We start from the raw sequence: 112119 nt of genomic DNA, 5'->3' as shown, positions 1-112119 counted from the left end.
ATCTTTTATCAGTTGTTCTTTTTTAATTGCAGGAGCTTATTTAAATAAAATTCATTAAACAATCATTTATTATAGATTATCCAATTTGGGGTCAAATAATTTTTCATTAAAAATTATTTATTTTAATTTCCAGAATAGCATGCCAGATACTTACTTTGGCTGTTCATCCAGGGCAGAGTTACCCACACATTTTTATAATCCTGCCACACTAGAGCTAATATTTATTTAAGTGTTTGTATGTAATTAATCTATCTGGCATACAAAATAATGAGTTTAATTTTGACCCTTTCTGTGCATGTATCAGTACACTTTTTTTCATATTCTCTACTACCCTAACTCTCCCCTCACCTCCTCCTGCTTCCCACTGGTCCCTTCACTGCAAATTGTCACCCTCCAGCGTTCATGTTGTACACACATATATAATATTTAATATATATCTATATTTATAAAGTATCTGACTCAGATACATAAGCATATAAATTTAAATCCTCAAAACACACATAAAGCCAAACACTCATCTGTAATCCCTAGAGACAAGATAATTCTCAAAATCTCACTGGTAGCTGGCCTGGCAAATGCAGCTTGAAAGGCAAAGAGATGCAACTTCAAATAAAATGGAAGGCAAAACTGATGTCTGAGGATGTTCTGTGATAGCTAATCATGCACCGCTGCATGTGTATACCCACACGCATTCACAAACACACACGCATACATGCAGACATACATGTATCATACTTACATACTGTCCTATTTTCATTTCTGTTACTATGATAAAAAAATACTCTCACAAGGAGCATTCATTTTATGGGAGAAAATGCTTATTTTAGCTCACAAAACCCAGCTTACATTCTATCATTGTATTGCAGTCAAGACAGGAACCTGGATCAAGTTCACAGTCAAAAGCAGAAAAAGAGATAGAAACATCATGCTTAAAATTCAGCTATCGTTCTCTACTCATAGATCATCCAGAATCCAAAGGCCAGGTGACAATTAACGTAATCTATATAATTCTTCACAGATATGGCCACAGACCAATCTTATCTAGACAATATCTCATTAAGAGACTCACTTTCCAGGTGACTGTGCATTGTGTCAAGTTGATAGTTAAAACTAACCATCACTCATAGAGAGGACGAAAGAAAGAGAGGTGTGAATAAAATAAATCTAGATTAAGTACAAGACAGGAAACATGGCCTTCATGGCTCTGCATCCCACTTGTCAACTAAGCAGCATGATCTACAATTCAAACCATTCTACTGCAAAGATTATGACGTCATTTGTTCTCACAGAATTTTTAAGACCAAGTTTTCAGCAACATCATTAAGATATAATACCAGAAACTCTACTTCTGCCAGGCATGGTAATGGATGTGTTTAATCTCAGCACTTGAAGAGATAAGCAGACCTCTGAGTTCAAAGCCTGTCTAGTCTGCATAGCAAGTTCCAGGGCAGAGAGGACTACATAGAACCTATCTCAAAGAAAGGGAAGAAGGAATAAAGAAAGGTAGAACGGGGTCCATCTTCCTTCATGTTTATTTGATTTGTTGTTTTCTAGCATATAGTTGTTCATAGTAGATGTGGTGTGCAGTTGTCATTAAATGGAATTCATGTATGTTTAAGTCAAATTCATATATTTTTCATTCTCTAGGTTCCTCTGCTAAAGCTTCCTCATAATGAAGGAAAGAATCACCTGTGTTCCACTGGACTCCTTCATGGCACAGATGAGAAGGTCCATATGCCACATGCTTACTGAGGATCCAAGAAAGACAAGAAGAAAAGCTGGAGCCCAGGTCTCCCAGAGGAAGTGAAGCAGCTCAAGCACCCACTTGTTATAACCTAGGAACGGTGTCATTCCTCTAACACTGTTGTGTTGTTTTGTCCTGATTTGTTTTAAGTCCCATTCCTACTGGAAAGGGCATACAGGATTGTGTAGAGACCATGAGATCAAGAAAGTACAGGCACAAGGCATACAAGAAAGGGTAGTTATCGCATGAATGCAAGGAACATAACTAGGCTAGCTAACTGCTCTACAACAACTTAAAATGTACTGACTGGTTAACACTTACCAACAGGAAGAATGAACAGCCATGGTCAGAAGTATGTAAAGAACAGGAAGATATGTAAATCCTACCACAGTGATTAAAAGGAGGGATGGTCAGATTGATATGGTCCTACAGAAAGAGACTATTAACTGGGAGTGTAAAATTAACCCATAAATGGCTGTCTACTAGAGAGAGTTCCTATAATAAGTCCTGTAATAAAGTTGGAGAAGCTGGAAAAATGACTCAGTGGTTTATAGTGTTTGCTGCTCATATAAAGGGCTAGAGTTCAGTTCCCAGCATACATGTCAGCCAAGTCGTAACTGCCTGTAATTCCAGCTGTGGGGGTTTCGCACTCCTCCCTCTGATCCTCTTTGCATTTGTACACAGTGCATATACAACATATGCAAAGAAACACATTACACATAAATAAGATACAAATAAACAAACTTTAAAATTAAAATTGGAGAGCCAGAGAGCTGGTTCGGTATTCTGAGCTCATACACAGAGGAGTTGACTGTGGTTCCTAGCATCCACATGAGGTAGCACACAGCCTCCTGTAACTCCAGCTCCAAGATGATCCACTGCTTCTCACCTCTTCATGCCCTGATCTCATATGTATGTATGAACCCACACACATACATATAATTTAAAACGTTTAAAAATGAATATTTTTTTAAAAAGTTCAAGCTTGATTTCCAGCTGTAGAAATGGTTCCGTTTTTCAAAAGCACTGGTTGTCCTTCTAAGGGACCTGAATACCAATATGGAGACTTAAACCTGTAGGTTGATGTCTATATACAGGTGAGGGCTGGCACAAGTTAGGTCAAAGCCATGATTGGACAGATTAAAAAAAAAAAAAAAAAAGGCAGACAAAGCTTTTGTAAGGCAGGAGAAAAGGGAAAGAGAAAGGAAAATCAAGATGGAGACCAGAAGGACAACCCAGATCTGGGTGCTTGTAGGGAGCCGTATTGGATTTGGGCCTGGCCGCTTTGTGACTGTACGGCCACAGTTAAGATTACTGCCATAGAGTCTTGAGATTGTTGGACAAAAGCCTCTCCCATGAATTTACCGCACAGGAAGAAAATACCAAGTATCTCCTGAGTAAACACCCTGTGTCTCCACTGCATGACACCTGCTGAGCCCTGCTGATGCATGTGGAACAGAAACACCTAGGCCACACCTGGGCCACATCTGAGCGGTGGTCAATTTACTCCTGCCTTTTGCTTTCTCAGCCTTTATCCTTGAGATTTAGGCTGGTCTTCTCATATTTCTCCCTAATTAATTCAGGTCTCGTAGTCGGTCTTTTGTTACCGAAGTCAGGAGCCAGGTAGTCACAAGCCAGGGTTGCCCACTGTGCTTCCCAGATATTTTCTACCTGGAGAACTTGGGTATATAAGTGGTGAATAAAGCTACAGGAGACTCTCTGACTCTCTCTCTCTCTCTCTCTCTCTCTCTCTCTCTCTCTCTCCCCCGCCCCTCTCTCTCTCTCCTGGCTTGACACGAATAACCTGTGTGTGTGTGTTTCTTTAATCCCACAGGCTTTCGCCCGATTCTTGGTACCGTGTCGGTGCAGGCGCCGACAGGTGCTCTTGAATGGACTTAGGTAGTTATGTATATTTTTAAGGGATGGATTTCTATAGGTAAATTTATCTTATCTATGTGGGTGGTTTATATTCTTATCAATTGTTTGTGAGTTTATTGTGTTGGACATATTGTGAATTGAGAATTTAATATATAAATCTGATTGTTGGGTTGCAGTTTGTTGAGTCTTGATTTTACTGGGTGGCTGGAACCAGAGAGTTCGAAGCTAGTAGAGAGCCGCTGGGAGAGATACTAGCCAGAGATAAATTGTGGTTAGTTCCATATGTCCTCATGAATGACGGAACTAACTCTAGGGAGTGGCCAGGTGTGGTGCCGTCAGATCGCCTGGGTCTGAGAGTACTTGGGGGCATCGTGAAGCCGCAGTGCCATGCTGTCACACGGGCGCCGGCACTACTGGGGGATAATAGATTACCCATTTTTAATACCTACCACAACAAAAACCACCTATAGTTTCAATTCTAGAATATCTTAATATCCTCTTCTGATTTTCTTCACCACCAGACACACTCTTGCTATAGACACATACATGTAGGCAAAATACTCATAACCATAAAATAAATAAATCTTAAGGAAAAAGAATTTAAAGGTAGACACACACAATCACATATTTAAATGATTATGTGGAATGTTTTCTAAGAACAATTATTTCAATTTAATAAAGCATTAATTATCCAATTATCTTCTTTTCCTTTTATAGTACTATTGGAATTCAGAGCTAAATTTGTGTGTTCCTCTACGTTCTTGGTAGAATATCTCACATGAGTTAGAGTGTGAGTAAATGCTTAGATAATAATTGTTTATGAGACTATCAAAGCCAGAGCTAATTCAAAGAAAACCATTAGGTGCCTCATTATAGGAACAGGAAAGAAATGGTACAATCAGAAATTACTAATTCCTACCATACAATCCATAATATTTTAAAACAAAAATGTTTATATCTCTGAAAAATATTCTATATAATCAAGAAAAGTATTTCAACAATCCCTAAACTTAATAAACTACCACTAAAGTTGTATTATTTCCACCTCCAAATATTTCATTCTTAAATAAGCAAATGTAATCATGTTTATTTTTATTTCAAGAAAAGAGAAAAAGAAATATTCTACAATTTTCTGTAAAATAAATATCCATTTTAAACAGTTAAGTTGTTTTTCTCATATCCTGGGCACAGCACTAATTTACAGACCTGTTTTGTAGCCTTAAGGTTTTTATGAAATCCTAAACTTAACTTCTCCAGAGAAGGAAAACTCAACTCTAAGTAATGTCACGCAAAACAAAAATTAAAGTATTTGTTATTTGGAAATGACAGAACAACATTAAATATTATGTCATATGAAAGGCAAAGAGGGACAGAAAATCATTTTGTTGAGAATATATACTAAGTTGAGAATAGATACTAAGTCCTAAAAGGTTAGTTCAATTCATGTAAGTTCATAAAAGATGAGATAGTTGCCAATTCTCAAAAAATATAGATTAATTCTCAGAAAAAAATCCTTGCTGTTTCAGAAAGGAAATTTCATTGTGTGAAGCTCTGCTAAAAAACAAGAGTTTTATGCCAGCATAAATAATACAGTAGCCTAACAATAAGAAGAAGTGCCGTGAGGGAGACAGAAGCAAAATCGTGTGAACGATGCTGATGGGTAAACCTGGGATATCTGTGTTCTCATGTTCCTGAGTTTTAAAAAGTATGAAATACAAGCCTAGCTCTACCTAGTAAGATTCATCTTTAGTCCCGGCACTTGGAAGGCAGAGGTAGGCAGATCTCTGTGAGTTCCAGGCCAGCTAGGCCTAATGTCAAGAGACCCTATTTCAAAGAAGAAGAAAAGAAAAAGGAACGCTAAACCTGAACATGCTTCTTGGAAACAAAGACAAATCAACTTCACAAGATGAAAACAAACGCTTGTTCCTGACAGTGCTCTCTGGATGAGGGAAAGTCAACAGGCAACTTACAGGGCTCCATCAGCCTTGACCTAGAGAAAAAAATTAATGAAGAGAAATGGAAACGAAGTATGATATACTTTGAAACATAAAGCATAAGACAGAAGTTTATTCTCATTTTTCCTTATCTTGTACACACACACACACACACACACACACACACACACACACACACATTAGGTTTATAATATGAGGAAGAAAAGAAGGGACGCTGAATAGAACTTGCTGTGCCTTCTGACAGAAATCAGAACAGTCTTTGTTTCAATTAAATAGATCGTGTTTGGAGTTTCATTCTGGCCTTCTTTTGTTATTTAGATTTCGAACCAGAAGCTTATGACATGTCATCAAATGTACTTCCATGCTGTTGTTTCTTTCTAACCCTCAGATTTGGCCAGATTTTGACAATAAATCTGCTGAAAATTGAATAGAAATCTCCCACAAGATGGCCCCTCTGAGCACATTTCGCAATTTTGATTATGGGCAACAAGCGACTCTGGCTGAAATGAACAACGTTCGCAGCTGCCGCTCTTTTTCTGGCTCCAAAAGGCTCACGTGATCTTTGAGAATAGAAGAAACAGCTTCTATGTGGATGGAAGAGGCATTCGTAATTAATAATCTCCCCATCCTGCAGAAATCCCCAGCTAAAGAATAGTGACAAACGTGTGTCCTTGTTTCTTGTATAACTACACTCCTTCACCGTGGTCACCAGGCTCTTCGGGACGCACAATGAAAGGTGGGTGGCACAGCATCCAAGTACGACCACAGACAATAGATGAGCCTGACCAAGCTTAAAGGGCTAGGCGGGCGTGGGAATCAGCCCCACTTGGCCTAGGCTAAGCATACGGATGTTGAAAGGAATGGTTAATTCGGTAGACGAATATCTAAAGCTTTCAAAGAAAAACTGGCCTATAAATCCATGTTTACCCGTCTTTAGAAAATTCCAGTGTCTGGAATGTGTGCAAGAACATAATGAACCCTCAAAAAATGTTACAGGTTGATATAACAGGTAGTAGATTTCTATGCATGCGTGCGTGCGTGCGTGCGTGCGTGCGTGCGTGCGTGCGTGCGTGCGTGCGTGCGTGCGTTTCCTGAAAGAGGCTAAAAGTAAGGAGATGGTGTTCAGGCTCTTCGTTCCTGTTTCACTCGTGTCACCTCTGTGAATGTGTTTCAGTAAAATTCTCTTATTACACATAATGAAATGGGAAGGAAACTTGACAACTGAACAATCCTTTCTAATATATAGTTCACAACCTTTCCCAGGTGTTCTGGTAATGACCTTTAGAGTTTTCACTTAATAAACAACTTTAAGAAGAAAAATAAAATAATGTAGACTTGCTAACATCTTAATCCTGACTGTCCCGGGACTCCCTAACCACATAGATCAAGATGGCCTGGAACTCACATAGATCCACTGCCTTTGATCCCTGGGTGCTGAAGTTAAAGGCGTGCCCCACTGGCTTGCCTGTCCTCTAGTATCACCTTGTTGTCACTGAGTTCATAAATTCTCTAATCCACCGTTTTCTTATGCGTAAAATAAGGACAGTTTTTCAAAAAAAAAGTTATAAACTCTCAAAGTGAGAATGCCTGTTGTGTATCTCTAGTGATGGTGTATGGGCTATAATGTAAAAGAACTTAATAAACTTCAACTGCTATGACACTCAGTGAAAGCTACTTTGTTTTTTTAAACAATCTTCTAAGAAAAAAAAAGAGTTTATGCTCCAAAGTTTGATCTCTAGGTTTGCCATAGCTTGTAGCACGCTGATTTCCAACTAAAAGCTCTCATCCCAGTGCCATCGAGGGCATGTCACAGCTAATTATCTGTCATCACGCCCTGTTGCAAAGGCGGTACCTTGCCTGCTGCTGCTGGGACCTCACGCTGTCTGTTGATTCATTTGCATTACCTTCTGAGAGTCTCTGCTGTGTGTGGAGCACACAAAGAGGAGCCCAGGGGCTAACTGGCAGGCCCTGCAGAACCGCGGATCGCTTCTCAGTCCCCTCCTCATTACTTAGTGAGTAATGTGGGGATGTTCTCTGCTTCACGCGCTCTGGCAACGTAAATGGTCATCTGCTGCTTCAGCTGCTTCCCAGCGTCTGGGGTGCAGAACCACATCGCAGGAGGAACTGAGCCTGCACTTATGCAAATCGTGATGGGAGCGCCTGGGTTTTGCAGCCTTCCTTCCAGAAGCCTCCTTTGTGAATGCACCGTCTGCCTGTTTGGGGCTTCCAGGGTTTTCAGAGGCAACCTCAAAATAGATCTTGCTCGGCTCAAGTTATTTGCATGTCCCTGTACTAAAGAAAATATCCAGCACTTCCCAACGTCCTTAGTGCTCCCTGTTCGGAATCTCTGACAACCAGAATATTTCAATTTCATCTCTAAAATATCCATTTGAGACAGAACCGGCTTATGCATATCTATCCTTTCAAATTAAGGAGATGTAGCTCCTTAACTTATTCTCCAGGTTAGATTTAAAGTACATAAAAACATTCTTACAGAGCATCTACATATAGGACAAGGACCAAATTGTTGGAGTATGTGTATACACATATGTGTATGTGCATATGTATATGATATGTATGTGTATATATGTGTGTATGTATGTGTATATTTTCATAATTTTTCCTAATAATTTTATTATCGTGATGCATAGTTTTAAAGCAATAAAATGAATTTTATTCAGGTGTTTCTTCAGCACCTTTCAGCTACCTTACTCTCAGCAAAGACGAGAGGGCAGGGCAGAGCAGAAAGTGACAGATTCTCTTCATCTTTGCATAAAATCTTAGTTCACTCACGGGTGGGAATTTCTGCTTTTCTTTCTGATTTCTCTACAGTATTCTATGCTTTTTAGGACAGGGTATTTCTGTGAAAATAAATAAATTCATAGTCATCTTAGAGAATAAGAGAAGAAGCAATGCATGGTAAAAATTAATAATAATAAACTAAAATTGAAAAATGCCCCCAGGAAACTGTTGTAAAGCCATTGGAAAGCCTCGGTGCTTAGGGCCGGTTTCCTCTAGGTGTCAGTGTAGTCCTAGGATTTACAAGCCCTAGCTGTGATGTGAAAATAAGAACTCAGTGAACTGTTTATTGCCGGTCCATGCTGTGTATGCATTTGAATGTTTTTTCTTTTGAAAACTGAACCAGATTTACAGCTATGAATGTTCACATGGAGATGACATAATAGACAGTGTTCTAGGGGAAGAAAATATGACTGACACATTTTACAAACACACCCTATTCCCTGTACCTTTGTAGGGGTTTGCAACCCTGACATTCATTGCAGGATGTCCTGTGCTGAGATGTTAGTTAACAGTTCAATAAGCTTTATTATCTCAGGTGGTTACTGAGGTAATTGAAGATGATGGAACTCAATTTAAACTGCCCGATATCAAGGCATCTTACATTGCACCTGTATCACCTAGAGACTCCAACACCAGATATGGGAAGAAAAGAAACTTAGGAATCTGTAGAATATGGGGTTGCAATTTATCACAACATGTCCTGTTAAACACTGGGATTCACTCTTCCCCAGCCATAGAGACACCATTACCATCTTCTCTAGAGATGAAACTTGATCACAGGGCTACTGAGTGTATTCTCAAAATTCGTTACTCTTCTCTTAATTTTCCTCTAAACTTTATTTTGAAAGTTGTCAATGCCCCAGGAAATTAGAAAAGGGGGAAAATGACTGCCTACACATATCTCATCCGGTTCACCGGTTAAATTTTTGTGATGCTTTTACTCTCTAAATAAATACTTCAACATTTTAACAGAGTGAGCAGCAAGTTCTCATGAGACAAGACCAGGCCCTTTGAAATCCCTGTGGCTACTCACCATGGACCCAGCTCAGTCTCTATCTTCTGAACACAGGATGGTCTTAGCTTTGTATCCATAGCTATTCCTTTCAGGGGGCCACAAACTCCAAAAAAGTTTGAATGGATAGTCTGGCGTTGACAGTCTCAAATACTCTTGAAGAAATAATTGGAAAATTCAAATAAAACAAGAAATGTTCTAAAGTCGACATAGACAACTCCCTATACTGATGGCAAAAATACAAAGTAGCTTCTTATTGACCCCAAAAAGAGCTAAGTCAGAGAGTGGTAAGGGTAAATAAATGTATATTTGTTCATTCCTCTGCTCAAATAAGTGACAAATTCTTATCCAGTCCTGGGCCTCTGGTCATCTCAACGTGTGTCATGGCCCCATCAACAAACATTCAACTGGTCATGTTACTCACAAGATCAAAGTTATCCCAAAGACAGATAACAGCCATGTCACAAATGAGGGCTTATTTCCCAGTTTAAAACAAAGAACAAATGAAGTATGTAGTAAGCCTAAGCCTCAGCAGACAGCCAGGCAGATGTCTGGGGTTAAGGTCATCTGAGTGTACAAGGCAACTTCCAGGCCATCCAGAGCTACACAGTGAGACTCCATCTAAAAAGTATAACCAAAACATTTATCTAAGTAAAGATTTTAAAAATCACATTTTAATAGTTCTCTGTAGTGATGATTCTCTATGTTGAAAATATTGTAAGAGCTATTCTGCCTTGTTAGCTTTACTACATCTGGAATTAACCTAAAACTCAAAAGGCTGGATCCACCAGGGAATTTTTCTTAGTAACTCATCTGAACTGAGAAGACCCATTCTTAGTCTTAATTTTTTTGACGTGAAAAGACACACTTTTATTCTGGCCCACACCTTCTGGTGTCAGCCTATATAAAGGACATGAAAAAAGGCTGCATTCTCTCTTTACTTGCTTGCCCTCACTTTCAATGGCAAATCCATTCCTCTACCAGCAATAGAGGCTGATCCTTCAGGATTCCGGCATATACTGAAGACCAGCTGAGACAGCCAGTCTCGTGGTCTGAACCAGATTCTTGGACTTTCTCTTAATAGACAGCCATCATTGGCCTAGCTGGACCACAGCCTGTAAACCACTCTAATAAATCCTGTATATAAATATAAATCTCTAAATTTCCAAGTCAGTTTTACTGAGCAGAGCCCAGCATTTGCTTAGGACTTCCCTTCCTCTCAAGGCTAGGGAAAGATCCTCTTTGCCCTTCCTGGCTTCTAAATATCATTACCTTCCATCCTTGGCTCATGTGCCTTCTTCCACCTCTAAAGCCCGAGGTCTGCATCTCTTGCCTCTAACTGTACACATTTGCTTCTGTCCCCAGGTTTTCCTTGCTTCTGTGCATTGACTATCTGCTCCCCTCCACCGTGTCAGGAAATGTGTGACTGCATTTCAGACCCAGCAAGGTAATCCAGGATAATCTCCCCATCTTGAGATCTCAATCATACCTGTGAAGTCTACTTTATCCCTCAAGGCAACATGCCGAGTGCATGGATTAGGGCGTAGGCATCTTCCCAGCCATTCCTCAGCCCTTCACAAACGTTCCCTTTGTGAAAAACTGGCTCAGCGCTACCAGCAGAGAAAAACGAAGCCACTTCCAGATTCTTCATCTTCCCTTAGCAAATTCCCATGAAAAGTTTATCCTTAGCTCTCTTCTGGCAATGACCAAGGGCAATAAATCAAGACTATAAAGCTGACTGAAGGATTCTAAGTCACTCTCATAAATCCTGAGGGAAATTTCCTGTTCTTCAGTTATTCCCCCCTGCCCACATGAGTCCACTGAAGGCTGTTTCTACTGAAGTTACTTGTACTCTAAATACTTCGGTCTCACGTCTAACACAGCTTGAAATTTTTCCTCATAAATCCAGTTTGTTTGTTTTTTTCCTTGTCTTCAATATTCACATAATTAAAATATTTATATTACCCAAATCAAACATTCAATAGAATTCCATATATTTTTGTAAACAATGGGCCAGGTGTGATAATACAGGCCTTCAGTCCCAGCCCTTAGGAGTCAGAGGCAAGAGGATGTCTCTGAATTTAAGGCGAGCATGGGCTAAACAGGCCTGATCTACATGGTGAATTCTAGATGGTCAGGACTACACTGTGAAACCTTTACTGGAAGGGGAGGAATATTTTCACAGTTAGAGAAAAACTACTCTAAATTCACATGGAAGCATGAGAAGTTCCAATTAGTCAAGGATATCTTGAACAAAGCAAGCAAAACTGGAATTGTCATAGCACCTGATCTCGACATACTCCCAAAAACTCAAAATTTGAAAACCTTAGAGAGAAAGACAGAGTATAAGCCACAAGATTCAAGGTAATGTTGCAGAAAAAAAATACAGGCCTGGATTGTTACAGAGATCCCAGAAACATACCTACATGTCCACGGACAACATATTCCCCAGCAAGGCAGCAAATACACGTGCTGTAGTAACACAGCCTTATCAACAAACAGTGCTGGGCTGGAAAAACTGGATATCCACGGAGAAAACATTATTTCTATCACTCACGGTCTAGTTAAGGTTTCTATTGCTGTGAAGAAAGACCATGACCAAAAAACAACTAGGAGCAGAAATGGTTTATTAGGCTTATATTTCCACAGAGCTGCTCATCATCTGTCTTTGTTAGGGTCTTGTTGCTATGAACAGACACCATGACGAATGTAAGTTTTATAAAGGACAACATTTAATTACAGTCTTACAGGTTCAGAGGTTCAGTCCATTATCATCAAGGCGGGTTTATGGCAGCATCACAGCATCCAGGCGGACATGGTGCAGGAGGAGCTGAGTTCTACATCTTCACCCTAAGGAAGCCAGGAACAGACTGAGCATCCTCAGGCGGCTAGGAGGAGGGTCTCCAAGCCCACCCCCACAGTGACACACTTCCTCCAACAAGGCTACACCTTCTAATCGTGCCACTCCCTGGGCCAAGCATATGCAAACCATCGGATCATCCAATGAAGTCAGTAGAGGAACTCAAATGAGGCAGGACCCTGGAGGAAGGAGTTGATGCAGAGGCCATGGGGGGGCCACTTACTAGTTTGCTCCCCATTGCTTGCTCAACCTGCTTTCTTATAGAACTCGGGAGCACCAGCCTAGGAAATGATGCCACTCACAGTGGGTTAGGCCCTTCCTGATCAAGCACTAACTTACAAAACAAAACAAAACAAAACAAAACAAAACAAAACACCTACAGGCTTGCTTGCAGTCCCATCTTATGAAGGCATTTTCCCAACAGGAGTTCCCTCCTCTCAGATGACTCTAGTCTGTGTCAAGTTGACATAAAAGCCAGCACACTCTCCATCCATAAGATCCACTCAAAATAGATGGAGGAGCTTTATATAGAACTGAAACTATGAAAATCACTAGAAGAAAATAGATCAAATACAGTACAGAAGATGAACAGATGAGATGACAACCAAAACAGAGGTGTCTGTGTGATGAAGCAAACAGCTAACAAAGTAGAGTGACAACCGCAAACGGAAGAAAATACAAGTCCTCTATTTATCTAACAAAGAATTAAACAAACAAACAAAAAAAAATCCTGAACATATAAAAAAACTTAAAAACCTTAAATGCAAAGAAAGAATCAAGTAATTGTATTACAGATAGGCGAATGATTGCCATAGACAAAAAAATAAGAAGGAAGAGAAGGGGAATTCTTCCACACTGTTGGTGGGATGTAAAATATTGCAGCCATGTAGAGAGCCTCTATGGAGTATCCTCAAAAACTACTAACTGCCCCACCATTCTGATCCAGCTGGGTGTTTTGCCTGCATATATGAATGTGCACAATGGAAGCCAGATGACAGTGTCCCAGAGATGGCTGAAAGTCACCATGCGGGTGCTGAGAATCATTCCCAAGTGCTTTGCAAGACCAGCAAGTGCTCATAACCACTGAGCAATCTCTTCGCCTCTACCACACCCTTTTAACTCTTATGTATATGAGTGGTTTGTGCTCATGTATGTAGGTGCCTGATGTTCACAAAAGCCAGAAGGTGACATCAGGTCCCCTAATGTAGGAGTTATACATAGTTGTGAGCTGCCATGTGGGTCCTGGGAAATTAAACTGATGACCTGTAGAAGAGCAGCCACTCTCTTAACCACTCAGTCATCTCTAGGATATATATATAATCTCAGTATATATATTATATATTCTCACATGTATTCTCCTTATATAATACATATATGCATTATACATACATTTTTCCCAAAGGAAATTAAGCCAGTATAGCAAACACCATTTCTACTACAGCTTTGGTGTCCAATAGCTAAGATATATAAACAACCTAAGTACCTGTCAATAGATCGATGAAGAAAACTTGATGAATAAATGTCAGCTCATCAGCCCTTGTGAAAATATCTTTTAGACTCAAGAAGCCAACCTCAAATTCTCCTCCAGAACTTGCAATCTTCCTCACAGTTTTAATCACCTTTCCAAAAACAATAATTCTCATCCTTTTATTCTGTGGCCTCTTGTGGTCCACAAGTGATATATCATAAACCCCCAGTGAGGCGTAAAATCAGGGGCAGTGCTGACTCAACATATGGTGTTATTTCATATATATATATATATATTATATATATATATTATATATATATATTATATATATATATGTACCTGTGTTACATTGTAAGGTACCAACCCAGCAAAATAATAATGTCGTGGAGCCACGTATTGTCACAGTTACCAGCAGGTTGGCTTTTGTGTTATGAGCAGCTAAGGAAACTAAGGGTGACTTGAGCATAAGGCCTGCCACGTTGCCGCAGTCACCCAGTGCTAAGACAACTCTAATAGCTTTAATGTCCAGGTTCTGCAAACAGTGTGAACACTATAGACAGAAAGACGATCTGTGTCCTGAATGGCAGGGGTGGGATGGGGGCAAGATTTCATCACAATATTCAGAACTGAACACAGCCTGAAACTTCCCCATTTCCAAGTCTTCCCTTACATATTTTCACATACAAGTTGACAGTGACAGGGAAGAGAGCACACAGCCACCCTTATAAGCCGCAGTTTTACATATTAAAGTGCAAGGCAGACCAGTCCACTTGAAGAGTCATCCAGAACTTCAGGTCTGTATAGTAGACCCACAGGCTGCCTCCTGTTGCCTTTCCTAGAGCCGCAGTGCACCATGGTTCCACCCATGAATCACTGCCTCAAACAGGAACTAATCTGGATGCTTCCTTCTCTTCCTTCACCTGCTAGTTGGGTATCCCATCTTTTAATCAAGATACACAGTGTCTGTTCATTTATCCTCCAATATACGGCCTGCCTCTCATCTTGTTCTCAAATCCTTTACTAGACGATTGCAGCAGTCACTTCTTTTCAGATTTTGTTGTTTTGCTCTGTTGGTTGTGGGGTTTGACTAGGGGGCTTTGTTTGTTTGTTTGTTTGGTTGGTTGTTTGGTTGGTTGGGTTGAGTTGTTTTGGTTTTTGCTTTTTTGGTGATGCAGCGGCAGGAGCGGGAGGGGAGTTGTTGTTGTTGTTATTGTTGTGAGTTTGTATGACAGAATCTCAGGTAGCCCAGGTTTGCCCCAGTACAACATTTATAAAAGGTTTACAACGTGTCTTTTGTGGAGCTTTAAGAATATTAACTCATGGGCAGGGTGCCAGAGCAGTTGTACAAAATGTGTATTAAATGCTTAAATGGAACAATTCTTCAATACAAGTAGAATTCTGCTATTTTCTTCGTTAGTAATGATTTGCTTTTTTTTTTCTCTTTAGTGCTTCCATTCCTGCTTATTAGGATTCCACCAGCAGGAATTCCACTGCAGACAGTGTTCCCAGCAACTTCCCAGCAAGGTGTGGTCCTCCTACAGGACCCTGCCCTAGCCATGTGTCTTCTCTACACTCCAATTTGTCCAAGGCATATCCTTGGCTGGATCCACTCACCTATCAGCAGTACTGAAATTTTAGGTGAAAACCATGTCTTATTTTAGTGGTAATAACTTGCAGATTACCCAGCACAGAGTAATGTCTTCTGCACGTAGAAATGTATCAGAACGAATAAATCTAGAGCGAATTTTCAGAGCTGTTACTTCTGTAACATCTTCCATGTTCCACCAGGGGGCAGTGTGTCATTCTTCAAAGGGATCCTATGGGGAAAAAATGGGAACCCACGCGAGCAGGATCAGGGCACTGTCTAAAAGCCCTGGAAGTTAAACAGATCTCTGATAGGCTGGCAGAAAGAGGGGCCTCAAATAGAAAATAAAGACGGCAAACATGGGGCTTTTTCCTCATACTCCTAAACAAAGACCTTAAAAGGCTTAGCAGGTTGTTTCTCCTGCCAGTAGTCCCCGCCCACCACCACGCCCTACCCAAGCAGAGCTGGGTGAGTTCTAGGCCTGATCCAGACATCTTAACTGCAAAGTTGTGAGCCTATCTGTCTCCGTCTTTGTCAAACTGACCATCCAAAATAGAGGAGGAAAACCATTCCAAAGACCCTGAAAACCCTTAGCTCACAAAGAGAAACCAGATTTTGGGTTTCCCCTGGTACTTTGTGGAAGAATTTTCTCTGTGTGCCTTGCTATGCATGTGCACAGTTGAGTTTCCTCACCCCTAATAAAAGCCTTCCTTTGCTGGCTGATGATGGTTCCTGGGTTTGAGATTTTTTTTCCTGCACCCATCCCTTGTGCTTTCTTTTCATTCTTTGACTACAAAGAAGAAGAATCCGATCCAGACCCCTAAAGGTTAACGTGTGCTTATGCGGACTAGGCCTTTCTCACGGTGACCTATTTTTGAGTGCAAAATGCAAATGTTGGTATTTCATTTATGCTTTTTACAAAAACAAAAAGAAAGGTTAAACTAGTGAATAACTATGACAGCCAATGTTCCGACCTAGTGTTTTTGTCTGGTCACACTGCTATCACCCATGCACCCAAAGTGAAAATATGCCTCTCACCACAGACACCGCACCTTTACTTACGCCGCGCCTTGCATACTCCACGCCGCGCACTCACGCTCACGACTGCGCACTCACGCACTCACCGCCACTTGCGCATGCTTGCGCACTCACGCACTCACATTTTCAAATTTCGATTCTGGACAGAATAGGGAGATGTGGAGTCTGATTACCAAAGCTCCTGCCCTGTACATTTCTACCCTCTGACACTGGAGGTCTCGGTCACCTCCCATTTGCAGCTGAACTGCCAAGTAAATAAAGGATCAGATACCATAGTATCTACTATGTGTGTGAAAGACCCAGTAAGGAGAGAAAGGAGGGGAGCTTTGGAGAAAGGGAAAGGAAGTAGGGGGGAAGCAAGAGGTGTTGAAGAAAGCGTGCTATAAAAGGAGAAAAAGAAGAAACGGAAAATACAGTAATCCATTAAAGAATAAATGATTCTTCCTATCTCTTTAGCATGGCTTGAGATGACCCCGCCTTCCTGGGACAGTGGGAGAGTGAGAATGGCGTTTGTTCTAGGCCAAAGAGGTGGAACCATCGGGAACCTCAGGTCTCCACCCATGGCCTGAGAGTCCACCCTCTAATCCAGAACCTTTTTTAAAAAAAACTGTAGCAAAAACGTGGTGGTGGGGTTTTTCTTTTTCATCAATTTCTTATTTTGTTTGTTAAGATGAGTTGTGTAACCCAGGCTGCCTTAGAACTCTCTGTGAAACCTACACAGGCTTCAAGCCCACAGCGGTCCTTCTGTCTCAGCTTCTCAACTGCTGGGATTACAGGCATGATCCAACACTTTTCGACGTGAAACAAGCCACTAAACTTCCTTTTCCAAGCTACAGAACTGGTTTTGCCTGGCTCACCTGTTGCTAAAGGAGTCATCTATAGGGTGTTAAGCAAAGTGGTGACAGCCAGACAAACCTAGAAGTTGAAACACGGATAGAGATCATCTTGGGACACTTCATAGGGTTGGGGGGGAAAGCCTCCTTTAAAATGTCCCTTAGCCTCGGTGTTTGATAGACTAACCAGAAAGCTGCACACTACTCTGAGACACTAAAGCCCAGGGAATTAAGCAAGGTGTGTCTACTTCAAGAAGTAGCTAATTCCTAAAATACCACAGCTACAGATTCACTCTCCTGCCTTAAAGACTTTGACCTCTGGTAAACACATACTGGGGGCAGATGACTCTTGAAGTCTTATCAGATATTTGCATCTAAATAATACTGACGTTATCAGGTTCCACCCCTTTAAGCAGATTTCAGAAAGGGAATCAAGGGGAAAGTTTCCTAAAGCCTGGAAGGGAAGAGTGTTTGGAATGTGGAGTAGCTCTGTAGCTTGATATACAGCCTCTGTCAGCCATGCTGAAGCTCGTATTTTAATGTATTAGTTTCCATTTGTGAAACAGAAAGAAAAAAAAAAAAAAACCATCAAGTAGCAGAGCTTTTATTCAAATAAAATTCCGTCCCTGCAAATTTTTCAGACAATGAGGGTAAAGATTGACTGGCTCTCCTTCCTTCCGACAGCCTCTCACTACAGAGCATCCAGGAGAAGAACCTTTGAGTTTGAAACCCTTGTGAAAGAAGCGACCTCAAGTTCACGGCTCTTATCTATACGTCTAGATCCTTCTCTCCTGTCATTGCAGACATATTAATATCCTTAATATATGTAGAAACATCTGCAGACTGTGTCACTGACTCATCTGCCAGCAGCTCCAATCTCACTGACAACGTCTTGAACAGGAGTTATAACTTGTCTTTACAACCCAAAATTCTCTCCCTTGTTGTCCCTGCCACTTTCTGACCTCACCTAAAGAAACTCAAATGTTGAAATGCTATACAGAAACCTCAAAGCAATATTAAACATTTTAAACCACCTTCTTTTGATTTATATTTAGTTTCCAGATAAACAAATTAATTTATTATATGAATAAAATAGATCAATCAAAACTAAATTATATTTATTTTTCAGAATTAAATATAGAAGCTGACACTGACCCAATTGCTATTTCTAAATTTTACCACCACAGCCTGATGTAACTACTGGCATTTTAAAGAAAGCATAGAACTTCAGAATCTTCCTGAGGTCATGGATACTATGGTCCTGGTCTTGTTGGACAGGCCCTAAAACACATTTCTACCCATAAATGGAGAAAAACAAATGCATGAAGAGTCTTTGTAAACAAATAGTGTTTGGCAATGCAGTAACAGGCACCATCCCCAGCTTCTGATATTTCTTTCAGTGTCCTTCAGCTTAAAACATTCAAATGCCAAGAGGACAGACATTATTTGGGGTTAACATAGCCACCTAAAGTCTCTCACTTGGAAGTACAGTTTTGTCAGATTTTATTGGGGTTTTGTATTATTATTATTTCTAAAACTTCAATTTTATGTGGAAATCTTCCAATTTTTGCTTCTTCTGACTTACAGATATTTTAAAATTTTTAAGTGCTATGCAAGTTTAAGTATACGTGCCCAATAAATAAAATTGCTTGCAAGTTGAATAGCTTTTACAAGAGAAAGAATCCATATACTATGAGTAGAAATGAGAAATGTTGGATGCGAAAAGCAATATATTGATTGAACCTTAATAGACAATTTTTTTCAGATGATATTAGGAAAAATTAGAAGTGCAGATAGAAACAAAGCTTCAAAGAAAGGAGAAACCTGGAAATGTGTTTATTGTGAAACACAATGTAACACTCTTATAATCTTTAATTCCTGTTATTCTGTTTTGATTGTTATTGTTTATTTAGCTCAACCTCTATTGGCAGATACTTGAACAGTTTCAGTTTTTCTATTGGGAATCAGGGAGAAAGAAAAAACTCTCTAAACAACATAAAGTGATTCAACACAGACAGATCTGATAAAAGTGTGAAGGAAAGGTATCAATTCACTGTGGTTCATGGCTCCCTTGCTTTGAGAGTCTCTCTCTCTCTCTCTCTCTCTCTCTCTCTCTCTCTCTCTCTCTCTCTCTCTCTCTTTCTCAAGATTTATTTATTTTAGTTATATAAGTACACTGTTGCTCTCTTCAGACACACCAGAAGAAGGCATCAAATCCAATTACAGATGGTTGTGAGCCACCATGTGGTTGCTGGGAATTGAACTCAGGACCTCCGGAAGAACAAACAGTACTCTTAGCCACAGAGCCATCTCTCTAGCCCCACTTTGGGAGTCTCTTAATCATCTTTTCTGGAAGGAGCTACTTAGTCCTTTAGTTGATGCAAAATGTATAAGGAGACCATCTGAGCCGCATATCCATGTAGAAACATTAAGAAAAAGAAATAGCCTGTAGTGTGATGCACAGTACTGTCTTGAAAACTCACCTAGTCATGATCTTGTAAAACAGATGCTGGGCTACCCTTGCAGCTCACCCTAGCTTACCCCTGAGAATGAATGAAGCTATGTTCATCTTTCTAGAACCCTAGAATCATTTGTATAGTTCACACTCAAGTGTTAAGCCTGAGAACCGTGGTGTGGCTTTACCTAACCATTTTCAGCCTGGGAAGCATCCTCATCCATGCTTCTGCAACCCAGATTAAAAGTTAAGGCAGTTTTTCTTGAGAAGGACTGAGTCCCAACTCTTAGGTGAGTGACCTTACCCACCTTTCAGAAACCCAGAAAGAGGTCAGCAGCCACATCTATTCATTCATCATCAGAGAAGGTAGTGGACCAGTCTTCCCTGAATGATTCAGCCTGTTGAAAGCCTTCTAAAATAAATGGACTATGCTATGTACCCACTTTTAATTCCAACAAAACTTAGGGGAAATCATCTGTAAGCTGGTTGCTCCTGAAATCCATGCAAAGGCACATAAACAGCCTTCCAGAGTAGATGGATATGCTATTTGATAGCTCACCCTCTGTAAGCACCCGGAATCTTTAGAGATTATTAGCAACAATTTGGAAGAGGTTGAATAAATGGGTACATTTCTGAACATATATAATCTATCAAAACTCAGCCATATATCTATGGAAAATGTAAACCAATAAAAAATAGTAAGTTAAGTCAGCAATCATGAGATCTCTATAAAGGAAATATAGAACCAATGGGTACCATGCCTGACTTCTACCAAGTTGTCAAAAATTGTCACAAAATTAACACAAATTATCCTCAAACTATTATAAAAAGTTGAAACTTGTTTAACTTTATTCCACGACACCAGCCTTACCTGCCACCAATCAAAAAAGAATGCCACAAAACAGACCACCCCCACAGCTTCTCAACAAAACACTAGTTAAAACAAAAATTATATATTAGAACTTAGTGGAATTCATCTAAAACCACAAGGATGATTCAAGATGCTTCCAAAGACAGACTATTTCACATTAACAGAGTAAAGACAAGTGTCTATGCTCATCATAGTGATCAGACAAAAGCATTCATTAGAAGTCAATGCTCTGAGGGTTGAAAGCTGTCAAGAAATTAGACACAGAATTATCATATCTCAAATAACAAGAACCACATATGACAAACTCAGAGCTGACCTTACATAGAATGATCAAGGATGAAATTGTTTTCCCTGAGACATGGAACAAACAGAACTCTATTTACACTACCACCAACATTTTTTTAAATATTAAGAATATTGGAAAGATTGAGAAAGAACCCCAGAGAAACAAACCAAGGCTTTCTAAATAGGAGTGGATTGGTGAACTGACCTTTGTTTACTGATGCCACACAATATCTGACCTTAGAATGTACCACAAATCATAGTTATCAAAACAACACTGTGCTGGCCTAAGCCAGCATGGAGGTTACTTACTGCAACTCAAGAGAAAACCTGGAAATAAATCCACACACTTACTCACAGCTGCTCTTTGTGTCAAAACCTAAATATAAGACATTGGGGCCATGAAATCACTAGAAAAAAACCGAGAGAATTTTAGGGCACAAGCACAGGAAATAGCACAGGAAGTGAAATAAACAGTAAGCAGGTTATATTATCAAAACTAAGAAGTTTCAACAAAGGAAATGCTCAAGAAAGTGGAGATATCAAGCAACTCATGGTATTGTATTTTTTGGCATTGTGTATCTTCAATCATTTATTTAACTTCATTTTGGGATAGATTATACTTAGTTATGACATACAAAATTTTAACATGCTGTTGAATTTGTTTTGCTGCTCCACTGAGGAGTTTTATAACACAGCACACTTGGGCAAATTACCAGATAGAAATTTTGCAAAAGAAGATAAGTGACTTACTATGTAGGCAAGTGTGGTGGCACATGTCCTTAATTCCAGCATTCTGGAAGAAGATGCAGAGACTGCTATATCTGTGAGTTTGAGATCAGCCTGGTCTACGTTTCAAGTTCCAAGCCAGTCCCACCAAAAAAAAAAAAAAATCTAGTCACATAGTGTATAAAAAACATTTAGTTTCACTAAATGTCAGACAGTGTAGATCAAAACCATAATTAAATTTAGACATTATCAGGCTCCCAATTAACATGGCTACCTTCAAAAACAAAATCAAATGCTGAACACCCTGGTTTGATTATCCCACATTGTATATATGCATTAATTTATCATACCATGTCCAGAATATGAACAATTATCATACATTTGTTTAAAAAAAATCATCAAAACCTTCCTCTTATGAAAAGACTAGATTAAGTTTTTCTCACAAAAAAAAAATAATAATCGGTAAATAAAAAGGTATTTCCTTAAGGTGTTAACCTACTTGCATATAAATTAAGCCCCAAACAAGACAGAAGAGTACAAAGGTGAGGTTTAAATAGAAATGAGAAAGGTGCTCCCCCAGGTTTCTTCAGTGCTCTCTGCTGCTTACTCCTCAAAGACCTGAACCCCTTCACCTTACCACATCTAAGCTGCAGAGTTTCCCACACTCTCTCCTTGTGCACCTCATCGCCAGAGTCAGACTGCACCGTGTGTACCTGTGTCTGGGTCTATCTTTTTTTCCCATCACCTTGCAAGCTGCTTGAAAGGAAGAGACTTAGTTTTCCTAGTCCATCACCCATGCTGCTTGCATGGAACTTGGAAAGTCACACATATAAATGAATGTTTATTGAACCAATGCTATGTGTATTCATCATTATTAGCTAACAGCCTTGTTTTAATTCAGTAGTGGAGAATATATTTTACTAGCTAGGGCTATGTTCTGAACTGTCTTAATTCCCTTGTCAAGAGACATGGCTTCTCCCAATTCCTACCATACTATCCACTCCCGATGTGACCCTGACTCTCAAAGACAAGATTGGAAAGGAGTACAGCTGCAAGATGGCATCTCCTGCGTTCCCACTTTTTATCTACTTTTCTTTCAGAAGTAACCTCCCAGCAGAGTTAAGCCTTTTATGGAAAATAGGCTTTATTTCAGAGTTACACAGAGGGAGAAAGTGGTAGGTGAATAAATTATCCAAAACCATATTCTCAAAAAAAAAAAAAAAAAAAAATTCTAAACTAATGCTACCCTATTTGGTAAAAAAAAAAAAAATTGTTTTCTCATAATTTAGATTAGGCCAGACATGCTGTGCCAAGGATGTTCTGTTTTGTTTTATTTGCAATGCTAGGGACTGAGCCCGGGGGCTAACGCTCAGCCTCTGAGCCACAGCCCTAGTCCGTTTTAAATTTTTATTTTGAGACAAACTTTCACGATGTAACTTAGGTTGGCTTTAAAGACTCAGCTCACCCATTTCTGCCCAGCCTGCCAAGTTCTTCAGTCTATAGGAGTGTGGATTGACAGTTACTTACTTTCTTTTCTTTTTTCTTTTTTCTTTTTTATTATGTCAATGGTTTTTATTGTCAGTTACATGCTTTGTAGAAAAAGGTGTAAAAAAATAGGTCAGGTTGTACAAAAACGGCTAGATTCCTACATAATCTGTTTACACGGTTGTGGGGACGCCCCACTTGAAGCCAGCAGCTGAACTTGTCTGAAGCCTCTGTGCAGATGCAGCCCTGGGACCACTTTGCATAGCCCACCTGGCAACAGAAGCAGCAACTTTTCTTGCAGAAGGTGCATCTGCATTCTTTGCAATTTCCGGAGCCAGCTCAGGAACAGGATCCATCTGAGGCACAGGAGCAGTTGGGGTCCATGGCGAGTAGAGGAAGAGGTTGAAGATCTATGAAAGATGGGTGTTACAGCTCTGGGAGCATGATGGTTACTTTATTTCTTATTTTATTGGCATAGGTTTACTGTACAAACAATAGGCTTCATTGTGGCGTCTCCATACATCTACATAGTGTCATTACCTCTCATTATACTCTCTAGACCCTGCTTTCCCTTCCTCACCTCCTCCTCTCCTCCTTCCCCCACCATGTTTCTTTAAGTAATCTGCTTGAAGGGTGCTCTGCTCGTTGTTTGTTGCTTTCTGAGATAAGGCCTCACTCTGCAACTTGGGGTGATCCTTTGGCTTCTGTTTTCTAGCTATTGAGATTACACCATGCCTGCATTTTGACAAGTGATTTTAATCACAGAGAACTAGAGAAGAATTAGACATGTCTATAGAGAAGAAGGCCAAGTGAAGATAGAGGCGGAGAATGGATGAGGCCAGGGAATATCTGCAGCTGGGAGAAGTCAAAGATGGCAGGGCCTGCAAAAGGAGCATAGTCCCATGCACATCTGGAGTGTTTACTCTTGTCCTGCTCCCTCCTGAATTTTGTCCCTTTTTAAGCCATAATATTTTGGGGGATTTGCTACTGTGTCTTCAGGCAGCAAAGCCACGTAGGAATGGAGCAGAGGCAAGCAAGCCATCAATGATTATTACATCTACTGAATTTGCTGGCATCCCTGTATTTTTTTGCATTAAACACCCTACATTTTTCTGTCTATCTCTCTCTCTCTCTCTCTCTCTCTCTCTCTGCTCTGTGTGTGTGTGTGTGTGTGTGTGTGTGTGTGTGTGTGTGTGTGTGTGTGTGTTTCTCTGTCTCTCTCTGAGTCTCTGTCTGTTGTGGTTTTGCCTGGGTTATCAGTATTTTTGATGCTAATTCTGCTGCCCCAAGGACAGCTGACTAGTCCTTACTCAGGACTCAGGTGACTTCCTCAGAACCTTCTCCCCATTTAATTTGTAAAATACAGGTGAGGGCCAGTACAGGATAGAAGGAAGCCTATCACAGGATGAGAAGGAAGGATGGACAGGAGAAAAGTTTAAGGGAAGAGGAGGAGAGAGGAGGAGAGGGCAGAGTATTCACAGGACAACATGGAAGCTGGCGTTAAGATTCCACTCTGCACATTTACAGGTTGTTATGAATGTTCTTAAGGGATGGATGGTACAGGGCTTTGTATGCTTAGGTGGGCAATTATATCTTATCAATTGGATCAAAGGTTATTGTATTGTGTGTTCTTTTATGTAGCAATTTAAGTGTAAGAAAGTGTGCAGTGGCTAGAGACACTGGGCCACCTCAGAATGGTATGTGTTCTTCTGGCAAGATATCACAGATATCTTGAGGCACTACTGTGCGGACCCTAGAGCAAAAAAGACCATTTTATTTTTTTATATTTTACAACAATCTCTCTCTCTCTCTCTCTCTCTCTCTCTCTCTCTCTCTCTCTCTCTCTCTCTCTCCTCTCTCTCTCTCTCTCTCTCTCTCTCCCTCTCTCTCTCTCTTCAAGTTCACTGAAATTGGTCTGGTTGGCTCTCTCTTCCTGCATGTGCTCAGCCATGGCTTCACATGCGTATGCTTTCTTGAGGTGATTTTATTAGAGTGACCAAGTCATGAACTTATCTGGGCCAGAACAGGATAAAGGGAATGAAAGGTGTGTGTGTGTTTTTGTTTTTTTTTTTTTCCCTTCCCTAACATTTCCCTGGTAAGCTTGTATTCAGGATACAGGAAGTTACAAAAAATACTTTTAGGGGATTTCCTGGAGGTGATTTTTAAAACACAGCTTTAATTCAAAAGGCAGCAGCATTCCGCATAGCAGGGCTGGAGCCACAGGATATCATGCCATTCACAAAAGATGAAGCCAATATGGGTAAGGGACAATGGCTATTGTTCTACTTCTCAATTCTATCTGCTCCTACCTAAAAGGTGATTGAAAATGAATTATGCATGACACCTGTAAGCCATGAAACAAAGACATTGGAAGAGAAGGGAAAACAAGAGTATTTAAAATTCAACTGGCCTGATGTGTTGGCCACATTGCCATCCCTGTGTATAATCAAGCCCTACATTTCTTTAATGACACTGCCTTGTGCTGTTTCATTTATTGCTGTTTAACTTCAATAAATAAGTGGTGTTTTGAAAATTCATAACCTGTATGGTAAATTCTATCAATATAAGAATGCACAGTGAGGGGCTGGAGAGATGGCTCAAGAGAGATGGCTGGAGAGTGGTTAAGAGCACTGACTGCTCTTCCAGAGCTCCTGAGTTCAATTCCCAGCAACCACGTGGTGGCTCACAACCATCTGTAATGGGGTCTGATGCTCTCTTCTGGTGTGACTGAAGACAGCAACAGTGTACTCATATAAATAAATAAATCTTAAAAAAAAAAAGAATGCACAGTGAGAAAATATGTCTAAACAATCAGAATACTGTGGAAAAAAATACATTTAGATTGCTTTCCAAAGAAAGATTTATCGTTCCCTTTTAGATGTATCCTGATCATTAAACTGCTTTTCTTTCATTCCTAAAATACAATCTATGCTAACCATTTCTTTCATTTAAATTTCAGTTATTGGTGTATCAGGAGGGGTGTGCATGCGAGTGCACTGCCCTCCAAGGCCAGAACAGTCTTTGGATCCCCTGAAGCCACCTGATGTGGCTGCTGGGAATTGTATATCTATTTTTCCAAAGCTCTGTCAGGCACCATGTTTGTCTCGAAGTATAAACTGAAAATGGGAGGTTCCTTCTAGAACTTTCCACATCTACCTCACTCCCATTTCTCCTTTTTACTTTCCTTTTTTTTTAAGCTAAATTACTTGTATATCAATGTGTTGTTTGTATGTTCGTCTGTGTTCCACATGCGGGTCTGGTGCCAACGAAAACCAGAAGAGGACATCTGATCCCCCAGAACTGGAGTTACAGGTGACTGTGAGTCACCATGTGAGTGCTAGGAAGTGAACCTGGGTACTTAGAAGAATAGCTGGTGCTCTTAACTGCACTCAACTCTTCAGCTCAAACACATTTATTTTTCTCTGTGTGTGGTACACTCCTAAGTGCCTGTCCTTAGGAAACCAACTACCCCTGAACATCAATTAAAATGAAAAGAATTTTAGATATTTTATCTGCTGATTTAGAAAGCCATTTTTTATGGAACTAGATGTAGGTCTAGTAGACTGAGTACAGGTTCATTTGGACTTTAAGATTCTTACCTTCCAGAAGAAAATTGACTTTAGTTAGACGTTATAACATAAATCTATAAAATCATTAAAGGTCCACTCTTTATATGTGTTGATAAATGTATTATGTTCCGTAATGTCCAATAGGAACACCAACTTTAATACAAGTCAAGTCTTCAGTTGGTTGCCACTGGCCCCAGGGCTTCATTCCTGTTGCCTCGGGAATGTCCTAGAGTACTGTGAGAAAAGGGCTTGGTGGCAGTGTGCGATTCCGCGCAGGTTTTATAGCTCTAGGCACAACTTCCTGATTACTTATCTGGAGTTATACTACCTCTGCTTAAAAACGGTCTCCATTATAGCCATTTTCATGCTACTATGTAGCTTGTTTTGTATTTCTTTAACTACAAATACAGAATAAATATTTGATGCAACGGTTTATAGACTGAAGGAGGGCAAGTGTGAGTTAGACAGAGCATGAGTGTACTAACTGCTCCTTGGTCAGCCATTGGGAAGCTGGATCTTAGTCATCCAAGAGAAATATCTAACTCCATTTTGAAATGGTGGTGTCGTCTACGGCCATACCACCCTGAACGTGCCCGATCTCGTCTGAAATGGTGGTGTCAAGGAGAAGCAGGAAGCTGGAAGACATGCTGGTGCTCAGAACAGGACAACGCTACTCGCCTGGTGTCTGTATGACTCACGAAGATTCTAAAGTTCTAACTCCCTACTCCCCTCCCAGGAAATAAAACTATGAAGCCAAGCCATTTTAAAAAATCTTTTAATTATTAATTTACAAAGTATTTTACTTCTCGAGTGTTTTGCCTGTATATTTGTAAATGCATCACACATGTGACTGGTGCCAGATGGAGGCCTTGGATCCCTTGTATTGAATTATTGGCAGTTGTGAGTCTCTATGTGGTTGTAGGAGGCCGTGTACTTAAACAAAGAACAATTCTCCTCCTGCAGGAGCTATCAGCTGCAGATAGCTTCTCAGTAGGGTGTGGTGCCCCGGGAGCTCATCCTCCATATTTGCTGGAGTTGTGTCAGGGTGGATCTCCTTTCAGAGATTCTTTTCATTTCTAACACTCTCATTTTAAATATAAATAACAAAACAAAAGTGAACACAAACCTATTGAATTTAGGCCAAAAGTGAAATATATTATGAGTCGATTCATTTATTTTTCACGTATCTGTCATGAGCATGGATCAGTGCTTTGCATTTTTTTATGGATATGAGGTTTCTTTTTTCTTTTTTTTAAGATTCAGTTTTGTGTGTGTGTGTATGAGTACACTGTAGCTGTCTACAGGCACACCAGAAGTGGGCATTGGATGCCATTGCAGATGGTTGTCATCCACCACGTGGTTGCTGGGAATTGAACTCGGGACCTCTGTAAGAGCAAGCAGTGCTCTTAATCTCTGAGCCATCTCACCACCTGGATATAAGGTTTCTTGTTAAAGAAAACATTAAAAATGTCACACAAAAGTATTTTCTTCTTATAATCCCCAATAAAATTTTCGACAAAAAAAGGAATATAAAAATCTAGCAGAAATTTAGAAATTACATTAAATGTTTTAAATCATAGTAGCAACCACATACTCTTTAAAGAGAGGCTGCATGGAAATGAAATTGTATCAGTTCCCTACGAAAGTAAGTTTCAGTTTATACAAAACATCCTTTTATTTTCTTTCCCCCCCTCCATTAATGTCCTTATCTATCATTTTTATATCCTGATAGCTGCCCCCACTCCTGTTCTCTCACTCACAGAGTTGCTTCCCATGCCCCCTTCTCCTCTGAGCGGGTGGGGCCCCCGTGGGATGGGTGTCACCCCACCCTGAAGCATCAAGTCTCTGCAGGGTCAAGCTTATCCTCTCCCGCTGAGGCCTGACAAGGCAGCCCGGTTAGGGAATGGATTCTACAGATAGGCAACTGCTCTAGGGACAGGCCCCGCTCCCCAGGTGTTGGGGGGATCTACATGGAGACCGAGCTGCACATCTGCTACATATGTGTGTGGAAGGGGGTAATCTAGCGCATGTATGTTCCTGGGTTGGTGGCTCAATCTCTGAGAGCCCCCAGCGGTCCAGGATAGTTTGCCTCTGTTGGTCTTCCTGAAGAGTTCCTATCCCCTTCAGGGCCTTCAACCTTTCCCCAACTCTTCCTAAGAGTCCACAGCTCTGCTGGCTGTTGTTGGTCTCTGCATTTCCTTCAGTTAGCTGCTGGGTATAGCCTCTCAGAGGACAATTATATGTATACAAAAGATTATTGATTAATACATCCTGAAGAAATAAACTGGAGGATCCAACAAGGAAAACCCGCCTGTTCATTCAGGGAAGATATAAAAACACAGAGAGCAAGTTTTAAAAAGTTTTCTGGACACCTGATAAGTTATATTGAAACAACCAGAAAGAATTAGTTAGACCATCTACAGGAAGAACATTAGAGAGGATGGGGTGTGTAAAACTCGACAGGTATGTACTCTTTGCAGAGATGCAGTGGTGGGATAGAAAATCTACATAGATAAACTAGTACTGCTGGACTGTCTTTGATTTACACTGAGGAGATTATTACAAAGACAAGGAGAAAACAATGAATGATTTAAAGCAAACTACAAAATACAGATACATTTTGGGAAAAATAATCTTACTTTTATACAAGGAACAGGCAGGAATGAGGAAAGAGAATATACTAAAGACCAGCAAAGAGACTTGGGCTATAATCTGAGGTAAAGATGATGACTGTAGGCACAGAGGACAATGTTAGAAAGAAAAGAGGATTGTGTGAGAGAATATCCAGAATTAATAAGCCTTAATGATAGGCGAATGCTTCAGGAAACTGAGCAATTAGAAATTACCCTTAGTTTTCAGAATTCTCTAACTCAGTGGCTGATAATATCCCTGAGATACACGAAATCATGTATGAGGAAATAAGAGGAACAGGGAAATACGGTAATTATACTTCTTAGTTTCCTAAGTAGTCATCTGTACAAATATAACTGGGGACATACGCAGACCAATGCACAAATAGCAGTAGGAGCTAAGGGAGAACTTAGATGACTGCGATGTTGTTCTAAAGTACCTGGAAGGTTTCTATTAGTTTCATAGAGGCTTGTTCCCACAGCTAGAACCTTCAACGTTAACCATCTGTCCATAATGAACTCTCCTCCCCAGTAGGGACTTGTGCTGTGGTTACTTATCATCAGACCTAAGCCCTGAGGCAGTGTGTTAGAATAGGGAGTGTCAGGAGACCCCTTATTAACTAGTTATGACTGCATCGACCCACCCTGTGACTTTATTTGGCTCTAATGGGAGGGAGGGGAAGTGGGTGGTTGTCACTCCAGGGCTGTCTGCCTAAGCAATGTTAGACTAAACAATTATTTTACACTTAAAGGGTGTGCTGGGAAAATATCAGAAATAAAATTTTCCCCATTTTGATTATGTAAAATTTCAATGTAGAGAAAAATTGAAAAAAAAAAAAACCTAGATATTTTCTATGTCTCCCACCTAAGTTGACCAACATTATAGCAAAAGTAGTTTGTGCTAATTAATTTAGCCCCTCCATCCATCCATCCATCCATCCATGAATTTAGCTCACTGTTGATGTGTTTAAAAGTAATTACAAGTTGCCTATGAGATACTTCGGCATGTGTAATATTAAGCAGAACTAATATTTTTCTGATTTCTGGCAAAATTATACACACAAAATGTGAAATTCTTCAGAGTACATTTACTGCATTTTTAAAAAATGTGTGTCCCTGGGTAGGCCAAACCCCTGTCAAAGATAAATCATTACCACCATCCAAGAAATACTCCTCACAGTTTGCAGCTCACTTTCTACCTTCCCACAGGAAACCACTCTTCTACTGCTATAAACTCTAGAGTTTCATCCAAATGAATTCAAGTATTAAGCACTCTCTCCTGTGTTTTGCTTAACTTTTAAAAGGTTATAGCTTTCTGTGTTTGTTTACCAATCAGCATGAGTCCTCTGTTTCCCTCTAAAATCTACAAGCACTTTTAGCTGTCGAATTATACATGCATGCACATTTCCTGTTTGGAATAAGGCAACAGTCAAGGTTCTTTTTTCTTTTTCAATATTAATGTCCAGTATGTCAGCACCATTTGTGAAATGTGAAAAACTTCCCTTTCCCAGAAAACAACCTCTTTCCCAGTATCTGTTATGTACCTGGAGTTGTACAACTTAAAAGTGCTCTTGGTTTTGCCTAACTACCTGTTTGTTTTAAAGATCTTTCTTTCTTTCTTTCTTTCTTTCTTTCTTTCTTTCTTTCTTTCTTTCTTTCTTTCTTTCTTTCCTTTCCTTTCCTTTCCTTCCTGCCTTGCTTGCCTGCCTGCCTTTCTTTCTTTCTTCCTTCCTTTCTTTCTTTCTTTCTTTCTTTCTTTCTTTCTTTCTTTCTTTCTTTCTTTCCTTCTTTCTTTCTTTCCTTCTTTCTTTCTTCCTTCCTTCCTTTCTTTCTTTCTTTCTTTCTTTCTTTCTTTCTTTCTTTCTTTCTTTCTTTCTTTCCTTCTTTCTTTTTAACTGAGGTAACACCAGCCTCATCTTCAGGCAATGCAAGTCACAGCAGAGCAGTTGAGACTGGCCCAGGCTGTCTTTTCCTTCACACAGACAAAGGCTGTTTATGTACTGGGGACTGGAGCTCCTCTACCCACTCTGATGATTCAGAGATGTGGGAAATGATTGGGCTTGGTTCTCACAGCATTATCTCCTCAGTGTTGCTTCAGTGTTTCAATTCCCTGGCAGGCAAACTGTCTCACCAACTCTGAGAAAGCATTTCCAGAGAATTCCATGTTTCATCCATGTTTCCCACTTGGACACACAATCATGTTTTCCCACGAAACTTATATCTTGAAGCCTGAGAGGTTCTACTGTTATCAAAGAAAGCTTTCTTCCACCCCCACGTGACCAGTGGTAAGTGCCCCCTTTGGGCACTTCTCGGGCATTTTACTCTTTGCTTTTTGTTATTGTCATCCTTATGTATCTTCTCAGTCATGCTATGTTCCTCCTTTCTCCTTTACTTGAGTCTCTGGTAAGATCAGTCTAAAAAGTGATCAGTCAATCACTTTTATAATTGCTTTGCGGTATGAGGAAGTTTTTACATTTTTATTATATTTCCATTTTCATGCATTAGTTGGGGGAGGAGTAGATGCATGCCACCATGTACATGTGGCTGTGAGAAGACAATTTTGTGGTGTTGTTTCTCTCCACTTTTACGTAGGTTCTGGGGACCAAACCAAGACTGCTACATTCGTAGCGTGGTGAACACTTTTACCCATTGGGCAATCTAGCTTGCTGGATCATGAGATAGTTTAAATTCCATGTCTGTTGCATCATATTTATACCTATATTTATACTAAGAATTCATAGGTTGGTGACTTGGCTTGGGAAGCTTATCACCTTTCAAATATTGTAGAATAGAGAAAACAATTCTCTTGAAGGAATAATAAACACTGACAATTTCAACTTGTGTTTATTCTAGAATGTCTTTACATATGGAAATCAGGTAACAGCTATAATACAGCATTTAAAAAACAAACTTTCAAGAAGCACAATGATTGAGTATAGCCAACTACTTTCCAAGAAGACTATTTGTCATTCTAGGAGAGCATCTATTGAGTAGACAGGCTCCTAATTCTGTTATTTCCTGGTTGTTTCGTGGCATCACTAAGGACGTGCTGGGTTATTTTGCAGTAATAGCTACTGAAAATCACAATGATAGCAATCAGATCAGGGAACTAATCATGTGTTTGCTAACAAACTGCTTTATACCCCCAACACTGTCAAGCAGGCTTGTACAGCCTAGGAGTATGCCCAGTCTGGAAGGAAAACAGAAAAGAGGCAAAATAAGCCATACTCTGACTTCCTGGAAATGTCACATAGTACCTCCACCTGTATTTATTTTATGTTTTTAATAACTTTTAACTATTCTTTTATATACATATACATATATGTATTACATTCTCTCTCTCTCTCTCTCTCTCTCTCTCTCTCTCTCTCTCTCTCTCTCTCTCTCATACACATACACACATACACCCAGCATCCCTCTCTGATGTCCCCTCCTTCTGGAGTTCTTTTCAACAAGTCTGACTCTTAGTTTCATGAATTTATTTTAAATAGCAAACTGAGTTTCATTAAAGTTGTTTGCCTGTATATGTGTCTGCTCTTGTTTACTCAAACTATTGGACAACTCACCAGTGGCTATACCCTTGACGTCTTTCTACATACCCCTGGCTGTCCTGGAGCTTGCTCTGTAGACCAGGCAGTCCTCAAACTCCCAGAGAACCTCAGGTTTCTGCTTCCAGAGTGCCGGGATTAAAGGTGTGTACCATCAACCTGCCCCTTTCTGTGTCTTCCGTCTCCATCAATCACTAAGAAGCACATAATGAAGACTTTGCAGCTGCAGTTATAGATTTGCCTTTTTCGTTGTTGTTGCTGTCTAGTTCTGTCAGTTTCTTTTCATGTATTTTGAGCTTTTGCTGTTAAAATTATATACATTTAGAGCTTCCAGGTCCTCTCGGCGAACTTATCTGTTCTTTATTATTCGAGTCTCCTCTTGTATTACCCACCCCACCTCCATCTCTGGATGATATTTCTTGATCTGAGTCCTGCTGGGATGAGAATGATTCTCTTCCAGTTTCCTTTGATTGCCATTTGAATTGTACAAATTCCTTTGTCCTTTTAACTTGTGTAATCTTAATTCTGATGAAAGTTGATTTGCTCTTTTATGAACCTGGTTAGGTTCTCTGCTCATCTTCTACCCATGGTTCTGATATCTAATGTCTTCTATTACTCAGTGTCACTGGGATGCTAACACTGACTCCAAATTATGATTCTGTTGTCAAAAGGCTCTGCTCAGTGGTCTTGATCATCAGATCTAATCCTGACTGAGACTGAGCCAAGGGTTTATGCACATTTTATAGAATCATGTTCCCATGCTGATCCTATTAGTTTCTTCCAGCACTTCCTGGCTTCTGGGGTCCTTCTTCTGGTCCTAGACTCAAAAAGACATGACATTGGCTTGTACTGAACATTTCTTATCACCCAGTTAACCATTAAGGTTAGAAGAGAAAAACGGAGTGATGGGGTATCCGCCTATTTTCTCTCCTTCACTGGTCAGGAAATGCACAATGTTTATTGAGCCCCAACAAAACAGGCAACAAAATAGATTTGGTTGAATTGTGTTTCCCTGTTCTCGTGAAGACCTGGTCAGAGGAGTACCCGTCCACAGAGCAGTGTGTCAGTTTGGAGCTTACACCATCTTCCTCTTGCTGGGATCAAAGGCTTCAAGACAGCAGAATATGGATGGGCTCGCAAAAAAAAAAAAAAAAAAAAAAAAAAAAAAAAAGGAAAGGGAAAGAATAGATGGAAACTACAAATGCAAGCAGAAAAATACAAGGGTTTACTCCAGTCTTCTTATCCCAGGGGTTCATTCTGTCAAATTTATACAATTATTTTTAAATTGCATGTATTTATGTAATTTGTATATGTGTGTACACCTCCATGTCTACTTCTGTGTATGTGTGTGCAAGTACAGACACGCCTGCCTATATTATAGGTCTGGTGAGGTCAGAGAACAACTTACAGGTTCTCTCCTTTTACCATGTAGGGCTGCAGAATCACACTCAGGACTTCCTTCCGGCTTGGCAGCAAGCTCCTTTACCACCAAGTCATCTTAACCATCTTTGGTTTCTCACTGTTTTCATCTGGTTACAGGTTTATACTTAGTCGTCATTTTAGTCTGTCTCAGTATGGGGTCATCTGTGTTTTTGTTTACTCTTTTAAAATTTTTGCTACTGTTACTTTTGTTTGTTTCTTTTTGAGAGAAGATGTCATTGTGTAGTCATGGTTGCCCTGGAATTTGTTGCATAGATCAGGCTGGCCTTGAACTCAACAGAGATTCTCCAGATACTGCCTCCCAAGTGCTGGAAATAAAATCTGCCTGGCCTCCCAACCCCCTACCCCACCCTCGCCTTTCTTAATGCAACTACTATGGTCTTTAAGTCCTCAGACAGGGGCTATATGAGTTCATGTGGGTTTGGGTTCTATTCAGATGGACACATGGGATGCATGCTTACCCCATGTTGCACCTTGATACTAAGGTTGTAGTCTATCATGTCTCAACAGTTTTCCTGTGTTCCCGTACAAAATGGAGGACTCCATTTTCTTAGCAGGGCTTCTTCTTTGCCTGATTTGGGGAGCCCAACCCACACTATACTAGAGGAATGTCTGGTAATCCCTGGGGAAATTACAAGTTCAACTTCCTAGAATGGCTCTCCATGCAAATGAGGTGTCCTTTGGACCCTAAGCCTCAGTCAATGAAACATCACCCAAAGAACCCCTTCCCACTCTCCAAAGTTCATATATATAGCTTTTGCTCACCCTAATAAAACCTGAGTACAAGCCCACACTGAATAAAGGCATGTGAATGAGCTACGATCATCTCAAAGATAGCGCTGTACTGATAACATCCTCGGAGAAGGCCTTCCCCCATCTCCCCACTCACTCTCAGTCAGAAATGCATCCTGCAGACCCCACCCATTCCAGATTCTGTTTCCTCCTTTCTCTCCCAGTGTGCAAAGGAAGTCACTGACCTTGGAACTAGACTCTGCTCCATTCTTCCCCTTAACCACAACTCCACATTTATCATGATACACAAAATATAATTTCCAAAGTAGTTTACAAGTATAAAGTTGTGTTATAAATTATGTCTTCTTCTTTACATGGTATTAACCTTAAGTACGAAGCTATTCAGGTTGTGTGCTTCCAACATAACACTTTCTATTATTTTCATAAAATGACTCTTAAATTTTCCTTAAGGAATACCACTCCTGCTCAGCCTGCTTCATTATTGGCATTTACATACGCATACATACACATACATACATGCACATATACATACATACACATACACACATACTGCACACACTGACATCACATATATATGTGTCTGTAGGGAGATGAGAAAGCTAAGTTCATACCAAGATTCTATTACTTTGTAAACTTTAAAGACTGTATTTATAGGTCTAGAATGGCATGTATCTAAATTTTAATGGCAGTTAGTAAACACATGTTCCCAACACAGCTGAGGATGATCAGATTTACTTAGCTGTGCCTTTGTAGGGTCTCAGAGAGCAGGGCACCATTAGTCTATATACACAGCACCAGATGGATGTGTGGAAACAGCACCCTCTTCATCAGAGACAGAACATGGTTCCTAAGTGTAAATGGGTCATCAAAACCCAACTCATTACATCTAGAGTGTTGACGTATTCAATGAGTATAAACACATTTAAATTGACTCAAAACGCTGAGGAAACTACTCCATAAAGCCCATAGCTTTTCGGGAGAAGGGTTAAATGCCCTCTTTTACAGGCTGAACTTCAAATGATTTTTTAAATATATAGGAGCATTTTATTTCTTTTCTTTCAAGACAAATTCCCATGTATCCCAGTGGACTTCAAACACACTGTGTAGCCAAGGGTCACCTGCTTCTGATGAGATTACGGGTGTTACACTGTGCCTGCTTTTTGCAGTGCGGTCTTTTCTTCTGTGTTTAGAAGACTACCTAAGCATTTGACATTCACAGATGAGATGGCTAAGCTAAACTTGGCTTTCTTTAGTGCTGAACCTGTTTGTAAAAAGTGTTCCTAGAAGAACTAGAAGGATCCTGATAAGCTTCCAAGGTGATCCCTTGATGTTTTAGGTGACCTTTTCTCCCTACTTACCCGCCCACATTTCTAATTCTGTAATTCTGGAACTTGACCAGTTTTGGGTGTTTTGTTTCCTTTGTGGAAGCTGCAGCCATGTCTTTCAACTTCAAGCTGGTCCATACCCTCAGCTTCCTTCCTTATTCTTTTCCCCTTTAATCCTATCAAATTAGCCGAAGATCAAAGGAAAGAGCCTGGCACTTTGCCTGCGCTTCAGCTCTGTGGGGGCTTTTGGAAAATGTAGCTCAACTGTTTATGCTCTTAGGAGAGCATTTGCATTTTTAAATGAGCTTGCCAAGACAGGTTAGTTCTTTATCTTAAAAAACAAGCCTAACTTTTGTTTGTTCCGGTATGGTCACACAAGAGCCAAGGGGCCAGTATGAGGCAGAGGTCCCTGAAAACTTCAAGTTACCCTCCTGTTAAAGATCAAAAGTATTTTGACTTCAATGCTGTGTTCTGACTCAGGTGGAGACCCCTGGCAAGTGTGGCGGGCACTGTGTATAATGCTGTAAGGTAAATACTTAGAAAATCAGAGAAATGGGTAACAGAAAGTTATCATGTTTCCTTAAAATGCATCTTCAGTTTGCCCAGTGAATCTGAGCACATTAAAACTGTCACCACCTTACCTCCAGCACAGCAGTAATCACCTCGCTGACGTACCAAGGGTTTGGAAAGAGTTTGTGTTCCTGAGCTCCAGGGTCACACCAAGTCCCACACCAGCTATTATGGCTGATTATGAATGTTTATTACATGATTTTACTTAAAAACTGTAGAAAGGTATTTCACAAAAGGTAGTTTACACACAACAAAAACATTAGAGATGCTTTTATGAAAAAAAAAGGATTCCATGGCTAAGTAAATCTGGGGAATGTGTAAACTTTCTTCTCTGAGATTTAGGATGTCCTTCACTTAACCAAAGGCACTGGTTTTCTCTTTTGCTCTATAGTTAAAAAGCAAAACAACAACAAAAATGTTGATACTCTTTAGTCAAAAATTTCCAAATTTTTTTACACATGCTTTTTAACACGCAAGCCACTCTATTCTTTAGAGTAGCTGAAAAACATTCTGGTCACTACTACCTATGAATTGGCAGAGACACGTTCATGAACACTTTATACCAAAGAAATTCTTGCATAAAATACACAGGTTTTGATTGAGCCCCATCCAAACAAGTGCTGAAATAAATCTGGTTGAATTGTTTTACCTCTCCTTGCGACGATCTAGGAGACACAGCTATCTCCCATGCCTTCGCCAAACGAAACGCTAAACTCTTTCCTTTTTTTCAATCTCTTTGGTTACAAACATTATCTTGTTGCTTTAATTTACTAGCTGAGAGCAGTTCCCAGATCAGCTGAGAGCAGCACTTGTGTTTGCCCCTTTGTTTCTTCTCACTCTGTAACATTGTCTCTGTCTCCCTCCATCCCACCCTCAACCCTTCCAGGGGTCTTTTTTCATCTTTCTACCACAGGAACTTGGATTGCAACTGGAGCTTTCCGGGTCCTACATGTACCAGTGAGGGGAAATACATAAGCAAACATATGCGTTTGTCTTGTTATTTAACCCATAATAACTGTCAGGAATCTAGGGCTCAAGGGACTGTGGATGGCACATGAGAAATGGTTGTGAAGTCAGTTACAAGTGGCCTGCTTCTGTGTGACCTTGTACAAGCTGTCTTACATCTCTATGACAGAAGTCCTCCTCCTTACAGTTGAAGCCACTGAAATGTGCGTAAAGTGACTGTAACTTAGCAAGCCGAAGCAGTTATAACCACAGCGAGCATAGCTTCATGGTTGAAATGACCTTACAATCTGTTATTGTAAATTTCTCACGTGCTCACTCATACAGAGAGCAAGGCTACGGCATGATTTATTTTACGAGCATCTGTAAACGAATTCCAATGATGCTGGATAAATTATTCAGTAAACACCTATGGGGCATTCTTTTCCAGCACTGACCAAATTCTGGAATCGAGGGGACAATGTGCTTCTCTGCCTTCGCTTTTCAGTGGAAGAAAGAGGACATCCTTTTCGCCATTGCTGCACTTACACCTTCTCATAGTGACAAGCATTTCTTCCAAAAGTTTATGTGAATGTCAACTTTCCTTCCCCGTTTGGTCTGCCCTCTAAGGCATTTTTCCTTTCGCCTTGTGTGTTAGTAAAGAAATGGATTTTCTATAAAATAGCTGGTAGTTTGTAGAGCAGTTTATAACAAGTGACTGACAGAAGCATGGGGGAATCACACACCCATTTTCTTAAATTTGAGGTAGTCTCCATCTCTAGTATCCTCTGAGTGACCTCTCAGGCTCACTGGCCCAAAACAACATAAGCTATAAATAAAGCCCAATAGTAGATATCTTCATGTTAACCCGCTCAGGTTCAACTTTCCTGTTCTCTGGCAGGGAGATGGGACATAATCTCTACAACAAAATGTGTCCCAAGTGGCAGAAACACAATACTTAGTACACTTTCTGAGAGAGAGAAAGAGAGAGAGAGAGAGAGAGAGAGGGGAGAGAGGAGAGAGAGGTGGGGAGGGGAGGAGGGGAGGAAAAAAGGGGAGGGAGGAGGGTCTGATTTTGTAAAATAGATGGTGCCTTGTGTGACTGAAATCAAACAAAGCACAAACAATGGTTGGGTCACTATGACAACAGAGTTCATGCCTTGGTTTCAGGGAAGCTTTGGCAGCAGACTAATCTAACGTGTTTGCTTTGCTACCTTATATCACATGAGTGGCACTAAGGGCCTCAAAATGTGTGCCTTGGCTATTTAAGAGTTCACTATCTAGTGAATCAACAATCGGGGAGCTTGCATCGGTCTGACCTAAGCAATCTGCCTGTATGCTACAGTTGTGTCGCTTGGTCTTCTTGTGGACGCCTAACGGTGTGAGCAGAGGCTGTCTTTGACTCTTCTGCCTGCTTCTGAGGCCCTTTACTTCCTACTGGGTTGCCTCATCCAGCCTCGATGAGGGTTTGTGCCTAGTCGAATTGCAACTTGATATGCGGTGTTTGGTTGGTATCTGTGGGAGTCCTGCACTTTTCTGAAGGAAAACTAAGGAGTGGGTGGGGTGGGGTTGGGGAGACGGGAGAAGAGGGAGGAGAAACTGTGGTCAGGATATGATATATGGGAGAATAAATTAAAAACAAAAGATGTTCATTTATCCCATGTGCCTCACACACGTCAACACCAGGGCACAGAGCATGCACAGTGCTCAGAGCTGAGCCTCTCACAAAAGTCAGAAGGAATCCTGAGGCTCCTCTCTTCCAGCCATGGAAGGCTTGTGTGGTCATCCTGTGTCCCTTTCTTCCTTCTTTTCTTCTTCCTACCTTCCTTCCCTCTCTCCTCTTTCTCCCTCCTTAATTTCCTTTATTCCATTCTTTTCTAGAGAGAAGATCTCTCCGGATAGCCCACTCTCAAACTCTCAGCCTTCTGAACAGTGTAATTGCAGGCACTGACCAGCCCTTACCCTGCTCTTGAGATGCCAAGTTTTTAAAGCAAGGCACTAGGCAGAGTTAACTTAAGCATCCACTTAGTCCTATGATATATATGTAACTGGTTTCATATTAGCGATGACAAATCTTGTATTCAGAGAGGTTAAGCAACTTCCATTAAAGTCATAAGAGAGCTTGACCCATGGATACTCTGAAACCCAATTACATTCTTTCCAGTTTAGCCCTTTCTATGACTTTCATTTTTGTATTCAGGAGTATAGTTTAGAAAAGAAATGATATTTAGGAAACACCAATGTCTCAGAAATATTTTATGAGGGCAAATAATACCATTAAGAATAGAGCTATTGTTGGTAGCCTCCACCTGTATGTACATAATTTAAACATAAATAGAATCTCTGAATGTTTCTGAAAGCTCATAGTCGTGTTTGAAAAGCAAATAATGTCTCGCATAGGTAGCTGCAAGGAATTTTAATAGAAAGTGGAAGGCAGAATGCTGTGCTACCAGGTCACATTGAAGAAGTTCCTAACACTAATCAAAAAATAAATAAATAAAACTTCAGGGATTACTTAATCTATATGTGTGCTTTCCCTACAGTAAAATTTAAAACTGGAAACCTTAAAGATCATTTGTAGAAAGGATGGGTGACTCATTAGTACTCAAATTTACAACATGGGTATCAGCGATAAGCTTAGTGTGGATATAGAAACAAGGAAGCGGTCCTCTATTGCTTAAATAAGTTCTTATGGATGGAGATAAGAACAGATGAATGACATATGTATCTTAATGGACAAGATTGGTGGGAACTTGGTCAGACAAAATATAGAGACAGAATGAAATTGCACTAAAACATAGAATTGGATTCTGTGGAACACTGTTCCCCTACTTATCCACTAGTGTGAGTCATATCCCCCCAAGATCCCTGGTTATCCTGTGAGATCTCTATACTTTGGAATACATACCTTTCTCCTTTGACCGCTTTCTGAGCTACATCTTTCTGAATTAGCATAGGTGTCAGAATTTTAAAATCTACTTTCTCAACTACATTATACGCCTTTTGACAAGGATCCATACATTATTTCTTTGTACGTTTTGTTGGTTTGTCTGCCTGCCTGCCTGCCTGTCTGTCTGTCTGTCTGTCACAGTTTCTCTGTATAGCCCTGGCTGGCCTCCAACTTAGAGATCTGCATGCCTCTGCCTCCAGGGGGTGGGGTTAAAGTTGTTAGCATTGGGGTTGGGGATTTAGCTCAGTGGTAGAGCACTTGCCTAGCAAGCGCAAGGCCCTGGGTTCGGTCCCCAGCTCCGGGAAAAAAAAAAAAGACAATATTTCAAAGTTGTTAGCATCACCACCTGGCCAAATCCTTTTTCCATTTTCCATTTTCAAGACCAAATGCTTTTTCGGTCCTACTCATCCCTCCATCTCCGTTATATGTGAATGCTGATAACTGAGCAGCGTGGGGACTCACAGGGAAGTAGAATCTCTTCAGTGAGAAGTGAGTTCCTGGAAGCACAGGAATCAGGTTTTCTGTTTGTTTATGTTTTTTGTTTTTAAGGTTTTCTTTCCTTTACTGTTCTTTTTCACGCATAGCTCACGACACATGCAAGGCACAAGGAGGGAAGAAAAGGAAAGAAGAAAGTACAAAGAAAGGAGAAAATAGCGATGAGAAAGAGAGACTAGAAAGGAAGAAGAATGGGCCTAGGTCATTGAGGAGTGGACTGGATATGAAGTGAGAGTTATGAGCAAGAGGACATTATCAACAAGGCCCTAAGCCATTCTACTGGAACAAGACACTAGCTTAGGATGCCTTTGGTCATTAAGTTGAATAAGTAAAATAGGTTTCATGCTTTGGAAGCCAAGCTGAAACCATCATGGTAATGGGGGTGGGGGTAATTTTGGAGTAAGGTTAGAGGCAGTGGGGTCATGTAAGTCCTAAAAATAACTTTAAAAAATGTACTTAGAGACAATATCTTGTGGGTTTGAGAATATATCTCAAAGAAAAAGCAGTTAGAATCTAGATGGAATAGCAGGCTGGTGAGCAGAAGCTACATTAGAGTCTTCCGAATAGGAAATGTCAGTGCACCCAAGTAAGTTCTCCACGTGGTAGTAAACGGTGGGAGACGGAGTGAGTGAAGTGAGATTCTGGGCTCAGAAATGTAAGGGTCAGCAGGCAAAACAAGCAAGCATGCAATACAGTGTGAGGGTAGGACACTTAGTTTTGCACAAAATGATTTAATAAAGTGACAAATAATGAAGATGCTATGGATTACTGAGACAAAGAGAAGAACCAAAGCCAGGTTTCTGGGATCAGCAGGAAGACAAGCTCTTACTCAGGACAAAGGCATGAGCACAGCTGGCCCAGGACAGAAAGGAAGGTAAGGATGCTGACTGATCACTTTCATTAAGTCGCTTATGTCTTTGGGTGGTTTGATTTGCTTAAAATATTAATGAGATACATTAATTTCTGCTATAATTATTGTGATTGAAGGATAAAACAAAATGAATGTTAGAATTAGGGGACATTGTGAAATTTTATGCAAGTTGAATTCAGAAAGAGCTATACCCACTTGCCTAACCCAAGTAGAGATGGCATATATCTTTTAGCAGAGCTTACAGGGGAATATTACTCATTCATATCTGCTTTCCAAGAAGGCTAGAGGTGCAGCTTGATGCCAGTGTGGACGCTGAATTGGACTCCTAATATGACCTAACAATGTTGGAAAAGGAGAAGAACAAAAGAGGCACAATGTACTGGACATAGTCTCTGAAAACAGACAAACAGCAGAAGCAAAACAAATTCTGGGATTGGCTGAGGCTGTTTACTTGTCTGTTAACTAAGTACTTCTACTCTCTCTTTTCAAATGCTATTTGGTCTATGTGTATCTCACATATGTGCAGGCACCTACCAAGGCCAGAGGAGGGTATGGGAAGCTCTAGGGTTGCAGTGACAGGCAGTTATAAGCTACCTGACATGGATGCTAGAATCAAACTCGGGGGCCTCTTCGAAGGCAGCGAGCGCTCTCAATCACTGAGGCATCTAGGTCTCTAGCCCAAAGTTCAATGATTCTTTTCATTTAGATTGTTTCATTTGAGGTGCGGCATGGGAGTAGAGGAGCAGGCCCAAGGTGTGTCCCACCATGCAACTCTAGATGTCCTGGAACTCAGTATGTAGACCACGTTGGCTCAGAACTCACCGAGCTCTGCCTGCCTCTGTCTCCTAGCCGTCATATTCACTACTATGAAATAAGATAGTCTCTTTTCTAATTGAGCACATATGTTCTACAAGGTTTAGTAGACATGAGAACAGAGGCTCTAAGTTGATGACTAAGGAAGGAGAGGTTCTGGGGGACAGAATGTGTGCTATTCTCAGTCACTGCACCACCTGGAAAGAGTTGCAGTCAGGTTGAGGAAGGGAGCGGATTCCTGGAGGTTTTGACCAACAGAGAGAAAAAGCATTTACTATTGATTAAGCACGCAATCTCTGGATTCAGAGAAGGGTGTTTACTTTTATATAAAATGTCTCCTAACTGCGTGACTGTGTGAACTTTGCTGAAGTTAACCGAGCACTGACTATGTTGTGTGCAACATGGTAAGAGAACCAACTTTCTTCTTAAATTTTATTTATGATTTATGTCACGTGTACACTTGTTGCTTTTGTTTTTGTTCTAATTTTATCTGCATATATGTCTGTGTGCCACGTGCATTTCTGATGCCTATAGATGCCAGAAAAGGACACCGAGTTCCCCTGGGACTGGAGTTATAGATGGTTATAAGTCTCTGAGTAGGAGCTGGGAAGTGAACTCAGTTCCTCTGGAAGGGCAGAAAGCGCTTTCAAATGCTGGGCCATGTATTCAGCCCCTACTTAATTTATAATTTTATTTTAGAGGATGTGCTCTATGGTGGTTGTGATGGCATGGCAAGATGCAGAATAATAAACACCAGTGAACAGTATTAAAGGGAAACTGTTAAATCCACTTCAACCAGTAAGAGAACACATCATTCTTATAGTCAAAAACTTGATATATATGAATAGACAGAGAGACAGAGAAAGGGGGAGATAGAACAAAGAAAGCAAGGACGGGTAAAATTAAGAAAAAGGAAGAAAGAAAGAAAGAAAGAAAGAAAGAAAGAAAGAAAGAAAGAAAGAAAGAAAGGAAGGAAGGAAGGAAGGAAGGAAGGAAGGAAGAAAGAAAGAAAGAAAGAAAGAAAGAGAAAGAAAGAGAAAGAAAGCAAGGAAAGAAAAATGAAAGAAAAGAAAGAAGGAAGGAAGGAAAGAATAAACTGAAGGGAGAGGGATTAGCAGGAAGTTCAGTTGTAGGGAATAGCACACTCAAGATTCAGGACTCAATTCACATCACTGGAGAGAGGAGACTGCTGTGAAGGGAAATAGCAAGAGAAACAGGCAGAGTTGTGGTAAGGGAGAGCAGTGCATTGCTTAAGCTTGCAAGGTCTTCACAGTTGCGCATTCCTCCTCAAAACAGCTGAGGAGCACAGTGAGGCATTACCGTGATGGAAGCAGAAAAGAATGTTTAAGGGAACACCCACTGAGAGCAAAAGGAAATGGGAAAAGGGCCTTGGTATTGAACATAGACAAATGATTGACAGTGGGACGCATGACTTAAAATTTTCCTTTCTCTATTGGTTGTTTCTTCTTTTTGCTGTTTGTTTAATTTTGGGTTTTTTTGTTTGTTGTTTTATTTTGTGTTTTTTCTTTGTTTCTGTTTGCTTGTTTCTTTCTTTTTTTAAACAGAGGGTTGCAAACAGAACTATTGAGCCCCGTACATGCTTGCTTGCCTCAGGTTGAATGAGGGCATATCTTTTTATTAGTTTGCTCGTTTCTTGAAACAGGTTTTTATTCTGTAATTTATGCCGGCCTCAAACTCTGCTATGCTCCTGCTTCAACCTCTAGATGCTAACATCTATTTCTTTTTGTCTTTTTGCCTTTTCCTTATATGTCTGACAGTTGATTAAAATGCTTGTTTAAACACTGTGAAATGCCCCGACCAAATCAGAACAGTAAATACCAACCCAGCTCCAAACCCTTCGATCTATAATAGTGTCCTGCCTGCAAATTATGCTAGTGCAATGGTAATGGGAGTAGCCAAGACCTCATTTGACTTAAGGCCCCCTCCACCAGGAGGAACCCATACCTGATACTGCTTGAATGACCAAGAACCTCAGACTACATAGTCCAGGGACCTAGGGGAAAACCAAAGACAACTCTTCTATTAAAGGCACATAGCAATAAAATGACTCTTAATAACATTCTGCTATACGTAGAGATCAATGTATTGCAAATGTAAGTTTATCTTTCCCCCAAGGGAGTCTCACTGAGAAAACAAACTACTCTTAAGAGTAGGTTGCTTGTCCACCAGAACATGGCTAACAGAAAAGATACCCAATGGCATTGAAGTTTCTTGCCATATTGGGGCTTTTTCTTCTTTTAGTTCTACCTTTTTTATTGTTTTATTATTTTTATTTTTACCCCACAGGTCCTTTGAATATATAATATGGCTTTCCAGTTTTACGGAATTCCTGAGTGTGAAAATAAATGGACCTTTTCTTGGGCTGTTTTCTTCTTCTTCTTCTTCTTCTTCTTCTTCTTCTTCTTCTTCTTCTTCTTCTTCTTCTTCTTCTTCTTCTTCTTCTTCTTCTTCTTCTTCTTCTTCTTCTTCTTCTTTTCTTCTTCTTCTTCTTCTTCTTCTTCTTCTTCTTCTTCTTCTTCTTCTTCTTCTTCTGTTTGTTTGTCCTATTTCAATGTGCTAATTTTTTTTTTACATTTTTATCCTTTACATGAGGAGAGACAGAAAAGGGATTGATCTAATTGGGATAGGAGGTGGGAGAAACGAGGAGGAGTAGAATGTATTGTATGAAAAGAATGTATTGTATGAAAAAAAAACAACCCTATTTTCAAAAAGAGAAAAAAGATATGTAAAATATGTGCCTTCTCAGACAGATATGGCTTGGCCTTTATGTACTCTTTTAACCAATGTGAACTTACATAAGCAGGAAAGGTGCTAAAACACAAAGTAAAGTTTCTGATTACACCCAGAAACCCAAGTTCTGTAAAACAGAGCCTAGATTCTAGTAAACTAGAAAAAAAAATTCCCTAATTCCTATTCACAGTCAATTCTGAGTGATGTAATGTCAGGTTATATATCAACTAAATCATCCGGGACCCAAATACTTAATGGAATGTGTCTGGAGTTGATAGCAGGCAAAAGCAGTGCATGATTCTATCCTCTATCTGCTTTGGTTATCCTCTGGTTAGAGGTCTCACAATAGAACGCAGTCATCCCATTTAAGATGCTCATACACATCCCTGACCCCTATCCGGTTTCGAGATCATACCTAGGTTGTGACTCTGCAGATTACTTCTGATCGTATCTTCTCCCTTGGCCTCCATACCAGGCAACAGTTAGTCACAACTTTAAACCAAAGATGAAATGCTTTCTGGTCCTGCATGACGTAATTTAAACAGAACTTAGCATGTTTTAACAGTAAACTTTGAAGTGTTTGAACTACCACAGACAAAGGTTATTATGGAATTAAGGGTCAACCACCACAAAGTCAGCTGCCATAGATGGCCTGGGAATAATATCACAGGAACGAAGTGGGGTGGGGCTGAGCCCATGAAGGGGGCGGGGCCGAGTCAACGAAGAGGGCGGGACTGAGCCCTGGCCTTGTAGTTGCCTTTCATCTTCTGGAATGTCAGGGTGCCTTGACATTTTCTCCTTGACAAATTGCCCACACTCCTAGCATTTGCTTCTTCAGATAGGTGCGGTCTCCCTGGCTGTAAGGTCACAATCCCATGACCCAGGACGGACTAGGTGCACATGTTTTCACTGGGACACTCTTTCACAAACACTTTGTTTCACACCTCCATAATTCCCTTGGGACCATCACTTGTGAGCCAAATCACTACCTGTCATGTCTACCCAGACCTACGTTCTCCAAATGAGGATCTGGCATCAGGTGTTGTCGGCCTTGTCCTTCCAAGAGTGTGAGAGTTCATAGGAATTGGGATCTGCCTTCCCACGTCCCGTTCCTTTCACTGAACAGGATTCTTATGCAAGAGCCCCGGTTAGTTTCCCATTTTTATTTCTTCTGTCTCTTACATTTTTGAGCTCTGTTTCAGCAAGTGTATGAACTCTCCTGATTCATCAGAAAAAAAATAATTTATATTTTTATATTTTGATTTCTTAAAAGTGTATGTTCATCTGGGCATGATGCCACATACCTTTAATCCCAGCACTTTGGAGGAAGAGGCAGGTGGATCTCTTCTGAGTTTAAGGCTAGCCTGGTATACATAGAAAGATCCAAGCCAGCCAAGACTATATAGTGAGATAGTCTTGGGGAGAGGGGGGAGGAAGGAAAGAAGAAAGGAAGAGAAGAAAAATAAAGAAAAAGACATGAAAAAATTTAAAAATATATGTTCCGTGGTAAAAGTACTTACCTTAATTTTATGAGGCCCCTAGTTAAAGCTTTACTGTAATATATTCCCCCAAGGGGCTCGAGAGATGGCTCAGTGGTTAAGAGCACCAGCCCAGCAACCACATGGTGGCTCACAACCATCTGTAATGAGATCTGATGCCCTCTTCTGGTGTGTTTGAAGACAACTACAGCTTACTTATATATAACAAATAAATACATTTTTTAAAAAAAATTACACTCCCCCTAATATGTAGAGCAGAAGTGGAATCACTTAGTAATTCTGCCTTGTTATTATTGTTTGTTTGTAATTTTGTTTTCGTTGCTTAGAGACAGGCTCTCTCTATGTATCCCTGGCTGGCCTGAAACTCCCCAAGTAAAGCATACTGATCTCATACTCACAGAAATATGCCTGCTTCTGCCTGCCACGTGCTGCGATTAAAGGTGCGCTCCATCTTGTCCAACCTGCTTTACATGTTCTATATTAGGACTAAAGATCATCTAAAGGTGAAGAAAACTGTCTATGGGCTGCCGAGACGTCTCAGTTGCTCTTCCAGAGGACCTGGGTTCAATTCCCAGCACGCACAGGGTGGGAATTGAACCATTTGTAACTCCAGTTCCAGGGGACCCAATATTCCTTCTTGACCTCTGAAGGCAACAGGCATACAAGTGGTATCCAGATGTATATATTTCAGGAAAAATACTTTTACATATTAAAAACAAACAAACAAACAAACAAAATATCCAAACCACAGAAAGTAACATGAAGTTGGTAATAGAATACAATTTAGGGGCAGTTCTGGCCTCCTTCCTTGCCACAAGTCAAACACTGAGGTTTTCATCCTTTGTAGTTTAAAATGTTTCTTTACATAGGAGGGCCAATGGCATTTGTTTTCTAGATTGCTTGGAGCATTAAACAGTAAAACCCTGTAGGGGTTGAGCGTAACTCCTATGCTCAGGATGTAACTGCTTCTGTCTAGTACTTTTCTACGTTCTCCCAATTTATCACAATTTTTGCTTTTCTGAGTTAAAATATTTTCCTGGTACAAAAAAAGAAAAGGTGTCGCTGATTCATATAGGTAAAAGCCTCACTACAATACATGTCCCCAAATGGGATATGACATAATGATAAATTTTTAAAAAAATGACAAATTTAATAGACATAATGACCAGTAGCCATTGCTTTATTATTCCGAGAACATAATTATAGTACTTATATTTTAACATAAGATACAAAAACTCTGCATGCCTCCTATGATCATGAAAATATTCTCACTGAATCACAAACGCTTTAAAAATCACACACGCCAATGAAGGCTAATTTTCAGCTGTAGTGGTCAGAGTGAGAGATTAGGGAGGATTGGGATGGTTTCAGTTACAATTCACTAATGTAAGATACATTGGGATATGGTGAATGGGGCTGTGATCCAATATGGTGTCCTTAGAAGAAGAAACGATTTGAAATATGTACACAGAAGAAAGGAGGAACAAATATGAAGGCAGTGGCCATAGCTGTGCTGACACAACCCAGGGGACATGCTGGACACTCGACCATTGCTTGAGACCTTTAGCTTATACAACTGTGAAATTATAAATTGTTATTGTTTTCAGCTAGCCACTCTGTGTGATTTTATGGCAGTCCAAGGAAACCAACACAAGCGATTGATTTCCTGAGCTTTCTCAAGTGTCACAGGTTTCTCCAGTCACAGTATTGCTGACACCTGGACTTCACATCACTTCAGTGATTTCCCTTCAGCAATTATAAAAACAGAAGTGTCCAGGAGTCAGCCCAAACCAGTTTGCAAGAGGTTACTGTTAAATTTCCAGGAATTTTTGCAAATACTCTGCTGAACATTCCTACTATTTAAAACTTACGTTGTGTAAAATTTTGGTTAGGTAAATGAAAACAAATACAATAAATCCTCAAATGTCATTATCATTTCCTAATTTTTGACATTTGGCTGTTCTATGTTCTGGGATATATTTATTTACATGAGTAATTTGCTATTATTATTTACATAAATAGCACAGTCATTTACAGTGGTCTGACCTGTGCAGTGGCAATACTATATTGACCTCATTTGTGAATATCCTTCCCCAACTCAGGTTGGCTATTCAGAATCAGACTGATACACTGCTATAACGGAAGTATTTATTCCACTGTAGAACGTTACAAATCAGTTGCTTGCATATTTGCACGGAGCTTGTTGTAAACATTTACCAAAACAGAGTCAAAATTGTCGTCCTCTAAATCGCACTGGGATGGCTACCGAGGAAAGTACCAAGATTTCTCTGAGTCCAGTTTGAAAACAAAAAGCTGAGCAAAGCACGAGAGAGAAAATCAGGCACTGGTCCAAGCGATGAAGGCAGAGAGGGATTTGACAGGGATTGCAGAGTGGGGATAAGGGAGACTTAGATGCTAGTGACCTACTTTTAGCATTATATGCTAAATCTCTGCAGGAAGTGGCTAGCTCTGATTATAAATATTAATTAGATTTCCAAGAGCACTCTTTAAAGGCACTGTACTCTTTAGAGAGAAACATTTCAGATGTACAGAAGGTAAAACATAAATAGGAAAGTAAGGAGCTAGGTGATAAATGACAATAGTTATACAGCCATCACACGCACAACTTGCTCACGTTGGTAGTAAACTAAATGATGTTGCTAGATAAACAGATCTAAACCAGCAACAAAATCATTAGGCCATTTAATGGTGTTTAAATGGGCCAGATAAAACTTTAGTGGCTTTCCTAGGTATATAATTCTCCTATATATGGGTAAGGTCAACATTCTTTAGCTTTGCTATGATGCCTTCCTTGTTCCGCCTATAAGCTGAACACAAATATTTACACCCACAGCAGCTCTACGCTTTTAAATAAAAGATGCAAAGAACACACCTATTAAATGGTCACTTCCTAAAACGCTTAAGGTAGTTTGACCCTGCTGGCAGCCTGATTTTCTTTTGCACTGTAGAGTGGAGTTTCAGGTAGAGACTGCCTGAGTCATTGAACTCAGTGCCAGTAGGAGCTGGGAATTGGGCAGACTTTCAGGCAGTGCCAGACCAAAGGTTGTAGGGCGTTCTTGTTTAATCGAAATGCTAGCAGCAGATTAAGTGAGGAGTGCTGCTACGGACCCGGTCAAGTCCTGCCTGAGTTTGTTGCTCTGAGGTTCTCTCCTCACCAAGCCCCTCATCACCCATTCTGACCAGGAAGTAGTATTCTTATCGAGGAATGGGGAGAGGTATGTCTCACCTCAGTTTGCTGTGACCAGTGCATTCTTTGAGCTTGTGTCATCGGAGTCCCAAAATGCTCCTATTTAATCAACCAACAGGGATTTCTCTATAATAAATAAGAGGCCTCTATTCTTCTCTGTGAACACAATCCAATGGTGGAGGAAGTTTCTGTTCTCCACACTTTAACATCCATTCTTATTTGCATATGCATTTTAATAAATTAGAAAGACTAATGTAAGGCAGAACTAATGCAGCGCCCAGACCCATCACCTACTAAAGCATAAAACCGGCCACACACAAACCTCGTGCTTTTACAGTTCTGTGTTTCAGCACATTAGGCCTGAGTAAACACCCCATGCACCAGCAAGCACTGAGCTGGATGAGTAGGAACGGGCAAGGAGCTGTTAAAAGAGTTCAGCCAGGGTGTGTCTATCTTTGTTTTCTTCTCCCTGGTTTCCTTCTTGCACTGCTGAGAACACTATTCCCTGACCACTGCCCATCCAGAGCTCACAGTGGCAGCTTATGTCTAGTTTCCCACATTAAGGCATGAGCTACTGGCCAACCCTCTCACACTTTCCTCATAGGTACATCTTTAACAGACACTGTGCTCAAGATGAAAACTGTTACAAAAAAAATCCAATTTTCAGAAATTTGGAATGAGAAATATCATCATAGTAGAGCACAGAGAAGAAAAGTCTGTCATACTCTATTATAGGCCTAGAAGAATTGAAATTCTAAGTTGTTCCCGAAACCGGGTGCTCAAAACATTTCTTTTTTTTGGGTTTTTTTTGTTTTTGTTTTTTGTTTTTTTGTTTTTTTTGTTGTTGTTGTTGTTTTTGGAGCTGAGGACCAAACCCAAGGCCTTGCGCTTGCTAGGCAAGCGCTCTACTGCTGAGCTAAATCCCCAACCCCAAAACATTTCTATTTTAAACAAATATATCATAAGGCATCATAAAGAACACTTTTAAAACTTAGCATAACTAACCTTTTCTTTAAATGTTTAAATGTGTTTTACATTTCACCAGAACAAAACGCTAACTATATACCATACACTTGTTTGATTATTTGTTTCCAAACAGGATTTCTCAGTGTAGCCCTGGCTCTCCTGGAACTTGCTCTGGAGACCAGGTTGGTCTCCAACTCAGAGATCTGCCTGCCTCTGTGTCCAGATTGCTGGGATTTAAGGCACGCACCACCACCGCCCGCCTATAATACACTTTTTATTATAAGGTCAACTACTGTCTTAGTTATAGATAGGCACTCTGGTGAGGATAACTCAACAACGACTTGTTGAACAAAGATCAAACTAGAGATCGAACACATGAGGTTTGCTTTGCATTCAGCTCTGAGTTGGACTTTGTACAGTTTATAATAAAAAGCTGCTCGTGACTCAAATGAGAAGCGTCCATAATTACATGCCACAGTGCAATCCTCATGCAAGGAGCTTGTGGCGGGCCAGCTTTAAAACCATACATGCCGTTTTATGGCAGAGCTGAGATTTAATTTGGTTCTCCTTAGATTATTCCATAAATGGTAGTTTTGACTGTGAAATGAGCCACCTAACTTACAACATTTCTTTTCTTTCTTTCTTTCTTTTTTTTTTTTTCATTTAAAAACAGTTAACACATGCAAAGGTCTGGCTTGTTGACAAGACAATTTCAGCAATGTTTTCTCTGACAGGAGATATTTCACTCAGAAGGTCTATGCTTTTTCTCCTTTTAAGGTTTCTTAGATGAGAAAATGACATAAACAAACTCCAAACTCCAGTTATCTGTTGTTTGGAATGGAAAAGCTGAATGGGAAGAGAGGCCAGAAGAACAAGGACACAACCTCTACCGGTTCCAGAAAAAAAAAGGATCAACTTGGAAATACTTCAATGGAAGCCAAAAATTATAGTTTAGTGTGTTGAAAAATACTACTCTCAACTCTCACTGACACAAATATAATGTTAAAACAATCTTATAATCTATGTACTTTATGCTAATTTACTTGGTAGAAGTAGTCCAGATTATTAGTTTACAAAGTTGTGGTTCTTCCTGAATAGTGACAAATTATAGGTAAATTATCAAAGAAAACAAGGATGGTTTCACTAGTTATTCTCAGAGTTTTCTTCTATAATTAAAAGAAAGGATTCAGCAATTTTCTCAATTTAAAATTCCCCGGTCCCCTCAGTATTCACATATATATGTATATATACATATATATGCATATATATGTATATATATATGAATATGCATATGTACTCTGGCTATTCTATTCTTCATTTCTGATTAGGGTAATATACTGGAATATTGGTAAAGCAATTATATCTCATTGTACATTTTCACTTAACTATTTATTGATTGAATTTCTCCGTTCTTTGGGGAGTTATTGGGTAAGATTTCTAATGCTATGTTTACTGGCTTTATTAAGTTGGGGGATAGAAAACGACATCAAATTTAGCCATTCTTCTGCCTCTAAGGTTAAAAATGTGTTCTACAGGTTGTAGTTGTCAGGGTACTTTAGCAGGGAAAACATTTAACTTAGTAACCTAATATAGATATGCTCAGCTGAGGCAGAACTTGTGTGTCAGTTTCTTAGCTTTAGGATTGGAAATCTTGCTGCTCTTCTTGTCTGTGACATACGGTACAAGGGTTGGCTCTGCTTTGGTCCACCTGCCAGCCGAGTTTAAAGTTTCCGAGGCTCGGAGGAACACAATGACTTGGATGAGACAGCCTAAAAGGAAAGGACACTGCTGCAGCAACCAGGAAGCCCCTGAACCCCAGCTAAGCTAAGCGTGTCTTTTATTTTTTTTCTTTATTTTTTTTAAATTCGTCTACACCGCATACCCACCCGAAGAACCCACTTCTTTCATTGATCAGAGATTTTTATTTTCTGACCGTTCAAGATAGTCTGATCTTTGGCGACATATGGCTGGAAAATGAAACGACCCGGGAGTGTGGCCACATCGTTATTCTGTGTGGTGTAATACCAGATGGGCACCGTGAACGGCGCAGGGACCTGAATGGACAGTTTGAAATGGGAATTTTCCCCCATCGAGCAGGTTCCATTTCCCTCTCCGGTCTCTCGGTATAACGTACTAGCTTTTGCCCTTCTCTGCAGTATCAATTAACTCAACTTGGCGGTGGAGTGGCCAGAAAGGAAGGAATGAAGCGATCTGGCTAATCTTGCTAGCTGCGGAGCAGCAGAGCCTGAAACTGCGGCCGGGTGCAGATCTGCCGACTGCGCCCGGGGCATGGAGCGCACGGGCGCCTACGGGGACCCAGGCCGGGCCCGGGGAGCCCAGTGCTGAGCTCCAGAGCCCGCCAGGCCGCCGCCTCCTCGCGCCCTCTGCCTTTACTGTCAGTGTCGCCCCTCGCAAAGAGTCATGGAAGACGGTCCGCTGCCAGACCTCAGAGACATCGAGCTGAAGCTGGGGCGCAAAGTGCCCGAGAGCCTAGCGCGCTCGCTGCGCGGGGAGGAGCCGGCGCCCCGGGAAGGGGCTGCGGACCCCAGCGGGGTTGGTGGGAGCTGCAGCAGCAGCAGTAGCTGCAGCAGCTTCGCGCCCTCCGTGTCCTCCTCGTCTTCATCCTCCCCTGCCTCCGGCTCCCCACGACGTAGCCACCCCAGCGCCCTGGAGAGGCTAGAGACCAAACTGCACATCCTCAGGCAGGAGATGGTGAGTGTGATGCGTCAGAGGCGACCTGGGGACCCGGGGCCTGGGACCCGAGAGGCCGGCCAGGAGCGGGGGAGAAGCCAGGAGGAGGTGAGCGGGAGCGCGCCTCTAGACTCGGCTACAGCTAGGCTTGAACCCTGAGGACTTTGCTCGGTCACGGGGTGCCCTGGCAGCTCAGTCGGCTCCGCTCTACTTTCTGATAGTGCTACTCACTGCGCACCACTCTGCAGCTGCCAGCCGCAGATTCTCCCGCTCTAGCCAGCCGAAGGCCCGCAGTTAACTGCGCGGGTCTGGGCCTGCTGTGAGCCGTTTATGTTTTGCCTTGGTTCAAAGGGTGGTTTAGTCCAATGCACTTAGCGCTGAAATGCCTCCCAGCTGGCCGAGAGGTGGCGCGGCGGGGTCCTTGCAGCCTGCCTGGGTAGTTTGCTCTCCTCCACCCTCCCCTTTTTGCAGCAGCTGCAGCTGTCCCAAGGCCACTGTTGAGTAGATTCGCCACAGCTGGTTCAGAAAACAATGGCTCCTCGCCCTTGATGTGCTACTGAATGGCTTGTTTCACTGTTTTGATCCCGGAGAGCAGGTGACCCTGAGCCCAGGGATTCGCTAATGACTGCCTCCTACCCTTTCCTCTAGTCTTCAGTCAGCACTTGTTTTCTCTACCATTTCTGTTAACCTCGGATTAGGACAATGGGTCAAGTAGGTCTAAGACTCGTTCTTCCGGATGTCCTTAGACTAAGGCATTTATTCATTTGCCTTGAGCTCTTGGGCGAGTCTTGGCCTCTACAGATCTCAGTCTGTGATCTTTACAATGATGAGCTTATTGGAGGAAATTATCTTTCTAAGCCTTTTGAAGCCAATGGCCACAAACCAATAGCATTTTCTAATAACTTGGAGAGGAGGAAAATTTCAACAGAGGCTCTCAGTCTCCCAGGGTGGGATGAGAAGGGCTTTCTACAAAAGTAGTCTGTGGGGGTTCCCATCTAAGTTTCCTTCCGTTCTTATTTTCTGTGATAGGGAGACCCCCCCCCGTGATAAATTCGAAGAAAAAAGACAGCCTTCAGAGATCATGACCTACTAAAACACTATCGAATATCACTCTAAAGACCCTCACTAGATCTCCAAACATGGTCTACTTGAAGACTGCCTGTCTTCAGTACTTGCTTACCATTCGAAAAGGTTCCAGATATTGAAATATATGTATATTTCTACGTGCAACTGAATATGTATATGTGGATATATACTATGTGCATTGCAAATTATTTTTATTACTATTCATATTTCACTGCCTAAATACACATATACATGTTATACATATTAATCACTACAAATATTACATAGTTGCCATATCTTAGTAAGCAATGAGTTCTGAAATATGCAATTAAAAAAAAAAATAAGGAGGTGACGTTGCTTAGACTCCAAGCGTCTAAAACATCTCCCAAGTTCAGAGTCACTGCTGGTCTAGGTTGCGGTTCTCAACCTGTGGGTCTAGACCCCATCTGAGGTCACATATCAGATATCTTGCATATTAGCTTTTTATGCTAAAACTAATAAAGTCACAAAGTTACAGTTATGAAGTAGCAATGAAATAATTTTATGGTTCAGGGCCACCGCGGCATGAAGTTCGATGCATTAGAAAGGTTGGGAACCACTGGTCTCTGAGGATGTGAAGATGCCGGCTCCTAAGTCTGATGACCTTAGCTTGATACCCAGAATTCCCAGGGAGAACCGGCTCCCACAACTGCTCTCTGACTTCTACACAAGCACCGCGCTGTCACGTGCACCTGCCCGCCTCATAAACTAAATGATAAAAATGATATAAAACCTTTTTTTTTTTCTTTTCTTTTTTTCGGAGCTGGGGACCGAACCCAGGGCCTTGCGCTTGCTAGACAAGCGCTCTACCACTGAGCTAAATCCCCAACCCCAATATAAAACCTTTTAATCAATGAGTTTGTCCTTGAAGAGCTTTCAATTTCTTATGCTACTTCGGCTTTTATTTGTAGTATTGAATTCTGTAGGATAAGGAGAACTGGTCATTTTCAACCATGAATACCTACCAGACATCTGCTTTTCCTAATGAAATTTCCAAGTTGGCAAAAAATTCTTTCAGCTGTGTCTTCCTATTCATAATGATAATGGCGTATCAGTTTTCTTAAAAATATTTTTGCTTTACGTGTGTGAATGGTTTCTCTGAATGAATGTCTGTATGCTGCATTCAAATCTGGTGTCCTCAAAGGCCAGAAAACAGTGTTATATACACCAGAACTGGAATTACCGACAGTTGTGAGCTACCACGTGGGTGCTAGAACTGAACACGGGTCCTTTGAAGGAGCAACAAGTGCTCATAACTGCCCAAGCATTTCTCTAGCACTCCGGGACTAATTTTTGAAAAGACAACTAGACAGTAGCAATAAATGAATGAATCTCCATTGGATTCTCTGTGAGGTCTGTAGACTCAGAGAAAAGTATGCCACGGTGGATGCTTTGGGATAAACTGTGTTCTAATAAAAGTCTCCATTGAGTCAATCTTTCCAACACTGGCTTCATTTGGAAGGCAGGGGAGGTATATTCATCTTAACTCTGCACAGGTGCATGTGTAGGCTGAGATCACGTGCACTCCTCCATCAGTTTCCATCTCGCATACTGAGGCATCCATCGCCCATCTGTCTAGTCTAGCTAGCCAGCTTGTTCACTGGATTGCAGGAATGCATTTGGTATGGGTGTGGGAGCTAGGGATCCTAAGTCTGGCCCTCATGCTTGTGAGGCAAGCACATTTCCCACTGAACACCTCTGAAGCATCCCTTCCGCCCTCAGTCATCTCTGTTTCTGCTTCCTCGGATAACATCTTTTATCCTTGTCTGTAAACGCTGTAGTCATTGCTCTTAGAAATCTAGAAGGTGGTTTGTAAGGCAGAAAGGTGGGTAAAGACATTAAAGTTGGATAGGAAGCTGTTTCTGGCCAAACTCCTTAGTGTTGAAACCCTTCTTAACAGTACAAATAGTGCCATGTGCAAGGAAAATATCAATAAGGACATTTGTAAGCATAACTTGATACAAGAGGTCAAATCTAAGTAATTTTAGGATGTTTTGGGGAAAGGAACAAAATTTTCAATGCAAACGGTTCTTACTTTGAATTTAGAGATTAGGAAATTTGCTAATTCAAGAGAGAAATGTAGAATTACATGTGAAATTTATTATGAAGCTAGAGGTATGTATTGGGCCTCTGATATAAAATTTACCCAAGAATCCTGTGAGTGGTGGCAGCACTTGGGAAGCAGAAGCAGGCAGGTTTCTGTGAATTCTGGGACAGCCAGGCCTACCCAGTGAGACCTTGTCATAAAAAAACAAAAACAAAACAAAACACAACACAATATATAGAAGATAAAACAAAATCTGTACAATCGGATTTGTTTATTACTCCTCAGCTCATTTTAATGTATGTCATATCATTTGTACCTAAGATTAGACGACAACAAAGGAGGTATTTTCATCCACACTTGAAAAAAAAACCTTTCTGTCTTGACATAGAATTGGGTTGAGAATGCAGGCTAAAGCCACACAATTAGTGAACAAAATTATCATTTGAACTTATAGCACCCAATTTTATGTACTGTGCTTTTTTTCCCCCACAGTGGTCTGTATTCCAGAAATTTCTTTTTAAAAAATGTAGTTCAGCTCTTGCAAATCTGTGATATCTTAGTACCTTCCTCGTAAAATAATAAGAAACCCACAGAACAAGCCCTTGGGATTTGTGGCAGGGGTTGTTGTGAGTGTGAATTCATTTATCAGTCAGTAATTTTGTGTGTGTGTGTGTGTGTGTGTGTGTGTGTGTGTGTCTGTGTGTGAGTGTACAAGGGATCTAATGCACGGTCCTGATGTTGCCTTCCTAGAGCAGTATTAGTTAGAGAGTCAAAGGCTGCTGTGGTCTAGGAGAGGCACTGACCGTGGGAGGGACCATGTGGATCCCAGTCAGGGGTCTCTCAGGATCGGATGTTTACAAACTTTAGGTGGGCTGGAGCCATTGTGAAAGCGGACATGAAAACACTGTCCTGATTTCCACATTGGGAGCCATAGTTTGCAGATTTTAATATCGGTGAGCATAGAATTCCGAAGTTTGTGACGTACACTTTCTTACCCTAACACATCACATACTGCAACTGGTTGTCAGCTTTTGTCTTTAGTGAAGTTTGGACTAGACACACATACACATATGGGAGAAAACATGATTTCAAGAGGTGACTCAGTGGTTAAGAGTACTTAGTGCTTCTGCAGAGAGCCCTGGTTCAGTTCCCGGTACCCACATACACACATGCAGGCAGAACACTCAAATAACATAACATAAAATGAATAAATCTAAATTTTTTGAAAGAAAAAATCATAAATGATACTAGAACGCAAATTAAAATGTTTGAAAAAAATCTTGAAAATAGATTTCTGCTTGACTTTTATGGATACTTTTCTTACTGATTTTTTACTATGCCCCATTCCCTATTTTAAATGGCTTCTTTATTTTTGTTATTAAAAAACTTTGAAATTCCCTTAAAAGCAAGTTTTAATTTTATTAGCTTCACACTTGGCTTTGGGTACACTTCAAGATAGGCAAGGAGATTTTTATTACTTGGTTGCCTCTAGGTAGAAGCTGGGAAGTGGAGGCATTTTCCTTAATGAGTTCTCAAGATGGTTGAAAAGATAAACTAGGAATATAATTTGGTTAGAGAATTACAAGCCAACATGTCAGCGGGCGCCCAGATGCTACATTTGAGACAGGGGAGCCTGGCTGTGGATGTGACTCATGAGGATGAGCCCTTCTGACTCATGAGGTGATCCTGGCAATCATGTTAATTAAGGGTTTAACCTAGGGATAAAGACATGGAGGACAGCTAGTTCCCAGCAGTAGCTGCTTCTGTCTTTTTGCTCATGAAATGTTAGCATTCTTAATGTAATAAGTAAATCTTTTAGGAGGCGTACTTTCCTAACGAGTGGGTCTTGGATTGACAGCAGCCCTAATGTCACTTTGCTAGAAGCTCATTGACAATAAACAGAGAACTCAAAAACCATCACATTTCCACAAACTATTGTCTGAGCATGCATGTGTGAGAGAGACAGAGGACAACTCAGGTATCAGTTTCCTACCATGTAAGTCCTGGGACTTAACTCAGGTTATCAAATGTGCTAAGCCATGTTGTAGACCCAGACCCAATAACATAACTAACTTCCTTCCTTCTTTTTTTTTTTTTTTTTTTTTCTGGAGACCGGGTCTCACTGCATATGATAACACTGGCTGGCCTCAAACACACAGAGTCAACTACCTGTGTCCCTCAAGTGCTCAAATTAAATGAATGCACCACCACACCCATCCTAAGAACATTTTTTAGGAGAAAAGAATTTCCTCCATTCAGGTTGCATAACAGAAGCATGCTGCATTGTTTAAAAAAAGAATTTTAAACTCAGAGCATTTATTCTGTGCCGACATAAAAATATACCTCTTATCTTCCATTTAAGTGAACCGCATTGAAAAGGTGTTTTCCCACTTTGGGACTTTGGTTTTTAAGGCACAACTATGGAATTAAGATTCCTGTGAAAGTCTTTGGAATCCCTGACCATCTGTTAATGTGAGATGGAATCACGGGGTCTCCTGGACCCACTGGAGCTGAAGTTACAGAGTCGGGAGCCATCCTGTGGCTTATGGGGACAAAAACTACAAGAACAGTAAGTGCTTTTACCAGCTGAGCTGTCTTTCAGCCCCTTGAGTTTTCTTTCAGTCTTCCACTTTTACCATTCAAATGGTAGCCTTCTGGTTTGCCAGGGCCTTGGTAGACTTTAGAAGGGGCTTTAAAACTCAGGCAGGGGCCGGGAAGGTGGCATAATGCATAAAGTGTTTTTTGAGCAACACTATGGACCTGAATTTAAAGCCTCAGCAGTAAAGCCTGTAACCCCAGCATGGGGTAGGGAAGAGAGAGGAGGAGCCATATAGCTTCATGACCCCATAGGCCCATAATCTAGTTCAGTTGGTAAGCTCCAAGTTCAATGCAGGAACCATCCCCCAAATTTGGTGAAGACCAATAGAAAAAAAATCACTCAAAATTGATTATTGATCTCTGTCCTACACACACACACACACACACACACACACACACACACAGAGAGAGAGAGAGAGAGAGAGAGAGAGAGAGAGAATATGAATGAATGAATGAATATGAACTAGAGCTTCAGATGAATCTATAACAAGTTGATACCAGTATGTATAGATTTTTAGGCCAACAGAATAGAATCTTCCTATGCAGCCCTAACTGGTTCTTCCTATGCAGCCTAACTGTCTATGAAGAACAGTCTAGCCTTGAACTCACAGAGATTCTCCAAACTTTGCCTCCAGAGAGCTGGGGTTAAAGGTATGTGCCATCATGCCCAGATATATTCATAACTCTTAGAAGCTCATGATTCAGGTATTTTTCTAAGTTCAATCAATCAATAGTCTTCCATGATTCTTTTATTTATGATAACCATCATCTGTCATACACACATGTTGCTTCAAAGCAGAGCTAGCGTGCTGTGATTATGTTCGACATTAGAGACCAAGAGCAATACACTTTCAGGTGTGTTTGTAAAGAGAAGATAGTGGCCATGTGCTGCATTATACACACACCGGAAGCAATGGTCACCGATGCTTTGCTGTGGGTGGGATATGCAGAAAGTACCTTTATAAGCTTGATGCTATTGTTTTAAAAAGATAAAAGGCACCCCCAATATAACCTATTCATTCCAGCCTTGTCATTGCTGCAGAAATGTATCCAAGAGAAATCACCATAGAGTTGTGTGAAAATCTACGTTTTCTGTACATTTATCACTGTGCGTCATTACTAAAAGTCCAATGGTACTAAGAAATCGCTCAGTCTGTAAAGTGCTTGCCTCATGATCATGACCTGAGTTCAATCCCAAGAACCCATGTAAAAGCTCCTGGCATATGGTGCATGAGTGAAATCTCAGATCTGGGACAAAAGACACAGTGGCTCCCTGGGACTCCTTGGCTAGCCAGTCTAACTTACTTCACCATTTCCTGGACAATGAGAAGCCTCCTTTAAAGAAAGCATAGGACATTCTTAAGGATGACACCGGAGGTTGTCCTCTGACCATGCACATACTCATGCATCTACTTACACACACACATCATATATAGCTCATCAAATTTTGAGCCATCATTATTAATATAGTATTGTTGATTTAATATTAATGTTATTAATATAGTCTATGGACTAGAGAAACTACTTATATATACATGTTATATTAGTCAGGGTTTTCTAGAGGAACAGAACCAGTAGAATAAATATACACTATATTAGTTTACTTTCTGTTGCTGTAAAAATATACAATGATCAACAGCAACTTAGGGAGGAAGGGAGTTGTTGCCTGTCATAGCATACATATACATATGCATAACATATACATATACACACAAATACATATTTCTTTTTTATGTAACTCAGAACCACCTATGCAGAGCTGGAACAACTCATAGTGAGCTGGGTCCTTCCACATTAATCCTTAATCAAGAAAGTGGTCCTGGGCTTATAGGCTATTCTGATAGAAGCGACTCTTCTTCCTAGATGACTACAACTTGTGTCATAGTGACAACAGACAAACTTAGCCAATCGAACTGTTGTCAACCTGACAAACACATCCCTATTGAATCTTAACTTTTCTTTCTTGATTACTCTCAAGATATGATATTAACATCACAGTTTAAACAAATCATAGTATAAATTTAAAAGTCCCACAAACTTTCAAATATTCAGTTTCTTCAAAATATCCAAAGTCTTTTGACTGTGGGCTCCAATCCTACTACAATGACAACTACTACTACTACTACTACTACTACTACTACTACTACTACTACTACTACTTATAATTATATTAATCAAACAAATTAAATACTTTCTTTCTCCAACAGGGAAGAACCAGAGACTGTCACAAACCAATGACTGCAAAGCCAAAGTCCAACAGTATAAATAAAACTGTTCCGTATCTGGTCCATGCAAAGGAGGCATTGATGGAGTTTATAATACTCTGAGGCAGTTACAGAGCAGTCTACTCAGCAGTTCAGGATAGCAGGAATACTGCTGGCAAGAGGAGTTGAGAAAAAACATTCGTCTCCCAGAAAACAATTTAAAGGCTTTTAGAGAGAAAAATAATCCTTGTCAAGACCAGAGGATTAGAAATAATTAAGGGTACAGAACTCCTCTTCTTAGGATTGTACGTGACTCAGGCCACAGTGAGAACCTATACTTTAGTCTTCTGCCCATACAATGAGACTATAAATTGCATCGCCGAGATAATACACATGGGGCTCTCAGTATAACTTGGTTTTGTCATTTAGATCTGTGGTTTTAGTCACACTGTAAAACTTACTGAGTTATAGGCAGGTAAAGACTGAACTGACAGAAATCTTCCTATAGTGAAATACTGTTATGGCTTGAAAGACATTCATGTGCCTCTGGTAAAAGGTTTCCTTGCAGTTAAAGTCTGACAAAATTATGCAGATGTCGCATCATTCCCCACTCCTGATGTGGCAGCATTAGATCTTGCATCCTGACCTGGTTAGTGGCTCACTCTTTTATCTGCTACGCTATAGTGGAGCCTAGGACATCGCTGTGCCTAATCAATTTGATGCCTCTGTCTCCCAACGGCCTTGCCATTTCCTTCAAGCTCACTGTGAACTAAAGTATACCTCCGTCTATTTCCAGCTTTCATGTTAGGAGTGTGCCAGCAGCACTTTTCCAGAATAGAACAAAGAAAGCAGGCCCACCAGCCAAACCCAGGCATTTGGAACTAGGCTTGATCAGAGACTGCAGCATCCTCTTGCTCTCTGTGATTGTGGTAATAGAAGTAAAAATAAAATAAAATAAAATAAAATAAAATAAAATAAAAAAGGACAACTATTTTCTTCCTGCTTTGAGAGAGTGATGGAGAATTTGTTCCTGGTGGTAGGTGCCACTCGGTCTTTGGATCCAGCCTATCTCAGTAACCCTGGGGCTAAGAATGTTGACAGAGCCCTGCCTGAAGGGGAGTGCTCGCACAGAAAGCACTCACACCTACTTCTGCCATCTTCTCCTGCTCTGTAATGAGATTTTGAGGTTTGAGGGTAAAGAAACAATTTAACAGAGACACAAAATAGGTTAGACCTCATGTCATTTAGTACACATAGGGAAAGAACAATTGCCTGGGGCAATTCGTACACTTGTAGCTGAAAAGGAATAATCATTTAATTTGATTTAATTTGACAGTTGCACACGAGAGCTAGGTAGCGTTAGGGTATGAACTGTCCTTGGCTAGCTGTCCAGTCTGGAACCAGGATATTATGAGGACAGTGTGGCTTGGACAGACACATTATATTGAGGTATTTAAAACAGAAAACTTGTAGTGATCTTCACATAAACAAGATCAATGTGGGTAAGATGAGTGGTAGTAACACTACGCTTCTTGAAGATTCTCTCTGGGATGCCTATTGGTAGGAGTTTCGATGAATCAATCTATTTGTGTGTGTTCATTTGGAACTATATTAATGAGGAAGATTTAAAATGGTCACCACATAATCTAGCGTTGCCGCTAGAGCAGGAACTGTATACTTCCGTCTGGATACTTTTGTCTATACACAGCTGTGTGAACACTGCCTTTCCCAGAGATATCAGGCTTTGCCTTCTGAGAAGCACCACTGCATGGAATTTTCCTGCCTATAATCAGTCTTTTTAATTCAAATCCTCTACAGGAAAAATTCAAAATATGTGGCAGACATTTAAAACCCATTTGTTTTTGAAATATTTTAGACTTTTATTAAAGGTTGCAAAAAAAAAAAAAAAAAACAAAACTAAAAAAAAAAGACCAAACAAAACCAAAAAAAAACAAAAAAAAAAAAAAAAAAACAGGACCTAAATCAATGTATTCTCTTTTCCCAGGGCCCTTTTTTTTTTTTAAACCTTATATTTGTCCAATTCTCTCTCTTCCCTCCCCCCCCCTTCTCCCTTCTTTTCACTATACAACACACACACACACACACACACACACACACACACACACACACACATACACACACACACACAAAAACACACACACACACACAAACACACACAAACACACACACATACACACACACATACACACACACACACACACACACACACACACACACACACACACACACACACACTACCCACAAATGATCCTTAAATCTCTAGAGAGAGCAAGTATGATATTGCTGTGCTTCTCAGGAATTTAATGAGTATTTCCCCAAGGCCTTCTTGGTGGGAGGTGTCTTTTTTCCTCTCCTGTGTATATTGTTGTGCAATAATGAAACAATTACTAACATATCTCACCTTTTTCCCATGGAATTCAGATTTGTCCTTAGATAGTTTTGTGACAGGACACTAAGCCTACCAGAGACCAGAGATGAATCAGCACTTTCCCCTCCAGGGTCAAATGTCAGAGATCCTGCAAAGCAGATATTTACAGTATGATTCACAACAGTAGCACAATGATATCTTTTTTTTGAGATGCATACATGTTCCATATTCATAGCCATCAAAGCACTTTTTTCTGTGTCTCTTTCATCATTCTTCAGGTTACACAATTGCAATTAGATAATGAGTGCAATATCTGTGGGCTCTATTCTCAGTACAGTGGTTATCGTATACATCTGCCATATAGTATGTGTCTTAGAATTGTGTCTATAAATGGCCGTTTGCCTGGTGCTCTAGCTGCTGGTTTAGGAGGCAGTGAAACTAGGAAGACTGCTCTCTCCGTGAGCAATATTACATGTGGCTTGTAAAATTCAGCCTCGCTTGGCAGATTATAGATAGATAGATAGATAGATAGATAGATAGATAGATAGATAGAACAAACTTGAAAACTCTCCACTTAATTTTCTTTAATTTAGCTACAGTCAGTGTTTACCGAAGACTGTGGTCCTGAATTCCAGGCAATCAAATAGAATTTTATCCTTTACAGTTCCTCTTCATAACTGCATTATTTCATTTTTAAGATTTGCCTTTTGTTGTGTGCCTTGTAGTAACTAACTGTGCTTGTACCAATTATCCCTTATTTGGAAATTTCTAAAACTTAGCCTGGAAATGGCCATAGTAAATGCATGAGGGAGAGTCTGTACAATTAATCCATTTATGGTCTTTATGTGAGTGGGTTGGCCAGTAGAGGAAATGGACACTAATACAGGGAGTCTTATTTTAGTAGACACTGGACTTAATATTCACCCAGAATCAGGCCATATTACTAGGACTCAAACTAGGGGAGAAGGGTTTAGTAGTGGGTCTTCAAATTTCCGGAGCTCTGCCTCATCCGCCGTCCTTCAGTAGTCATCCTTTAGAATCCCGGGAAAGCATAAGCCACCACATGTCAACCTATACATGCCATGTAATCTCATACCAAAGGGTAATGAAATCTCCATTCTTCACATTGCTGTGCATGGAACAAGATGGAAACATTTTCTCAGATGTCTGCACTGATTTCTGTTCATGTTGTGAGTGCTGGGTATGGTCATTAGATCACACCATCATCTTCATTGGCACCAGTAATCAAGTGAGCCAAAGGGATTATCAGATGTGCTGTAACTCTTACTCATAACCATTCATCATTAGTTAACTCTCCTGGGAGCAGTATCTAATACCCTGCTTATTTGAAAATGAAGATTCAGAAATGGAGGGAATTCACACTGATAAAGACAGGCCAGCTTTCCCACTTCCAAAACTGGTTGTTCCAGGTGTCAGGGCTTGGCCAATATAAATAGAGGACATTCATTTCCATTTACACTTTAATTCCAAAAGTCCAGCATCACTACTGGGAATATTCTGGAGTTTCAACACATGAAGTGCTGGGTCATGTTTGTTTGCATTCGGTCTCGAGACAAATGGACTCCATTTGGATTTCACCCAGTTCTTACAGAGGAATGTACTGTGAGGGTTTTTTTTTTTTATTTTTAAATCATTGACTTGGTTTTGATGCAGTAAGAGGAAGCAACTTGAAAAATCATATGCCTCTTAACTACTCTTATGTGTAGAGTATTTGTTGCTGCTCCAATGTACCAACTCTTCCGAGAGCAAAGAAAAGAATTAAAGTTATGAAGTCAGATTGATTTATACTCTTAATAATTAGGCCAACAGGAATGAATCTATTTTCCTGCTCCATGCCCTTCTACATGAGTTAATTTTGTCTTAGTCACGTATCTGTGTGTTTAAGTTAAGTACTATTCATACAAACCCATAGTAAACACACATATTTCCAAATCCTCACTTCTTGTTGGACCAGGTGCGGATGAAAACTCACGGGATCACCATTTCACAATGTACGTACGTTCCCAAGATGGGGCTTGACCTCTCTGCCTCAGGAAATGCTTCAGCAGAGGGCATGGAGTAAACAGAGCACACATTTTTAGTTATCAGCAATATTGATTCCTGTGATAAACCCCACACAGGGTACAGATAACACTGGAGGCACAGGTTTCAGGTTACTTACAAGTGAATCAGGTATTAAGGCATGGGCTACTATTCAATAATTTAATTTCTATGGCATTAAAAATTCCTTTCAAATCTCCAAGGTATTTTTAATATAGCATATGTTTTTATTTTTTAATAAAGATAATTATTATTTTGTAATTATGTACCTGATGCTGGGCACAGGGGCTATACATTAGTACCTTAATTCCCAACTGGAGCCTCACTTCCACTCCTGAGACCCTTCAGCAGGCTCACTTGCCTTTCCTGTCTCTCCCCTTCCTTCCAACCTTAGCTCCCCATTACATGTAGTTAATTCTGACTTATTATCCTGAGGGTCAAACCATTAGTTACATTTTGCTCAATGTTGGTTTTGATTTTGTTCCTTTGTGGATCTCTCAGTAGATAATACATTTTTAGCTAGACCCATATCCAATTTACACAGCTTTAGAATTTAAGAGAGCACAGGAATTCATTGGAGGAACAGATTAAGGTAGTTAACTTGTAAGAGTGTCCCTTTGAGGAGACGTGTGATTGTTTAAATAACTTGAGCAAATCAGACGTAGTGAGAAGTATTGATTTACTGTGAAACTGTAATAAGAATGATTGAGACAGATGGATGACGGTGTGTTCAGAGTTAGTGAAAGCGAGATTAGTTAAAAAGGTTGAATAATCCTAAATAAGAGAATGGCAAACCAAGAAGTTTGAGTAGGGCTGATTAATCAATAAGGACCAATTAGAGTTGCTATTTTAGGGAAGTTATATTATAGAAGGCAGGTAGGGGTGATTTTGCATGCTTGCTCGTTTTCTTGTATTTCTTTTCATCAGAGATAAACAGTTTCCATGTGTTTTATATCTAGTATCTTTAATAGACATACTTTTGAACCAGACATAAACAAGAAAACACTGTTGATTACTGAGGAATGAAATGTGGACTCAAGTAAACTGTGACAGCATATTTTTGGAACGAGAGTAGAAACAAGACTATTAAACTTGTATGTGATATAAATATTTCAAAAATATTTGTTCTCTTCCTGTTGACTCTAAACCCATTTTATAATGGTTTTGTGGTTTTATAATTCAGTCTCGATAAATTAAATTTGCCTGGGTTACCATATCGAAGTCTTCTACAGAAAAAAATTAAATACTTCAATCATCCTAATGACACAGATACATAATTCTCCACTCCTAGGAGGAACAGAAGTCTGATCACACTGTGCATACAGCATCATTTTATTGAGGGCATTTCGTTTCATTTGCATGATTTCTTCTGCAGTTGTTTTCACTGTAGAAGGTACACCTTGTCATTTCTATCCTCACCTCTATGGGAGCCCAGTCCCTTGCTTGATATTGTTTTACTGTTTTTTTTTTAAGTTTTCCCCATGTAACTGTCATGGAAAAGATTTATTTATTTTCATGTGTGTGAGTGTTTTGCTTGCATGTTTGTCTTGCATGCCTGGTGGCCGCAGAGGTCAACAGGGTGTTGGGATGACCTGGAGCTGGAGTTACAGATGGTTGTGGGCCACCCTGTGTATGCTGGGAATTGAACCTGGGTCCTCTGGAAGAGCAGCCAGTACTCTTAAGTTCTGAGCCATCTCTCTGATCTTTCTATGTGACTGTCTTAAACATCATTTGTATTATATGACTACTTGCCTTTTGTGTGTGCTGCTCTATAGTACTACATGTTTAACTCATTCCTTAGATTTTAATTTTCATGAATACTTTATACATTCATGTTATGTTCAAATAATTCCTAGCCCAAGGAATAAGTGTCATTGTTTTTACATGATTTTCGAATTCCTGATGGAGGTTTCTCTTGTCACATTGAATTTTTTATCTGTGAAAGTGTCTAGCATTCTGTTTTCAGAGTTCTTTCATGGGGTAGAGTAGCAGGTTCCACTTTAGAGCTGCTAAGAACTAGGCCTGAATCTCATCCCCAGCGATTCCTAGCAGAATGACTTCTATCAGGTTGCTGTTTGGAGACTATAGCTACCACTTATGGATGTTAATAAGTATAGGGAAAAGGACATACATTGAAGTATTAGTTATAGTGTACGACACTAAAGCTGTTTAAACATAACTTGCCTTTGTCTGTACTGTAATTATTATCTATTATCTATTATTATCTATTATTATTTATTATTATTCATTTATGATCTATCCCTGTCAGTACGGACACTACCTTGAACATTATTTCTCCATGACATGATAGAGGAAAACCGATAGAAAAAGAACACAGCGCTCCGCTCCCTCTGCAGTCTGTGGCTGACAGAAGCTTCTCCGCCCCCATCCCCTAGAACTGTACTGAAGGGGACTTGGCCTCTTTGCAGAACTCAGCACATCACTGCAGGTCCTCCTGTACCCTGCTTCCAGAGCAGCGGACTCTCATAATTGCAAAAATCAGCCCAGGAAGCTCATCCTGCTGTCACTGGAGGAAAAGCCAGTGGCAGTGAGAATCACAGCCTGGTTGAAGCCGTGCGGGCAAATCGTTAAGAGACAAGTTCCACGTTCAGTTGTAATCGTGATCCGGAACCAGGGGGAGACAGACCACAGAAGCCAGGCGGTTTTACTGATGTCAGAGGAGTCTCTGCGCTACAGATTAGATTTTGAAGCTCTGTCTGCCAAGATTTTAACTGCCGTAAAAGCATCTTATATTCTCCTGAGTGGTTGTACGTAAGATGAGCTTTTGTTGTTCATGTGTTCAAATGTAGGGAAGCATGGAGTCTTTGTTTTAATTTAGGAAATGCTATAAGAATTTTAAGAGGTTATTTTTGATTTTGTTATTTTTTTTAACTTTGGCCTAGCAGGGAGAAATCAACGTAACAAAACTTCATTTTAAAAATTTATACACAAGAGAAAGTATATAATTTGATGTCCTGGCTAAGGCAGTGATGAAAAATACTACCCAACAAAATCCAGGCATTCATTTTCACTCTGTGGGCATTGCTTGTTCCCTTGTAATCAACTCTACAACCACCTCCAAGTAATGGTTGGATTTCCCTTACTCCAGGACAATAATGGAATGCTACTTCTATGGGCAGACTCCTACCTGAGGCTGTCGAGGCACTGTCATAGTTGAGTGAGAGTTTTATGCATCACTCTTTCCTATGTCTGCATTATAATAGAAGGCATGTGTATGCGTAAAGTTGCAAATGAAAAATTTCAGGTCACATTAGGTTAGGCAATCCCATGAGCAAGGATCGTACACTTGGACTTAGGAGCTGATGTCTGGACCTGTCCTGATGAATTCATTAGGTACCATCTGCTCTAATAATTCCTGCCACCAACTGTCATAGTCTACAGTGTAGCAAGTTCTTATCTACAGTTCTCTGACATTTGTTTATGAGTTTTTCTACTTGGATAAGACTGACATTGTATCATGAAAGGCACTAGCAAACTGCAGGTCTCTTAGTTTTGAAGGACACATAAGAATTGTGGGAAAATTAGGAGCCTCCAACGCCCGCCTCGCTTGAATGGCGTCTGCTTCACTCCTTTCACCTTCATTTTGATATAAATTGAGGAAAGCGAATCATTTTATTCCCAGCAGCTCTTTAAAATGTGTTGACCCATCTGTTGCCATATGTCAGGCATCTGCTTTTATCATCCTCATCTGTGGTCCTGCAAAAAGAGAGGCAATGAATTAACATTGAATATATGCTAATTTGTCATGCTGGAGCAGCTATTTTTGAGACATTGAATCTGGCGGCAGCAATTTTCAGAATTAGCAATATTAGAGGCTTAGAATAGAAAGCACAAGTATATTTGTATTCTCAGCCACCTCTTGAGAGTCAGTAATTGTAAAGTCTTTGTCATCCCCCCTTTGTATCAGTAAGCTGTGAGGAGAGAGCTCATTAACCATTTATGCTTATCTGTACGCCATCTTTTCATTGGTGCGTTGAAACATCCACTTGGGAGTTTATCAACCAAGTTCAAATACACAAGCCTTCGGAACAGTATAGTGTCACTACCAGATATTCAGATTTAAATGTTATAAATGAACATTATAGTCCCTTAAATAATATGGATTGCCTATGTTTTTTGTCTTTTTCCCCTCTTCCCTTCCGCTCTCCTTCCTTCCCTTCCCCCTTTCTTTCTTTTTTGTTTCCTCCTTGTTGATTTGGAGGCAGAGTCCCACAGTGTAGCCTTGCTGGCAGGGATCTCTATGTATGTGTGCCAGGCTGGCCTCAAACTCTTAAGAGATCCACCTGCCTCTGCCTGCCAAGTGGTGGGATTAAAAGTGCTCGGGTATCCAGCTGATTGGACACATTTGCAGTAATAAGTCAACTTTTAAATAACACATTGGAACAAATAAACAACCCAATTTTTATGAGAAATAAAATTCAGTACAATTATTTTTGTGCCATGTATGACGGTCATGCCTTCAATCACAGAAGGCCAACTTGGTCTATACAGAGTTTCAGGCCAGCCAGTTTGTAAATAACTAATTAGCTAAATGAGCAAACAGATAAATAATTCTAACTTCCTTGAATATGGCAGGCATTTAAAAATTTATGCATACTAATTTTTATTATTTACATTTAAGGTGAACAGGATGCTGTGCTTTCAGAGTTAAGTGACTTCATAGTTACATAAATTAATATGCTCATAGACTACCATTTAAGATATTGTTGTGGTAAGATATTTAAAATCTGCTCTCTTAACAAATTCCTGATATGCCATATTGTATTATTAACCATTGTCCTTGTATATATTAGATCTGTGGGCTAATGGATTCCACATATCTGCAGCTTAGTAATTTGACCTATTTCAAATTCAGAGGATGCAGCTAAATTCTGTTATGTACAGGCTACATACAATATATCATGCAGTTCCACCATGGTATCAACATTTCATGAAATAGAGAGCCAATGGAAAAAGTCTTAAGTAACCTGTCCAACAGACAGAAACGCAAGAATGACTCCATGGAAGAATAGGATTTCATCCTGTCCTTTGAAGTCAAAACTTGGCTTGTTGTTTGTTTGAATAAGGAATCAAGCTGTTTGAGTTTCTCTTTTACCCTACCTACATTTGGAAACTCAAACTCATAACTCATACAGGTTTAGAAGTAATAATAATAATAATAATAATAATAATAATAATAATAATAATAATAGCAAGTCATGGACTCTATTGCCCCTTCCAGAGTTTAGATTTCAAGGAACTATTTATGTAAACTCCTACAAAATGTGGAAACTATGCCCTAGTGAAGTTATTGGACTATTTAATATGTTAGTAATTTCCACAGTTAAGTAATGTTTGTAAGAGTCTCTGTCCTGTCAAGTCCAAACAGAAAAATAAAACACTTCTTTTAGTTAATTTCTAGCCGTAAAGTTAATTGTGATTTCCAAGGCATAAAGCAACAGAACATTTTGGGGCCTTTACATCTTGATAAAGATCATAATCCTTATCTTTAGTGCTATAATATTTTTCTAGTGAGTTGTTTAAGTAGAAAATGTAGTCTCTTAATTATACTTATTACATAGCCATCCCTGTAGGCCCATTCATCCAAAAACTTTGAAGCACTCCAAGAGCTGTAGCGGCTGTGGTCCTTGGAGAAGCCTCACATTAGCCTATGACGTTAAATGTCTTTGAGAATATTGCGAACCTTACTGGTAGGAAGTGGTGATGTTTCCTGAGCATTGTGAGCCTCCATGGCCTCTGAAAGAGCATCAACATAAATTCTCCTCCCCTCTTTCCCCCAAAAGAAAATTTGTTCCTAGAGTGACCTCAGATCATTTAAAAAAGAAAAAAAAGTTTTTCTGTATCTGTTTCATTTGACTATTTAAGGGTGCTTGTGTTTCATGAAAGGGCAGTAAAAGGCAACCTGAGGGAGCACCTCAGTGGACAGGCCAAGTTGGTCCCGTGAGGAATCACCACCATGCAACTGGCTTAGTGAAAAGGAATTTTATTGGGGAAAGGGAAGGGGACCTGGAAAAGGTGTAGAGGCAGAGAAAGAAGGTGGTCAGAGAAGAACAGAAAGAGTGAGGAAAGAGGAAGGGAGGAAGAGGCTGGCTGGAAGGAAGAGAAAATAGGTTCTTCCTCTTGGGTTTTGTGGGGAAGAGAGCAGAGAAGCAGGGGAGGGAAGGGTTTGGGGAGTGGAGAATAGGAGATGGAGAGAGGTAGAGAGAGGAAGAGTGCTGAGAGGGGGGAGGGGTGAGAGAGACAGAGACAGAGAGAGACAGAGACAGACAGAGACAGACAGAGGCCGGACAGAGTTGGGGTAGCCAAGCAATCTTTCTTATACACCTGACTCCCATCTGGCTCCCACCTGGCTTCCACCTGGCAGGTGGCTCATCAAGCTGTTGCTAGGTAACTATTGGGCAGAGCCTAGCAGACTTGTAAGTCAACAATGCTACTATAAGAGAAAATCTCATTTTTACCTTTTTGTCTGAAACTAGCTCCTCCTGTATGTAGTGCTCAAGCAGTCCTCAAACTAACATCTCTAGCCTCAACCTATGAAGTAGCTGGGAGTTATTGGCATGCACAACTGTGTTCAACAGATAACTTTTCAAAAATTAAAACATAAAGTGTATTCGGAAGTTAAAATTGGGAAGAATGAGTTTTACTGCTTTTAAGTCATGTGGCTATTTCCTTTGTTCCATTTTTTTTTTTAAAGACATAAATTGGAGAAGTTTAAGAACATGCCCCTCAAAGGATAAACAACTCAAAACCCAAGAGGAAGAACCTATTTTCAATGAGAGTTGAAGGCCAGCTGAACTGAGTTTATGGGGAGGAAATGGAGATCAGAATAAGAATTTGGTGTCAGGGCTCTGGGCTTTTCAGTGTCATCCTCAAAAGGCACTTCTTGGTTTCAAAACTGACTGAGAAAAGGGAAACTGCCTGGGAGTGCTTCACAAGTGCAAATTAAGCCTCTTTTTATTCTCATAACAATTGCTCCAGAGAGGACCTGTCACTTTGAACTCGGGAGGATGAGATAATTACATGCAGTTTAGAGAACTGCACTTGAGGATGTAGCACTCATCCTGTAGAGACTTGATTAAATCAATCAGGCCGGAAATTTTTACAGCTGTTTCTTACATGACCAATCAGTTTTCTCTGATATCCTTTGCTAGCATTATTGGTGCATTCTTGCCCACAAGATGAGAAAGAATTGCCTTGAGTTGCCCATGAAGCCCTGCACAGTGAAATATGATTTCCAAGGAAGTTCACTTAGCACCTTGCAGCCAAGCAAAGTCAAATCCGTGGATCAAGAAATATGAAGAAAATACACTGAAGCTTCTCCTTGTAATATGCTGTCCTCGCCTTCCCCATCTCCAAGACACACCACTACCTTACCTTACCTTTAACCACACTCTTCATCCTAGCTCTTCCTGTTGGATTGTCAGCATTAAGCACAAAGAGATCGTAGCCTCTCTACACAAGTTGTTATTTTTCTCATTCTCAACTCAAATGATTTCCTACCTCATGGCTTCTTTCCCCAACAGCAGGGAGTCTACTAGTCTCTGCATACCGTGACATGCTGTGTCCTCTGCTCTTCCTCTCTCACCTATTTCTTTGGTGTAGGTTGCCATCTGTGTCCTACACTGGGATCCATGAATAGGATGAACACATGCTGAAGAGCACGGGTCCACTTTGTCACTTGTCTGTTAGTGACTGTCATTGATCAGTGTTTCTGCTTCACCCATATAAAGAGTTCAATACCTCAGAAAATTGTTATCTACGTATAAACTTTCTCCCAATGCATTTTCTTAAAAAAAAATCAGTGATAGATTGTTCTAATCATTACCAAGTAATCGGAGAATCCTTTCATTTTCTCTGAAAACGCTACAGTGGTCATGTAGTTCTAACAAGTTCTTTTTTTTTGAGAGTCATGTCATTTGAGGACTGGAGGGAATTTTATAAATGATCTTTATTATTCTCATCTATCAAATGGGGCAACAAGAACATATGGGAAGACTTTCGTAATCAGTCAAGGCTATGCTACTAGTGGTAACAAAACTAACTTCAAGGTTATGTTCTCTTCACAAGGCCCTCAGCTGGATTATCAACAGATGTTTGCATTACAAAGCATCTTAGCAGTAAATAAAGAGCAAAACACCCATCACCTCCATTTTAAATCTATTTCCATATTATTTATGCTGTAAATGGATCTGTCTATACATCCACATTATAGTAGTGATTTTATGGGGAGTTTAGCTCTTGAGTAAATGGCACAGAGACATCTGATTTTATAAACAAGCTGCTGGCACTATGCTGGGCAGATTCTGAACTATTCTAACCTGACTAGTCTACTAATATGCAGATATGTGCCATTACTTGCCAACTCAGTCTTGCTCTGTTCTATGTGTATCCTCAGGGTGAGCTTCTCTTAGTCTCCAGCTCATGGTCCATCCTCCTGCTCCATCATGCTCCACGGCAACTTCCTCTTCCCTTTTCCTTTGTCGTTCTCTCTTCTGGTCCCTACCAGACATTTCCTCACTCTCTCCAGAGTTCTACCTTCCTTTCTCCCCTGCCCAGTCACAGACACAGTTGCCAATCAGACATAATTGGCAAGAATTCTTTATAGCACATCGTTGGTCAACACAATGTCCATGTTTAGACTTTGGGGCAGATAACTCAGCATCTGTACACATGACACAGAAGACCAACCCCAATATCATAGCACACACATCATAACACATTCAAACTCGAGAGACTCCTACATGTCCTAATAAACTTGTTTTCGTGAGTGAAAGTAAAATTCTTGAAGGAAACTAAATTAGCAAGAATGACTAGATGTAAAGCTATTTTAGTGACTCCAAATTCACTTAGAATTCATTAGCATAAAAACTGTTTAAAATGGTGCCGGCCAAAGGGATTATTTAAATACTTCTAAAGGGTGAGGTAGCAGTATATGACTTGAGTTATTGATGATTCCATGGTGGCACTTCAGGTGTCACTAAGCTATTTGTAGAGATATAAGCAGCTAAGGAAGAGTCTTGCTGAGTCATCACAACACTTGGTAGATGCGAAATCACAGTAAGATGTAGAAACTGATGGCTGGTCTCCCTATGTGCATTCTGGCATAAAGCTCCTAAAGTCCTTGCAGTTTTCAAAGTAGCAAGTGTCTTCTGTCACGACAGTGAGTTGACTGAAGACTATCCATCCACTCGGCATGGGAACTGGTTACCACAGCAGGACCAAAGCATGATTACATGATTGGAATCTCAGTCAGAAACCCTAACTCTGGGACCAATAAAGGGATGAAGGTTGGTTGGGGATATTAACTGACCAAGCTTATTTATTGAAGCCTCTATGAAAACACACAAGGACAGGGTTTGGAAGGTTTTACTTAACCTGTAGTGCCTCCTGGAGAGACCACTTACTAGAAAAGGCATGAAAGCTGTGTGAACCTTCTTTCTTACCTTGTATCCTTTAAAATATGCTGGTAAATCCAAGGAAGACATTGCACTAAGGTCTGTCAGAGATACTAGCAACCTGTTTATCCTTAAGAGGAGAAACCTAGGAACTGGGTATTATACATAGGTGGTTGGTCAGAAGCATGGGGAAACAACCTGGAGCTCTCATTAAAAGGGAGACTAAACCTGTTGGACCTGGTGACATCTGCAGAGGCACAGCACCTGGACTGATCTGTGCTGAACTGAGGCTACACAGCTGCATGTCTTACACACTGACCTGTTTGCTTGGACCTATGTGGAAAAATGTTTACTTCATACCTTCTGATCTCCTGTGCTGGCATTTCTGTCTGTATTCTTAGAGACAGATAATCAGGCATAAATACAAAAGGAATAAAAGCAATCTATTTCTTCCTCATGGAATTCTCCTTGCTCCTACTCAAAAGATGTGTTTCTGAAACGATTGTTATATGAACAAAAGGTGAGGAATGAATAAATTAAGATGAATGACGAGCTGAAGGCAAGGGACACAAACTTAAAGATCGAATGGTATGCCACTGGCGTGCTTTCTACCTGCCCGCTTCTTCTGCATTATCTATACTGTACTAAAACTACCTGTGTCTGACTGCATTTTCCTAAGATTCCTCTCAGCCACTATCAGCTGATACCATTAAAAAACATGTTTCTTCAAACGAGGCAAAGAACAGTAGAAACAAGCTTTTGCTGAGGACATACAGCTCTGTGATTGCAGCCATTAGCATGGAAAGGGTGGATGAAGGAAGACGCCAAGGCCAGAGTTCCAACGAGAAGAAAAGCACTTGAAAAAGTTCTCCAGGAAGCATCTTGACCTCCTCCTTTCTCCCCTGCCCCCTTTTAATCCCTTGCAGCTGGGATTTAGAAAATCCAGTTCTCCCATCTAGCTCTCTTGTGTTTTGTAAACATTTTTGTTGGGTCCCAGCATGATTGTTCTGTGGCTTCTATCTAGCTTTTGTCATGGCCAGCATCCACCTAGAGCCCCTTACAAGACAAGCTGGGCTACAAAAGACATTTGAAAATTTTACCCCCTGAGTTAGGGCTTCTATTTAGCGGCGAAAGTTGGAAAGATTCTTGGAGTAGATTTAGTTAATTGATTAAAACACTGCCACATGTACTTAAAGGTTTGAAGTTATGACACTTTAAAAATAAAGGTATATCTACTTTTTAATTTGATGTGTATGAGTGTTCTGCTATGTGGCAAGTGTGTAAACACAGTACATGTATGACTGGTGATCATGAAGGTTAAAAGAAGATAGTTTTGGATCCCCTAGGTCTGGAGTTATAGATGGTTATAAGTTGCCATGTGGGTGCTGGGAACACAACTCAGTCCCTCTAGAAGAGCAACCAGTTCTTAAACACTGAGCCTTCTCTCTAGTCCCCTCATAGTCTTTTGAATTTTATTATTTATTACTCTGTATATGTGTGATGTATGTATGCATGAGCACACATACATATATGCTTTTATATGGCTTCTGGTGATTGAAGTCAGGACAGGTTTTGTGTACTGAGGGACTTTACCCACTAATCCATCCTGCTCGTCATGCATGTTATTTATTAGTTTATTAGTGAGTGGTAAAAGATTTCTCAGTTAAGTCCACAGTCTGTGTCTGACTGCGTTCTCATAAGATTCCTCTCAGTCACTATGAAACCGCAGTTCCATGGTCTTGGGCACAGGACACTAGAAAACACAGGCCACCAATTTCAAAATGTTATTTTCTTCCTTAGTGGAAGAAAGTAGTTTTCTTCACAAACCTTAGCAAACTGACAAGCAGACAACAAAGAGCAGCTGGCCATATCCTCTATTCCCTCCCAGAGTCCCCAATAGATCTCTGCCCCTCACAGGGACCATCAAGTCATCCCATCATGAAACTAGATTGTCAGGGTATCCTCCAAAGTTATAGACTGTGAGACTTCTGGCCTCGGTGTTCAGGAGTTACTGAAGTGGCTGTTTATACACGGTTTGTTTCTGCGGCACCCTCGGCTATGTAATTAACCCTGCCATTATCTAGTTGTGAAATGGGTGTGATGTGATCACAGAGTTAAAAACATGAGGCTGCGTGGTCAGGATTAGAAACAACAAGGCAAGCAAACCAGAACAACAACAACAACAAAAGCACCTGCCCAAGAGAAACCAAGTGCTTGGAAGGCGAGGTTCCTCTCCTATTGCTTTCTTTGAGTCCATGAGCACATTAGACAATTCCCTAGGAGCAGCTCTTGCCTTGAACCCACAGTGCTCCTTGGGTCAGGCAGCAAGTAGCAAACTTGACTGTCACAAGAAACTCAGAAGGAGCATGTCAATATTGTCAGGGCATTTAGTTTTAGAAACCAGAGTTAGATAAATGTGCTGTATATTTTCCCAGGAAAAATCCTAAGACCAAATTCCTCATTTAGAAACAAAACTGTCAAATGTCCCTTGAAACAACAAAATCATCATCTTTTCTACCTGCAGATGTTATTGATTTGTACATCTCTGAGACACACATTTTTTTGCACAATTATTAGAGCTTTGTATTGAATTATTTGCACAATTAATTACAACACAGTACATGTAGTGACACACACACACACACACACACATACACACACACACTGGCAGTGGGACTCAAACCAGGTGAGACACACATTTTCAGGTTCAGTTAAAACATCCCAGGTCTGAGCAAAATAGGGAATAAATAGTTAATTATGTGAGGAAAAAGCCCATAGACTACCAGGCCATAACCTTAAGCTATTTTAGCATATTATTGAGGATATGTTGAAATTTTAAACATTTTCAAGTGGTGGATAAGATTATGAAATATGTTTAGATAAGATGTGATTTTCCAAGGAAGTTTATAAATTTATGGTAAAAAAGATCATAGTAAATTATTTTCAATCTTTTCTGATAGCCCCAGAGAACAAACAATAAAGTAATGGAGTTTATTTCTCGATGGTGAAGTTCTTCACTTTGAGTGACAAATCCCTCAGCTAGCTCTATGGATATTAAGAGTGTGTCACACACCCAGTCTATCCATAATGCTAATGTTAAGCTTCTTATTAGCTCTTTAAAAAACAAACAAACACACACACAAACAAAAAGAGTGCCCCTTTGGCTGTTATTCAACTATGCCATGCTATTTGAATCAACAACCGAAGTCTAAGTGGTATATTGCCAGTGGGTTGTGGAAGAGACCAGTTGTCTCAACCTAGACTGCGAAGACATTTCCAGGCAGTGCAGCTTGAGGGAAGGAAGAACACTCCATACTTTACTGAGCTTCATCCTGGCTCTCCTTCGATATTTAAGGGTAATGCTGTCAATATGCAATGTCCTTTGACAGTATTGATTTCCCCCTTCTCACTTGGCTTTTTATGCTGTTCTGGACTGTTTCTAGAATTTTCTCTGACTTTCTGTGACTGTTGGGTGTGAAAAAAGAGCTGAGTTAGGAGGCCATTAAGTAATAGCCTGAGTCAGAGTTAGATTTTGTTTACTGTTGTTTCTAGCTGTGGGTGTCACAGTCTAAAACTTCCTCTTGGCTACTCTCGTATCCCTCACTTTTCTTAGACAATCTTAACTAGGGTCAGAAGCACTTTCCCACTTAACCCCAGGTTATGTAGGAGTATCTAGGTTGCTGGGATGGTGGACTATGGCACAGTGTTCTGTACTGAACCTCACTTGAATGGTTTCCTTCTCTCAGCTAGGTTATGCTTTAGGAAAACCTACTTTTGTTAGTCTCTGTAAAACAATCTCCTTTACAGTGAGATCTGCTCCAGGAGACCAGGAAAGTCTGGAGTATGTACTTCAGAGTGTTTCGTCTGCCAGAAACCCCAGCGATCATGAGAAGGCAGCAGGACTCCCAGAGGTGAAACTGTAAAGTGTGGAGGTCTGGAGACCATGCCTAACTCACAAGCAGAGGCCACTGAACCTTAGCAACTCACAAATTGTCCTTTAAACATTGCTACTGACAAACTTGTGCTTCTGGACTTCTGTTTCTATACATAATGATTTTACTAACCTGTGTCCCAGGCCACAGTTTGCCTTGTGACCTCAGTTCTCTGCTTATTCCAATTGTTGACCTGCAGTTTGTCCAGCTATTTTCTTATTGTGAAGACCAGCATGTTACTTGTCAGATTGGGAACCATGATGAAAATGATCAGCTTCAGCATTCTGTGTGTGTGTGTGTGTGTGTGTGTGTGTGTGTGTGTGTGTGTGTGTGTGTGTGTGTGTGACATACTTATCTACAAATTGATATTTAAGGCAGCAACCTAAGTATATGGCACATGAAGCTTATAATAAATGATATACTTTTTTAGTATCCTAAAACTTTTTAATAGCGGAGACTGAAGAAATCACTAGAGCAGTCGGTCAATGTCCTGCAGTGAATGTTGGGAGCTGCTCTTCCATTCATTGCTTCCACCCAATGAGGTGTCGATCACTGCCCTGATCTGGAGGGTTCTACTTGAAATCTCCCAAAATACTTGGCCAGCATTTGTATGGAAATCAGACCAGGCTGATGCTCTCGTACCGTAAAGGATGTTAGATGGGGCCAAATCACTAGCAGTCGTCGAAAAGGAGTATCATGGTGAGATGTCACTGGCTCAGTTATATTCCCTATGCAAAAGGATCGTTCTACTATGTGGATCCATTATAAAGAAAATGGATTAACATATGAAAAATCTGGTTTATAGGAGGCTACTCAACAGGAAACTTTTATTCCCATCTTATGTACCTTCCTTTTTTTTTTTCTCTTTTGAGGCCAACTCAAAGTGCACTTTCCAATTAAATGAACCATTTCGAAAAGAAAAATTGTGATAGAAGAAAATTGGAAATATTGAAATGTCCATACTGTTAGCATTTTGTTTAAGCTTCGCCTGCAGGCGATGGTGGGCACGTGGATATATGACGGTTGTCATGGCAACAGATGCATGGGCACCTCCAAACTCCTGACCACACTGTACCTGACTGTTGTGATGTGCATTTAGATCTGCTGGTCAGGGTGACTTTTCATTCACCCTCAGGACTATGATATGAGGACTATGATGTGAGTGATCGCTACGGAGTGTCTCCACTGTGCCATCAATTATCAAACCTTTCTGCCACTATCACTCCTCAGTGCAATAAACAGCGTGCTCTGGTGAAGAATGTTTGCCCTGTTGGAAATCTGGATAGCTAGTTAAATATTGACCTTGTAAGTACTTAACTACTTACTTATTTGTTAAACACCGAATTGTTAGTTATTAGAAGAGTAGCATCCCATAGACACACAGGTCTGACATTCTCTCAAATTATCCTGAAGCTGAAACACTTCCAGGCCCTTGCTAATCAAAGTGTGGTCAGATTATCACACCGTCTATTTATTAGTGATTCATGGGCCCCCAAACTCAGTAGCATCAAAAAAAGCACACTGTTTCAGAGTTTCTGTGAGTCAGGGGTCTGGGTATATTTTCATTGAGTGCCTGTGACTCACAAATTCTCACAGCACCCATTAAGGTGTAAGGTGCGGTTGGAGTAGGAGCTGCGGTCTTCTCAAGGCTGAATTTTGGAACAATTTGCTTCAAAGGCTCACTGAGGTTCTGTGGTGGTGGACAGATCTTTCCACTGTCCTAGCTATTGCCTGGAGCTCAATTACTTACTATGTGGAGCTCAGAGTAGGGCTGTTTACAGCTGGGAAGAGGGCTTTCTTCACACAGGAGCCATGCTCTTTGGAACTTTTATCAGATGGGTTGCCATGCTACTCTTTAGAAACCAGGCCACAGGCCAGATCTATAGAGAATGATAAGGACGACCAGGGCTATTGATCGGGAGAGGGAATGATTGAGATATATGCTCCAGGCTTCCTATGAGTTAGTATGAACTGAGTGCTTGCTTGAAATGCAGCATCATGGAACTAGTAAACAAAATTTGTATTTTAGCACAATTCTCAGGAGACTGATGTATATGTCCAAGCTTGCTGTCTTTATTTTCTCTTGTGATAAAATTTACTGAATAAAGCAGCTCGAGGGAGTAAAGGGTTATTTTGCTCATATATAGTTCTAGGTTATGGTCCACCCTATCCAGGAAGTCCCAGGACAGGAGCATGCCAGAACTGGCTCACTGCTGTCAAGGAGCACAGAACAACAAATGCATGGTGTGGCTCAGTTCACATTCTTGACTTTATTTCAGCCCAAGATCCACAGCCCAGGGTATGATCAGCACAATGGGCAGGGCTTTCCACCTCAGTTATCTTAATCAAGATAACCTTCCCCGTGCCAGAGGTCCATCAACCAGTTGGGTTGAGGTTGTGTCAAGTTAATAGCATCTGACCTCATAGTTGGAGAGCCCTTCCCTATGAGTAGGGTCCATTCAGTTTATTCTGTTGCAGAAACTGTTTTCTCAATTTTAAGATCAGTTTTCTGGACAATTCCCTTTCCCTTATTCAACAAATAGGTGAAAAGCAAAGGTGACTAGAGCACGCATGACTTGATGCTGTTTTCAGGCTGAGACTAGAATTGGAGAAATAAGGAAGATGCAGAGGACATGAGAACTGAGACCAAAAGATAGAATGGTGGATGGCATGAAGAAAATGAAGAGGTGGCTGGAGAGCTGGCTCAGTGCCTAAGAGGACTTGCTGCTCTTGTAGAGGACCTGGATTTAATCCCCAGTATTCACATGGTGGCTGGTTCACAGCTGTTTTTAACTCTTCCCAGGGGATCTGACACCAGCCATGCACATGGTACACGGAAATAAATACAGGTAAAGCACTCATATACATACAATTATAAAATAAATGAGTGTAAAGGCAATGTTAAGACTTTAAAGAAGCTAACTAGAAAGCAGAAGATTATAGCCCTATTTCTTTGACAACACTTATTCTTCAACAACTGTATACTATGCATATTAATTATAATGGTAAATGCCTTTTATTGCCTGGATTTATTTGATTCTACCTACCAAAACACCAAAGTGTTGAACATATTTTAGAAATATAGCCACTAGATCACTTCAGTACAAGCATATAAATGCATAACTGAATTTCAACACTTTAATTATGCTGTCCCATTTACTTCATGTTCCAACAGATCCAATAATCTACACGTAGAACTGGACAATTTCCATAAAAGACATCTTAACATTTGAGTCAGTGTCTTCCTATGTAACTCAGGTAGCAGCCTCAGCCTGTCAAATATCTGGATGATAGACATGTAGTACCTATTGTCTTCCTTGACAATAATTTCACTGTTTTACATTTATCTCAAATTATATTTAGTGGGAAAGACAAGGTACATTTTATTATATATATATATATATATATATATATATATATGTGTGTGTGTGTGTGTGTGAGAGAGAGAGAGAGAGAGAGAGAGCGAGAGAGAGAGATATCCCAGCCCTAAGGTATAAAATATAAGTCCCTAAATGTACTCATTACAAAATATAATAGGTTAGGTAAAGCCTTTGTCTGTATGATCCCAGTGGTTCTAAAAACCAACACGTATTAGGATACATTAGCTACTTATTAAAACTTCAAAAGCTTTGGGAGTCACTATTAAAACTTTAGTTATGTATGCAAACCTAAAAATCAGTATTATTCACAATGATATTCAACTACATCTTCATGATTTTACTGTTTTTTGACTTTTAGTTATAATATTGCAGCAAGTGTCTTAGAGGAAAGCTGCACCCATGGATCTCAATAATCTGGTTATCTAAATAAGACCTAAAATGTGGAAAGATTGGTTAGCATGGCAACATGCCTAGTGGAAGCTCATCAGGCTCTATAAGGTAGATGAAGAGCTATAAGCAGTTAGTGGCTGAGAGGAAGGATAAGCTTTCCCCGAGAAGAGGCCCTTGATATGTTATCTAATCCCAAGTGGTCAGCCCTTAACAGTAATACAAACACTAAATGGACTCAGGACTCAGAGAGTTTGTGTGTGTGTGTGTGTGTGTGTGTGTGTGTGTGTGTGTGTGTGTGTATGTGTGCGTGCGCGCACGCAACATTAATAAAGAATAAGAAAACATAATTTTGAGATGGTAGGGCACAGGGATATTAGAGGAGTTGGAGACAGAGTCGAAATGATTTAAAATTAGTACTCACATGAAGTTCCCATGATTCTTTTCTGTTTATATCTAAGACATGAAAACACTGTGTATGATTTTTTTCTGAACACTTGGTCAATCATGTTTGCTGTTGTCACATTGCTAACTTCAAACTGGCTGATAGATGAATTCATACACAGAAAGTGGAAAACACTATAAATAAATCCTTGGATTTTAATTAATTGATTTCAGACTTTAAAAAGTCGAGAGACTATTTTAACACTGAAGACTAAACTTTGAAATGTCCCTGTTGGCTGGAGACATGGCTCGATGACTAAGAACATTGGCTGGTCTTCTAGAGCACATTGTTCATTTCCCAGAACCCACATAGAAGCTGTCAACCATCTGTAACACTGAAGGCACCCAGGATGTAAGTAGTGCATAGGTGTACATGCAGACAAAAAATCTATACACATAAAATTCAAATTAAATACATTTTGAAATGTCCCTGTTACTTTACTAAGAGTGAAAAGCAAAATAAAATAATGCATATCCGAAACCAGTTATATAATTCACCAAAGAAATTGCTGACATTGATAGACCAGTAACATAAGTGTAAAGCTCACAGAGGTTTCACTTTTAATGAACATAATTTGTACTTGAGAAAGTGTAACCACAGGTAACTGCCATATTTAATGATAAACAATTATTAAGAAAAGTCAGTGAAATGCAAGCAATTCTATCTGTGTAGGTTGCCATACATCCAAGACTTCAGAAAGAATGAATAAGGCATTTCTTGAGAATCAGTTGGTTATAAGGAGTTTATAACAAAAGGTACTTTATATGTTACTGAAATGGTATCACACATTTTTCATGTTAGCCCAATTTATTTTGCATTCATTTATATGGTAGAGTTTGGGTTTGGTTCTCCAAAGGCCCATGTGTACTTGGCTTGATTTTTAACTTTGTGACAGAACTGGGAACTGGAAACATTTAAACATGTACAGCCTTCTAGACGGATGTTGACTCACTGGGCGGTATGTCTTGCTACTGGGATCCCAGCCTCTCTTTCTCAACCATCTCTACTTAAATAGGCCTCCTTCATATGCATCTCTCTGTGAAGTATTATTCTGCCACATCCTCCAAGTGTGCTATGTGAAACCACGAGGCAAAATAAACCTTAATACCTCAGTTATTTCAACAGAGTGGTAGGATGTTAGTCACTGTTTCATTGATGTGATGAAACACCATGACCAAAAGCAACTTGTAGGGGGCGCAGGATTTATTTGGCTTACAATTCCATGTAGAAGTTAGGCCCTGGTTCTTCCTTCAAGCTCCATGTTCCCAGAAATAAGACTTCAACTCAAAATGTGTTTACAAATACCTTGGTCATGTAGCTGAACTCTTCGCTGACTAGTTATAACTTAAACGATCCCATTTATTCTAGCCTGTATTCTGCCATGTGGCTGTGTTAAGATATCATGTAACTGTCTTGTCACATCTTCCCAGAATCTTCTGTACCTGGCTCTATCCCAGAATTCTCTCTCCTCCTGGGTGTCCCAGCTCCATTTCCTGCCTAAGCTGTAGGTGATAGGCTTTTTAATTGATAGGCAATGCATCCATAAAATACACAAGATGTTCTTTTTGCACTTCCACATTGCACAGACCATGGACAAATGCATTCAGCATTTCTTATAGAATCAAGGACCACCGTGGGACGGACTCTCCCCATCAATCACTAATTAATAAAATGCCTTATAGCAGGATCTTATGGAAGAGTTTTCTCAGTTGCGTTTCTGTACTTTCACATAACTTTAGCTTATGACAGGTTGACATAGAACTAGGCAGCACAATAAAACATTGGGTCTCCCAGTAAATAGGTGTAAATGTTTCCATGTATTGGCTAGTGATTTGGCTTTTGAACACTTGGCATTATATGGCCCTGCATCCTCCTCTTAGAACATAGCCTACATATAACAGAGAAACACAGTACTATGACCTGAACCTCATCTGAAAATACTGCTTTAAGGTCTACTTCGAAAAGATAGCTATGCAGAATATTTATGTCAGTGGACATACTTCTGATATATGCTCTCTGTGGACCAGCTTCTCTCTGGTGAATGTTTGCTAACTCACTCTAAAGAAATCTTGGCTTGGGTAATTTTCAGTCTGCTGCTGCATTAGCCTCAATTAAACTTCAGACATGAATAGGTAAAGTTGACTTTCAGTCCATTAGACTGTACCTGATAGGATAAGGAAGAAAGGCTGTGTAACTCACTTTAGTAATCAGAAGACTCATTGAGAGGGCACTGATCAGTACACATCCACTAGCTTCACGCTGGAACTGGTTGCAGATTCTGCAGTCACAGGTACCTCTTTTAAATAACCAAACTAGCTTTCTGTGTCATTGAAAGTATCCTTGGCCAGCTGCTTGATGACTGGTTTTTGTCAGTAATACAATCATAGGGGTAGTTACTCAGCCCCAAGGCTCTGGGAGAAGAGCAAACTGTTCACTTCTACCAGTGAGCAACACACATGAGGGATGGCAAAGTTGACTGATATAAAAATTAACCCCTCCTTTTTCAGTTAAAAACAATTTTTGCTCTAAATTTTGAGCCAAATGAGAAAGGTGTATGTAGTGAAGGCTTTTCTCCTGAAGGTTCTAATGAAACGTCAGCTAATAGAAATGACATCTAGCGACTTCTCAGACTAAGGGGAGACAGCAGTGTCCTTGTGGATCTGCTGAGAAAGGCAGATGTATATATATGCTGTGTTATATAGCTATCAATAAAACTTCTGGAGAATTCAAGTATGAGTAAGCAGAGATTCTCCTGCGATCATCAAATGGGTATGTGATGAGTTTGGAGAAGGAACAGAAGTGTACACTAGGAGGTTACACAGTGGGGATGTGCATGCCATGGATAATTTTATGTGAATTTGACATAAGCTAGAGTCATTTTGGATAAGAAAACCAACCACAATCAAAAAATATCTATACCAAGCCCATTGTGGGTGATCACACCCCTGGAGTATGGGTCCTGGAGTCTATAAGAGGAAGCAATTCATGAGGAACAAACCTGTAAGAAACAATCTCCCATGGCCTCTGCGTCAGTTCCTGCTTCTTCTAGATTCTTGTCCTGACTTCCATTGTTAGTGAACGATGATGTGAGCGTGTAAGATGAACTTAACCCTTTCCTCCCCAAGTTATTTTTGGTCTTGGCATTTTATCACAATGATGGCAGTCCTAACTAAGACCACAAATAAACAAAGCTAAGATACAGAAAAGGCAATAGTCCAGGCACCTTTCCAATATCATTCCAGCTAGTATTTAAAATTTAAATATATGTAAAATTAAGTAAGGTAAAAAGTGGGAGATAAATATGACTATAAGAGCTTTGTCCAGAAGCAAATACTTTCTGTTGCTGTAACTGGGAGGGAAAAAGAAGCAAATGTGTATCATTTTCTTGGCTGGAAACTAGGAGGAGAGCATTACATTAAAAGGCTTATCTAACCTCTTCTCTTTGTCCTATGAATTTAATGATGGGCTTGCATAAAACTTTTCTTAATTTGTATTGTACCTCTCAGGACATTTGGGATTTATATCATGGGTTTTATAGTAGGATGATGTAACTGGGGACGGCAGGCTTTATTTGTTCAATCAACTTGCCATTAGTATATAAAAGGGTGAAAATATAAAGGACTTTATGAGCGGTGTCTTACCCAGTCCTCCAGGATGACCAGACAACAGGAGAAATTCCCCTATTTGTAAGATACATTCAGCCGCTCATGTGCATGTTGATTAATATAAAGAGTAGTTTTTTAAATAAAGGGTGGCACCATTTAATAAAAAATATATTTATGTTCCAAGGGAAGCATACCGTTTTTTACTTAATATTATTTTGTGGGTGCATTTGTATGGTGCATATATGTCAGTAAAGGCTTGCGTGTGCCACAGCATGCCTGGGGGAAACAGAGGCAACTTTCAGGAGTTAGCTATTTCCTTCTGCAAAGAGATCAGGGATGGAAATCAGGTTATAAGCTTTGCGCAGCAAGTGTTTTTACCTTATAACCTAGAACATAATTTTATTTTTTATTAAATGGTGAGAGTCCAGATTTTTATTATCACACAGTTTCTGGTAAGCCAAGTAAAATTCATGCTGGCTTCGAATTTCAGTGTTTAGCTGCAAGCTTTTTGCTAGCTACACTTCATGGTGAAAGTATTCAGCAGCAACTGTCTGTCTCGTTTGGCCCATATGATTTCCTCATAGCAAAAATGATTTATTAAACACACAATCTCAAGGAAGAAAAAGAATATGTTAGAATGGAAAGAAACGCTGGGATTTTACAGGAGCACAGTAATGTTTTCTTATAATGTGATATCTGAAATGAAACCTCGGTGGGAAACAGAGACAAGTACATGAGGCTTGGGCTAAATTCAGTCTTAGCGAACAGGATTCCTCTTTGTTTCACAGAACTCGCTTTGGCATTCCTATTGAGCCCCGTAGCTCATAGAAAAATGAATACAATCTCATGATTTTTCTTTACTCTGGGGAATTGGAAATCCTACGCACCAACTTGTATACCCTCAGACCACAGGGAGATTATGTCGTGGGCAGACTTAGACCTTGGACCATGTTCCACCTTGAGTTTTAATTCTCTGATTTAAAACAAATTATTTTTGTTTATGTGTATGGGTGTTTTGCCTGCATGTAATGTCCATGCACCACTTACAGGCCCAGTGCCTTCAGATCTCCTGGAACTGGAGTTAGAGATGATTTTTAGGTCACACTGTGGATGTTGGAAATTTAACTCTAGTCCTTTGGAAGATCAGCCGGTTCCATTTATCACTGAACCATCTCTTCAACCCCCTCAGTTCTTTGGTTAACTGAAAATTTGACTGTGTTCTTCCTTGAACTCCCATCATGCTAATTCATAACTTGCATTCTTTCAGAGGAAAAGGATCATGCAGGGCCAGCAAGATGGCTCTGGTAAATGTTGGTAAATACGCTTTCTCCCAAGCCTAATAACCTGATGTTGATCCCTGAGACCCACATGGTGTGTCAGACCCTTGAATGACTTTTACTTATGTCTAGGATACCTATAAATTCCCACCCTTTACACAGATAAATACATTAGTAAGTAAATGTATTATGAAAATTGTTTTGAAAAGGAATATTTGGAAGAAAACAGGCCTCGGAAAATGTGTTGTTGGGAGCCACTGATCTTTCTAGGTCCCTCATTGGTCATTCAAATTTGGTATAAACCCAGCTCATCATTTGTCAGAAATGACGTGGAAGTTTTAGCACAGAGACCAAAGACATGTTTGGCACAAATCTGAGGGTTGGAAGACTCAGTGTGAAGGCAAAACACACAGCAGGAATTGTAACGATCAGAATCGCACTTGCGGAATGAGGAGAGAAAGGAGAAGATACCGACATCGCTTTGAATCAGTCAGTCAGGACACTTGTACTGGGGAAGCAGAGACGAGGTTTGTTTGGTCTCTTTGTTCAATTCCTTTCACTGGGTGTTTGCAGAACACCTGTGCTGTGCTAGGACAAGTTATCGCCACTGAGCAAACAGAATCATGTGTGCACTGTGACTCACAGCTTGAAGTCCGCTTCCCTTTTGGAGGCTATCTTAGACTTAAGGTAGGGAGAGTCTATACGAGTTACTCAGTGCCAGAGTCCTGGGAATGAATAGAAATAGGATTATCTGCTTGGGAATGCTTCAGACCTATGGTTGTTTCGTCCTGATGACTTTTCTTCCTTTCGAGTCTTATACCACCAGCCTACCACAAAGGTCGTCTTCTGAAGGGGTCCATTCTGCAGCATAGCTGATGTCTGGTCATTGAACGTATTTTGTCAGAGTAGATGCTATGTGCCAAGTACTCCTCTAGGACTTAGCAAGCAGTGGTAATTAGGCAGACAAAGTTGCTAGTGCTCGGAAACTCCTTTAGGCACAAGTAATAAGCAAATTGATTTCAACGAGTCATAAATATTGTACAGGAAATAATAGTCATGAAACTCAGTCTAACTGGGCTTGAGGACTGGGCATGATTAATCAGGAATATGAGCTGTACGTGCTGATAATGTGGAAGCTTTGAGCTTGAGGAGGGCCCCAACTGGCAGTATCAACAGAGTAAAGTCACAGTACTTATAAAACCCTAGCTGAGAGAACCACAGGTTCCTGCCACTGTGGTAAAGCTACTCTGCTCTGCAACCTTCGCTAGGACCAAGATGAATCACAGCACGAAAAAGGTGTGGCAGCCATTGGAGAAGCACTGTGATTCAGTTTTTGATGGATTGCTCATATTCCCAGGGTTTATCAATACCATAACCACACCTTAGTTCTGGAAGAAAGCCACGGGTAACAGACAAGAACTCCTGGAACAGACCAGTAGCCAATCACAAAACCCAGCACATCTGGCAGTCTGAAGAGACTGCTTACTGTCCTGTAGGACAAGGGATAGACACACAACTATAATCATTATCTGCATCAACAGGTTATAACCTTGTTACTTTCTCCCACCTTCCCCAACAATAACTCAATAGACTGAATGTTTTGCTTTTTGCAGTAAAAGATTTCCTTACTTAAATCATTTCATGGTCAAGAGAATCTTGTTTCTTCATTGTCTGCCTTTTGTTTGTTTGTTTGTTTTTTATTGATCAATTAAATTAAAAAAAAGTATTAGATACTACCATTATACAAGACCAAAATTACTGACAGAAAATGTATTTTTAGTACATATTAACCCTTGATTGTATCAACAGTTTCTGGAAGTCTGAGTTTATTAATAATTAAGAGCTGATATGTCAAAGATTTTAAAATATGGCTAAAAATTTAAAACGTATTTGGGAAAGACTTTACAATATAGGAGGGCAGTGAGAATGGCTTTCGTAAGAGGCTTATTTACTTAATTGAGAAGAGCAATATATAATCACATATGTTTGTCATATATATGACAAATCAGTGCTACTATGCGATGGCACAAAATTCAGCAATGTTGTAAGATAGAAATGTAAAGTCCTACAGAAGCTTCATGGATCAACATGGGAGATTAGAGTCAGTAAGCTGGGAGTAGTCCACCAAGAGGAGTGAGGAAGCTTTGGAGAAATGATGAACGGTGATGGTCCACTAGTTCATGCTCAGAGCTCAACCAAGGCAAGGTGTTTTTATGGGCAAAACAGGCACCTGGGAACAGGCACCTATTGTCCATTTAGAGAGTGGCTGGGAAAAGATCACATTGATCTTGCTCCGTGCATGTAGTGGCATGGGAAATTTCTTCAGCTTCAGTGGCTGACTGAAAAATTTTGTGTGAGTTTGACCCACTGGTTTTCTTTGCTCATCTGTGGAGCTATGTGTGCACTGTTGATATTTGTAAATACTTGTATTATTTGTAATTTGAACTCTGTCTTGATGACTTATAAGGTATGTGGATAAATGTGAACACACAGACTTGCAGAAAGGCTCCGTCTTGGTCATAGTCATTGCAAATTTTTTGAAGCAGCATAAAAATAATAATAAAAAAGTTTGAGACTTACTGAGTTCACCCCCTTCTGTTTGAGAACACCAAAAAGAGTACTAATTTTAACCTGTTACTGTCTGCGTGGTTTATTCTTTATGCTTTTTACTAAGAAGATGCAGAACTTGCTTTAATACCTTAGAGAATTTTAAAATGTACTTTGTACTTACTAATTTTTCATTTATATTTTCATTATTTTTTGAAAATTGTATTGTAGAGTGGAGCTTTCTTCCTTCTTTCTTTTCCCCTGTCTCTGTAACTATGTATCAGCGTTTTTTTTTTTTAAGATTTATTTATTCATTTATTATATATAAGTACACTGTAGCTGTCTTCAGCACACCATAAGAGGCAAGCACTCTTATTCCACCATGTGGTTGCTGGGAATTGAACTCAGGATCTCTGGAAGAGCAGTCAGTGCTCTTAACTGCTGAGCCATCTCTCCAGCCCATGTATCAGCTTTGAAGCCAGAACACTATAGGCAAGCACTCCATTCACCTAGCACTGTTCCCAGCGGCTCTGTGGTAGAGGAGATTTTGTCCCTCCCTGTTTGTTCACACATTCACTGTTCACCTTCAGTTATGGATTAACTCCTCAGCAGGAAGTCCTTTTGCATGAAAGCACTTTTCTGATGACAATAGGCTTCTGTTTGTGGTTTGAGTCACCCAAGAATGGATGCCTTTGATAAGTCTAGAAACCTACATATCTCAAGATCTCTCTGTCTTATAGAGAGAATTAGCATGGCTTTTTGGGTTTCTATCCCAAGTGGGAAGAGTGGGAATTTATTTTTAAAACTGTAATGAATGTGAGAAGGCCCTCTTGTGGCCAGCCAGGTCCCTGCCACCCGGTTTGGTTCCCCTTACAAGCAAATGCATTGTCTAGAGTTCATGTAGATGCAGTTAGAAGGGTTGCCATTTTCTACTTATTCTTAACTTTTTCCCCTGTGGTTTTTAGTTCTCTTTGAAAGATGAAAATCATAATGCCTGCAGTACCGGGTAACTAGATTTTTCTAATGAATCAATAATTCATTTTTTCATAATGTTGCATGTTATCATTTAATAAGCAGAGGAATCTATAAGACTAATGATTTCTTAACTTTCTTGGTTGTCACATCCAGTTCCATATTAGTATTCATAAGTTAATCCAGAAAGAATGCATTTCTTAATAAACAACTTGGCATTTGATAGGTGTGTTCAAGGAGCTTTACTGGAGTCAGAAATACAATGGATTTTTGTTTGTTTTTTGTTTTCTTGGTGTTTTTGGGGGAGGCAGTTAGGAGCCTAATGCATATGTCAAGAAGTGAGTTCTTGATTCTGACTTCTACTAGGAGTCAATAATTTCCAAAAAGGATGAAACAAACGTGTGTGCGTGTGTGTGTGTGTGTGTGTGTGTGTGTGTGTGTGTGTGTGTGTGTGTGTGTGGTTTATGAGCGAATTTGAGATTTTTCTTGAGTATAGAATAACTAGCATGTCTTTCTTCTTTCCCTCTCTGTCATAGGTTAACCTCAGAGCCACTGATGTAAGGCTCATGCGTCAATTGCTCCTCATCAATGAGAGCATCGAGTCCATCAAGTGGATGATTGAGGAAAAGGCCACCATTACCAGCCGAGGCAGCAGTCTCAGTGGCAGCCTGTGTAGTTTGCTGGAGAGTCAGAGCACCTCCTTACGTGGCAGCTACAACAGCCTCCATGATGGCAGTGATGGGCTGGATGGCATCTCGGTAGGGAGCTACCTGGACACTTTGGCAGATGATGTACCAGGCCATCAGACCCCTTCAGACTTGGATCAGTTCAGTGACAGCTCCATCATAGAGGACTCTCAAGCTCTGCACAAGCATCCCAAGCTGGATTCTGAGTACTACTGCTTTGGCTAATGATCCACGTTTTTGCATGGGACTGATGTGCAATTAACTTGTATGTATCCTTCTTCTCTGCTGCTATATTTTTGGTGTGATTTATTTTAATAAGGCAACCTTTTTAAAGAAGCTTATTTTTAAACGGCTTAATGAAATTTCTGTTGCTCCTAATACTTCTCATCTAGACTGATTTATTTTTCTCTGTTACATCTCTATTTTTATTTATTGTAATAATCTTTCTCCCTTCTCTTACAGTAGCACAGACAAAGTAGAGGAGGAAAATAAGCAATAATTGTTTCTGCTTTTGTTTTCAGAGTGAGGGGTCAGGGATTATATGAAACACTTTGCTAAATTTTACAATAAACCAAAGTCTGATCACTTCCTTCATCCTGTTGTGTGTTGTGTTAAATGATTTGAGATTTCTATGTGCCAGAAGATATGAAGATATTTTACTGTTTGTATATTAAATTAAACTACCTATTTGGACAAAGTAGACATTATTTCAAAGCCAGAATGTGTTCCTGCATGATAAGCTTGTGCTCTTACCCATGTCACTGACATTTGGAAAACCCAAACTGCATAGACTTGATTTAGACTACTCCAGTGTCAGAATTGGAGATTAGTTTTAGAATCAATGAGTTTAACTCAAATCTTGAGTTTACGTGTCTTACAATATGTATTATACTACTAGATTTCAAAAGAAAATGGACAGTAGTTTTCAAGGTGAGTACAGGCAAAGACCTTTGGGTTTCTGTGGGTGACATAAAGGAGAAAGGCTGAAAGAGTAATGGATCTGGAACAGGACAGGGAAGATTGGTAGACACATAGAAGGGTCACCATCTCAGCCACAGGGATCCTTGAGCCAGGCAGGCAGATGAGAAACTTCCCACAGGAAGAAGATGGCAGAAATGACTACCACTTGTATGTTACAGTTCCTCTTGTAGTCCCTTCCTTCAGGAATTGTCTTGCCTGGCCCAGGGAATCTGGGAAGTGTGATATTTCAGCAGGAATCTATTTTTAAAAACTAAATTTAGAGATAGTTTGAGATTAACAGATTATTTTCTTATATATATTGACATTAGTAGAAGTCATAAACACGTACAGTAAGAAAGATCAGAACCATTATGTTATAACTATAAATCTCAATATGTTATTTTTTCATCCTAAGATGGAAAAATAATTTTTTAGTTTTCTGGATTGATACTTGCATATATTTTCATTTGTATAATGAGTCACAACACTTAATTTTTCTTTTGGTATTTATTTTGTTTTACTTTATACGTGTGTGTTTGATGGGGGTAATATGCACATAAATACCTATGACTGTGGGGGCCAGAGGCACCAGATCCTCTGGAGCTGGAATTAGGGGCAGTTGTGAGCCAGCCAAATGGGTGCTGGGAATCAAACTCTGGTCCTCTGAAGGAGAAGCACAAGCACTCCACAGCCAAGCCATCTCTCCAGACCCATTTAATTTTGATGTGATGTTATTATTTCTGTTCATTATTTTTTCAAGTGAGAAAGCTTAATTAAGATTTCAACATATTCTAATAATGCATGTTAGTGCACTAAACATTAGACAATATAAGTCAACGGGAACTGGTATTGCCATCAGGAAATGTCCCTATTCAAAGAATGTTTTCTCTTTTTTATATGCTCATTGTTCAATTGTCAATTTTTTTGTTTCCAAAACACATATCACTCAACTCCCAATTATAGTCTGCGGGGTGCTATATTTTGCAATCGTCTTTTAACATATATTTCTTATAGTAGCATCACAGCAGTCTCATGATATGAGAATGGACACCAATTTATGTTTAAGGAAACTAAGGTATAGAACCTAGATGATGGGGTCAAACTTCCCCAGTGTCAAATCCAGGCCTGAATTGAACTGAGGTCTCTGTTGCTCTTAAAACTGCACTCACTAACCCTTTCTATTATTTGTTGACATTCAATAATAAAATGTAGACAAAGGAGCAAATATAAGCCCAGAATTAGGAAATGCAACGAACTGTTTTCCAGGTCACCAGTGTCTTCAGGTTTCCCTGTGTTAACTACCAACCTCTTTCTTTAAATCACACAACCAGAGTAAGGCAGTCGGGAGTTGGCCGTTTGCCAACTCTTCCTCACATATTCCCCTCTTTCTGTATACTTTTATTTTCGATTTAATAAAGACTGTTTGATTGACTGTTTTAATCTGGAATCAAGCCAAGAAATTCTTAGCATCAATTGTTTATCATGTAAAAACTCAAGAGGACACATCATAACTTCACATAGAATGTATCCTGAAAATCAAGCCTGGTGCATGTCAAGCAGAAAGTAATGAACTATATAGGCATGTGTTTATGCATGGTGGTGAGGCTATCCTTAATAAGAATGAAGCTGGCATTTAGCAATAGAACAGACAACAAGAGCAAATTCTACAGCTTTTCAGTCCCAGAAGTTGTCTAGAATGAGCTATGCACGAGCAAGTTGCTGTTCTCAGACTACAGCTTCAGACTGGGAACTCATTCTGGCAAATTTTTCTAATACCTTCCTTTTCAAACCAACTTCCCTAGCTATTTGTCCATGCTACCCATGAATATTTACCAAGGAAATGAGAAAATCTTAAGGGCCCATTATGAGAGACACATATGGAATAGTTTTTATTTAGACATTGTATTTTATATGGAATCTGTAGAAGCAGTGGTGGAATTTAGATTGTTTTGTGCTCTGTGAGTAATAAGTTTCAGTATTTTATAATCCTAATACTTATTCCTTGTCTTTTGGAAGTGGTATTTGTAACCGTGGCTGTTCTGGATTTCTCCCTGGAGACTAGCCTGGCCTTTAACTCAGCGCGTCTACCTCTGTCCCTGACCCCCAAGTTCTTTAAAGCCATGCACTACCATTACCCATTCAGCTTCTGCCCGGCTACCCCCTAAAAAAATCTAGCAAATATTTTATGGTTTAGATACTAGAGTCGGTTATACAACAGTGTTTTCCACCTAGTTTTACTAAGGGGGATGTGCATTTAAACTAGAATAGTTAGTAATGTTAACTGATCTCGAGAGAATGTAGGCTTGGAAGTGTCTCATTTTCACAAAGGAATGTCTGTTACCAACCTCTGATCTTGAGCTTTTGGTATTTTGTCTTTATTAGCACCAAAAGGAGGTGGGCTAAGAAATTAAAGCAAGAGAGTTTTCCAAACTACTCTGGCTATACTGAATTTGCCATAGAAATTGGAATGTGCCTGGGTCACGTTATTCTATTTTATGAATTTGCTAGTCTTGTAATAAAACTGAAGTAACTGAACAAAAGGAATTCAGGCAAGCCAATACCAATATAGTTTTGGCATGATTCACTACTACCTGGAGTTAGAGCTGTACAATTTTTCAGAGCTTCCTTGCAGTTGGGTGGATTATAAGGGACTTGGATAAGCACAGATAACGTCAGTTAAAGTACTTGTTTATCTATAATGATAAATGACAAATAGGAAACACTGAATCTTACTCACATATCAGCCTTAGTTGATAAATTTGGTCACTCCTTCTTTGAAAGTCTGTTTCATTTGGACCCAAAATACCACTTTCTCCTCTTTCCGTGCTGCCTGCTTCTTTAGACTCCAGTGTGCCTATCCCTTCTTCTCTCATCCTGGTCTCCAAACCCCAGTGGGCTGACTTCTATTCTAAACATTCACTCTGGGGATTTTACTCAATGCCACAGTTTTACATGACCTTCATTTGCTGAAATTTCTAAACACATACCACCTTCCCATGTCCATCTGCCTGCATAGGTGCTGTACTTAATTTCTGACAGGTAACTCATTCTGAACATATCTAGAACTGTTTATAATCATCCCGAGTAAATGGAACTTCCTTCTTGTCAGCCCCAGTCCTCTAGTCAATGTAGTTATCCTCTTTCCTTACACAGTGTCCAAGTTGTATAGTGCCTCCATCTAGATACCTGGCATCTAAATCCTTACCAATGACTGCAAAGTACAGTGCACTCTCTCACTCCCCCATTCCCTGATGTCATCTTCTGTCACAGACCTTATTTTTTACTGCAAATCACACGGGCATCACTTTCCTTCTTTATGGAGTTTCAAAATATGTTCCAACCTTAGAATCTTTACACTTCTCATTCCTTCTTTCGGAAGAGTTCTTTGTGGGCATCTTCTTTTACTTCTATAGTTCTCTGGGGTTTCCATTCACATGACATGTTTCATAAAATGTGCCCACAGCAAGGCAGAGCACACTGTATTTAGTACTCATAGCAGTCTCTGACACCCAATTCTAAGTTTGGTGTAAATTCTTTGCTTTTCTAAACCAAAGCTAAGGATTAGGAGAACATAGATATTTATTCACTTCATTATTTTCCACCACTTACAAGAGTATCTTTCACACAGTAAATACTTTCATTGAAGTACTTTTACATGTGTGCTTGGCTTGTTCTGGAAGCACCACATAGCGACTGAGAAGTCAGAGTGATGAAAGATGAGTAAGGTCTAATCTTGCCATCAATGAGACCACCTATATAGTACATTTCTCTGCAATGAAGAAAAAATGTTCTCATTCCTATCCCTAAAAATATTTATGTCTTCGTCTGTGAATGGATGACCTTGAATGCCAAAGGAACTTTGAAGAGGCTATGAAGTTAAAGACCTTGAGATGAATGATGAGCCTCCGTGATCTAAATGTTTTTTTTTTTTAAAAAGGGAGTATAGATAAAAGAATGATTAAAATATATTAAAATATTATATTGCTGTTAGGCCAAAAGTGGCCAGAAACCAAAGAATGTGAAAGAAAGAACAGTTTGTTTTTTCTGCAGTGTAAGTTTTATTGACTGGTACATCTGTCTCACGGTATTTCTATGTTATCATTGTTATCACTATTTAAATGTTTAGAAGATCATTTCCATTAAATTCTAACCAACATTTCAATATTCTTATCTATCATCATGGGTTATTTTGTTTAACATGACTAGCTCAAGGTATAGCTAGGTCAAACTGGAGCCAACACTGGAATCACATTTACCTGTATTTGATCAAACATTGTCCAAACATGGTATTTAAGTCCTTAATAGTATGTGCAGATTCTGTTTCTCATTGTAGGAAGAACTTTGTCTGAGGTTGTGCTCTTACATGATTTAACCATGAGTAGCCTGCACTACTCTGGCAATGCATATATTCTCAATGCTCTCAAATTGTTCTCAAAGTAACTTACTACAATTATTTTTACATTAAACAAATCCACCTATAATTTACATAGACTTGTGGCACTGCGCTCTGTACTTTCTCTCTTGTATAGAGGAGAGTTTAAAGAGTTAGCTGACGCTCTTCCTTCACCATGAATCCTACACAATGTCATATTCCAGGGTGTTGTCACTTTTTTCTCCAAATTAGGTTCATTGTGATATTTATTAAAGATTATATGAAAAATTATTAGTATATATTATTTCAAAATCTCTCTGAAAGTTGTTTTTGTTGTAAAAGAGATAGAAGTGATAACAAAACCCTTTCAAAAATTCTGAAACTATGTAGTATTAAGTCAGAGAAGATTGCCAAAGGACACGGAATAATAACCCTTTGGAAATCGTCAAGGATGAGACATTTAAGAGCAACTAGTACCATACGATGGACACATGTTAAATAATCTTCCTAGATTAATCCTCAAAAATTATCTGATCCACACTTACGGCAAAGTATGAATGATTTAAAGAATAATGCGAAGTAAACAAGCAAATAAATGGAATCCATTTACCATTCATGTAATGAAATATAATAAAGATATTGAAAGGACTAAGTAACACTAACTTTCAATTGAGGGTGGTATAAAGCACAGAGATGGATCTCAAAGTGTCTCTGATTTTGGTATAGACTAGACTGTGAACTCGAGGAGAAAGGAACACACAGTTTTCTATCTAATATTTTCGGGCGTTATTCAAATTTATGTTCTGGCAGCTCCTGGATTACAGGCGTTCAGGGATTTGGGCAAAAGTTTATTCTACAGTACATACACTTTAACAACATATATTACAACATAGATATTTCAATCAGGTAAACATTTAACGGAGTTCTCACTTGACATCCTCTGCAGACAACACAGGAATTAAGTTCTACTTGTAGTTTCTTTTGCAGCTAGTCATGACCATGGGATAAAGTTACGGAGAACAAGCTGTGGGCAGACATGAAACAGAGGCTTCTGGAAAACCTCTTCCTATCTTTGAGCTGTTTATATAAACTATTCTTGAACTTAATATTTTGTGGTTTCCATATCCTAACTTGCTATGGGAGTTGTAAAACTTTTGAAGACAGTGCCAGTAATGAATTAAAAAGACACAAATGTAGTTGTTTTTATTGTGTCCTCAAAATCACCATAGCAAAGCTAATATAACTGAGCTTAAAAAGAAACTTTTTTTTTTACTGTACGTTTCAGAATAATCTTCAGAATGACAAGGCACTAGATTTGCAATCTATTTTTTGATGTTCTTTTCTAGAAACAAACAAAAGAAAAAATATTTAGAAATTACTACTTTTTAAAGTATTGTCAGTTTGCTATATCAAATTTTACTTTAACTTATGTTAAAACATGGGTGCACATTTGTCTATCATCCTTTTTAGATCTCTTATAGATAACAATAAACAAATGATGGATTTTTTTTTACACTTATAGAGATTAAAAACAAAGTCAGTTCAGTATGATTAGAGTTTTTTTCCCATCAGTTTTATAAAATGAGTCCATGAGAAAATGACAGGCAATGAAATAAGGACTGGTAATATTATTTATAAGCATACTTACTGTTTATGATGGGGACCATTCTGTTCTTTAAATATTCACCAAACGACTTCACAAAAATCTGCCAGGAATTGGATGCAGGCCTTCATCAAATTAAGACAGCGGTGGTTCTCAACCTTCCTAATGCTGTGATCCTTTCTAGATCAGGTTGGTATGGGGGCATGTAAGTGGGAGATTATCTTCACTCCATTGATTGATGTGTGAAGACCTTCCAACTGTAGATGGTACCATTCCCTAAGCAAGATATGCTGAATTGTGTAAGAGTGGAGAAAGTGAGCTGAGCCCAAGCACGCACACATTCTCTCTCTGATGTGGACTGTGAATGTGTATAAAAGAAATGTTGGAATTGGACATGGTAGTAGAAGGTGAGGTGGCAACTCTGTATTCTTTTGGGTCATGTTTTTGTCCAGCAGAATTATTTTATCTAGTACAAACCGCACACAGTTTTCTATCTAATATTTTCGGGCGTTATTCAAATTTATGTTCTGGCAGCTCCTGGATTACAGGCGTTCAGGGATTTGGGCAAAAGTTTATTCTACACTGGGGATATACCATTCCTGTGAATATTTTTGGAAAATCTTTATACTTTTAGCATAACAGCCAGCTCTGACCTGTTTTCTTTGGCCTCTCTACTTATCACAGTATCTGCATCCTGCCACTTGACAGTCACCTGGTCTAAACTCATCTGCTGCAGCAAAGGCTTTCCAGGTTAGGTTTTGCTCTAGTTTTGATATAGTTTGTTCCAGTTCTTAGTAACTCTCTGCATTGTGTAAATGAACAATCAGCTGTTGCCTGTAGGGATTAATTTGTTACTGTTAGATAAGCATTGTGCCTATGCAACTCATTTAAAAATACAAAGCTTAGAATCAGTACTTCTATAACTGCTATTACAAACTGTTTTTAGATGATAGAACAATGAGACTTAAGGGCCAGATAGCATGGTTATGTTAGACTCTGATTTAATTATAAATTTTGAGGTATTTCAATTAGAAATTGCTGAGAGTAGCTAAGATTTAACAGAAATATATATTTCTTCAAAAATATCAGAAATCCACAGAATGTGACATTTAATGTTATTTAATCATTTAACAGTAAGACATATCTGCTCCTGATAGCACCTTCTTGGTTCAAAGAAAACACTGAGCATCTTCACTTCCAGGCGAGATTGCTTATCATGGCAAGGTAGCCACTGGGCAGAAATTGCCTATTTCACCTGCAGACAAATACTGTCCATGGAAAGAACACATCATACTTTGCTAAGACAGGGTGAACAGTCCTTGATGGCAAAAGTCTGCAGATGATTCTGGGCCAGAAGGTCAAAGACTGATGCTCCAAGGTTTTGAGGAATTAAGGAGCTGTCTAGGTAGTCAGTTGTCTCTACAGTTGTTTGAGAAGTTATGTTTAGTATACACCCAGGTAATGTTTAAGTTCTTCTCAGATATTTGATGGGGTTGAAGACTAGTTTTAGTCTCAAAATCAAACTCAAGTTGTTTGACATTAACAGAGTTTATAGACATGGTTCTCAGGTAGAATTACAGACTAAATCTAAACATAATCTAGGAATAGAACCATAACTCTTAATTAGGAATGGTGGTAGAGTGCTTTATCTAATTGACAAATATGATGGACTAGAGGTCATTTGTATATCATACTATGTAATCTACATGATCGTTATGGTATTGTTTAACTTATGTCTGGGTGAAGAGGGTTTTTGTTTTGTTTTTTTGTTTGTTTGTTTGTTTGACAGAAAAGGTGAGGTGTAGGGGAGCGGTTCTAATGCTAAGGTCCTGTGCCATACTTGATTCTTGATTTGTCAGTAAAGAAAGCTGGGGGATAATTGCTGGGCACAAGGTATAGGTGGGACTTCTGGGTCCCAGGAGGAAAAGACAGACTCAAGGAAAGAGAGGGCATTTCAGTCATGCTTTGAAGGGAGAAGAACACAGTGACCATGTGAGGTCTCCAGGGAGCATAGAGTGGGGAGTTGAGGCCTGTGGCCAGAACTATAGGCTGGGGCCAAGTAGGTTTGACAGGGACTAAGTGGGACTAGCCACTGATGTTTAGGGCAGGTGGAGAGATGGAGATTGGTAAGGGCACACTTTTCCAGGAGGAAATATCAGTGCCTAGCAATTGTGCCAAGAAGTCAAGTTATGAAGGAACAAATTGTGTGTTTGTTGTTTTTTATCTGCAGACTCAGGGAAGCTAGGAGAAGACTGGTAGCATAGTCACCTCCCAGAACTAAAGTTGGGTAGAACAAAAGGGAAGCTGGACGGGAGCTGGTAGCACTGCCAATCCCGGAACAAAAAGCAGTAGCATAAATCTTCACACAACAGCCATCTAACAGTCTGTGCAACATTTACATTCCTATCTGATATTTTGCTCTCAGCTCTCTTGCTTCCTGGATTCCTTTTTCATTGTGATTTCTTACCTGTGCTCTTTGCTACCGTAAGTCAAGACAATAAAGCCGAGGAGGTTTTCCATTACAACCATATGCTACAGATTGTTTTCTTCTCACATTAATATATTGAAATATACTCCCCAGGAAGATTCTTTAAGGTAAGTTGTTTGAAAGGTGCATCAGGAAGCCATAGCTCTTTTCAGTCTGTAATGGAGTGAGATTATGATGAAAGATCTTTATCTAGGAGCAAGGAGGCAGTCTCTCACCAGACACCTAACCTCTGTGCACATTAGTCATGAACTTCCCATCTTCTAGAATCAAAGGTTATTAATTTTTATCATGTATAAGCCTCCTAGCCTATGTCAATTTGTCATAACAGTATGCAGGGATTAATACATCTTGGAAATAAGAGGAGTGCTTTCGGATAAAGGTAGTACACACAAATCTCACTCCTTTTCAAGGATGTCTCTGAATTCAGAGTCCTTCCAATGTCCTTGAAGAATTTTACTTATTTTTTTCTTAAAAATAGAAAGTTATTTATTTATTGCTATTTTGTGTGAGGGAATATATCATGGTGCATATACAGAGATCAATTTTTTGAAGTGTGTTTTGCCTGAATTCTGGAGATCAAATTCAAGGGCTCTGGCTTCACAGCAAGAAGTTTTATTCATTGAGCCACCTTACTGGCCCTGAAAGACTTAATATTTTGTTTATATTTAATAATTGTTATATGAGAGAGTTTTTATTAACCAATCCATCACTATCATTATAAGAAGCTGTCAAAACTGAGGATTACTGATAAAAGTTATATAGGACCAATTTGTTGGCTTAAAGAGTATACATTCAAACTGTTTTCAGTAAGTGCATGCACTCTGTAGATATACTCAGTCACACTATTGTCAGGAAAGAAATTATAGTCTTTTTCAGATTTTCACTATTTTTTCACAGGAAGATTATTAACTCTTATTTTATCAAGACTTAAATTCTAACTATATCTTTTAAATCTCATTATAATTCTGTTATTAAAGTATGCTTTTGGCTTATTTACACATACACATACCCATTTTAAAATTTTACTTTTCAACTTATTTTTAAATTTTATTTTATGTGTATGAGTGTTTTGTCCTCTATGTATGTAAGTGAACCGGTATATGCATCAGATCCCCCAGCAATGGAGTTGTGGGTGATCTTAGAATTGGAATTACAGATGTTTGTTGGCTTACATGTTAGCGCTGGGAATGGAAGGCTGGTTCTCTGCAAGAGAAACAAGTTCTCTTAACCATGGAACTGACACTCAAGCTCCCAAACTATTTTAACCAACTAGCTTCACTAAGTTTAAATCGAAGAGGGGGGAAAGCATGATTCCCACCAATTTTGTAATCTCTTCTTTTTTCTGGCTATGTAAATGTCAGACAGAAATGCTGTTATTCATCTCAATACCAAGAACAGGTAAGGAATAAAGCCACAGACGTTTGGAATCGTCATCCTACTTTCCATTTGTGTCCAACAGAGGGGTGAGGGATCTGTGCACAAAGCTGTGGCCTCTGTTATACACGGCATGACTCACAGGGGATAAAAGCCAAACTACGCCGGCTCATCTCTGTTCGCAAGTACACTGTGTTTAAGTTGATTCACTAGAATGGGATGAGCAAGATTTAGAACTTCCTCAAAGATCATGCACAGAGATTGATTTCAATCTCTCTGAACAAAATTGTGCTTTTCCATTGGAAAAACTCGATAGAAGAACCTGTGTTTAGAAAAGCTTCACAGAAAGCTCAGATTCAATCTATACTGTTTAGATAGTAGATCTTTAGAAAAAAAATCTTTAATTTTTTCTTTTTACAGTATAGTTGTTATTCCCCCTTCCAGTCTGTCCTCCAACGGTTTCTCATTCCATCCCTCCTCCATCTTGTCTCCAGGAGGATGTCCCCACCTCCAGCCCTCCCCCACCGCACCCCACCCCACCCACCATGCCTGAGGTCTCAAGTCTCTCAAGGATTAGGTGTGTCTTCTCCATTGAGGCCAGACCAGGCAGTCATTTGCTGTGTATGTGTGGGGGTCTCCATACTAGCTAGAGTATGCTGCCTAGTTAGTGACTTGGTGTCTGAGAGATCTCAGGGGTCCAGGTTAGTTGAGATTGCTGGTCTCTCTATGGGGTTACTCTTCTCTTCAACTTCCTCCAGCCTTTCCCTAATTCAACTACAGGGGTCCCAACTTCAGTCCATTGACCGGGTGTAATTATCTGTTTATGTCTCAGTCAGCTGCTTGTTGGACCCGTTGGAGGGCAGTCATGCTAGAGTCCTGTCTGTAAGCACAGCGTAGCATCAGTAATGGTGTCAGACCTTGGAGCTTCACCTTGAGATGGATCCCAATTTGAGCTGGTCACTGGATCTCCTTTCCCTCAGTCTCTTCTCTATTTTTGACCCTGCAGTACTTTTAGAAAGGAACAATTCTGGGTTAGAGTTTTTGACAGTGGGATGTTGTGATGTTTTGTGTATGCTTGGACCAGAGAGTGGCATTATTAGAAGGTGGGCTCTGATGGAGTATGTGTGACCTTATTGGCATCAGTATGTCACTGTGGGTGTGGGCTATAAAACCCTCATCCTAGCACCTGGAAACCAGTATTCTGCTAGCAGCCTTCAGATGAAGATGTAGAACTCTCAGCTCCTCCTACACCATGTCTGCCTGGATGCTGCCATGTTCCCATCTTGATGATAATGATTGAACCTCTGAACCTATAGGCCAGTCCCAATTAAATGTTGTCCTTTATAAGACTTGCCTTGGTCATGGTGTCTGTTCACAGCAGTAAAACCCTAAGACAGATTGTAACCCCATTTCTCTACTTGCTGCCCTGTCTTTTTACTGGAAGTGGACTCTACAAGTTCCTTCTCTCCACTGCTGTACATTCCATCTAAGGCCCCTCCCTTTGAGACCTGAGAGTTTCTTACTCCAAGGTCTCTGGTACATTCTAGAAGGTCCCCTCACCTCCCACCTCCTGAACTTGAAGACAATGAGATCTTATAGGGTTTGGGTTTTGTTTGTTTGTTTGTTTGTTTTGTTTTGTTTTGTTTTTGGAGTTTAGAGACTGGAGAGATGGCTCAGTGGTTAAGTGCTCTGGCTGCTCTTCCAGAGGTCCTGAGTTCAATTCTCAGCAACCACATGGTACCTCACAACCATCTATAATGGGATCTGATATAATGCCTCTTCTGGTGTGTCTAAGATGGTGACGGTGTACTCACCTATATAAAACAAATCTTTAATTAGTAAATTTAAAGACTCTACTTAAACATTAGGAAAAATTTGAAGTAGGGCTCTTAACTTCTAAAGTGTTTGTCATAATTTTCCAAGGTGAGGTAGAGCTAAACTTCCAATCATATCATGTCTGGTGACTTTGCGACTCACTAGCTTCATAATTTTGAACACTGAGATACCATGTTTTCTTCAGGCTACTATGGAAGAATAGGGCAGGGCAAATATCGAGAACATTAAATTTAATATGATAATTATACCATACGTATTGTATCAATGCCAAACAGAGGGAACTGTGGCATTATATTAAAGAGATAACTAAATATATACATAAATGAAAACTTCCTTATGAAATCCAGAACCACATGCCACGAATATAGGCCAACTAAATATAAACAAAATAATATGTATTGATTTAAAAATTAATATTAGATCTGATGCTAAGTGAAGACATGGCCCTTGAGGTGATTATTGCATGTCTCTAAATGGTTGATTGGCATTCATTCTTACATTATCAGGAAATATGATAGAGTTAAATCACTGTGAATTTGACCATGACCACATGTCTGACACTACGTTTATTATCTTCTGATGTGCTTATACCACACAGATTCCGTAGACAGCTTTCAGGCATCATTGGCCCTTCTTCTTCCAGTAGTCTAGCACTTGACTGAGCAGCTAAAAGGTTCTCTGACTCTCCATCATGCAGGCAGTCTAAAGTTTAAGTGGTAGAAATATGATTCGAGAGTCTGGCTGGTAAAGACAATGAAAAGCCTCATTGACTAATGAAGTTATAATCTTTACTGTCAGCTTGATCCAAGTAAATTATGTCTGTAACATTACTAAACCACAATTTTAGATGTGTCTGTGAGAGACAAACAGACAAATATCGAGAACAGCCCAGGGGAATTACCAACTATACAAATGGGAGGTACAACCCAATAGTAAAGTGTGTGTGTGTGTGTGTGTGTGTGTGTGTGTGTGTGTGTGCAACAAAATTGGAAAGAAGAGAAATGTAACTAACCCAATGCAAAGTCCATTCTTTTTAGAGTATCTGATTCTGCCACTGCCCCTGTGGGACATCTGACACTGCCTTTATCATCTTTTGTTGGGCTCATGCCTAAGATACCTTAGGCAGCTTTCAGACCTTCAGCTGTCAATGAGACACCATCACTGATCCATCTTCTTTGAGCCATCTAGCACTTGATTGAGCAGCTAAGAGGTTCTTTGACTCTTCAGCATGTAGGCAGCCATTACTAGATTATCCAGTCTCTGATCACATAAGCCAGCACAACAGTTCTATTTTTATCATTCTGTGCTTATGTGCATGGATTCCACTTTACCGGAGAAGGCTGGCTGATATGAAGGGCAATGTTCATTAAGAATTTTAGATATGAAAATGATAAGTAGTTAAGAAATTCTAGCATCTAGTCTACTTGTAATTTAGAAGTTGAAGAGAAACAGATTATAGACTTGGTAGCTACCGCTAACAAATTCATGGACAATTTAACAGAGAATAGTCTAGCAAACAAAGCACTAATTAGTATTTCAAAAGGGGACTTTAAGTAGAATTTTTCCCCTTTATACTAGCACAGTATAAATATACTTAATATATTTAATATCCTTATTTTTACTACCTAAGTTCCATATATAACTATGGATATAGTTTTTGTCATAAGCTGTGCCTTGTATTATGAAAGCCAACTGGTTAAAAACCAGAGAAAAATCTAAATGTTTCACAGAGAATAAGAGAGAAAATAAAAGAAACCACTGGTCTTCACTAGGATGTGAAGTGAAGACTTAAGGGTTCTTTGGAAAGTCAGTTGTGTTGGATGGTGTTTTGCAAGGGCAAACGTGAAGGAGTGTTTTCCTGAAGCTGACACAGGTGAAAGGCTAAGGCAAACTTATGAAGGAACATTTGGCTGAAGCAGACATATGTCAATGGATGTTCTGTTAAAGCAAGCATGTGAAAAGACACATGATGAAGAACTCTTCACTTGTGACACACATGTATTGGTCTACCATATACTGTATAGTGGAGTTCAATTTGTCAGGACTTCATACAGAGATATACCCAAAAATCTTCTAGTGGTGTACTTTGGCTTCTTGTTGGTTCTTCAAACTTGTGTTGATTGACAGAGTGATATCAGCTGAGACAGACTCACCTTTTGAGGCAAGATTTGTTGAAGATCCTAATGTTTGGAAAGTGTAAAAAAAAGGACTCAATGGACAATGACGGAGGGTAAGCTAGACTTGCTTATAGAGCTAACTGTGCAATGCTTGTTGGTTTCACGTCTTTGCTGATCTTCATACAGCTGAGAATTTTTCACAATGTTCCTGTTGGCACTGGTCCCTCCTGTTGTCTCATGCTGAGGCTGAAGCCTGGCTGTCCATTGCTATTGATTCCTGTTTCTTATTCCGACTCTACCAAACTGTACTGCTGGTATATCCATATAGTGTTTGTGAGTAGGTCGAGCTGCCATGGTTGCTGTTGACTTCTGTTAACTGAACTGCTGATTTTCTGACAACACATATAGGGTTTGCTCAAAAGAACCCATTCTAAACCAGTCTACTTGTCCTGTATCCTTTCTTTTCTACTACTTCCTCTGGGTGGTGAAAAAAAATTTTATCATTAAAAGTAGACTTTGAAAAAAATTAAAAAAAAATAATGCAAAGTAATGACTCTACTTAAATTATTTACAAACCCATAGCCTCAAAATGACAGCCCTTCACCACCAGCTGTTTTTTGGAAGCAAGACATATTTAAATTTTGTGGTCAACAATTTAGCACTCACCTTATCTTTGGGAGTTCAAAGCCAGCCTGGTTTACAGAGGGAGCTTCAGGGTAGTGAAAATTATATAATAAGATACTGTCCAAAAAAAATAGCAGCCATACTGACTCAAAATGACCTCTTATAGAATTTTTGTCAACATTAGTTTATGGGTATATGCAGTCATATGTATGGCATTGTGATAAAAATACACAAAAGGCTTCTAGGTAATATGGTAGATTTCAAGGCTTACCACTGAAACTCAGTGAAAGAAAAACAAAGGTCAAGGTGATATACAATAAACTCCTTTCCTGCAGGAGACAAGGTCTACAAATTAACTTCTGAAGCCTGAGGAGATGGGTGCTGGAAAGCAGGCTGGAACACTGAGAGTGAGACAAGTCCTTTTGAGAAGACAACACAATGGTCAAATTAAACTACCTGGAGACAGCAGTAGAAACTGAATAAGAAGTGCAGTTTCTAATGTCCACCATGCCTATAGTGACAGAAGAAATCAAGGTGAAGTGCAGGGGTCAGAGGGACCCTCCAGGAAGAACTTATGATCTTTATCTTTTCACATCCCTAATCATCATGGAAGAAGGAGACTGCAAAAATATATAACTACCATTTACCCTTTCATGGCTCCAAGTGAAATCTGACATAGCCATAGAGATCTGCGAACTTCATAGTATAACTTGGCACAAATATGCCAGCAATTCACCCAGTAAATCTTATTTTTATTCCTTTTTATATTAATTTTAAGATTTTTATTTATTTTTATTTTATGCGTATGAAAGTTTTAGCTTTGTGTGTTTAAGAGTATCACATATATTGCCTTCAGAGGCCAGAAGAGAGCAGTGGGATTTACAAAAGTTTATGTGGGCACTTGGAACTGAACTGCAGGTCTTTGTAGAAGTAGCAAGCATGATTTCCTGAGGATTCATCTTTCCTCCTGTCCTCTTTTTTCATATATATTAATAGATGAAGATGCCATATAGATATAGACATAAATGATATAGATATAGATGATATACGTAGTTGTATATATAGAGATTAGATAAAGATATAGATTATAAATTATAGATATATAGATAAGATAGTTTTTCTTTAAAATATCTTCATGATTATTTTTATCCTTATGGGCATTTTACCTACAGTATGACTGTATAATACAGTCAATGTAATACCCACAGAGGCCAGAAGAGCATTTCAGGTTCCATGGAATTAGAGTTACAAATAGTTGTTAGCTGACATGTGGGTGTTGGGAATAAATTCAGTTTCTCTGTAAAATTAAGCAGTGTTCTTAACCTCTGAGCCACCCCACCAGCCCCTATAGCTTTGCTTTTTGTGTACATTTCTCAGATTTTCATGCTGTTGTGTCTGCTTGTTCCCAGAGCCTACTATAAGACAACCCAACTACAATTTTTACATAAAACTTCTCTACTTCTGTTTTTATTCCAACATCTTTCCTCTTTTTCTCATCCTATCCCCACCTTTTTTACTTATTAATGTAACTTTCTGTAGCTTTAAAACCCTCTAAAATCTTTGGGCCCTAACAATATATTAAATTGGCCTTCTAAGCTAATTTTCCAATCTCACTTTTTGTGTGTGTGTTTGAAGTTGTTATAATATTTATAATTTGCCCCTCCCACCCAATTTTCTTCCCATCCCCAAATGTTGTACATCAACTTTGAATATGTTCCTTACTATCCTGTTGTGTTTGTTTGTCTGTCTTTCTGTCTGTCTGTCTGTCTGTTTTAACTTTCACCAGTTGTTGACGGCGTATGATCTCACTATTTTTCATTGACTGGTACAGCTATCTGATACTGAGAATATCCACAACTGTGGTTGCTGTTGCTATTAATATATACCAGGGAATAATGTAGTTGTACTACACACCCTGAGCTCCTAGCTTAGAAAGTATTTTCTGAGTGACCTCTATCACTCTGTTCCACTTGTACACTGAAATGTTCCAACGAAATTAATATGACTGATTAAAAACATCTCAAGCAAAGAAATAATCCCAGGCAAGAATCTTATACAATAATACTGAAAACATGTAAAACATGACTCCTCCAAAAAATTCTAAGCTTGCAGTGATGGTACCGAGTAAGCATAAATTAGACAGAACCCCATACATGGAACTCAAGAGAATGATTGTATGTTCAAACAAATAAAAAAGAGAACAAGCTCCCAATTGATAACACAAATGACTGAATGATAGAAGGAAGGTTACAAAAGATATAAAAAGGGAATTCAATAGATAGAAGTACTCAAGAAAAACTTGCTGGATGGATTGGGGGAGAAGTTTAGATATCTCAGTCCTCTACAGAAGCTAATGGCAGTTGACAGTTGTTAAGGGGGAGGGAGCCACTTTTCTGCAAGGCCAATGGTAGGTTACCTATGCCACGGTGAATGACTCACTGGGGAAGTACAAATTGGACTTAGTGGGTTATTGAATCAAGAACCCTGAAGTTGAGAGAAAAATGGGAGATAAGTTATTGTTGATTAGGTAGCTTTAGGTGGTCCATTTTTATCAGCTCCTACCAAGGTTTAGAGAACACTGAAAGGGAGGGCAAAAATAAATTAAGAACCAGAGGCTATGGGTGAGTGCTGTGAAATACTGTCTTCTGGACATGGCATGGCCATTTCACTCAGGAACCCAGAAAAGTCATAGTTATTTTCTTAAGTCTTGCAGAAGACCAAGTCACTCAATATTCCAACTCATGTGACTCCACCCCTAGCTGGTGGCAGTTAATGGCTAGTGGATTTCATTTTTCTTCAGGAATGAGTATAGCCACTGGTAAGTTGCCCATGCTCACATAAATAACTCCACAGTCATGCTAATAACAAGATGAAAAGGACATGAACGTGAGAGTAGGATGAGAGTTGGGGGGATAAATTGAAATCTGGAAGGAGTTGGAAATGGGTAGAATGGGGGGGATGAATATGATCAAAATCTATTATATATGTATGTAAATTTGTCAAAATAAATATATTTTAAAGACACAAAAACATATTCCTGCTTTTAAAAAAGCAATATAATATTTAAATGGATATTAAATGTTATTCTTGTTCTTCCTCTCAGAAAATTCAGCCTTTTTCCTTTAACACAGAAAAGATAGCAGCAGACAGGAACAGAAAGTGGGCCATGCTTTAATTGGGCAGCACAAACAAGATAAATGGACTTTTCTTGTGAGACTCATATAGAGCACTCAGTCAGGACGGCTGTTGAACACACACATTTTTCTGTATGAGGAGTCGTTTTGGTACTTAGTTGCTTTGACAAGGCTCACCCTGCACATATCTATGGTGCTCACAGTATTTGATTTTGAGAAACAAACAGTCCCATTTATCAAGTTTCACCTTCAGATTTTTCTAACTGTGAGTTCCAATCTCTTACGAAAGTTCCCACAAAATTCAATCATAGTCAACCTGGTGAAAAATATCAGAAGGAAAAGGATTTGGGTAAACTTTCATCACTTTGTTGAAAAAATTAAATAGATCACATAAATATTAAATTCAAGCATTTGTTCTTTCTCCTTTCTTTGTGTATTAGTTTTGCATGCTGAGTGTGTGTGCATGTTTCTGTGTATGTGTGTGTGTGTGTGTGTGTGTGTGAGTGTGTGTGTGTGTGTGTGCACAAATGCAGCTTTCTTTGG

At 39.8% G+C, this 112119-nt stretch overlaps 1 protein-coding gene and 1 pseudogene across 1 annotated transcript; one reads left to right on the top strand and one right to left on the bottom strand.

Annotated features, from left to right (window-relative positions):
* Positions 1-20715: 20715 nt before the first annotated feature.
* On the bottom strand, positions 20716-23381 carry LOC116894384 (annotated as a pseudogene).
* A 29676-nt stretch (positions 23382-53057) lies between these two features.
* Lurap1l (leucine rich adaptor protein 1 like) lies at positions 53058-93662 on the top strand. The gene is made up of 2 exons (XM_032902450.1): positions 53058-54039; positions 92919-93662. The coding sequence occupies exons 1-2, from the start codon at positions 53749-53751 to the stop codon at positions 93291-93293; spliced, it is 666 nt and encodes a 221-aa protein (XP_032758341.1). The 5' UTR covers positions 53058-53748; the 3' UTR covers positions 93294-93662.
* The last annotated feature ends 18457 nt before the right edge of the window (positions 93663-112119 follow it).

This window comes from Rattus rattus, chromosome 1 (genome assembly GCF_011064425.1).
Source record: "Rattus rattus isolate New Zealand chromosome 1, Rrattus_CSIRO_v1, whole genome shotgun sequence".
NCBI lineage: Eukaryota > Metazoa > Chordata > Mammalia > Rodentia > Muridae > Rattus > Rattus rattus.
Note: the sequence above shows the minus strand (reverse complement) of the source record. Positions and strands in the feature narration are given on the sequence as shown.

Coding starts and splice junctions, on each gene's coding strand:
- Lurap1l (XM_032902450.1), top strand. CDS start 53,749: ATGGAAGACGGTCCGCTGCCAGACCTCAGAGACATCGAGCTGAAGCTG. Junction 54,040..92,918: donor ACATCCTCAGGCAGGAGATG/GTGAGTGTGATG, acceptor TCTCTGTCATAG/GTTAACCTCAGAGCCACTGA.